The sequence below is a fragment of the Pleurodeles waltl genome, chromosome 7, assembly GCF_031143425.1.
Source record: "Pleurodeles waltl isolate 20211129_DDA chromosome 7, aPleWal1.hap1.20221129, whole genome shotgun sequence".
Lineage (NCBI taxonomy): Eukaryota > Metazoa > Chordata > Amphibia > Caudata > Salamandridae > Pleurodeles > Pleurodeles waltl.
Genome location: NC_090446.1, coordinates 614154191 through 614298369, shown reverse-complemented (window position 1 = coordinate 614298369; position 144179 = coordinate 614154191). Strand labels below are relative to the sequence as shown.

General features: G+C 44.9%; 1 protein-coding gene across 2 annotated transcripts; it reads right to left on the bottom strand.

Annotated features, from left to right (window-relative positions):
* Window positions 1–49910: 49910 nt before the first annotated feature.
* Window positions 49911–104106, bottom strand: CLTB (clathrin light chain B). 2 transcript variants are annotated; one of them, XM_069244574.1, is made up of 6 exons: window positions 103608–104106; window positions 78703–78755; window positions 70486–70603; window positions 69473–69584; window positions 59666–59719; window positions 49911–54438 (listed from the first exon to the last, which is right to left on the bottom strand). In XM_069244574.1, exons 1-6 carry the CDS (start codon window positions 103795–103797, stop codon window positions 54267–54269), a joined length of 699 nt encoding a protein of 232 aa, XP_069100675.1. In that variant the 5' UTR covers window positions 103798–104106; the 3' UTR covers window positions 49911–54266. The 2 variants fall into 2 exon arrangements, with proteins under 2 accessions (XP_069100675.1, XP_069100676.1); XM_069244575.1 differs by lacking the exon at window positions 59666–59719.
* Window positions 104107–144179: the final 40073 nt, after the last annotated feature.

Here is a 144179-nt window from a genome sequence, read left to right as displayed (position 1 = left end):
ATGTTTGGGACCCAGTTATAGGTAGCATTCTTGGGTGCAGACCAAACAAACAGTAAAATGGGGATACTCCTGTAGCCATGTGGACACTGTTGTTATATACAAATTCATCAAGAGGTAAAGCCTTATCCCACTCAGTAGACCATGTGTCAATGTAACATCTCAGGATTTGATCCAGCGATTGGTTGGCACGTTCCGTCTGCCCATCTGTTTGTGGATGATATGCAGAGGACAAGCGGACGTCCATACCGACAGAGGAACAGAAGCTACGCCAAAACCGTGATATAAATTGGGGGTCACGATCGGAAACAATTGTGGTGGGCAACCCATGAAGCCGTACAATGTGTTGGACAAACAAATCAGAGAGCTTGGCAGCTGTAGGGAGGCATTTTAATGGAACAAAATGAGCCATTTTAGTTAGGTAATCTACAGCCACCCGTATGACAGTGTGTCCATTGGAAGCTGGGAGATTAGAAATAAAATTCATACTTATGGTATGCCATGGGGCCACCGGAATTGGCATGGGAAGTAACAATCCTGTGGCTGGAGTATGTGGGGTTTTAGCCTGAACACAGGTGGAACAACTCTGGGCGTAGCTTCTGACATCCTGCACAAGTGTGGGCCACCAAAACCATCTTTGACAGAGATCTAACATCTTTTTCTCACCCGGGTGACCTGCGAGGACAGAATCATGTGCCCAATGTAACACTGTATCCCGTAATTCTTTGGTAGGGACGTACAACTGATCAGCATGGTATAGTAAACCCTCTTTTTCATACACATCAGTTGAACAGGGAACCTTGTGTTGGGCTACCCATATTTTCTCAAGGAACTCTTAGGAAGTGCACACAGCCACAATTGTTTTCTGGGGCTATAATGGTTCTGACATGTTCTAGCGCAACATCAGTGGAGAAACCCATCCTAGACAACCTGTCTGCCTTTTGTTGTGTAGTACCGGGCCTATAGGTAATTACGAAGTCAAACTCGTTAAAGAATAGAGCCAGCGCAATTGACGAGGTGTAAGGGCCTTGGTCGCTTGAAAAAACTGTAAATTACGGTGATCTGTGTAAATAGTTACGGTGTGTCTAGCTCCTAGTAGGTGGTGACGCCATTCCTGGAAAGCAAGCTTGATGGCCAGAAGTTCCCGCTCCGCCACCATGTAATTTTGCACTGCGGGTAACAATTTCTTTGAGAAGTAAGCTACTGGATAGAAATGCCCAGACTCAGGATCTCATTGGGACAAGACACCACCCACTGCCATTTGGGAAGCGTCTGCTTCCACGAAAAATGGCTGAGCTGGGTCGGCATTATGGAGAATGGGTGCTTCTGTGAATGTGTTTTTAAGATGTTGGAAGGCTTTCTCAGCTTCTGCATCCCAGAGGAACATACTCCCCTTTCGTAGGAGATGAGTTATGGGAGATACCACGGTAGAAAAGTGGGGTATAAATCTCCGATAAAAATTTGCGAAGCCCAAAATCTGTTGCACTTCCTTGATGGATCTTTGGGCTACCCAATCCAGGATTGTAGGAGGCTGGCCTGGCTTGTAGTGGGTACCAGAGGTACTTACACCTTGTGCCAGGTCCAGTTATCCCTTATTAGTGTAGAAGAGGTGTTTCTAGCAGCTTAGGCTGATAGAAGGTAGCTATGGCAAAGCAGCTTAGGCTGAACTAGGAGACATGTAAAACTCCTACTATACCACTGGTGTCATATGCACAATATCATAAGAAAACACAATTCACAGAAGTACTAAAAATAAAGGTACTTTATTTTTATGACAATATGCAAAAAATCTCAGTGAGTACCCTCAGTATGAGGATAAGTTATATACACAAGATATATTTACACAAACCAAACTTAGGTAAGTAATAGCAAGAAAAGTAATGCAAACAGTGTAGAATTACAATAGATTGCAATAATAGCACATAGGTATAGGGGCAACACAAACATATACTCCAAAAGTGGAATGCGAACCACGAATGGACCCCAAACCTATGTGAGCTTGTAGAGGGTCGCTGGGACTGTAAGAAAACAGTGAGGGTTAGAAAAATAGCCCACCCCAAGACCCTGAAAGGTAGGTGTAAAGTGCACCCACTACCCCCAGAGAGCACAGAAGTCGTGATAGGGGGATTCTGCAGGAAGAACAAACACCAGCAATGCAACAACAGTGGATTTCCGGACCTGAGTACCTGTAAGACAAGGGGACCAAGTCCAATAGTCGCGGCAGTGTCGAGAGTGGGCCGGAGTCCAGGAAATACCAGCTGAGGGTGCAAGGAAGCTGCCACCTGTTGGAAGAAGCTTGGAGTTCTGCAAGAAAGAAGAGAGCTAGGGACTTCTCCTTTGGAAGACAGATGTCCCACATCGCGATGAAGCTTGCAGAGGTATTCCCACACAGAAAGACCACAAACAAGCCTTGCTAGCTGCAAGGGTCGCGGTAGAGGTTTTTGGGTGCTGCTGTGGCCCAGGAGGGACCAGGATGTCGCCACTTGGAGGAGGAGACAGAGGGGGCGCCCAGCAAGTCAGGGAGCCCTCACAGAAGCAGGCAGCACCCGCAGAAGTACCTGAACAGGCACTTGGAAGAAGAGTGAACCAGAGTCCACGCGAAGTCAAAAGAGGGAGTCGCACGATGCCGAAGGACAACGCAGAAGGTTGTGCACTGCAGGTTAGAGTGTCGGGGACCCAGGCTTGGCTGTGCACAAAGGAAATCCTGGAAGAGTGCACAGGAGCCGGAGCAGCTGCAAATCACGCGGTACCCAGCAATGCAGTCTTGCGTGGGGAGGCAAGGACTCACCTCCACCAAATTGGACTGAAGAGTCACTGGACTGTGGGAGTCACTTGGACAGAGTTGCTGAGTTCCAGGGGCCACGCTCATCGTGCTGATAGGGGACCCAGAGGACCAGTGATGCAGTCTTTTGGTGCCTGCGGTTGCAGGGGGAAGATTCCGTCAACCCACTGGAGATTTCTTCAGAGCTCCTGGTGCAGGGAGGAGTCAGGCTACCCCCAGAGCATGCACCACCTGGAAACAGTCGAGAAAGCCGTCAGGATGAGGCAATACAAGGTTGCTAGTAGTCGTCTTGCTACTTTGTTGCGGTTTTGCAGGCGTCCTGAGCAGTCAGCGGTCGATCTTTTGGTAGAAGGTGAAGAGGGAGATGCAGAGGAACTCTGATGAGCTCTTGCATCCGTTATCTGAAGAATTCCCCAAAGCAGAGACCCTGAATAGCCAGAAAAGCAGGTTTGGCTACCAACAAAGGAGGATTGGCTACCAAGACAGGTAAGAGCCTATCAGAAGGAGTCTCTTACGTCACCTGCTGGCACTGGCCACTCAGAGCAGTCCAGTGTGCCCCCGGCACCTCTAAATCCAAGATGGCAGAGGTCTGGGACACACTGGAGGAGCTCTGGGCACCTCCCCTGGGAGGTGCAGGTCAGGAGAGTGGTCACTCCCCTTTCCTTTGTCCAGTTTCACGCCAGAGCAGGGCTGGGGGATCCCTGAACCGGTGTGGACTGGCTTATGCAGAGATGGGCACCATCTGTGCCCATCAAAGCATTTCCAGAGGCCAGGGGAGGCTACTCCTCCCCTGCCTTCACACCATTTTCCAAAGGGAGAGGGTGTCACACCCTCTCTCAGAGGAAGTTCTTTGTTCTGCCATCCTGGGCCAGGCCTGGCTGGACCCCAGGAGGGCAGCTGCCTGTCTGAGGGGTTGGCAGCAGCTGCAGAGAAACCCCAGGAAGGGCAGTTTGGCAGTACCAGGGTCTGTGCTACAGACCACTGGGATCATGGAATTGTACCAACAATGCCAGGATGGCATAGAGGGGGCAATTCCATGATCATAGACATGTTACATGGCCATATTCGGAGTTACCATGGTGAAGCTACATATAGGTAGTGACCTATATGTAGTGCACGCGTGTAATGGTGTCCCCGCACTCACAAAGTTCAGGGAATTGGCTCTGAACAATGTGGGGGCACCTTGGCTAGTGCCAGGGTGCCCTCACACTAAGTAACTTTGCACCTAACCTTTACCAGGTAAAGGTTAGACATATAGGTGACTTATAAGTTACTTAAGTGCAGTGTAAAATGGCTGTGAAATAACGTGGACGTTATTTCACGCAGGCTGCAGTGGCAGGCCTGTGTAAGAATTGTCAGAGCTCCCTATGGGTGGCAAAAGAAATGCTGCAGCCCACAGGGATCTCCTGGAACCCCAATACCCTGGGTACCTCAGTACCATATACTAGGGAATTATAAGGGTGTTCCAGTAAGCCAATGTAAATTGGTAAAAATGGTCACTAGCCTGTCAGTGACAATTTGGAAGTAATGAGAGAGCATAACCACTGAGGTTCTGGTTAGCAGAGCCTCAGTGAGACAGTTAGGCACCACACAGGGAACATATACATGCACACCTATGAGCACTGGGGCCCTGTGTGACAGGGTCCCAGTGACACATACATATAGGCCACAAACTTATGAGCACTGTGGTCCTGACCAGCAGGATCCCAGTGACACATAACAAACATACTGAAAACATAGTGTTTTCACTATGAGCACTGAGGCCTGGCTATCAGGATCCCAGTGAGACAGTGAAAACAGTGACAAAACCCCGACATACACTCACAAACAGGCCAAAAGTGGGGGTAACAAGGCTAGAAAGAGGCTACCTTCTCACACAACCCCCCCCCAAACGAAGGACAATAAGGCTAACCTTGGCCAGTTGAGACTTTATTGTCTAAGAGGTGATAAGTAGAGAGTAGCTCTGCAATAGACTGGTTACTCCCTTTATCATCCACTATATGGTTACTTCCCTGTGGGGATGTAAACCACCCTGTTTGAAGTTTTTTAGCTAAGCAACAATGTGAAGATGTATTTTCAGAGATACCTTTTTTACCTGTTGATGGAGAGGGATCCTGAGTTTTCAGGCCTTCTCTCCTTTGCTTTTTCATTTCACTTGAAATGAGAGGGAACAATTCCTCAGGGATGCCCAGCATGGCTGCATGGGCATAAAACTCTACATCAGCCCAACCTGAGGCCTCTAGGTCATTACCTAAGAGACAGTCTACAGGTAAGCTAGGTGATACCACCACCTGCTTAGGGCCAGTAACTCCACCCCAACTAAACTGAATTATAGCTAAGGGAAGAAACTTAGTCGAGTTATGGACATCAATAATCTTATACTGTTGTCCAATGATGTGTTGATCAGGGTGCACTAGGTTTTCAGTCACCAAAGTGAAACTGGCACCTGTGTCCCTGTAGGCCAAGGCCTCAACACCATTTATTGAAACTGTCTGCCTGTACTTATCCATTGTAAGGGGACAAGCAGCCAGTGTGGCAAGGCCAATGCCACTAGGTGTGACAGAAACTGTCTTGGGACTGATTACATCAGTTTCCACTATGGACCCATAAGTGAACCCAACTACACCCTTTGCTTGACTGTTGCCAGCAGTCCCACCACTAGTACCACTACTGCTAGGGGCACTAGAGCTTGATGTATTAGTGGTGGTAGGCTCAGGGGGTTTACCTGGACAGGACTTATCCCCTGGCCTATGGCCTCTATTTTTACACACAAAGCACCAAGGCTTTTTAATGTGTGCAGGTTGGGAAGAAGAGGAAGAATTTGTTTTATCCCCACCCTCTGAAGAGTGTTTAAGATTTGAAGTGGGATCTTTGGTTTTACCCTTATCCCCATGCTTATCTTGAGATTTTTCACCATCTTTCTTCTTATTGCCATCTTTGTCACCCCCTGTATGAACTTTTCTGTTCACTCTTGTTCTGACCCATTTGTCTGCCTTCTTTCCCAATTCTTGGGGAGAGGTCAGATCAGAGTCCACCAAGTACTGGTGCAACAAATCAGACACACAATTATTAAGAATATGCTCTCTCAGGATCAAGTTATACAGGCTGTCATAATCAGTAACTTTACTGCCATGTAACCACCCCTCCAAGGCCTTCACTGCCTGGTCAATGAAATCAACCCAGTCTTGTGAAGACTCCTTTTTGGTATCTCTGAACTTTATCCTGTACTGTTCAGTGGTTAAGCCATAACCATCCAGGAGTGCATTCTTAAGAACTTGGAAATTGTTAGCATCATTTTCTTTTACAGTAAGGAGCCTATCCCTACCTTTTCCAGTAAATGATAGCCATAGGATAGCAGCCCACTGCTTTTGAGGGACATCCTGTACAGCACAGGCCCTCTCAAGTGCAGCAAACCACTTGTTAATGTCATCCCCCTCCTTGTAAGGGGGAACTATCTTATGCAGATTCCTGGAATCATGCTCTTTTGCAGGATGACTATGGGGAATACTGCTGCTGCCACCATGGGTATCTAAACCCATCTTCTGTCTTTCCCTCTCTATTTCTAAAGACTGTCTATCCAAATCCAGCTGTTGCTTCTTGAGCTTCAGTCTGGTTTGCTCCACTCTCAATCTATTGAGCTCCCTTTCTAACAATCTGTCATCAGGGTGGGTGGGAGGGACATTTCTAGATACAGAGGTATGATGGGAATGAACAGAAGGAGACCTGTCCCTTACAAGGGGCACCCTAACAGCTTGGCTACCAGTATAATGTGAGAGCACATCATCAGTATGATGTGATTCTACCTCTGTACCAACTATGCTAGACTGTCTAGTAATGGGCAGGCTGAGAAGTTTCTTTCCTGAACCTTTTCCTGGGGGAGTCCCTGGATCAGATTGAGAACCATTAGCTACTTTTTCTACAGATTGGGCACTTATGGCCTTATCCTGTACTCTAAGCATATTAATTAACAGTTCTAAGGAAGGATTCTTCCCTACACTCAAACCTCTCTCTATGCAGAGACTCCTTGCTCCTTTCCAGCTAAGGTGATCATATGCAAGTTTGGACAGTTCAACTTTTTGGCCTGTGCCAGACATTTTTAGAGAGAGTTAAAGTGATAGACAAAGAGAAAAAAGTTTTCAGAACTTTTTGGAAAGACAGAAAAAACTTTTTAAACTTTTAAGAACTTTTTGAAAGTTTAGAAGTACTTTTCAGCACTTAGAAAAGAGTGAAAAGAGGAAATGCAAAACTTTTTGGCTATGTGTATATACACTGACCTTGTTTTGTATATTTTTCTCTTATGAAAAGTACAATGACAAGAGTGGTAAGTAGTCTCAAAGCACTTATCCCACCGCTGCACAACCAATGTATGAGGCTGGACTGGCTTGTAGTGAGTACCAAGGGGTACTTGCACCTTGCACCAGGCCCAGTTATCCCTTATTAGTGTATAGGGTGTCTAGCAGCTTAGGCTGATAGATAATGGTAGCTTAGCAAAGCAGCTCAGGCTGAACTAGGAGACGTGTGAAGCTACTACAGTACCACTTAGTGTCATATGCACAATATCATAAGAAAACACAATACACAGTTATACTAAAAATAAAGGTACTTTATTTTTATGACAATATGCCAAAGTATCTTAGAGTGTACCCTCAGTGAGAGGATAGGAAATATACACAAGATATATATACACAATAGCAAAAATATGCAATATAGTCTTAGAAAACAGTGCAAACAATGTATAGTTACAATAGGATGCAATGGGGAAACATAGGGATAGGGGCAACACAAACCATATACTCCAGAAGTGGAATGCGAACCACGAATGGACCCCAAACCTATGTGACCTTGTAGAGGGTCGCTGGGACTATTAGAAAATAGTGAGAGTTAGCAAAATAACCCTCCCCAAGACCCTGAAAAGTGAGTGCAAAGTGCACCAAAGTTCCCCTAAGGACAAAATAGTCGTGTTAGAGGGAAAATGCAAGGAAAACACAAATCAGCAATGCAACAACGATGGATTCCTGACTGAGGGTACCTGTGGAACAAGGGGACCAAGTCCAAAAGTCACAAGCAGCTCGGAGATGGGCCGATGCCCAAGAAATGCCAGCGGTTGGTGCAAAGAAGCTCTTACTAGGCTGAAGAACTGTGAATACTGCAGGAACGACAAGGGCTAGAGACTTCCCCTTTGGAGGATGGATCCCCCACGCCTTGGAGAGTCGTGCAGAAGTGTTTTCCCGCCGGATGGACGCCAACAAGCCTTGCTACACGCAAATCGTGCGTTTGGCGTTTTTGGACGCTGCTGGGGCCCAGGAGGGACCAGAAGGTCGCAAATTGGACCTGCAGAGAGAGGGGACGTCGAGCAAGACAAAGAGCCCTCACTGAAGCAGGTAGCACCCGGAGAAGTGCCAGAAACAGGCACTACGAGGATGCGTGAAACGGTGCTCGCCGAAGTTGCACAAAGGAGTCCCACGTCGCCGGAGACCAACTTAGAAAGTCGTGCAATGCAGGTTAGAGTGCCGTGGACCCAGGCTTGGCTGTGCACGAAGGATTTCCGCCGGAAGTGCACAGGGGCCGGAGAAGCTTGCAAAGTCGCGGTTCCCAGCAATGCAGCCCAGCGAGGTGAGGCAAGGACTTACCTCCACCAAACTTGGGCTGAAGAGTCACTGGACTGTGGGGGTCACTTGGACGGTGTCGCTGGATTCGAGGGACCTCGCTCGTCGTGCTGAGAGGAGACCCAAGGGACCGGTAATGCAGCTTTTTGGTGCCTGCGGTTGCAGGGGGAAGATTCCGTCGACCCACGGGAGATTTCTTTGGAGCTTCTGGTGCAGAGAGGAGGCAGACTACCCCCACAGCATGCACAAGCAGGAAAACAGTCGAGAAGGCGGCAGGATCAGCGTTACAGAGTTGCAGTAGTCGTCTTTGCTACTATGTTGCAGGTTTGCAGGCTTCCAGCGCGGTCAGCGGTCGATTCCTTATCAGAAGGTGAAGAGGGAGATGCAGAGGAACTCGGCTGAGCTCTTGCATTCGTTATCTGAAGTTTCCCCAGAGACAGAGACCCTAAATAGCCAGAAAAGAGGGTTTGGCTACCTAGGAGAGAGGAAAGGCTACTAACACCTGAAGGAGCCTATCACAAGGAGTCTCTGACGTCACCTGGTGGCACTGGCCACTCAGAGCAGTCCAGTGTGCCAGCAGCACCTCTGTTTCCAAGATGGCAGAGGTCTGGAGCACACTGGAGGAGCTCTGGACACCTCCCAGGGGAGGTGCAGGTCAGGGGAGTGGTCACTCCCCTTTCCTTTGTCCAGTTTCGCGCCAGAGCAGGGGCTAAGGGGTCCCTGAACCGGTGTAGACTGGCTTATGCAGAATTGGGCACATCTGTGCCCAACAAAGCATTTCCAGAGGCTGGGGGAGGCTACTCCTCCCCTGCCTTCACACCATTTTCCAAAGGGAGAGGGTGTCACACCCTCTCTCAGAGGAAGTTCTTTGTTCTGCCATCCTGGGCCAGGCCTGGCTGGACCCCAGGAGGGCAGCTGCCTGTCTGAGGGGTTGGCAGCAGCAGCAGCTGCAGAGAAACCCCAGGAAGGGCAGTTTGGCAGTACCAGGGTCTGTGCTACAGACCACTGGGATCATGGAATTGTACCAACAATGCCAGGATGGCATAGAGGGGGCAATTCCATGATCATAGACATGTTACCTGGCCATATTCGGAGTTACCATGGTGAAGCTACATATAGGTAGTGACCTATATGTAGTGCACGCGTGTAATGGTGTCCCCGCACTCACAAAGTTCAGGGAATTGGCTCTGAACAATGTGGGGGCACCTTGGCTAGTGCCAGGGTGCCCTCACACTAAGTAACTTTGCACCTAACCTTTACCAGGTAAAGGTTAGACATATAGGTGACTTATAAGTTACTTAAGTGCAGTGTAAAATGGCTGTGAAATAACGTGGACGTTATTTCACGCAGGCTGCAGTGGCAGGCCTGTGTAAGAATTGTCAGAGCTCCCTATGGGTGGCAAAAGAAATGCTGCAGCCCACAGGGATCTCCTGGAACCCCAATACCCTGGGTACCTCAGTACCATATACTAGGGAATTATAAGGGTGTTCCAGTAAGCCAATGTAAATTGGTAAAAATGGTCACTAGCCTGTCAGTGACAATTTGGAAGTAATGAGAGAGCATAACCACTGAGGTTCTGGTTAGCAGAGCCTCAGTGAGACAGTTAGGCACCACACAGGGAACATATACATGCACACCTATGAGCACTGGGGCCCTGTGTGACAGGGTCCCAGTGACACATACATATAGGCCACAAACTTATGAGCACTGGGGTCCTGACCAGCAGGATCCCAGTGACACATAACAAACATACTGAAAACATAGTGTTTTCACTATGAGCACTGAGGCCTGGCTATCAGGATCCCAGTGAGACAGTGAAAACAGTGACAAAACCCCGACATACACTCACAAACAGGCCAAAAGTGGGGGTAACAAGGCTAGAAAGAGGCTACCTTCTCACAATGAGTGCCTTTGCTTCTGAACTTATTCATACCTGATACATCCAGAGTTTTTGTGTGTTGCCTTGTCTTTTTTGGAACAGTGTACCTTATTGATTGATTGTGAAGAATCTTTGTCAGTAGGTCTGGGTGCATTTTGAACAGTCAAAACGAAATCACCTCTAAGTGCAGTCTCTTTACTCGTGATCCTGTGACCCAAATAATCTACCTTGCAAATCACTAATTTACATTTATTCCTGCGTACAGTCCTGTCTTCCTCTATTAAAATTGTCATCACTCTACCCAAAATCTGATTGTGTTCCTTAGGAGGTTTTGCGTTTATATCAGAATATCATCTTGAAATAATTGACACATGATCCAAAAGCTTTTGGGAGAAGCTTGCAGCTGATACAAGTCCTAAAGGTTACCTCAACACTTGAAATCCACAAAATGGGTAACAAATGTTGTTAAAAGTTTTAAGTCTTCTGTGAGAGGCAGTTGGTGATAACCAGCTGTGAGGTCAATTGTGCTAAAGAATCAAGCATTGCCCATCTGTGCCAACATATCCTGGAACCCCCGTAAAATATGACAATCATCAACTATGTTCTTGTTAAGGGACCTCAATCAACACAGCCTTAAGTCACCAGATTTCTTACACACAATTATAATACTAGAAATGGATTGTGTTGCAATAATAGAAGTGATGATAACGTTCATACTCATTTCATCAAGCAGACTCTTAACGTCTTCATGCACGTTTAAAGGGACATTCCTCACTCTTTGAGATACAGGATTTGCATGTGGTAACACACTTTTATGTGCAAAACCTTTTACTCAGCCCATTTTTTTGTGGAAAACCTTAGAGAATGTGTTAGTATTCTTCTGAAAATTATACTCCACAGATATGCTACTACTATCCACAACTAATACAGAACCGCTCTATTCTCGATCAAGATTAACTGATTCAACTGAGCCGACCCTATGTGTATATATATATATATATATATATATATATATATATATATATATATTCTTTAGAGCAAGTTACTTGAATCTGGGTAACCAGCTTTGTCTAACTGTGATCAAACTGGATTCTTAAATAAAATTGAAGACGCCTACCCACAATTCCCCATACCAGAAAAATAATTGTCCAAGCAGGTTAGAGAAAGGAGCTTTGCACAGAATGTTCATGAAACAAAACAAGGAGACATATTCACACTCTGAAATAAAATGATTGCCTGCATAACATGTCACTGGAGAGATAACAACTTATGTACTGTTGCTCGTAGTAACTATTACGAGGTATCTATGCGTAGATTTGCTATCAGTGCTATGTGCTTTTTGTAGCAAGCAAACAACACCCACCTGAAAATTGATGTAATTATGTAGTTATGTACCACATTAGCTTACAAACTACACTTGCCTGAAGACTAATGCTTTGATATGGATGTGCCTAGCCAAATGGTTCCATGTCTTCAATGGTTCCGCAGAACTCCACTGCGAATACCTACCACCTCTCTGCATATTCCGCAGGATGCCCATGGGTGGAATCTTCATGCCAGACCTCATTGGGTCCTCAGCAGGCACATTTTCTGGGTCATCCTCCAGCATGATCCACAGAAACCATGCACAAAATTCCAAGCAATACCACAAAATGCCAGCATCCCCCAGTCATGGTGAGAAATGCAGGATGCTGATAAGTGCATGAGTTGGGTTCTTGTGTAAAACAGTTCAAAAGGCTGATATATTCCATGCAACCTTCTACTTTGATTTTATACTTGCATCACTCAAAGTGTAAGGCGGATCTCCCTGTACTTTATTTAATGCTTTGGTGTGAGGAGGGGAGTAGGGTTTGGGGTGGTGGGTATTGGGGAATATGAAATCCCATAAACCATTAAGAGAGTAGCAGCCCGCTTGCCTAGCCTATCCCTATCATAAGTGTTGGAACTGGGGGTGTAGTGGCTGCTACAGCACCCCCAAAATAACCTTGCTGGAGTTCAGAAGGAGAATGAGCAATAAAGAGGTCTTTACATTTTGTTTTTATCTTGTCACATTTTTTGTGTGTTCAAAGACAAATGTCAAATGCCAGCGTATGTCTTCTGATAAATTGCTGCTCATTCTTTTTCCAGGGAGAATGGTGGTTTCTTTGACTTCAAGGTTAAAGGATTTTATAAGGTGTATTATGTGACAGTCTTACTGGGGTACAGGAAGTTTGAAAGGAAATGCAGTAGGATGCCAATTTTATTGTAACACTCAACGACATTTAAATACCTGTAACTTAATTGTACAAATATTTCAAAATATATCACCCATTAGGAAAGCACACCTGAGGCACATTTTTTGTAATTCTTATCTGTGATGGAAACAAAGGACATATGAAACATATAGTCAAAACCATTTGAGATACCTTTCTTGGTGTTGCACAAAAGATACATATTTGTGAAAACAGATTTCTTTACATTATTGTATGTCCACTCAGTAATTATATGCATAAAACTGCATGTCCATGCAATTTAATGCCAATTCAATAGAGAATGTACTGTCTGTAATGACACCATTCTTTAGTACTATATTTGTGACAGTGTATTTCACAATTTACTATGAGCTAAATACACTCTTGCCACTCTCTTGCTTTATTTTTTCTTTGATACTTTGATTTTTTTTTTAAATCTTGATGACCTCGGTGATGTACCATTAATGGCAGAACGCCTACTCTGAAAATAGTTTCAGCACCACTGATCCATATTAACTTATTTTCAAGCATGTTCAAATAATAAACACAGGATTCAACTTTAAAAGCACTGTCCTTTCAGATACTTAAAACTTGGAGCATGCAACAACATTCTGAAAGAATAAAAAGCTTGAAAAACAGGATTACTATTGTGTCACAATATTTACCATGAATGAGCACAGACCATTTTATCATAATTGGTTCGGTTTCAAGATTAGGGTCCTGTGCTGCAAAATTGTCCCTTGTAGCTGCGTTTTAAAAACATAAAAACCTCAAATGGCATTGTTCATTTATGCATTCATAACAAATTACAGTCAAGTGTTTTGCATTTGCAGTAGTGTAGGAAGTTACCCGGGCGTGAGAATGTGTTGCTGGTACTTGCTTGTAGCACGTCAGGGGCGGAAGCTCTGACAGCCACTGGATAAGCAAGCTGAGTAGTGGCAATGCATTAACTGCATGGCTTTCAAGCGCTGTGCTAGTAAACGTATTAATGAGTGTGAGGACACCAGCAGCGGCTCCTCCGTTATGGCGGAGGAGCTTTGCCCCCCGCCAACAGAGGCAAACACAATATAAAATGAGAATAACAGGTTTAATATTTTTTTTTTCATTGGGAGGAGAGACTTGAGGTAAGCCATAGGAGGAATGGTGGAGGCTAGATGAGCACTTCTGGCAGTGCATATGTCAATTTGGCCGGCCATCTTAGGATGGCCAAACCGGCATGCACATTGACATCTCTCCAACCCAACTGCATTGCTTGGTGGAGAACAATAGCAGGCGCAGGTGCATCCTCCCACTCCTCGATGGGGTGCAAAACCAGCCCACTCCGCCGAATTCCAACGCTGCTTTCATAGGTATTACCTCCATGAGGGCAGCTTCTGGATTGGCCATAGGGGAGCTGGGGAGCCTCAGCCTGTGCACACACAGCAGAAAAGCGGCAAACGGCAAGTAGAAGGTAATTCCTTTTTCTTTTGTGTTATTATTGACCTTATCCCCCACCTGGTGCTGCCCCACTACTTTTCCCTGACACCAGCTGCTACTGGAAGACAGTGGTAAAACAGGCTCTTGAGCTACGTATGGATGCCTGGATATGTAGACTGTGCTCCCTCAGTAAGGTTACCTCTGAACTGCATAATTTGTCAGCACACCAGAAAGCTGTAGTTACTTCAAAATGTACTTAACTCACATTTATCATAGTAAAATATTCTTACATTTTTGTTCATTCGTAAATTTGAATCTAAACATTAGAAATTTGCAAACACATCGTTTCCAGAGTGTAAAGTGATACAGTGTGAGTTACCAAAACAGCTGTGCAGGCTGAGCATACATCATAGCTCACAAGTTTGTCAGAAATGCTAGCTATGAAAGAGAAAAGGAAAGGCTTGGAAACTAGCAATGGCAAGCAAACCCTGACAGAGTTTTTTTACTGCAACACTTTGAGTATTATTTGGGGTGTCAACACAAATAGCAATTAAAGTTTACATGGAGAGCAGAGTTTACATGGAGTGCAGTGGTGGTGGGGTAGTGGTTCGCAGAATCATAGAAAACGGCTGTGGAAGAAAGAGCAAGAGGGAACAACACAAAGGACGGTGTGAAAGCATGGAGCGCGGGTGGGGAGAAGCAAACTAACGTGGAGAGGGAGGAAGGTGGGAAGTGGGAGAAAAAGTAAACGGGTAGCTGGTGGGGAGAACACACAGGTAACAGAGAGAGCTCTATATGGACCGTGAGGGAGAGGGAAACACACTAGGGAAAAAGCTTAAATAAAAAAGCTGAGCCTGAAAAATGATCAGTGAAGGGACACATTAAATGCTTCTATGCTCCTGGGGTGAAACAAACAAAAGAAGAGGAGGGAAAGCTTGCACAAGCTGATGAGAGTGACAATGAAGTCAACCAATGGTAAGCAATCAGTGGGATCTAAGCCCACTGTAAGCTATCTATCTTGCAACAGATGATGCATGGTCTGTCTTGTAGGTGACACCTAAAAAGCAGCACTACAGAGGATTTGAAGACATTTCATCACAAGGAAAACACCAGCACACGCTTGACGCCAGAGTCCTGCGGTTAATGCTGTTTTTTTTTTGTTTTGTTTTGTTTTTTTATGCGGGTACTCCTCTAACCCACACTGCCTTTCTAACCCTGTCCACTGACCTTTCACCATCTCCAACTGCAGCACTCTTTAATTAGGCTCTATAGTACAGGTAGCAAAATGTCCATTGGCAAAATAAATGTGGCACAATGACTGCATACCAATACCACTGTAGAGAGAGTGAAGAGCTTGGTTTGGGTTGCTAGGACTACAACTAGCCCAGTCAACAGTGACACCCTTGCTTCTCACCTGCGAGTGAATGAGTACTGTAGAGATGTCTTAGGTGGGGGCAAGAGCAGGTGCAACAGAACCAGTCAGAGAACTGCAAGAGGCCTACTTCTTACCAATTAGTGGGTGTTATTGTACTACCTAACCAAGGTACAGGCAGTGGTGCTGGAACGATTTTTAGAGGGGGATGCTCTTCAAAAATGTCACCCCACTGAAAGCACAGGGGATATTTTAAAGTAATCAGAGCTGCCTCATAGACTACATGTTCATACAGACGTGGTATTTTGAGGCATGCAAAAAGTTGAATGTGATAAAAATCATGGACAGTGACCACTGGGGCCTACAAATGTCTTTTGATTCAGCTTCCGGCCCAAGGGAAACTGTGATCCCTATTGAAGTGTCCTTCCCAAAACGCTTGATAACTAGAATTGATGACAGATACATCATACAGTTAGCACAATATCAAGTAGCTAAAGGCTCTGGGTTGGGAAAGTGCAGAATGTTAATGTGTTAAATTGTTTTTTGGAGACCACTGCAGAGGTGGGTAATTGCTTGACTCCCCCACTCAAAAAGTGTAAACTGTTTGCTAAAAAAGACAAATCCTGCTGTTACTCAATCAGCCCTGGCCTATAAGCAATGTTTGGGTTTGAAAAAGAGATTGATGAGAGTTAGATCCAAAAAGCAATTCCCTGTGGGTTCATGAGAAAGATAAATATGTAGTACCCTCCTTGACAAAGATATGAAATCATTTTGTTGTTAGTTCAGGAAGGGTCCTATAAGTGTGAGATTCTGGAAGATGTGATGGTCGAATATTTAAGTAACATCTATGTAGCCCAAGAGGTAACGGAGAGTGGATGTGGAAATCACCGGGGAGGAGTTATTGGAATTATTCTCTGAACAGTCTTTATGTAAATTAATACCCTCCCTCAAGCTAAAAAAAATGCGAACTTTGCCAGGCAGGTAGCTGGAGAGGCACAATATTTAAGCTCATACACAGAAAAAAGAGGCAGACGATCCCATCAACTATCACCTGATAAATTCGATGTTGGAGCGAAATTATACTCCAAAGTAATTTTACTGTCCATGAAGGAATGGATTGAGGCCAACAATCTTGTGCCCATGGAACAAGGAGGCTTCAAGTAGGGTCATTCTACAATCGGCCATTACTTTAGCCTGTCGGCCATCGGTCAGAAGGCAATAGAAACCTCAGGAAATCTTTTCTGTTGTTTTGTAGGCTTAAGTTCTGCCTTCAACCTTGTGAATCGCAGTATCTTGTGGGCTAAGCTGTGAAATATGGGTATTCCCAGTAACCTCCTTGCTATCCTACAAGAAATACACAGAAATAATTGGGCTCTAATGAAGTTAGATTTAAGCAGGTCTTATCTAGAAGAATCCTGCTCGAAAATGGCCTGAGACAGGGTTAAGATCTGGCTCCCACTTTGTTTCCTCTATTTCTTGTAGACCTAACACAGGTTCTTTCTGATCCTAAATTATTTTCTCAGAAAACGGAGGGGAGACATATTCCATGCATTTGTTTTTTATACGGATGGCCTAGCAATTTTTGATTTGACCCTGGTGAGCCTCCAAAGGGAATTGGACATTTTCAGTAAGTACTGTGTGGCAATGAGCTTAGCATCACTTTGGATAAGACAAAAATACATAATACATTTTGGGAAGAAATTTAAACCTTATAAGCGGTTATTGGGGGACAAAGTTGTAGCGGTTGTAACCTTTTACGAGTATTTGAGGATGACATTTAATAACAAATTGAAGTGGGCCCTTCAGTGAGAAATTGTGGATGCTCGGGGAGTGACACAATCAGAGGGCTGGTAAAATTTTAATAAGCATTTGAAGAGCTGTCCATGACCCCGGTATTTACCACTTACAAAGCTATGGTGCCTGCACAATGTTTCTATGGGGCTCAATAACTGTGCCTTAGCTCTGATTTAAAGTGGGATTAGTGTGAAAATAAATGTTTGAATAAATTGTTGGAGTTACCTAAATGTGCATGTGTCCGACGATAAGACGTGAAGGGGACCTACAGGCGTGTACTTTTCTTGCTTGAACATTTACTATGTGCTTCTGGGATAAACTTTGGTTTTGGGAGGAACACAAATACTCAGTCCTCTGTCCCAAAGGGTTGTATGATGGAACCACGCATGCCTGAACAACTCGGTTGGAACAACAACCGTGTTGTTTCCACGCATGCCTTTACCATGCATGCCTTTACCATGCATGCCTTTACAATGATTTTTCATTTTAAAGACGTGCCTAATAAAGGCATGTGTTTTATAAACGGCATGCGTAGTTGTCGCATGCCACACCCCCACTCTAAAAACAGAAGTACCCCAACCACCTGACCCTTAAAAACTACCCTGATACCCCGCACCCACCCTGGGCCCTAAAACCGACCCCCACCCCCAAAAATAAAACAACCCAACCCCTAAAAACAAAATTACCCTGACCGCCCCACCCCGCCTCTAAAAACAGAAGTACCTTAACCCCCCACCTTTACAAACTACCCCAATACCCCCACTCACCCTAAGCCCTAAAACTGACCCCCACCCCCCAAAAATAAAACCACCCAACCCCTAAAAACAAAATTACCTCGACCCCCCCCACCCTGCCCCTAAAAATCCGACACCTGCCTGCCCTGAATACAAAATCACCCCAACCCCTAAAAATCCAACCCCTCCACCTGCCCTAAATACAAAATTACCCCAACCCCCACCCCTAATAACCCGCCCAGCCACCCTAAATACAAAATTACCCCAACCACGCACCTCACCCCTAAAAACCTGACCTCCCCGCCTGCCCTGAAAACAAAATTACCCCAACTGCCGCACCTAAAAACCCGACCGCCACATGCCCTGAATACAAAATTACCCGGCCCCCACCCCTAATTACCCTTCCCCACCCACCCTAAATACAAGATTACCCCAACCCTCCAACCCGCCCCTAGAAACCCAAACCCCCCACCCGCCCTAAATCCAAAATTACCCTGACCCCCCCACCCCTAAAAACAAAATAACCCGACCACCCAGCCCCACCCTAAAAACCATAGTACCGACCCCCCCGCCCCTTAAGAAAATAAATAACCTAACCCTGCCCCGGCCCCACTTACCTGACCGCGTCCTCTCCTGATGGATCTTCCTTTTTCTCTGCATGTGTGTTGTTCAGTACATGCGTGGTTAAGGCAGAGAGAAAGGCCTGCCCTAAATACAAAATTACCCCAACCCCCACCCCTAAAAACCCGCCCACACCCTAAATACAAAATTACATTGACCCCCACCCCTAATAACCCGCCCACCCACCCTAAATACAAAATTACCCCAACCCTGCACCTCACCCCTAAAAACCCGACCTCCCCACCTGCCCTGAAAACCAAATTACCCCAACTGCCGCACCTAAAAACCCAACCCGCCACATGCCCTGAATACAAAACTACCCCAATTCCCCACCCGCCCTAAATACAAAATTACCCGGCTCCCACCCCTAATTACCCTTCCCCACCCACCCTAATTACAAGATTACCCCAACCCTCCACCCCGCCCCTAGAAACCCAAACCCCCCCACCCGCACTAAATACAAAATTACTCTGACCCCCCACCCTTAAAAACAAAATAACCCGACCACCCAGCCCCACCCTAAAAACCATAGTACCGACCCCCCGCCCCTTAAGAAAAAAAATAACCTAACCCTGCCCCGGCCCCACTTACCTGACCGCGTCCTCTCCTGATGGATCTTCCTTTTTCTCTGCCTTAACCCATGCATGTGCGTTGTTCAGTACATGAATGGTTAAGGCAGAGAGAAAGGCCTGCGTTGTTCAGGCAAGCGTTGTTTCGTTTGCGTGGACAAAACAGGCGTGGTTCCGGGCACGTTGTTCCGGATCTTTCCCATTCCAAAGAAGTAGTAACCAGTGAGTTAAAGTGAACAGCAAGGGTTAGGACAGATTCGGAACTATAGCTGTTAAACTGAAAATTGGGAAATTTAATATCATGGAGAGACCTCATCTTTCGAAGGGGGAATCTGAAATAAGCTTGTAAGAGGGAATCAGGGTTTGCTGACTTGTGGTACTTGTCGCTCTCCCTATGTTTGAACATGCAGTTCTTGGACATGACGTGCTTTGGCAACATTTTGGAAACCAATCTTGGGTTTGGAAGGTTCACCATATTTGTACCTATGTTTAAGTCTATTAATCTCTATGTTAGTAGTATGCTTGCTCTTGTGCAGTGTTAAAAGTGGTTTTAAAATTTTGAGCTTAAGTAGGAAGACAATTGTAATGAGGGTTTCCTCATTTTTTTCAGGGTGTTACTGAATCGATCTGTGTAAAGGGTTTAGTTTTTAAAGTATGTGTTGTACAGGTTGTAGAAGGTTGGGGCCACTGGATTTTTTACGGTTTGTATTTAATGTTTTATAGAAAATTGTCTAAATAATAAACATTTTCTGAACTTCTGGAGCTTCTTCTTCTGATAGAGTTTTTAAAACAGAAACATGTTGCCAAAAGAAAAGCCTTCGAAGGCCCCCTTTATTGCTCATTCTCCATCTAACTTCTTTTAAGTTTTATGGGGGCGCAGTAGCACCTCCCACACCCCTAGCTCCAGCACCACTCCTTGAGAAGCCTAGTTTATGTGCTTTTTATACCACTAGTCTAAGGCCATATGAGTGTGACCTTAATTCTGTGTACCTTGGTGCCAGTGGGAGAGGTGAGACATTGCTAAATGTCGGCCCCAGCTGCTGCGCTACATAAACTTGTCTGTGAAGTTTTGACAGCGTGCACAAGGCCTAAACCTGCGGGCTGTGCACAGGCAAATATTGGCATCACTGCTGCGAACTACATCAACGCAGACATCGTCTTCATTTCGGAGTATGGATTTAGAATACATTTACAATTAATGTGTATACACTGTATTTTGTCGAAAAAACAAATTTTATGATAAACTTAAAATTGATGAGGGGAACTTGTACAGGTTACAGACTGTTATAGCTCTAGCTACCTAAAACAACTTAGATTTTTGTGTACCATTATTTTTAATGGACACCGAGTACTTGCTGTGGTATAAGTAGGATTGGGGAATTAGGGGTACTTCGACTTTCATGACTGGGGTTACTTTGAGTGTGGTAAGCATACCTCCTAAGAAGGGCTCCGGTGAACCCAATTCCCAAATAATTGTCACTTAAAATGTGAGCCAATCATGCCTTTTAAAAGCAAACTTTTAACTTGAAAGTAATAAGCAAATTGTGATGAGATTGAAAACTTCAGGGCGTTATCATACTCCCAGCACATGTATATAAAATGTGTTGCTATTGACCTCAAGTTAAGTGACAGATACTTACAGCAAATGTTGGTGGGCTACAAAATGACAACCAAAATTAATGATGGATTTCCACTTATGGTGGAACTCAGGAAAATATGAAAACGTAGAAAAAATGAATATACTGAGGTGTCTCATTTGCGACATACATTCCTCACTTTCGCATATCTCTTTAAATTGTATATTAACATTCCTATGTCTCGCACATTCTCCAAATGTTTCTTGTTTTCCATAACTGTTCTATTATGTTCCTCAATGTGTATTTGTCAGTGGTCAAAGTGGGCAGGATCTGAGGGGCACAACGTGCCCATACTTTTTAAATTTAAGATAAATAGTTCCCCTACTATTTGTGAAAAGACAACCAACCCCGGACGGTTAATTCTAACAGTTGAATGGGATTTTGAGGATAATAGGCAAAGCCTACACTGTCATATGGATTCTCGTATAACAACGAGACTGCTGGATTTGAAGCAACAGCACCTCTGCTTGAAGGCAACTGTGCCACTCCTACACCAGTTGGCAGCTGTCGGTCCAACCGTCCCGGCTCTCTAGCAGCACCTCACCCAAACCTGAACAGTAAAGGAGATTTGTGGCAGCCTTGCACATGGAACTCTGAAAACCCCTCAGAGAAATCATGGTAAACAAGCCTTATCCTTTTCTCTCCACATACAAGTCTCTTACACACACCTAGGTAAGAAAAGAGATGGATGATAGTTTTCAGTACATTTATTGAAAAGACCACAATCTACAATAAAATGCATGAGCTGCAATGATTAGCATAATGAGGAATCACAAAATCAGGATTGTGAAAATTAGAGATGTAAATACGAACAACCCCAACATATTGCAATGACATGAATATACAATTCCTACCTAAAAGCCTAACCTCTAGCCCCTAAGCGAGAGCTGGATGATGTAAGCCAAATTTGTCCATGCAGTGTCCATGAAAAGCACACCCACCCGTTACCTTGGTACAAGGACAGGCCTTCAGTCTCCAGATCAGGCTCCACAGCGACACAAAGGCTGAGGTCGGCCACAAATCGGAATGAAGTATGGATAGAAAATCCTGGTTGTAACCCACTCCAATGCCCTTTGTCCTACAAGATGTTTTTATAGAAGACAAGTTTTTGCTCTGGCACTGAAGCCTGATGCGGGTATGTGCCTAAGCGCTGGACTATTTACGCAGTCTTGTGGTGGCAATCCAAAATATTATCCTGTGTGCCTCGTATTCTGTTCTTGTATAACTCTGATAGTGACGCTGTAGCAGAGTAGTAACTCATTAGTAAAATAAAATCATTGCCACTAAAAAAATAACTGAACTAAAATGAATAAAGATAAATGAATGCAGAGCATGTTATCTGGGTAAAAGGGCACAGGCCACAAGCCTAAGCTAAGCCATCACTGTGCCCAGGCAGGAAACTACAAATGGACCCACAACAAAGCCCCTGGGATTTTCGATCGTGTGGTGCTGCCCAGGAAAGTTAGAGGCAGGACTGGGTAGAATAGCGAGGGGGGTAGGGTCAAGTTATAGATGAGGGCGAATTACTGTGCAGGGCGTATTACTGTGTAGGGCGTGGTGGCAGCCTTGTTGACACCTGAGCCGGAGGGCTGGGCAGATTTGTTGCTGCCTGGAGTTATTGATGAGGCCTGGATGCCGAAGCGCTTGTGACCTCAGTGAAGGTCATTGAAAGGTGTGGTGGCAACCGTGATGGCTTGCTCACCACTGAATGGGAAAGTACAGCACACAGACAATCAGGTGAGGGGGGCCCAACAAACTCTGCTGCCCCTCCTTGCGGGCCGGCCTTCCTGGACTGAGAGGCCTAGCAGGGTGGCGACTGTGGCAACTAAACCAAAACGTGGGAAAGCAGCCAGGGGCGGCTCTGAGGCTCAGGTTGAGCTGCCAGGTACGTATGCTGGTGAAGGGCAAGAATTACCCAGGTCCATGCAGGGGCTCTATACAGAGGTCCAGGGGAGCAGTATTAGAGGGGGTCAACAAGCCGGGTGCAAGCAGGGATGGTGCTCCAAGGTGAGCCATCTACTGCTGGGACAGAGCGCCAGGATGAGGCATCCATTGCCTCTTTTGCAGTTTCTGGTCCTGCATGGGTTCCCGAACAGGAGTACGTGCAGGCAGGAGGCAGGGCTTATATAAGGTGGGCCTGCCGTTGGATTTGTTGGCTGGTAGGCAGGCCCATTGTGTGGAGATGAATGGCAATGATGGCATGGCTGTGGGGCCAATTCTGTAGACCTCAGCATTAAGTTTGGCAATCCATGCTGGTGAGGGCTTACCTGGTTTTAGGGGGGAATCCAGCACGTGGCGAAGGGCCCTTGGGCAGTTGGGCTCGGGGCACAGGGACACTCCCATGGGTGCCTAAATGTAATCAGGGATCAGCCATTCAAAGGAGGGACCATGTGCCATTACCATTAGAAAACAGCACTAACAGAAAAAATGCCTACAGGGAAAGGCCAGCAGGGCTGGGGACCAGAGAGTTGCAAGAACTGCTGGGGTGCCCTGGGAAGGCATCAAGGGACATTTGGCTGGGCAGTCCAGTTAGGGCACAGAGGGTAGGGCTTTTAGTGAAGGTGTCCCGGCACCACACTGGCAGCAGGATTCGGCCAGTGTTGGCAGGTCAAGTAGGGGCAGGAGGCAGTGGATTCTGGAAGGGGTGCCAGAGGCAAGGGACCAGGCAGTGAGAATTGTAGCAGCTCCTGATCGGTTGGGACAGGCAGGAGACATTGATGGCTTGCTATCGTCTGTTCGCGTGCAGCAGGGAGAGTGAGTGTGGCTCAACGACCCTGCAAGGAAGGCAGAGCACATGCCTATGAGGTCAGCTCTGGGACATGGAATGACTGTAATGTTGGTGTTGGCTTACAGCGATCTCCCCATCACAGGAGGATCCGCACTTTGAATCAAATAAGAGATACATTGATGATGGCGATACTGGTAATGGAGAATGCAGGTGCGGATGGTGCTGGTGATGTGTAATTGGAAGCGAATGAGATGCTAGACTATGTTGATGAGGATTTGGAGGATGGAGAGCTGCGGGAGACTGCTGAGGATGAGGCAGCTTTGTGGTTAATGCCCAATGATTTGCGTAATAGGCGCCAAGAGGTGGTTGATGATGCCTCTGCTAGTGTTTTTCAGGCTATGTGAAAAACTTCAAGGATGAAAGAGTATGACGTACAAACCAAGAAAGACATGACAATAGGCCAGCGGACCATGAGTTGGGTGCCAACATTGAAACCAGTAAGATCAGCAGTGGGAGTATTGAGGCAGGATGCCAGTCAGTGGGTGTGGGTACAGCGGAGGTTGGGGAGATCAGGTTGATGAAAGGGAAGTATATTAAAGATGCAGGGGCCAGGAGATGAAGGTAAGATCACAGTAGGTGAGGTAGAAGGAAGAAGGGTAGGGTTCAAAACAGTGGAGGCAGAGAAGAGCAAGGATGACAAGGACAAAAAAGAAAGTAAAGAGGTTCTGCATAAAAAAGTTCCCATATATGGGCATCACTAAGCCGATGAGGGTCCATCTTTCAATAGCCACGAAGCAGAGAATTTGGAAAGGTGAGGATATAGAAATGTTCAAATTGTTACATAGGCAGGTGAGGATGAAGGAAGGGTCCAAGGAGGAAGAATAAGGCCCTCATTCTGACCTTGGCGGGCGGCGGAGGCCGCCCGCCAAAGTCCCGCCGTCAGGTTACCGTTCCGCGGTCGAAAGACCGCGGCGGTAATTCTGACATTCCCGCTGGGCTGGCGGGCGGCCGCCTTCAGGCCGCCCGCCAGCCCAGCGGGAAAGAGGTTTCCACGATGAAGCCGGCTCGGAATCGAGCCGGCGGAGTGAAAGCTGTGCGACGGGTGCAGTAGCAGCAGACAGTGAAATACTTGTAGGGGCCCTCTTACGGGGGCCCCTGCAGTGCCCATGCCAGTGGCATGGGCACTGCAGGGGCCCCCAGGGGCCCCGCGACCCCCCCCCTACCGCCATCCGGTTCCTGGCGGTAGGGGGGGGTCGGAATCCCCTCGGCGGCGCAGCAAGCTGCGCCGCCTTGGAGGATTCAATGGGGCGGCGGGACACTGGCGGGAGACCGCCAGTGTTGCCGGTCCGACCGCGGCTTTACCGCCGCGGTCGGAATCCCCATTGGAGCACCGCCGGCCTGTCGGCGGTGCTCCCGCGGTCCTCCGCCCTGGCGGTCTTTGACCGCCAGGGTCAGAATGACCGCCTAAGTGTTGTCTAAGCGCCCAAAGGGGCCAGTGAATATTGAAAACTGGAGAGTGGCATTTTTAATATGTGCAAACATATATTATGAGAAGTTTCCAGAATGGTGTGTGGCCTTAGTCAAGAATTTAGATGTTGTATGCAAGGCAGGATTACATTCTGAATATGGGTGTGGGTTAGGTATGATGAGGAATTTAGAGCAAGAGTAGCTGATGATGCTTATGGCATGTGGGGACAGCTTGAGAATGAGCTCTTTTTGCAAACAATGATGCCATTGAGGCCGGCTCCGATGACTTACACAGCTAGCAGGTGGCCTATCATTTATATGCCCTTTTAAGACCGTCCCACCACAGGGGCGTTAGAGTCGAATGGTAGAGGACAGGCAAATTCAGCAGGCACGTCCTGGGCACTTAACAAAGGAAAGTGCAACAGTGAGTATTGCTGTTTTCGACGTGAATGTTCCCAATGTGGAGCAAGACATCCTGTTATGCAATTTGGCCGTCAAAAATGGCAATCACAATGACCAGCACAAGGGTGGCAGTGGCAGACCAACAGTGGGAGTCAGTGGCAGAACAGTGGGAATAGGGGGAAAGGGAGAGGCGGTCCAAACAACATGGGAAAAGGCTTGTAGTCCAGTTTTAAAAATGATCACTTAGGATTTTGGATGCATTACTGTGCAGGAGCAGATGAAGGGGAACAATTGTAACATGGATTTAAATTGGGATATGACGGTCCCAGGAAGCAACACCTGGTTGAGAATTTGCATCCCATCCGAGGACAGGAAAAGCTATTGTGGCTTAAATTATTGAAGGAGGTTGATGAGGAACAAATGGCTGTCCCTTTTTCAGAGTGGCCGTTGCCAAATTTGATTATTTCCCCCATAGGTGTAATCCCTAAGAAGGAACCAAGTGAGTTCAGAATGATTCGGCATTTGTCATGGACAGAAGAGCTGTCTGCTAATGACTTTATCCCAGAAGAAAAGAGCAGGATGCATTACCCAACTGTAGATGCAGCAATTGTGTTCATGAAGAATGCAGGAAAGGGTGGGCTAATAGCAAAATGTGATATAAAATCTGCCTTTCAGTTGCTGCCAGTTCACCCGGATGATTTTGAGCTTTTAGGAATTGAGTTTGCAGGCTGCATATTTGTACAGTAAGCGTTGCCTATGGGCTGTTCTGTTTCTTGCTCATTGTTTGAAGCGTTCAGCATGATCTCACAGAGATTGTTTCAAACATTACCGGCTCAGCAGCCATGACACATTACTTGGAGGATTTTTTCATGGTGGGAGCACAAAGGTCCTTGGAGTGTAAAGAATTGTTAGCCAAGTTTCAGTAGTTTTTAAAGGACATAGGAGTTCCTATAACTCCAGAAAAAACTTGTGGACCAACAGAGGTTTTGAACTTCCTCGGGGTGGAGTTGGATGCGGTGAGGGCAGAAGTCAGGCTGCCGAAGAACAAGAAAACGTTATTGTTGACAATGATGAATTAGATGCTTGCGACCGATAAGGCTAAAGTGAAGGACATTCAGATGCTGCTGGGGCATTTACATTTTGCTTGTAAAGCAGTCAAGGCAGGCTGAACCTTTTGTTGCAGACTAGGCTTGGCATTGTCTGGGGCTTCGCTTCCATACCACAAGATCAGGTTGAAAGTAGGAGTGAAAGAAGACTTGAGGGTGTGGCGGCCATTTTTGGAGGAGTTTAATGGGATTTCCTTGGATGGGATAATGAGGAGGTTGAGTGGCCATTGGAATTGTTTTTGATGCTGCTGGAGGTGCAAGTTGTGGACGATTTTGGCAAAGACATTGGTTTGCAGAGGAGTGGCCGGACCAGTAGAAGAATGGTGGACGTAGTATTACATTCATGGAATTTTTTTCATTAGTAGTGGCAGTTTGTGTTTGGGGGCATGAGTTTTTCAACAAAAAATTGCTCTTTCATGTGGACAATTTGTTGGTAGTGCATGTGAGAAGGTAGCCTCTTTCTAGCCTTGTTACCCCCACTTTTGGCCTGTTTGTGAGTGTATGTCAGGGTGTTTGTCACTGTTTTCACTGTCTCACTGGGATCCTGATAGCCAGGCCTCAGTGCTCATAGTGAAAACACTATGTTTTCAGTATGTTTGTTATGTGTCACTGGGATCCTGCTGGTCAGGACCCCAGTGCTCATAGGTTTGTGGCCTATATGTATGTGTCACTGGGACCCTGTCACACAGGGCCCCAGTGCTCATAGGTGTGCATGTATATGTTCCCTGTGTGGTGCCTAACTGTCTCACTGAGGCTCTGCTAACCAGAACCTCAGTGGTTATGCTCTCTCATTACTTTCAAATTGTCACTGACAGGCTAGTGACCATTTTTACCAATTTACATTGGCTTACTGGAACACCCTTATAATTCCCTAGTATATGGTACTGAGGTACCCAGGGTATTGGGGTTCCAGGAGATCCCTATGGGCTGCAGCATTTCTTTTGCCACCCTTAGGGAGCTCTGACAATTCTTACACAGGCCTGCCACTGCAGCCTGAGTGAAATAACGTCCACGTTATTTCACAGCCATTTTACACTGCACTTAAGTAACTTATAAGTCACCTATATGTCTAACCTTTACCTGGTAAAGGTTAGGTGCAAAGTTACTTAGTGTGAGGGCACCCTGGCACTAGCCAAGGTGCCCCCACATTGTTCAGAGCCAATTCCCTGAACTTTGTGAGTGCGGGGACACCATTACACGCGTGCACTACATATAGGTCACTACCTATATGTAGCTTCACCATGGTAACTCCGAATATGGCCATGTAACATGTCTATGATCATGGAATTGCCCCCTCTATGCCATCCTGGCATTGTTGGTACAATTCCATGATCCCAGTGGTCTGTAGCACAGACCCTGGTACTGCCAGACTGCCCTTCCTGGGGTTTCTCTGCAGCTGCTGCTGCTGCCAACCCCTCAGACAGGCATCTGCCCTCCTGGGGTCCAGCCAGGCCTGGCCCAGGATGGCAGAACAAAGAACTTCCTCTGAGAGAGGGTGTGACACCCTCTCCCTTTGGAAAATGGTGTGAAGGCAGGGGAGGAGTAGCCTCCCCCAGCCTCTGGAAATGCTTTGTTGGGCACAGATGTGCCCAATTCTGCATAAGCCAGTCTACACCGGTTCAGGGACCCCTTAGCCCCTGCTCTGGCGCGAAACTGGACAAAGGAAAGGGGAGTGACCACTCCCCTGACCTGCACCTCCCCTGGGAGGTGTCCAGAGCTCCTCCAGTGTGCTCCAGACCTCTGCCATCTTGGAAACAGAGGTGCTGCTGGCACACTGGACTGCTCTGAGTGGCCAGTGCCACCAGGTGACGTCAGAGACTCCTTGTGATAGGCTCCTTCAGGTGTTAGTAGCCTTTCCTCTCTCCTAGGTAGCCAAACCCTCTTTTCTGGCTATTTAGGGTCTCTGTCTCTGGGGAAACTTTAGATAACGAATGCATGAGCTCAGCCGAGTTCCTCTGCATCTCCCTCTTCACCTTCTGATAAGGAATCGACCGCTGACCGCGCTGGAAGCCTGCAAACCTGCAACATAGTAGCAAAGACGACTACTGCAACTCTGTAACGCTGATCCTGCCGCCTTCTCGACTGTTTTCCTGCTTGTGCATGCTGTGGGGGTAGCCTGCCTCCTCTCTGCACCAGAAGCTCCGAAGAAATCTCCCGTGGGTCGACGGAATCGTCCCCCTGCAACCGCAGGCACCAAAAAGCTGCATCTCTGGTCCCTTGGGTCTCCTCTCAGCACGACGAGCGAGGTCCCTCGAATCCAGCGACACCGTCCAAGTGACCCCCACAGTCCAGTGACTCTTCAGCCCAAGTTTGGTGGAGGTAAGTCCTTGCCTCACCTCGCTGGGCTGCATTGCTGGGAACCGCGACTTTGCAAGCTTCTCCGGCCCCTGTGCACTTCCGGCGGAAATCCTGTGTGCACAGCCAAGCCTGGGTCCACGGCACTCTAACCTGCATTGCACAACTTTCTAAGTTGGTCTCCGGCGACGTGGGACTCCTTTGTGCAACTTCGGCGAGCACCGTTTCACGCATCCTCGTAGTGCCTGTTTCTGGCACTTCTCCGGGTGCTACCTGCTTCAGTGAGGGCTCCTTGTCTTGCTCGACGTCCCCTCTCTCTGCAGGTCCAATTTGCGACCTTCTGGTCCCTCCTGGGCCCCAGCAGCGTCCAAAAACGCCAAACGCACGATTTGCGTGTAGCAAGGCTTGTTGGCGTCCATTCGGCGGGAAAACACTTCTGCACGACTCTCCAAGGCGTGGGGGATCCATCCTCCAAAGGGGAAGTCTCTAGCCCTTGTCGTTCCTGCAGTATTCACAGTTCTTCAGCCTAGTAAGAGCTTCTTTGCACCAACCGCTGGCATTTCTTGGGCATCTGCCCATCTCCGAGCTGCTTGTGACTTTTGGACTTGGTCCCCTTGTTCCACAGGTACCCTCAGACAGGAATCCATCGTTGTTGCATTGCTGATTTGTGTTTTCCTTGCATTCTCCCTCTAACACGACTATTTTGTCCTTAGGGGAACTTTGGTGCACTTTGCACTCACTTTTCAGGGTCTTGGGGAGGGTTATTTTGCTAACTCTCACTATTTTCTAATAGTCCCAGCGACCCTCTACAAGGTCACATAGGTTTGGGGTCCATTCGTGGTTCGCATTCCACTTCTGGAGTATATGGTTTGTGTTGCCCCTATCCCTATGTTTCCCCATTGCATCCTATTGTAACTATACATTGTTTGCACTGTTTTCTAAGACTATACTGCATATTTTTGCTATTGTGTATATATATCTTGTGTATATTTCCTATCCTCTCACTGAGGGTACACTCTAAGATACTTTGGCATATTGTCATAAAAATAAAGTACCTTTATTTTTAGTATAACTGTGTATTGTGTTTTCTTATGATATTGTGCATATGACACTAAGTGGTACTGTAGTAGCTTCACACGTCTCCTAGTTCAGCCTGAGCTGCTTTGCTAAGCTACCATTATCTATCAGCCTAAGCTGCTAGACACCCTATACACTAATAAGGGATAACTGGGCCTGGTGCAAGGTGCAAGTACCCCTTGGTACTCACTACAAGCCAGTCCAGCCTCCTACATTGGTTGTGCAGTGGTGGGATAAGTGCTTTGAGACTACTTACCACTCTTGTCATTGTACTTTTCATAAGAGAAAAATATACAAAACAAGGTCAGTGTATATACACATAGCCAAAAAGTTTTGCATTTCCTCTTTTCACTCTTTTCTAAGTGCTGAAAAGTACTTCTAAACTTTCAAAAAGTTCTTAAAAGTTTAAAAAGTTTTTTCTGTCTTTCCAAAAAGTTCTGAAAACTTTTTTTTTCTTTGTCTATCACTTTAACTCTCTCTAAAAATGTCTGGCACAGGCCAAAAAGTTGAACTGTCCAAACTTGCATATGATCACCTTAGCTGGAAAGGAGCAAGGAGTCTCTGCATAGAGAGAGGTTTGAGTGTAGGGAAGAATCCTTCTTTAGAACTGTTAATTAATATGCTTAGAGTACAGGATAAGGCCATAAGTGCCCAATCTGTTGAAAAAGTAGCTAATGGTTCTCAATCTGATCCAGGGACTCCCCCAGGAAAAGGTTCAGGAAAGAAACTTCTCAGCCTGCCCATTACTAGACAGTCTAGCATAGTTGGTACAGAGGTTGAATCACATCATACTGATGATGTGCTCTCACATTATACTGGTAGCCAAGCTGTTAGGGTGCCCTCTGTAAGGGACAGGTCTCCTTCTGTTCATTCCCATCATACCTCTGTATCTAGAAATGTCCCTCCCACCCACCCTGATGACAGATTGTTGGAAAGGGAGCTCAATAGATTGAGAGTGGAGCAAACCAGACTGAAGCTCAAGAAGCAACAGCTGGATTTGGATAGACAGTCTTTAGAAATAGAGAGGGAAAGACAGAAAATGGGTTTAGATACCCATGGTGGCAGCAGCAGTATTCCCCATAGTCATCCTGCAAAAGAGCATGATTCCAGGAATCTGCATAAGATAGTTCCCCCTTACAAGGAGGGGGATGACATTAACAAGTGGTTTGCTGCACTTGAGAGGGCCTGTGCTGTACAGGATGTCCCTCAAAAGCAGTGGGCTGCTATCCTATGGCTATCATTTACTGGAAAAGGTAGGGATAGGCTCCTTACTGTAAAAGAAAATGATGCTAACAATTTCCAAGTTCTTAAGAATGCACTCCTGGATGGTTATGGCTTAACCACTGAACAGTACAGGATAAAGTTCAGAGATACCAAAAAGGAGTCTTCACAAGACTGGGTTGATTTCATTGACCAGGCAGTGAAGGCCTTGGAGGGGTGGTTACATGGCAGTAAAGTTACTGATTATGACAGCCTGTATAACTTGATCCTGAGAGAGCATATTCTTAATAATTGTGTGTCTGATTTGTTGCACCAGTACCTGGTAGACTCTGATCTGACCTCTCCCCAAGAATTGGGAAAGAAGGCAGACAAATGGGTCAGAACAAGGGTGAACAGAAAAGTTCACACAGGGGGTGACAAAGATGGCAATAAGAAGAAAGATGGTGAAAAATCTCAAGATAAGCATGGGGATAAGGGTAAAACCAAAGATCCCACTTCAAATCTTAAACACTCTTCAGAGGGTGGGGATAAAACAAATTCTTCCTCTTCTTCCCAACCTGCACACATTAAAAAGCCTTGGTGCTTTGTGTGTAAAAATAGAGGCCATAGGCCAGGGGATAAGTCCTGTCCAGGTAAACCCCCTGAGCCTACCACCACTAATACATCAAGCTCTAGTGCCCCTAGCAGCAGTGGTACTAGTGGTGGGACTGCTGGCAACAGTCAAGCAAAGGGTGTAGTTGGGTTCACTTATGGGTCCATAGTGGAAACTGATGTAATCAGTCCCAAGACAGTTTCTGTCACACCTAGTGGCATTGGCCTTGCCACACTGGCTGCTTGTCCCCTTACAATGGATAAGTACAGGCAGACAGTTTCAATAAATGGTGTTGAGGCCTTGGCCTACAGGGACACAGGTGCCAGTTTCACTTTGGTGACTGAAAACCTAGTGCCTCCTGAACAACACATCATTGGACAACAGTATAAGATTATTGATGTCCATAACTCCACTAAGTTTCTTCCCTTAGCTATAATTCAGTTTAGTTGGGGTGGAGTTACTGGCCCTAAGCAGGTGGTGGTATCACCTAGCTTACCTGTAGACTGTCTCTTAGGTAATGACCTAGAGGCCTCAGGTTGGGCTGATGTAGAGTTTTATGCCCATGCAGCCATGCTGGGCATCCCTGAGGAATTGTTCCCTCTCATTTCAAGTGAAATGAAAAAGCAAAGGAGAGAAGGCCTGAAAACTCAGGATCCCTCTCCATCAACAGGTAAAAAGGGTATCACAGTATCCCCTAACCACCCTACCATTCAGGATACCATTCCTGTGGTGGGAGAAACCTCTCCTGGGGTGGCACCTGTTCCAAGGGAATCATCAGCTGGCAAAGCTGGACTCCCTGAGGTGGAAGTACCTCTCTGTGGGATAACTAACATTGGTGAGAAAAACAGCACCATTTTAGTTAACATGGAGCATCCCTCCAACCCTCCCAGAGAAACTTTAGTGCAGAAACCCTGCACTACCTCACAACACTTAGGACAGCATCCCTGCCCTAGTGTGGAGCTCATAGGACAGCATCCCTGCCCTGCTCCAACTCAAGAGAAACAGCATCCCTGTTCTCTCTTCCAGCCAAATGGACAAAGTTTTTGCCCAGCTATGGCTTTACTGAGACAGCATCCCTGTCTGGCATTTCCATCATTACAAATAGGTTCAGTGGATAATTCCCACTGCTCTAAACTAAAACTTACTGATAGAAACTCTGAAAATACATCTTCACATTGTTGGTTAGCTAAAAAACTTCAAACAGGGTGGTTTACATCCCCACAGGGAAGTAACCATATAGTGGATGATAAAGGGAGTAACCAGTCTATTGCAGAGCTACTCTCTACTTATCACCACTTAGACAATAAAGTCTCAACTGGCCAAGGTTAGCCTTATTGTCCTTCGTTTGGGGGGGGGTTGTGTGAGAAGGTAGCCTCTTTCTAGCCTTGTTACCCCCACTTTTGGCCTGTTTGTGAGTGTATGTCAGGGTGTTTGTCACTGTTTTCACTGTCTCACTGGGATCCTGATAGCCAGGCCTCAGTGCTCATAGTGAAAACACTATGTTTTCAGTATGTTTGTTATGTGTCACTGGGATCCTGCTGGTCAGGACCCCAGTGCTCATAGGTTTGTGGCCTATATGTATGTGTCACTGGGACCCTGTCACACAGGGCCCCAGTGCTCATAGGTGTGCATGTATATGTTCCCTGTGTGGTGCCTAACTGTCTCACTGAGGCTCTGCTAACCAGAACCTCAGTGGTTATGCTCTCTCATTACTTTCAAATTGTCACTGACAGGCTAGTGACCATTTTTACCAATTTACATTGGCTTACTGGAACACCCTTATAATTCCCTAGTATATGGTACTGAGGTACCCAGGGTATTGGGGTTCCAGGAGATCCCTATGGGCTGCAGCATTTCTTTTGCCACCCATAGGGAGCTCTGACAATTCTTACACAGGCCTGCCACTGCAGCCTGAGTGAAATAACGTCCACGTTATTTCACAGCCATTTTACACTGCACTTAAGTAACTTATAAGTCACCTATATGTCTAACCTTTACCTGGTAAAGGTTAGGTGCAAAGTTACTTAGTGTGAGGGCACCCTGGCACTAGCCAAGGTGCCCCCACATTGTTCAGAGCCAATTCCCTGAACTTTGTGAGTGCGGGGACACCATTACACGCGTGCACTACATATAGGTCACTACCTATATGTAGCTTCACCATGGTAACTCCGAATATGGCCATGTAACATGTCTATGATCATGGAATTGCCCCCTCTATGCCATCCTGGCATTGTTGGTACAATTCCATGATCCCAGTGGTCTGTAGCACAGACCCTGGTACTGCCAGACTGCCCTTCCTGGGGTTTCTCTGCAGCTGCTGCTGCTGCCAACCCCTCAGACAGGCATCTGCCCTCCTGGGGTCCAGCCAGGCCTGGCCCAGGATGGCAGAACAAAGAACTTCCTCTGAGAGAGGGTGTGACACCCTCTCCCTTTGGAAAATGGTGTGAAGGCAGGGGAGGAGTAGCCTCCCCCAGCCTCTGGAAATGCTTTGTTGGGCACAGATGTGCCCAATTCTGCATAAGCCAGTCTACACCGGTTCAGGGACCCCTTAGCCCCTGCTCTGGCGTGAAACTGGACAAAGGAAAGGGGAGTGACCACTCCCCTGACCTGCACCTCCCCTGGGAGGTGTCCAGAGCTCCTCCAGTGTGCTCCAGACCTCTGCCATCTTGGAAACAGAGGTGCTGCTGGCACACTGGACTGCTCTGAGTGGCCAGTGCCACCAGGTGACGTCAGAGACTCCTTGTGATAGGCTCCTTCAGGTGTTAGTAGCCTTTCCTCTCTCCTAGGTAGCCAAACCCTCTTTTCTGGCTATTTAGGGTCTCTGTCTCTGGGGAAACTTTAGATAACGAATGCATGAGCTCAGCCGAGTTCCTCTGCATCTCCCTCTTCACCTTCTGATAAGGAATCGACCGCTGACCGCGCTGGAAGCCTGCAAACCTGCAACATAGTAGCAAAGACGACTACTGCAACTCTGTAACGCTGATCCTGCCGCCTTCTCGACTGTTTTCCTGCTTGTGCATGCTGTGGGGGTAGCCTGCCTCCTCTCTGCACCAGAAGCTCCGAAGAAATCTCCCGTGGGTCGACGGAATCGTCCCCCTGCAACCGCAGGCACCAAAAAGCTGCATCTCCGGTCCCTTGGGTCTCCTCTCAGCACGACGAGCGAGGTCCCTCGAATCCAGCGACACCGTCCAAGTGACCCCCACAGTCCAGTGACTCTTCAGCCCAAGTTTGGTGGAGGTAAGTCCTTGCCTCACCTCGCTGGGCTGCATTGCTGGGAACCGCGACTTTGCAAGCTTCTCCGGCCCCTGTGCACTTCCGGCGGAAATCCTGTGTGCACAGCCAAGCCTGGGTCCACGGCACTCTAACCTGCATTGCACAACTTTCTAAGTTGGTCTCCGGCGACGTGGGACTCCTTTGTGCAACTTCGGCGAGCACCGTTTCACGCATCCTCGTAGTGCCTGTTTCTGGCACTTCTCCGGGTGCTACCTGCTTCAGTGAGGGCTCCTTGTCTTGCTCGACGTCCCCTCTCTCTGCAGGTCCAATTTGCGACCTTCTGGTCCCTCCTGGGCCCCAGCAGCGTCCAAAAACGCCAAACGCACGATTTGCGTGTAGCAAGGCTTGTTGGCGTCCATTCGGCGGGAAAACACTTCTGCACGACTCTCCAAGGCGTGGGGGATCCATCCTCCAAAGGGGAAGTCTCTAGCCCTTGTCGTTCCTGCAGTATTCACAGTTCTTCAGCCTAGTAAGAGCTTCTTTGCACCAACCGCTGGCATTTCTTGGGCATCTGCCCATCTCCGAGCTGCTTGTGACTTTTGGACTTGGTCCCCTTGTTCCACAGGTACCCTCAGACAGGAATCCATCGTTGTTGCATTGCTGATTTGTGTTTTCCTTGCATTCTCCCTCTAACACGACTATTTTGTCCTTAGGGGAACTTTGGTGCACTTTGCACTCACTTTTCAGGGTCTTGGGGAGGGTTATTTTGCTAACTCTCACTATTTTCTAATAGTCCCAGCGACCCTCTACAAGGTCACATAGGTTTGGGGTCCATTCGTGGTTCGCATTCCACTTCTGGAGTATATGGTTTGTGTTGCCCCTATCCCTATGTTTCCCCATTGCATCCTATTGTAACTATACATTGTTTGCACTGTTTTCTAAGACTATACTGCATATTTTTGCTATTGTGTATATATATCTTGTGTATATTTCCTATCCTCTCACTGAGGGTACACTCTAAGATACTTTGGCATATTGTCATAAAAATAAAGTACCTTTATTTTTAGTATAACTGTGTATTGTGTTTTCTTATGATATTGTGCATATGACACTAAGTGGTACTGTAGTAGCTTCACACGTCTCCTAGTTCAGCCTGAGCTGCTTTGCTAAGCTACCATTATCTATCAGCCTAAGCTGCTAGACACCCTATACACTAATAAGGGATAACTGGGCCTGGTGCAAGGTGCAAGTACCCCTTGGTACTCACTACAAGCCAGTCCAGCCTCCTACAGTGCACATCGCCAACAGGCAGTCGGCAAGGGATCTACAGGTTCTTAAGCTGTTAAGAGTTTTTGTTCTGGAATGTTTGCGATTGAATGTCATGTGCAAAGTCTTCCACTCTTTTTTCTCACCCTGTCCCTGTTCTCTGTTTTACAACTAGTTACCAGCGCACCTGATGTAATGCTATATTGTGCAGCAATTATTATCCATTCTTCTAAGAGATTGCTAAATGATCCAGTAAATTTGTCATGAGACCAGCTAACAAACAACTTTCTTTCCAGCTTGTAGTCCACCTTGTGAGTCAGCCTGGCCTAGCATCATAGTTGTCTGTAAGACCTGTTGTTACCAAAAATTAAACATATACATTGAGTGGAATTTGGATCCTCCAAGAGGAGTATTTAAAGTTATTGACTGTTTGGTGTATAATTATCGCTAAGAACATGCTTTCAGTTAAAAACATGTGTTGTTTTCAGCATGTGGTAGGGGACTGTTCATGAATGGAGTAGCCATATTTAAAATCAATGCATTGTGAATGTTAACCAAATATGAATTTGAATTATATTATAGAAAAGTATGTTGATGCAGTAAAGTACTTGTCATGTCTTATTTGTGTGTGCACAAAATCACTACATGAAAATAAGACTTGATAAGTATGATTTCTTCTTATTCCAAAAAAACTTTTGTTTTCAGGTCTGGCTTGACCATGAGACTGTCTCCTGACCTTATGAGATCAACAGAAAAAGAGGTTTGAGTAGCACTACTGAAAGAGGGGCTATGGCTGTGCCCATATGTTGGTTATCTTGAGTAAGAATTTGATTGGACCAAAGTTGTGTGCTGCAGTCAAAAAAAGAGTGTTGCACTCAGAGATCGAAGTGGGTGGGACTGGAGGAGCACGATGTGCCCATCCTTTCTTAATTTATGAAAAAAACGTTTTCCTGCTTTTTGTGAAATGAGATTCGACCTGGGACAGTTAATTCCAATAGTTTAAATGCTTCAGCTGAAGTGTCATTCAAACAATCATCAAGCCTTCCTGCCAGAGTGTCTGCTTTCCTGAAACAAATGTAAGTGTGCACAACTGGTTGATCTGCAAATTTAAAGGGTGCTTGGGAGCTGGTAGTGGCTTTAATTGATTGAATTACTTAAAGCTTTGTGATGACAAAGATTTTGTCCCATATTTATACTTTTTGACGTAAAACTGCGTTTGCACAGTTTTGTGTCAAGAAGTATAGCGCCAGCTTGCCACATTCCAGGATGCCAGCCAGCGCCATAAAATGGAATGGTGCAATCCGGCGCAAAGGGTGGGCTAGCCTAAAATAAAATTATGTTAGCCGGGTGGAGATGGCAGTATGGGAGAAGGGGGTTTTGCACAAAAAATGATGTTAGACTGGTTAGAGACGCAAAACTATCCATACCACGAGACTCCTGTCTTAGAAAAGACAGGAGTCATGCCCACCATCCCCAGTGGCCAGCACAGGAGACCAGTTTCCCCTGGGCATGGCCATTGCATCCTGTGCCATGCAGGGGGTCCCAAGTTGGGCCCCCGATGTCACTTCAATTTAAAAAATAAAATAATTACCTATACTTACCCTACTTACCTGGGATGGGGTCCCCCATCCTCCGGTGTCCCTCTGGTGTGGTTGGGGGTGTTCCTGGGGCTTGAGGAGGGCACCAGTGGACCCATTCCATGGCGTTCAACCATAGAAATGAGTCCACATGTCCCCTAACTCCTTGTCTGACCCAGGTCTTAAATAATGGTGTAAAGCAGGCTTTGCACCATTACTTAGACTCTCCTCACACCCATGCACCACTTTAGCACAGGAGGATAAATATGGGGCTATGGGGTCAGCACCATTTTTTTAGATGGGAACACCTACCGTGCATCTCATTGTCGCAAGGTAGGTTCATGCAAACTCCAATATTTAGACGTTAGACATGTCTAGCGTCGAAAATAAATATGGAGTTAGTTTTGCGCTGAATTTGCATCAAAACAATTATACAAATTTAGCGCAAATGGATTATAAATATGCCCCTTATTCTTTTTGACTGGTAGGGCAAGGGAGTCACCAGCTGAGCTGTGAAGTGTGTGCTTTTAGTGGAGAGTTATATACCAAAAATGCATTACATACAGTTGAAGCATTACTAAAATCCATATTTTGGAACACCATTGTATCCACAACCTTTTTGCACATTACCTTATACTGTGAGTAATGCAAATTTAAAATAACAACTTGCATATTCACAGATCTTTCTGTCAGAGACTGGGATCTCGTAGCACTAAAAATACATGTCACTATACTCTACTGCATCAACCAAGATGTAATTCGATGGCTCTCTGGTTACACACCTTTGTAGTGCATTAACTAATAGAGGTTTCCTAATGTATTACCACTGACTAGCAACTTTGTTTTATTTTTTATTTAAGCTGCATGTTGTTTTATATGTAGGCACCTGAAGGTGAAAGGCCAAAAACACTTACAGAACTTTTAGGCCCATATTTATACTTTTTTAGCACCGCATTTGCGTCATTTTTTTCTGCAAAAGCGGCGCAAACTTACAAAATATAACTTATATTTTGTAAATTTGCACCACTTTTGTGTCAAAAAATGACACAAATGCGGCGCTAAAAAAGTATGCCTCAGTCCTCATGCTCACTGACCCTGCCCCCATTGCATGCAGCATCACAGTTCCCATGCGTTTTTTAACGCACTTCGACAGCTGGCTGCACTCACATTGGCTTTTGAATGATTTCTCTTCATCTAGGGATGGCCATAGAAGAGCTTTATGTCTGTGCCACACCTCCTCTTTTTTGTTTTTTCATTTAAATGTTTATATCGTGAACTATGGGGTGGTCGAATGTTTTTTTTTTTCAGGTAGCTGAAGACTGTGAGGCATGCAGCCTACTCCTTCCCAAGACGGTGCCAAGACGTTAATCAAAAATCCAGTGTGACAGCTGAAAGAGAGTAACCACTCAGCCTCTTGTGGCTCAATGTAAGAGGACCTCTGCAGTGTGTCTGTCTTTGGTCATTGTGAAAGCATGTGTATCCTCTTTCAATTTCTATGATTTTGGAGGGCTCTCCATCATGCTGCTACTCCACCTCTGGATACCCATCAGACTGGACGTAATTCACACTGTCCCTGTTGTTCTCTATTATATCCCGCACCTCTATGTGCCTGGAAAACCCGTGTCATGCAGACTCCTTTGTTACTGTCCTCTGCTGCTATCCCTTGGTCCCCCACACGGTTGCCTTTTTCTGTCTCTGGGTGCCTTGTGGACTCCCATCATACATCCCACATGTTCTTGTCTTCTTCCTCTGGCCTCGACAGTCAACAGCCCTGCCAGTTGTCACTCATCGGGGATTAGCCTAACGCATTCTGGGAATTTACTTACCACAGCCCTGCCAAGTTTCCCAAGTCCATGTGTGACATTCTGCTTAGTTCAGTTTTTTTTTTCCTTGAATTATGGCACTTGTAGTCTTGTGTATTCCATTATAAACAGAACTACAAATCCCAGAATTCAAAGGGGAAAAAAACTGGACAGGAGCAGCACATTACGTATGGACCTCGGAAACTCAGCAGCTCAGCAAGGTCTGCACACACATATCAGCTGTTGAGCTGACAGTATGTCCTGAATTCCGATCACAACCGCTCACACCTAATTCTTGTTCTGCCCCTTGCTGCCTCGTGCAGCCATTGGACAGGATGTTCACGGGATTCTGTGCTGATGGCCCTGCTCCCGAGTAGGCTTGAATTTACTGACTACCTCAGCTAGCTGCACTATCTGTGAATAGTCGCATGCAGCAGTTTCCTTGTTACTGCTGGTGCTGCTTCTAGTTGTCCATGCTTGCGCTGTAGTTCAAGCGCATACGCCCCCTGTTCTTCAGCTCCCAAGAATGTTCACCCTTCTCACAGAAGGAGCCAGAGGTTTCCTACTCGCTGTGGTCCTGCTTCGTCCCAGCCGCGGCCCGTCCTTTAAGGCGGAAGGCCCACGGCCCCTGCCTTTTGCCCCTCATGAAGAGTGCCTGTCAGGCTGAGCAGGGATCAGCCTGACAGACACTCATGTTCAGCTCAGGCAGCCAGGAGTGAGATATGTGAGATTTGCGCAGAGTCCTCGCTTCCTGAGCTGAACTTTGCTGGGCTGAAGAGGTCACAGCTTCTCTAGGAGTGACCTCCTCAGCTCAGCAAAGGTTCCCCGAGGCCCTTCCCCTCTGTGACAAGGGGAAGCATCACCCATTGACTTTGGTTTAAGCCCTGAAGCACCCAGGGCGAGTGTCAATCAGTGACACCTCGTCACAAAGTGGGGTGGGGTCAGAAGTCTCACTGACCCCATCCCATTCTGCGACGAAGTTGGGACTGCTGCCTTCCCTCTCTGACTGACTTAAGGTCAGCCAGTGAGGGAAGGCAACAGACCCAATCCTCCTGGGACCTCTGAGATGAAGGTTAGTGTGTGTGTGTGTTTTAAATGAATGTTTGGTGAGTGCGTGTATGTTTGAATGTTGATGAGTGTTGTGCATGTGTGAATGAATGAATGAATGTGAGTATGCTTCCAGCCCGCACCCCTCCCTCCTAAAATTCCCAGCCGTCACTGGTCCCTTTTTCCCCACATCTAACAACAGACCGCTGGAGACGGAAGCTCGGGTCACACTTTGCAAGTAGTGATATCACTCAGTAATTATGAGTGACATTCAGCTGCTAGGAGTGACATTTTCTTGCGGACAAAATCAAGCAATGAAGACGAGGGAAATAATATCAGAAATTACACCCATCTGAGCAACGAGAAACTCTAAGAAGATCTTAAAACTGCTGTGAAGCACTCGAAATGGAAGGCCACTACTCTAGCAAAAATCAGTGAACCACAGCTAATTCTCATAAAATACAGTTTTGTATGGTTCATCTTCTTTTGTGAAAACTTCCACCAGACAAAATTCTGATCTTGCTCCAAACACTCCATTATTCACCAGTTATTTCGACATTTTTATTGTTGCATGAAAACTCATGGACACAGAAAGAATTTAGCCTTACTGCCAGTTGGTTTTAAACCCATGTTAGTTAAACAAAGCACCCCCATCCACCCTTCAGATCAGTGCCAGGTGCAGTGTGCGAGCACCTGTTTATATAATTAATAACCTGTGGAATTTAAGTAACACTTAAAGCATGTATCAACGCAGTGACTCGCTTTAAAAAGGTTTAAAAAGATATAGTAGATTTCTGGAAAACTTACAATTTGAAATGAAGGATACCTAGGAGAACAATATACATTCAAAACTGAATTAACACACTGACTGCAACAAAGTGTTATATCGTGTGCACAAGTTAGAAGAGGACAAGTAGGCACTCGCTTCACCACTCTCACCTATGGACCTTGTGCCTCTCCAGCCCTGCCAGCACACAAAGTCCTTTACCAGAATAATAGCACTTTATTTTTTAGGAACTCTTACTTGTAGTCATTTGGTCATGCTGTACTTTCATTTTCTGGGGCTGTCGCCAAGCTTTGCAACTGGGTATTACTGCCCACTGCTGAGTGAGAGGCGTCACAGGGGTGAGCCATGGAGCTGCTAGGAAGTTCAGACTGGCAGGATACAGGGCAAGTAGTCCAGTGTAAGCGACTTCCTGAGGGAGAGTTTTGAAAACATCCTGCCAGGTCTCTGCAGTTTAAAAACATTTTATCAGTACCTGCAATCAGTGTGCTCACCCATCCCCAAGCACATGTAGCTACACAGCTGATGTTTTCAAACCAACAAGAGTAGAAATTGTCTGCCAGTGCTAGGGGCTGCTGTGAAGGCTGGGGCTGCAGATTTTGAAAATATTGTGCTTTGAAATAATTGTGCATGCAGAGTCTGTGGCACACTGTGAGCACGAGTACAGTCTGAGCCACTCAGCTGAGCCCAGCCCGCCTCTGCGAGCGCCACCAGCCTGAGGTGGGTAGCGCCGTACAGGCTCGGGCTGCAAATAACTATAATATACTCAACAATAGTCACTTCAAACAGACCTGAAGTGAGCTGACGGCAGTCTTGCAGCATGATGCTGTCTGCCACGCTGCGCATGGCACAGACCACCGCAGAGGCAGACAGAGATGATCCAGTGATAACGTTATGTGGATCCTGATCCTGTGCTGCAGCCTCTGTGTAGCGAGTGGATGACTGTGCGACCTCTGGTCACCTGAATGGTCACTGGTGAGGCTAGTACAGTCGTGGAACCAAATAAACTGGCGGGCAGCCCGCGGGCCGGGCACAGGCTGTGGTGCAGGCACGGTGGCAAACTAAAGAAACATAACTTCCACTGGCGATGTGGCCCACCTCACTCCTCCTGCTGACAGGCTGTTGGCAATTAGATACAAGAGTCTGTCATTACTGTTGCAGTCACATGATGTCAAGTAAATGCCACTGTTACAAGCAGCTGTGTAACTTGGGGAAGGATACCACCAAGGTACCTTATTGTGTGTAAAAGGCCGCTTTATTGGAAACAGGTGCACTTACAATCCAAAAGAACCCTTGGCCTATTGCCTCACAAAACTAAAACCTCACCATACATCAAAATTTACCTGCCAATCTCTTCTCCCCTCCCCCTCCCTTTTCCTTTAACCTTCCAGTCTCTTAATACACTCTTCCTTTGTAATGATTTATTTGCTGAATCCGTTTGTCACCTTAATAATCTCCTGCTGCTCCCTACCTCTTGAATCTGCAACTCGCAAACCCCTAATGCAAAACTATTTCTGTCTGAGTTGTCCTGCTGTCGTCCACTCCCTTTCCCACCTGAAGGTGTCTTGTCGGATCTGCCGTCCATCCCTGTTATCATTGTCATGTGAACTGTCTCAGTTTGCGCCTGCACCTGTTCCCATCAACAATATACAATGATAACTCCCCCCCAGCACCCATTACCAGAAAACGTCTCAATACTGGCCTGATCCCCACCAAAAGACTGAGCCCCTCTTCTATAATCTGAGTACTAGGGAGGGTGGGAAAAACCTATTCTGATCAGCCGGCCACCGTGTCGCTTTTCCAAAATGGTGGGGGCTCCCTAAAATGGCTTCTCTAAATACTTCCCTCCATAGCCCAAAAAGCACCCAAACGGCGCCCGTGGGCTGTACCACCTCCCCAAAGCTCCCTCGGGGGGGGAGACCTCGTTCCCAGCGGCAATCCCCCGCGGACAACCTTATGCACCGAGTACAGCTCAGCCAAGGCCGCCGAGACCCACTCTCCTGGCATGCAATTCTGCAGTGAACTACTGTCTTTTCAAAGTGTACAGGGCAGCACTGCACAGCCTTACTAGTGCAGTCACACACACTGCCATGAGAGCCTGCTTGCTCAATTAGTGCTTCTCGCTTGTTTCTGCTTCAGCGCCTGTAGGGTCAATGACGTGCTACAATGTGTGATTTCGCATTTTAGTGTGGTGATGCGTACCACCACATTAAAATGCATTGGTCTAACGCCAGGTGAGTGGTTCTTGGCAGGGCTGCTATTAGTAACAGTGCTCACATTGATTTGGCCCTAAAGACAGCTACAAAGGGCGGTGTAAGCTTAAAAATTTCTCTTTCAAGAAGTTTGTTTTGTATTTACACAGACAGATGAGAGAAAATGTTGAGGAAAGAAACAGGAAGAGAGGGACAGTGGAAAGATAAAAAGAGGATGAATCTTGAGAAAACAAATGAAGACGGTGGCAAAAGAATTGTAGAAAATCAATGAGGAAGGAAACAGGAGAAGAAATAGAAGCAAAAAGGAAAATGGAGGAAGTTAGATATACACAATTGAAAGTGGAGGAGTAATGACAGACAAAAGTGAATTTGAGCGAGTTAGCCAATTGCAATTTCATTTACAGAGTGCCCCAAACCCATTTCTAGGCACTTAAGTTCTGCAGTTGTCCATGATGCCTCTCACTTAAGTACAAACTATGGAACACAGCACAATTTCTGGTAGATAATGGTAAAATGTCCGTTAACACTTCAAAACAAGGGACATTAATGTGAGCAGACATTTTGTACCACCTTAAACTTATTTGCTAAAGAGAACTTTGCGTTTCCCAAATTAGCATTTTGCTTAGGTAGGTATGATACAGTACAAATGCTGGCCAAGTGCTATTCTGTAATTTATTGTGGTTCCAGTGAAAAAGTGCCAATCCAGATCTAAAAAAATATTCAAAATGATGTTTTGTTTAATAGTGCTTTTTTGTTCATTTAATTTCTGATAATTATGTGGCCCACTTTAATTGTCTTATTCAGAAAGATGTTAATTCTTGTTGTCCGGCTCGCTTTTATTTCTCGGGAGTGTAACAGTAGTGTTCATCGATCCTTTGTACTTCTGGACCACTGTTTGGAACCATGGATACATGTAGTATGAAAAGCCAGGGATGCATGTATAAAAAGACTGATGCATGTGCTGCAAGTGGCAAGTAATGATTGCCTGTACTGTGAGGCACCAATAATGCATCTACTGCTACTACTTATGCAGCGGGCCCAGAATTGGGACACTGTTGTAGCAGGTCCTGAGAGGATGCTCATAACTCCGTGGGGCCATGGATGCATGTAATGTGAGGAGCCACTGATGCCTGTGAGGCAAAGGGCCACTAATACTTGTAAAGCGTAGTAATACCACTTATGCATCTCCTGTAGTAGTCCTCTGTTGAGGTACTGTTTAGGCAGGTCCAGAAGGGTGCTACTGAAACAGCAGGCCCATGAAGAACACTGATATAGCAGGTCTTGATTGTATGGTTGTCATTCTTTAGGCCACTCACACATAGAGAACAAAGGAATAAAAGTTGAGACCCTAAACACAGTTCCAACGGCTAGCGGTACAGCATTTTAGTTTTGAAAAAACTGCCCTCATCCACTAGTAGTGGCATGCTTCATCATAGGGCAATGGTAACACATTCCCACAATAGCCAACATAAGGAATGGAGCAAAAGGGAGGGAAAACAAATGACGTAGACCAACAACGGGGATCAAACACACACAAAACACCTCATACACATAGTTAAAACTATCTCAGGTGATACCCTACTCAATCTCTTATTCCAAGGTTCACTGGATAGGATTAAAAGAAAGTCAACAATGGGTGGTGAAATCGGGGCATGATCACCCCTACACCCCTTATAGCAATTCCAAAGTCAACATGTTTCAGCCATCTCCATCGTCCCTAAGGGTTGCTTAGCCTTCATAAGGACCATCAATCCCCTTTCATTCAAATTTCATACCCTACCGGTAGTGCATTCAAAGTGTGACAAAATATGCCTTTGGATTCAATTGTACCCCTGTCTTCTAGTACACACACTCAGGATTGCCGAGTTATCATTGTCAATCTCTAAAACTGGAGTTCAGTGGGAGCAACTCCCTGTCACGGAGTTATGGTTGGTAGATTGGCGGCACCGGTCACTTGACCAGTGTGTGACTACAGGGAGGTGCTCCCACCGAACTCCAGTTTTAGAGATTGACAATGATAACTCAGCAATCTCTCTGCACTTATCTCCAGGCTGCTGAGCAGCAAAGAAAGAGGAATAAAGATCGCAACAGCAGTATAAGCAGCAAATGGACATGATTGGACAGAAAGTGTGATGTCATCCTCGAGTAATATGTAGTATGTTTTTCATTTCTATAAGGTTAGAACGTACTAGCGTACTGTCTTTCTTTGGCAGTAAAGATAAGAGAAGCATAGTCCAAAGCCTCCGGTCCTGACAGAGAATCTGTGTTAGTATTAAGTGAGTTGTGGCTATGTGAGGGCAGGGTGAGCAGTGTGCATCTATGAGTTTGGGCTTAGGCGAGTGTGAAGGCCGGCTGAGAGGTGTGATTGTGCAAGGAGAGAGGTGTTCCTATGTGTGTGCACGATGAAGCTCATTAAAGCCACACCTCTTAGCATTTTCAGTGCTTGTTAGGTCTCATCTAACAGACAGCTTTCAGCTGTCTGTGTGCAAAAGCCCATTGTGGACCACAGAAAAAACTTACAGTGGGGTTAGGGGCCTCACACTACTTAGCATTAGTTGACTTTATTGTCTTTCTCATTTGTTTACTTCTTAATCAGTGGCTTGCCTTCCTCTTTTTATGTGTGGTCTTCTCAAGCATGTCCTCTTTACCACCCTTTTGATTTTGACTTGTTTTGTTCCACTGCTTACATTCAGGGAGCTACTTTTTTCTTTTAGCACTCCATAAGTGCATTTTCTAGATCTCTCCCTTGTGTGCTGCGTCCCTCCAAACCCCCTTTCCCTATTCATTATGCTAATGCCCTCACCCCTCCCTGCCGTTTTCTTTTGGGCCTCTTACAGGCCTAGACACATGTGCCTCTGTTGCACTCTCACTCTGCCCACTCCCACTCTCCATTGCTTCCTCTTATCCGCTCCCATCAAAAGAGACGCTGAAGACAATTGTACCACCACATTAGACAAGGTTGATTCCTTGGAAGCTGCGCCAAGGCAGGAGTCTGTGGAGGCAGTCTGGTGGTGTCAAGGCCAGAGTTGGTAGAATCACCAAGGCCAAATGGACTGAAATACCTATGGGAGTTGAAAGGGGCCCAGAATGAGGAGGAGCCCTAAAGAAGTCCAAAATGGCATGCCAAAAGACCTGAACTTGCTCCATATTAGCATATAGAGTGAAAAACTCAAGTCTAAGGTTTTTAAAAAGCAAAATCAGCTCCAAGGAAGAGGAACAGAAGTGAATGGACGACGAATGGAACAACCGACTATCTGAATAGTACCAAGAGTGGGACCACTTCTTAAAAGATGACTTGTCTTTCCAATGGTGTTTCTTGCGTTTATGAGGGTCCCTGCAGGTTCAGTCCCTTTCAGGAGACCTACCTAATGTAGAGGAGAACCTTCCAGTTGGTACTCTACTTAAGAGCCCAAGACAAAAAATAACTTGGGTTCCACTCCTTGCTGGCCTTCATGTGCATAGGTACAAGAGTCGCAAGTTCAAGGATTCTTGGTTAGGCCCCAAGCACTACATGCATATGCCGTAGGGATCTGACAAAGGCATCATCTTGTGACAACATTGACCGGGTGTCAGCCTACAGACGTTAGGAATTAACATTAAAACATTTTCTAGCTATTGTGTCTAGAATTGTCCATCCTATTAAGGATTTGGAGACGAGGATTATGCTTCTTTCTCTTCGCTGTTTATCATTACATTTTTTTACAGCAGTCAATCAAAATTAAACTTTAACATAAACTATATCTCCCAACATTCCTTCATGACTTTGGCCAGATATAACATTGTTCCACCATTTTAAATCCTTTTTCTTTGCTGCTAACTCGACAAGATAAGTACCTTTCCATTCCTTTCTTTGTTATTGACACAAAATTCAGTGTTTCAATACACTATTGTTAAGCCTCCTAGGCTTGCTGCTGTAATTACAGCACCCGAGGTGGGTGTTCTGGAGACTGGGATAATTCGTGTCCTCTTTTTAGCTCGCAGCTCATGTACACCGTGTGCGCAGCGGTAAACCCGTTTTGTATCAGGTGAGCAGGATCACGTCAGCTCAGGAAGTCGTAGCTTCTCCTCATGTGCACGTGTGGTACGATGCCAGAGGAGTTTTTGTACACCATTTCCCCTGCGCCTTCACGGCGGCAAGAAAAGAAATAACACAGGTGCTGCCTGAGGGGCTATAGCGGGTTGTTGCTCTGGTGAGTTTGCCAGTCACTATTCATGAACTTGCTTCCCGATTGCTGCCTATTCCCCACTGCACCACAAACTCTGCAGTCTGGTGACTTGTTTCTATGGCATGCAAGATCATCACTGCCCCCCAGACGCACCATACAACCAAGTCATAGATGATGACTACCTCCTGGTAGATAGCCTAGTGGAGGTTCTAGACGCCTTTGTTACCCACTCATTAAACAGAGACCTGGCAGTCCTTCACCCAATTTTGTTTTTAAACCGTATTTTTATTGGTTTTAACATTTAAGATCCATATTACAACATTGAACATAGTCATGCAAAAGTATCACCTGTAACCACTGTCTGTTCCATTTGTGCCATAATGTAAACGTAAGTCATACGTGTGGAACTCTGGAATCACGTCCTAGAACCTACGTAGCATCATAAAAGATATTGTACATCTCATGTGCCTTCTGGTTTAACAATTCTCACAGATTAGGATTAACGGCTGCCAATACGGATCGAACTGTACTACAAACTAATAACATAACAAACCAAACTATGGCCCTTCCCATGGGCCATCCATTATCAAGTATTTTCTGTATAATCATTTTCGGAGGGTGTGATCGGGTTATCACCTGTCTGCACCAGTGCAGAAGAGCGCGGTGGGGGGTGGTGTCCTGTTTAAGGGGGAGGTTGTGCCCCATGCCTATTCTTAGCGCCTGCTTTATTTATGAATTCCCTTATAAAGTCAGAAACTCAAATATGGGTCTCAGGGCCTGTAGGTCACAATTGATAATATCAATTAAAAAGTCCCCTCAAGTTTTTGTGTGATAGTGGCTGCTGTACCCGTATCTATTCCAGTGTCTTCTCCCAGGTGCTCCCAGGCATCCAATAGGTCCAACCAAAGCCCCGCCAGCGGCCCCCTCCCTATCCCCCCCCATTGTCATCTCTAAGCAGTGCCCTTTCCTCAGCCGTAGCCTATACTGTCACTTCTTGATTCCAGCCTGGCATTTTCGGACCCAACCCTGATTTCCATAGTTTCGCTAAGCATCTTTTGGCCACTATCATGGGCAGGTCCACAAACCTATTGACTACCTTTTTAGGTCTAGGCCTAGGATATAATCCCATCAAGCAGGTCTCTGGTTAAGCATTGAAGGTTACAATTAATTACCTCATTCAATACAATAACAGTTTCCCAGTATCTATGAATTACAGGACAGCTCCATGTCATACGACCAAAATCTGCTTCCAGAGATGAACTTCTTGGGCATTGTTTAGGGTCCCCCCCACCTCCCCAACATATGGCCTGCAGTCTGTGTGGTGTTAAATATTTCATGTCCATATAATTGAATTGGGTATATTTCAGTCTTGTATTCCTAGAAACCCTACGGATGTATGCCAATGTTTTTTGCCATTCTGTGTCCAATATATCGCGCCCCAACAATGTCTCCTACCTCTGCTTGGTCTTTAATAGGGGCGTTTGGACTGTGTGCAATAGTGCCTAATACAACCACTTTACCAGATGTCTAGTCTTTCCTAGGGTCAATAAGCTTTGTAATACTAGGTTTATTTCCGGTTCTTGGTCAGTGCTCAGCCACAAATCTTTAGAGGCATGAAATAGAGCTTGATATGTTAGAAATTGGCCTGGGGGCAAATCACGCTGTTCTACTAGGTCTGCTAAAGGTGTAACAACCCCTGTTGAAAGAAAACTCTCACTGTTGTTAGTCCCACCTCTGTCCATGATGCAAGCTGCTTATGTGTGCAAATGCTTAACAGGTCACTGTGTGGGAGTCCTACCGGAGGCAGTGCCTGTGCAAAAATGGGAGTCTCCTTCGACCTACCAAGGCACCTCCTCCAGCTCCATAAGGCTGCCTCCAACAGTATCCGCGGTCAGGGGGTTTCTACCAGTTTAAGTAATTTTGCCAGGAGAGGCCACTGGTTTTTCAACCCCAATAGATGTCCCAGCTCATCTAGATTACCACCATCCAGCCACCCTGCTCAACCCTCCTTCTTCCAGGGGGTTGCAGAGAACCTCCAGAGACTCTATTCCAACTACCATCCCAGATTAGGCCAATGTGTCAATTGAGGTGACTTAAACGGCAGGATATGTACAGTAGATAAGCAAGTCCTACCTTTGTGTTTTGGTGATTTCTTACATAACAAGAGTAAGTTTGCTCTGGTGCATGCTATATTATCTCCAGGAGTGAAGTTTCTCGTACTCACTCGTGTCCCTACAACCCATGTTCTGATATTTTCTGTACATAAAACTTCCCATACACCAGTCGATACAATTAGAAAATGAACAGACTTAGGCATTATTTTCAGGAGAATTTATTTCAAATTATAAGGCAGTCTCGAAGCAGCAGTGGTCAAGTTGACAGCAAGCCAAAATGTTTCCTTGTCTGTCCTGTAATGAAAGGCATATACAGGTTCCCAAGGTCTTAGCCCATAAACAGCTCCTGTCATTGTTGTGACTGGGTGTCACAACAAAGGAACAATAATGCCCCAAACTACCAGAACAAAATATTTAAGGAATTGACAACCCCAACTCAAAAACATAATCAGTTGGCATAACTGCATCCACGCAAATGACAAAAGGAACAACAAAGACACATAATAAATAAATAACATTTCTGGGATACGTTTTAACATAACAATATGTTTTTCAGTTTTTGTTTCTTAGGCATGACGCAAAACAGTCCAACAACAACTAATGTGAGTAACCTCTAAAATAGAGGCAGACTGGACTACAACTGGCCGCAACTCTTTCAAAGGCCAGCTGGACTGGAGCACTGTCAGTCATATGTTGGATGTACGCTGTGACAAATACTGCAATCTTACCATAATAAGATTTCTTTAAGAACTTATCCTGCAATCCTTCCTAAGGACAGTTCAGATTTCTACATAAATCAGTACTTTGTCTTCTTTCCTTCAACTCCGTCCTCCCCTTTAAAACAGTCACTCCAGACACTGGTTATAAACGGAGAACTGTGATACTTTCTAGATGAAGTCAAAGAGTCAAAGGGACAAGTAAAATAAAGAAGGTATTTGTCAACTATGGGGGTGTTTGTACACGTGTGGTATTGTCAAAACAATCTGTAGCTAAAAAGCACTGAATTACAGCTTATTATCAGAACCCGAATAGACATTCCCGCGGACTTCCAGAGCTCATTCTGCTAGGAATAAGGCAGTCAATGCCCCTCCTAAGTTTAAACAGTAAAATCTGCGAGGGTAGAAAAACGTTAACTCTTTTGCCATCCATTAATATTTAGAGTCTGCCCTCTGGACTGACATCCTGGTAGGCCAGACATCTCGGTGCCCTCCGTTTGCTTAACTGATCACCCTTTTCCTTTATTCCTTGGTTTACTTTCCACCTGGCAGTGCTGAGACTGCTAGTCAATCAGAGGATCCTCCCGGAATTCATTACTGCCTGTCTTCCCACAAAAGCTGAAGCACTGGTGGAAAATAGTACTTTACATCCTTACTCTTTATTACTGTGGGCATAAATTGCCCTTGCAGACTCTTCTCTGCATTTCGCAGGCACTGAACTACTTAGAATTTGAAAGCCACACTGTCGAAATTCTCTTATGAGAATATGTGCATAATTTCTTACTTAGTTTTTTAAAAAAAATTCTATGAAAAACTAAATAATTTACCCTCATTTTAAGGGTTTATTCTGTTAAAATGTGATTCTTATTGAATTTGATTATAATTTGAAAAAAATAAATTCAGAACGTTCCCTTAGATATGCATTTGTTAACTGTACATTTACATTTAAAAATCTCCCAATTGAAATGTGTTCCATGATCCCGTACACAGGTGGGGATATTCTAATGTATATGAAAGAAAATATCACATGATGGTGACTGGGGAGAAACTATTTTAGAGCTGACTCAAATTTCTTTATGTTTTTTCAGCTCTTGGACACCACATGCTCTTACCCCAGGCATCCATGAAAACTCTCATAACCGTGAACAATTTGAACCAGGCCACAGTGACCTAAATGAGCAGAAATAAAGCCAAGGGCAGTTATTCTCCAAAAGATCTTCTGTGTTCTAGAGGAGCTATCGGACGTTTAAATACTAAGGTGCCTCACACGTAGATAGAAGGTTTAAAATTCAAATCTCCCCTGCTGGTGCAATGTGATTTTTTTCTCTATGAAATCAAATACAAAAAAAAATGCTCTCGGAGGGTGGAGGTTGTCCTTTTAAGTGTATGCATACTGACAGATTGCACTTTATAGGATACACACATTAAGGGAGGGGTCGATTTGTCAATCAAAAGATACACAGAAAATTAGGACTAAACAGAGTTGAGTACAAGTGGTATATGTTTATGCTTCTTGCTTGTACTGCAGCAGATTCAAAATGTATCAAGTTGCTGTTGTGCTTTCCAAACAACCTCCCGGATCTTCTCCACTTGAACCCTATGCTCCCTCTCCCTTGATGGAAGCGCCAGTGGGCTATGTACAAACATTTCTACTGGATACAGTAGCGACAAATGGATTTTTGCACACTGGACGACATGCGTCCCAATTACCAGTTCCAACATGCAACTACATTTTTCTCCATAACAGATGTTCACTAACCCATCTGACAGCAACTAGAACCAGATGAAATTATCTGTAAACGGTGGAGACTGTGTTTTGAAACTACATTGTGCTACAATATCTGGAGTGATTAAACCCGTCCAGTGTCCCACGAAATGCAACCTCACCTGAAAATCTTTGTGCAAGTGAAAAAAGGATTGTGATTGACCTGCAATCTTGCAAGGTCCTACCTTAAGACACTGATGAAGATTTATTTGTATTTCTGACATCTAAAATCAGGCCCCTGGAAGAAGTGAAGCATTAATGGTGCATCATATCCAAAAACTACCGGAAACTTGCAATGCTGTCTGTGAAATAATCAGAGATGATCAGCCAATCGAAAGGGATTCTCTGACAACTAATTAAGGCCATACCACAGGTAGATGATGCTATTCTCGAAGATATTGGGATCCTTGATTATTTTGTGTACGGCTAGGCTGGTACGGAATTAGTGTTTTGGTAGTGGAATGTTTTTGCAGAAGTAGGTTTTAGACACTAGTTCCATTTGGCATGCACCCAATAATATAACTACATTTGAATCTATTCCAATCATGCACGTGCTCAAATGCTAGATGTAATGAAGCCAAAAAAATATGTGTCACGATTATTAGGAACAGGAACCACCCAATCAGACCTAGCATATGAGAAGGGCCTTGAGTCTCTAGGTTGGGTTCTTGGGTGGGTCTTATCTAACTTGTTAAGAGTTGGATTTAGGATTCAGACCATACATGCAATGTATAGATTTTTTAGACTAATTAAGTTCCTTGTACGAGTTTGATAGTTCTCTTCATTTCCTGTAAAGAGGTACTGATTTCACCAGTATTCAGTACCCTTCCCAAACAAGCCATCAGTCTGTCCCAAGCAACACTAATCTCATGAGTGCTTCGTTCTGAAAATGTACCTTTCATTGTCCACCTCTTGGCTTTGCAGCTTTGCTATTATGTGGTTAGTTTCCTTGTTAGACTTTGATAAAAACCTGTGCAATTGTTTGTGCTCTTCTTTGGCTCAGGTAGCTCCAAAGGGTTGATCTCTGCTTCTCAGAATCAAGAAAAAAAAAGTCTGCTCCTCAGAGATGCAACCAATCTTTTTCCTTAGTTTGCATCTTCAGCAGGTTTCTCCCACAGTATATTCTCAATATCCCATACACCACCAGTCATTTTCTGTCTCTCTTCCTGCGTTTCCCAAACTTTCCTAGAGTTTCCCAAACTCTAGTCTAAGGCTTGCTTTTCTCGTATCTTAAATGCCCCTCGAGTAACCAGTTTCTGTTACCCATCCCAGGTACGTTTATTTGTTGTTGCAGTTCACTTTCAGCATTTCCTTTGTATTCTTCCACTTGCACGCCTATGAATCTACTGGACTCACCTCCATCTTATAGCACTTTTACTGGCTCTCTGAAAGTGTGCACTTTTACTTCCTATGTGATCTTCTATGTGTGGTAGGCATTTATGGGGGTGTTGTGGACTCTCATACCAGGAACCTGCAAAGGCAGTTTTGTACAGTTATCACCACGGAACTGGCCAAGCTTCCCTGCCCCTTTATGAAGCCAGTTTATTAAGACCGAACAAACCAAGTGCATCATGTTAAGTCGTGCCCGCTTTGTATTAAAGCAATTTAGAGTTGGCTAATGGATGTCATCTATGCATACTTTTTTGCATCAGGCCTCAGCACCACGGACTTCGAAAGCAGGTTGGTCACAGTACCAGAACTTGTTTTATATATTGAAAAAAAACATTCTCCAGACTCACTGGTAGACTAACTTCTTGGGCATTCTCCCACTTTCCTTGGTGCCTGCCTCAGAGTCGCAGCAGAATATGTAGTGTGGATTTGCAAATAAAAATAAAAGAAATTATAAATAACATAACACGAGCAGTGTTCTTTTAAGCCAGAAACGCACATACCCAAAAATATAAAGCTCCCCCAAAACTAGTGACTAAAATCAGGTGATGCTCCAAAGAACAGTGCAAAGTCCTGGGAGAAATCTGTGGGACACACCCCAGGGAGGGAACAAAACCTCTACCCTCCAATAATATAGATTATATAGACCACTCCTTCTCCAAGCCCCGTTCCCACCAGCTCCCCTATGTTAGCGGACCAGAGGCGCCTGCTTCAAGGAGATCAGCACGGATCGCAGGCGGGATACGTCCTTGGTCTGCTTGCTGCTTTTGGGATTGAAATCACAGAGTCGGGCCACCCGTTCCCACTCCGTGCCAGAGGAATCATCTGTCAGGTCCGCAGCCAGGGCTTCATCCGATGCTCTGTAGGTGAGAAGAAAAGATACAACATGAGGCTCTGCACTGGCTGCATCTAGGCACTATGTAAACAGATTGAAGATAGGTCTCTACTCCTCCCTAATCATAGGTACCATTATACCCTTCATAGAAACCTGTGTAGCCACTGCGTTGGGATATTATAGAATCTCTTTTGCTTTTCTTTGTTGGTCCAAAACTGGATATCAGATCTTGTAATACATATTCAAACATAAAAGAAGCAGGAATGGACACCGAGAATAGGAGCTTTAAAGTTATCATTGCAGCAGCCCCATTCTACCAGAGTGCTACAAAGTCCATCACAGGCACACCCCAGTCCATGTCACCATGCGGACACTTCAGATTTCTACTCATGTACAGTCCAAAGCTAGGAGTCACTAAAGGCCCTGCGGAACATAGACCTGGCAGCAACTACCCACTGCATACAAACAATTAAAATTCATAATAAGGGAAAATAAATGGCGTTAAGAAGGTTTTCTTTCTGGGTCACTAAACAGCAGCACTAACAAATACATGCATGCCTTAAATCCCCACTGTCCTCCACACAACGCAACCAAAAAACAAAGAATGACTCAAAACTAAAGAGTGATTGAATGTACATGTACCCTAAGACCAGAAACCAGAACAATGCACGTAGACCTTAGGGTAAATTAACTTTCAGTGTCTTTTGCAAGATTGCTCCACCACATTGGTGCTTTGTTTCTAAAAACTGTACTTCTGTCCAGGGACTAGATCTATTTCAAAGCCATGCAGTTTGGAAGCAAGTGTGAGATCAATGAGGGTGTGAAATTATAAAAACAAGTGTTTTACCAGGAACCGTGGCTGCTTCCAAGTTAAACAACTCAATGTCATGGCGTGGCATGAACTCCCAACCCAATGAGTAGGACTGATAAATTCTGAGTCTGACACTCACACCCAATGCTTGACCTTTGGTGCGAAGTAATTTGAGAAAAATCTGAAGCAGTAATATGTTTTTTCAAGGAGATTTAGTGTAATATATGCCCAATAAAACCAGATGCAGCAAAACTCTGAGCCATCAGTGACACAGCCCTAAGTTCAGAGAGAAAAAAGGTATGTATATAAAATATGCAACAATCAAAATAGAGAAACAGGAACCACATTTATCTGGAACGCACGCAAATTCTTTATGCACTATTGGTGTGCTTTCCCCATTCTTTTAGGAAACGTATCATGCAGCATTTGAGTTTTTGCATTTTTGTTTTTACATAAGAAACGAGCAAGTACTTTCATATATATATATATAGATCATTGACCCAAACTTAATATTAATTTAAACAGCCTCTGGCAGCGCTCGCCTACTCTTATCTAGGTACTAAATTGTGAAACTGCAGGAGGGAACACCACATCACAAATGCAGTTTTCATAAAATCCATACAGTGTATTTGACGGGAGAAACAAAAGATGCCCAGTGTAAATATCAACAGTGCATACTCTCTATACTATGAAGCAGGGGATCACGAGACACTGAATAAACTGAAAAATTGCACTAGTGAGATTAAAAGATGGGGGAAACCAATGGAGATGTTGGGGTATGGAGTATCGCAGCAGCAGGATCCACCCAGAGTATCGCTGAATTGTTTGCATTTGCAGAGTCTGAAAGAGCTTATTTTAAACCAGATGAAAAGAAAACCAACTTCACTGGAATCCTGGTGGCTTAATTGCCTTGTAGTCCAACTTTCATTAAATAATGCTGCTGCGAAGACTGTGAGAACAAATTTGCTGGGTTTTATCCTGTAGCGACATGAAGCAAATGTCATCATGCCTCCAGAGTACTCTAGAGAGACCTCAGCTACTGAAACAGACCCATCCCTCTTACATCATAGCACTTTTCTTTGTTAGGTCAGTTCGCGTCCACCTCGGGGCATAGGGACACTGCGTTTTATGGATGGCAGAAAAGGGCTCAGTACAGCTGGGCAATAGCATGTACTTTACACAACATCTGACATCTTCAAGGACCTCAGCTCATACTGGATCCAGACAGGGCCTTCTCACTGCACCCGACATAGTAAAGGTCATTGCCATACCTTGTGTGAACTCTGTAAACACCAGGACTAAGCAACACATAATGGGACCAGTCAGTGCCCTACAACTGACATATTTTACAACTACTGGCCTCAGTAGCCAAATAATTAGTCGATAGGCCCCTGCGAATGGCATACTTCAACTTGAATGTAGGGCACTAAGATTCACAGATAGCATGTGGGAATTACTCATTTTATTAATGACCTGAACAATGATGTGTGTTAGCCCATGTCTTGCTGAATTGCCAAGGGAAAGGAGTCTGGTATGCTGTGGTAGCTGGTGACCTTTAAAAGTGGTGGGGCATAATCCTTGGCTCAAATTCCAAATAGCTTTTTCTTGAAGGGTTCTCTCACACTTTCTTCTACTAAGTTTACTGTCTCACTTTGACCACTCAGTCTCACTCATTCTACTATGACCCACTCAGTCCCACTAATTCTCACTCATTCTAAATTACTCAGTCTTACTGTGACTCACACAGTAACACTCCGTTACCCTCACTGGCATTCTATCCCACTCGCTAACATATGTTCTCACACCTAGTGGTCCTTACTGTCACTCATTCTCACTCACTCTGACTCGATGCTTCAATGACTCTTTCACACACTGACACACACACACATAGTAACACAGACATGCTAACAGTGCTGGAATGGTGCAGGCACCTTTATGCACCTGTGTCAGCAATCAAACAATGTCACTAGCTCCCTCAGTTTGTTGATGGGCACAAAGCGGGTCTGCATTTTATTTTTATTATATCAAGAGTGAATAATTATTCACTTTTAAAACAATAAAAATGGACCACAAAACAAGAAGTGTGTAGTGTAGCTGTGGAACCCATTAAGGAAAGCCACCACTGGTCCAGGAACATCTATTCATCAAACCAATCCATCCACTGAGTCATCTATCCTTTCACTTATCCATACCCCTTTCCTCCATCCATCCTTTCATTCATCCATCCATCCACCCTTTCACTACATCTATCCATCCTTTCACTCCATCCATCCATCATTCTCCCTTTGGCTCATCCATTTTCCCACCCTTTCACTCGGCCATACATCTTTACACACATCTATCCCTCGCCCCATCCATCCATACATTCCTCCATTCACCCTTTCACTCTGCCATTCATCCTTTCACTCACTCGTCCATCTATTCATCCCTCCATCAATTCACCCTGGCACTCATCCAGACATCCATCTACCCTGCCTTTCAGTCATCCATCCATTGTTTTATTCATCCATCTTTACATAAATCCTTTCACTCATCCATCCACTCATCCATCCATCCTTTCACTCATTCTACCATCCATCCATCCATTCTCTGATCATCCATCAGCCAATCCATCCATCCACTCATACACCCTCCCCACCTTTCACTCTTCCATTGCTACATCCACCCTTTCACTCATTCATCAATGCATCTATCTATCCACCCTTTCATCCCTCCAACTCAACTTTCCTTTCACTCACCCTCCCACATTAATTATGAGCTTTTGTCTGCCGAGCTGCAGACAGAAGAGGCCCATCAAGAACCTGACCCCACTGTAGCTGCTTGGATGGGCTGCAAAGGGTACACGATGCCCCTGATGCAGGTAAAAACTTAACTGCACACTTATCTCTTAATCCACTAGTGCAAATGTTGCCCACAGCTGGTTACTTCCCTCTCTTGGGCCTCTATGTTTGAGATATGGAGCACTCTGTCAGGCTCAGCTCCATAACCTTTTCTACAAAGTGAAACCAAATAGAGGACTAAACATGTGTTACTGCCAGGAGAGAAGCCCCCTGCACTCCTCCTACAGCCTGCCCCTCTGTGGTGACCAACAAATTGTTGCCATCCACTTCCTCCTTGTCTCATCTGCCTGCCCCACCACCAGTCATTGAAGTGGATGGAATTTTGTAACTCCACCCAGGACCACTATTTATGTACTCCAAAAGCAACCAAATCCATGGCTTTCTAATTCAGCACTCCCTCTGCTGTGATGTCAGGTCAAAGAAAACCTCGCCCGACTGGTGCTTGGCAGTAGGAGATCTGCAAAGCTCACTAGAGTTCACCCAGGAGATTAAGCACACTGTCTCCAAGCAGTGATTTATTTTTAGCTGCTCTGCGTTTATTTCCCGGTTCTGGCCCGCCCCCGGAGGGTGGGAGGGCAATGCCACTTTTGCTCATTAACACCAGTCGCACCTGCTGGTATGTTCAGGTGTGGCTGAGCAAGCGTTTCAAAGGAAAGTTGACCAGAGTTAGCAGTTAACTGATGTGGAAGCAAAATAGTGGTGCGACAGAGTTAATGAGGGAATCTACACCTTCTGGACCTGTACTTTCTTGGAATAGGCCTTTTATTTAGAGCAGCAGTCCAAGAGTGCCAGCTGTATTCTAAAAGTGAAACCCCCTCTAACCATTGTAACTAGAGTGGGTTGTGCTGACCCATACAATCAGAACGTAGGTGCTCTGCACTGGGATGGCCAGGGTGCACGTCTGCATCTTGTTGAGCATCGAGAAGACCTAGATAGAAGAGATTGGTTGGATTCTGCATTCTCTTTACCTGTATGGTACAAAGCCTCAGAGGAACAAGATAGTTAGGACCACATTCTCTACACCAGTATGGTGGCATACCAGGGAAGCGGGCAAAGGCTAACTGGGCCTATAGCTTTAGGCAGAAACCCTCTGATGGACAGACTAATATGGACTGAAATACTATGTACCTCTAAGAGCATGGCTGGGGGAGAACACTGGTTGATGCCCGGATGCTCAGAGTCTCAACTGTTTATGCCTGGGTTGACAAGCTGCCAGCAATACAGGGTTTCCTTAGATGCAAGGTTACATTCCTAAGAGGGATAGACTTATAGGATCATATATTCCATTTATCTGTGTAGTTGCATTCCCTCTGCGTCATGGGATGGACGGGTCCAGGGTTCCACGTATTTGAATTTTTTTGTCCGGGATGGGGAGGATTATTTAACCATTACAGTCAGTGAAATGCTCAACATGTAGAAAAACTGCTAATGTCACATGTCATTACCAACAGCTTGTTGGAATGTCTCCCAGGAAAAATGTGCAAGAGGACAGCCATCGCAGTAAATAGGTCTCTTCTGTTATCTTAAAGTTACCATTGATTATTTAAGTAGGAGGAGATACATGTTAGAGAAGCAAAGACAGAGGAGAAAAATGAACATACACATAGCCGATCACATCAGCGTTAGGCTGCTGGTAGAATGCTTTATCAGCAATCCTGGAGCAGCAAGCGAGAAGCAGGCATAGAAGTGGAGAGAATGAGAGAAAGAGAAAGCATTAGTCCTTCTTAAATACATAAACAGACATTTAACAGAGGGAGGGAACACATTAAAGATTAACAGACAAACAGGAAAACGTTAATCATTTGTCTTGTTTCTTTAGGTCATACTGAGAAGTCTTCTAGTGCCATAAACTAGCATCTCTTTGAAGGCTACAAGGTTCTGTTCACGGAGTTCTCTGATGGTATAAGCAATTTATTTCAGGTTCTATTATTTCAGAGTTAGAACAGAAACATTAAATTAAACACAACGAACACACACATACGTTTCCAATGTCACCTTTTGGGAATACGGGAAACTTCTAAGAATGCTGCAAAAATAGTAAACCTCAATGGATTTAGCACCCGCCCAGCGTTAAATATGCGGCTCCTACAAACACAGGCTTTATTATTTTACTTCTACATACCTATGGTAGATAAGCTGAGAGTGCAAGTGGGCCTCGTGCTTCCAATCCTTCAGTCACATGTTAATCAAAGAGTAACCTCATTAGTCCATCTCCATGATTTATCAACTAAATTAAGCATATTTGTACATCTCAAGTTGGGAATTTCATGTACCAACAACATGATTCTTTTAAATTTGCACCATTTTTTAACATCTGCAGTAAGCTTTTGCTGTAAGCCTCTGTCCAATTCTCAACTAATTTCATTTTCTGCTCGAGTTTCGCCTTAAAAGGGGCAAATAAAAATTTCTGTTTAAATTAGCTCACTTAAAACCTGCATACAGATTCCCAGAACAGAAGGAGAGCGCATGAATATTTGTTTGGATCTTCCCCCCTGTTTTTTTTCAGTATATTATCTAGATGATATTTTGAGGTTATAGCAAGGGTTTGCTTAAAGTGGGACAAACTGAGCCCAGTTTTTACAGCAAAGTCTCTAGCCTCCAAGAACATATAGTGGTAGTTTTGTAGACTCTTAACGCAGTCCGAAGTTACTTATTTTGAACAAAAGTATATTTTCTTTCAAATAATGTACTTCCATAATTCAGACTCATACATTAGACAAGAGGACATCTTGGCCAAGTATACCTTAAAGCAGAGGTCATCAAACTTTGTTTGTCTGTGTGCCCCCCCCCCCCCCCCCAAAAAAAAATCGAGATGATTTGTCGCCTCTCCTCCCCTCACCCCTTCCAAAAACTAAATGGCTAGGGGGTGCAGGAGTGGCAAAAAACACTACCCCACATAACTGGGGTGTTATGAAACCCTCACATTCCAGAACCCCAATGCAACTACACATGCGTCACTAATGATAGCTGCTGCCCTGAGAAGCAGGCTGTCTTCTCTGCCTCTTTCGTTCCTTTCTCACCATGCCTGGCCATCACTCCAATCCTGACACAGACTTTCTTTCCCTCTTAGACAAAAAAATAAGCTTTCATGGGTTACCCGCACTTTGCGGCTCTAATGCTAGCAAGGCCTCATGTCTCTTTTGTAAAGGAAGACAGTCATAATTGTGATGTAGTGGGCCCCTACCACCTAGGCCACACCACCTGCACCTTAGGCACTAACGATACCTACAGCTATGTAAAGAGGGCTTCCTTCTCTACCCATTTCACGGTGCCAACGCTATTAAGCGTGAGGCCCAAAGTAGGCAGATTTCCCCTTTCTTTAATAGAAAAGGGAAAAACCCAAATCTCAGCTGCCTTTGGGTGAAAGTGAAAAGGGTGGGTGGGTGGCGGGCTTATGTGCTGTGAAGCCAAGGGAGAGACAGAGAGCTAAAGTATTAAGCCTCCTCACTAAGGTGCCTGCTGTGTGAAAGAAATGTACATGTGTGCAAATGGTTAATTACCAAATGCAAAGGCTGCTTTGAAACCGGTATAGGCTTTAATTGATGGAGTCACTTGATGTTTCATGATGACAAATATGTATTCTTTTTGAAAGGTGACATATGGGTCTGAGTTCTGAAAAGTGTCCTTTTAATGGACGCTTTTAAATGCTTGACCTATGTGCTGTGTGATTAACTATTATTAAAATCTAAACTTTGAAAGCATTGTTTTATTTTAAACATTTCATCATTTAGTGGTTGCCTATCTTATATTGTGTATAAACAGTTTACAAATAATGGCTTACCTATTCACAGCGCTTTCTGTTACAAGCTGGGACCTCGTAGTAGTATAAATACACAAACCCCTGTTCCCCAATGTGCCAACCAGGATTAATTTCTGTAACTCCCTGGCCTCACACACAGACACCTTCAGTGACTGCGTTAACCAATCGAGGTTTCAAAATGTAAAAGTGTGCATTTTCCACTTATTAATGTATTTTGCATTTATATTTAATTTAAGGTGAGTATGTTGTTTTGCGGTTACAAAGTTAACAAAGTTCTGCTTTCAGGCAATCTTTATTTTGTGCCATCTGCGCCCCCCTGGAAGTACTGCCATGAAACCGCAGGAGACTGGCCCCACAGTTTGAAGACCTCTGCTTTAATGCATTTTCCAACACTTTGGCTAAATGCCTACAGAACAATCTATTTATCCCTCCCTTTTCAAAATGAGCAGTCTTTTACCCTTCGTTAATTTTCCAATACCAACCAATGGAATGCCAAGATAAGCATAAGGATCACGGTATCGAACTCCACCTCATCCAGTGTTCAAAGGCTAGTGCAAAGATTTAACTGCTATTCAAATTGTTTACAATACTGGATTTCATGGATAAAGCTTTTTTGTAAACCCTTCAGAGTGAGGTTTAAGAGAGAAGGGTCGTGCGCATACCTTATTGACCAATAAGTAGGGTGCAGGATTGATTATTAAACACAATGAGGTCTAAAGAAGGGGCTCTAGGAGGTGCTGTCCCAACTGTATCTAACCACTGCCTTTAATGGGAATAGGTACATTTTTCAATATAGGATAGTGTTTTATTCTAAGTTTTCATATTGCCAAGTTCTGTCTAGAGACCCAGATAGGAATGTGACTATGAAGCTTCTGTGAATATTTCTGCTCAACCCCCTAATTTGTTCTCTCTTAGCAGTAAAAGCCTATTTGAGTACCACGCCTACATTGGTGAGATGCGTGAGGGACTTTCAGGATACAGTTTGAGATCTCGAAATGGTCACCTCATCAATGAAATAAAAGCCAAGCAGCAAAGTAAAATATGTAGGGTAATAAGGAATATGTACAAAAATATTCAGCAAACACAACAAAAAATAACAATTGTCAATGAAAACACACCATAAAGAGCAATTGTTTATTATTATTAACAAAATAATCATTCTCACTACCATGAAGGTGTAAGGTTTTTCTTGCTTATATTGTTTTCACTAGATTCAAAGTATATAAAAGTAACCCTTAACACAGAAGAAACAGTCTATGCTCGTTGAAGCACAAGAAGAGTGAAGCAAGAGCAAATGATATGCAGTTCTCACCACAGAAACATAAAAGCATTGAAGGTGTCCCCATCCCAGACCCTTCTAAAAGAAGACCTGGATGAGGCAGACAGGAAGCTAAAGCACCTTGTGAGTTTGAAATCACATGCGGTACCCACTGCATCAATGATAAGTTGACAAGGCCACTAAACTTACAATAAAGATTATGTTGCTCTCCTCCTCCTACCTTGGGCAAAGAGCTGGATTTCAGGAACAGTAACAGCCTCCCGTCCACTTGTGTTAACCTACCACGTGGGCCCCACTAAGGGTATTAGTTAGCAGTGTTCCTCTGACTGGAAGCATGCATGTAGGTTTCTTAAAGTTTTCTGAGCTACAGTGTGAGAAATGGATAATACAAGGGGTTCATGAAGTGACTGCGACTCGATGAACGCACTGGAACAGGTAGGTAAGTTAACCTCTTCTTTATTTAAGATCTGTTGTACAAGGAAACAGGTCAGTCTAGGAACAAACCGAGGCTCAAATGACACGGAAAGACTCCACACGTCAAAGATGCACTAGAATCTCCTCGTGTCACCAGCCTCAACATTCTACCCCAAGCATAAGCACACACAACACCCCCCCTTTTTTTTTCTAAATTAAAAAACAAAACAAATAATATTGATGGAAAACCACACACACAACCATGTGCGATAATATTAATGGAAAACACACACACAACCCATGTGCGACCAACCAGCCACTGGGTATCCTGAATATCTGATATATATCCCAACACCAAATCTTTCAACCAACAAGGAGGTATCACCTTCCTCTTTCCTTCACGCAACACACCCTCTGAAGGCCCCATCTCAGGATCTGATACTTGCCTCTCATCTCCTTCACACTCATTAACACCAACCTCACGATCATCGACAACACTACCCCGATCAAGATTAGGAAAACAATCCTCCCCTGACACCCGATGTCCATCCACCTCATCCTCTAACCAATCAGCAGTTCCTCTCCCATCCACCGTTCCATCCATATCCTCATCACTACACATAAGATTTTGCCCATTGTTAAGCAAAGCAACACGTTTAAGATTACAAACTCTACCATCACTCAATCTGACGGCATTATGTAACACTTCCATCACCTGCTCTGGCCCAAAATACTGACTCTCATGCTTCCTAACCTTATAAGGCTTCTTAACACGGACCCAATTACCCACATTAATCTTGACCGGCTTCACATTATGAAGTTTATCATAATAGAATTTAGTTTTTGCTTGTGACTTGTCTAAACAATCATTCAGCAACTCCATGGACCAGTGTCTAATTCCAGTATCCACTAACCAAGCAGGGTTATGTTTACTCCTAGGATTTCTTCCTCTCATAACAACAAAAGGACTTAATCCTGTTGCACCGTTCTCAGTGATTCCATATGCCCACATCGCCTTGAAAACAGCAGTATGCCAATCCAGACACTTTTCCATAGCTCCCTGAATAACAACCTTGATGACTCTATTGAATCTTTCTACAGTGCCATTACCAGTGGGATTATACAGAAATGTTGTTTTATGCTTGATCCCCACTCTCTCAAAATACTTCCTTGCAGCATCAGAAACAAATTGCACACCATTGTCACTCAACAATTTTGCTGGGATACCTTCGGACAAAAACGTTCTGTCCAGGAATTCAAAACTGTAGTAGTGTCAGCCCTTTCTACTATTCCAATTTCTGGCCAGTTAGAATACAAGTCAATTAGTACAATCACATACTCCTGTGCATCGCCAACCGGTCCAAACAAATCCACAGCAACACACTTCCCATGGTTGATTAAGTAAAAACATTTGCTCCATAGATGGTCTTAGTGTACACAAACTCTTATCAGCTGAGGAACACACTCTACAAGATCTAACAAATCTTTCCACTGCCTTGTCCACACCAGGCCACCAAAATAAATCTTTAACTATAGATTTGGTCCGGACAATGCCAAAATGGCCTTCGTGACTCAATTCCAAAATCGCTTCCCTCACACCACACGGAGGAACGATTTTATCTCCCCTCAAAATAACATCCTTAACTACAGAAAGCTCAGATCTAACTTCCCAAAAGTACTTACAAGACTCTGTCAGCTGGTCCTTCCTAGGCCACCCTTCTAAAACATACGTCAACACAGATTGCAATACAGCATCCCCATCCATTTCTTTTCCCCAAAAATCTTTATTCAGAGCAGGTTTACCAGAATCATGTACAAGAGCAATACTGAATTCACTCCACGGATCATCCACACACCTTTCTAACGGACTTGGCAATCTAGACAAACAATCAGCCATTAGATTGTTTTTACCAGGTACATACACCATGCGCTATGTAAAATCCTTCTTGCACATGGACAACCTTATTATTCTCGCTGACGCCAACACGCTACCTTCACAAGTGAGTAACTTGATCAAAGGTTTATGATCACATTGAATCTTTATATTCTTACCCCACACAAACGCACGGAAATGTTCCAATGCCCAAGACCAGGCTAAGGCCTCTTTTTTAATGACAGAATACCTCTCCTCAGATGGTGACAAAGATCTGGAAGCAAACAAAATGATCCTATCCCTTCCATTCCTGTCTCTCTGAGATAAAACTGCAACAAGTCCTTTGTTAATAGCATCTGTAGGTTCAAAAGTGTCTAATTCCGGGTCAAAGCTCTCTAAATTAGCTACTTTGCTTAAATCCTTTTTCATTTTTACAAACTCTCGTTCACATACATCATTCCACACAAACCGTGTATTTCTCTTAAGTAGAAGCCTTAAGTTAGAAACCTTTTCTGCGAAATTCGAGATACATTTCGTGCAAAATTCCGCCATTCCCAAGAATGACCTTACATCATCCTTGATTGTAGGAGTTGGTGCGTTAAAAATAGCATCAACCAATGACGCCTTAGGTTTTACCCCCTCTCCACTGATCTCATGTCCCAAATACTCCACACTTTTCTCAGCAAATTTGCACTTGCTTAATTCTACAGTTAAGCCTTTGCTTTCCAACACATGTCGCAACCTTCAACCATGTACATTCCTATCTTCCCCAAACACCAAAATGTCATCCTGAAAACACATCACCCCCTTGGACTTTCCAAACAACTTATACATTAAACGTTGAAAAACAGCAGCAGCTGACGCTAGTCCAAACAGCATCCTCTTATACTGGAAACACCCAAAAGGTGTAATGAAGGCCGTAAGCTTCTTTGATTCTGCAGACAGTGGAATCTGATGATAGGCTGCAGATAAGTCAATCGTGGAAAACCAACAGACACCTTTAAGACTGGAAACCATTTCAGTGATCTTCGGTAATGGAAAGCGATCAATAACAATGTTGTCGTTCAAATATGGTAAGTCAACGCACAAGCGAATCTTCCCGTTGCTGCGCTGTGCTACTACCACAGGTAAAATCCATTCAGAACCTTATATTGGTTCAATGACATCCATCATCAATTTCTCCAACTCTTTTGAAACCTCATCTCTTATCATTAAAGGCACAGGTCTCACTTTGTGGACTTTTGGTACAGCACTTTTTTTTAGTACGATCTCATGTTCAAAACCTATTAGTTTTCCCAGTTGTTATTAAAAACGTTAGGAAATTTTCTTTCCATTTCCATGGCCAAGGAGTCAATTTTTTCCCCACTATAACTTTCAGGTTGAATATCTGGTTGCAATAAATGTGTGCCGATTTTATCCACAAATGTTTTGTTCCACACCTCCTCATTGATTATGGTGAATGGTGAGCCAGAGTCTGCATACATTGTAATAGGAATACCACCAATTTCCATTTCACACATTGGTTTCCCTTTGGTATTCTCTTCAGTTATATTCAAAACAAAATTTCCATCCTCCACAATTCCTCTGGACTTGACATTTTTCTCTTCGATATCACTTCCTGTCTGGTCATCGCCTTCGTATATGCATTTAGCTATCTTCTTTTTATTCCTGCACACCCTTGCAAAGTGGCCCACTATACCACATTTGCTACACTTAAGTTTTAAAGCTAGGTATGTTTTAGCGTACGCCAGATATTCCTTGCTATCACATCTGTAACACCTTCGCTCACCATCGCCACTTTGCGGAGTTTTCTGCTCCTTCACAATTTTTCAATTCACCACTTTATAAACACTATCAGCACTTTTCTCTGTTGACTTCAACTCAGAAGCACACCTTTCAGAAATTTCTGCCTTTCGTACTATAGCTAAGATATCCTCAAGTGGGGAATCACCATTTATCCATAATCTTTCTTGAATGGATTGATTGTTACAATGCATAACTAACTGATCCCTTATTAGGTCATCATGGATTGCGCCGAACTTACAGTCAAGAGCTAATTTCTTTAAGTCTGCAACATAGTCATCCACGGACTACCCTTTCTCTTGTTTCCTTTGAAAAAACTTATATCTAACAATTCCAATGCAAACTTTAGGTGCAAAGTATTTATCAAGATCTTGCGTCACTGCACTAAAAACCCATATGTCCCCACTCACAGGACATTTTGGCATTTTATTGTATGTCTTCAATCCAATAGGTCCCAACGAATGTAACAAAATTATTTTCTTCTGTTCTGCAGCCATTTTATTCTCTTCGTCAATAGCACCAAGATAATTTAGAAAATAGTCGGAAGGACTCCCACTGGACAGGTGGCGCACTTCCAGCAGACCAAAATGCTTGCAGGGGAATAATTGTAAAATTTGGTTGTGCCATACTGCACCACGCCCCAGTGCACAGTTCCAGTGAAAATATACAACTCCTGTGTAGCTTACCAGTACTATCCCAGTGATTGCCTTAATGTTCAATTAAATCCGGACCTGTTTCCACCTGATAATAATTGCCAGATAATAGACGTTGGCAAATACAGACAAATGCGTCCCTGTTGTCAAGGTGTTGCGACGCTCATCACGGCAAACTGAAGAGAAAAAAAAAACAGAATAAAGCGTCCCCGTTGTTAAGGTGACGCATGCGCATCAATGAATGCTGGAAGCTCTGTCCGTAATTCAGTGTCCCCATTGTCAAGGTGACATGTGTGCGTCTGTGAGTGCAGGGAGCTCAACGGTTTCCGCTCGCGTGTTTCCGCCTGAACAGCATGTACACGGATAACCAGTCCACAAGAAACAAAGATCAAGATCTCTCATAGACGCCAGGACTCCACTGTTATATATATATATATAAAGTGGCAATCACCTCGGTAGCAGGATAGCGCTGGCAACGTAGATTGTCTCCGCTGATGTGCGCTGGCCGCAGTCCACGAAATACCGCTAACACCGTAGACCGCCACACCATTAAGCTCCTCATCGCCAAATTGAAGTGACTGAGACTCGATGAATGCACTGGAACAGGTAGGTAAGTTAACATCTTCTTTATTTAAGATCTGTTGTGCAAGGAAACAGGTCTGTCTAGGAACACACCGAGGCTCAACTGACACAGAAAGAGTCCACACGTCATAGACGCACTAGAATCTCCTCGTGTCACCAGCCTCAACATTCGACCCAAAGCATAAGCAAATACAACAGTTCAGGAATTAAACAGCACCTCTTTCAAGCCTGTACCTGAACACAGTGCTTGAAGCATCAATTCCAAACTTCCAAGTTACGCTGTGACTTCCAGGTGGACTGGGATTGTGTGCTCATTGTGGTCTTTTTTGCAACATGAGGAAGACACTAATGTTATAAAAGTAGGTAGGGAAACAGAAGTCTACTCACAGGCCAATGCACCAGAAGGTGACAGAAAGGCAATTTAGGATTTTGCACGAGACTGTCCTAATCCAAAACCCTATTCCTTTTATCACAGTGGTTGAGGAGTTTAATTTTTGCATTATCGTGGTTTCTCATTTACGGATTAGGTGTTTGATTCATTTGCGCATCATTAATCATGCTTTTTGTTCCAAAACTTCTGATCCCTGGACTCTCTTCCTCATTCTGTTCCCAGCATGACTTTGTTCTGTTGCATGTTAGACTACATTACTGGACTATAGATTCCAAGTTACCAAATATTTCTCAAGCTGACCTGTGGCAGAAAACATCTTTCTTTCAAAGTTTAGGGGAACAGACAGACTTGTAAGTCAAAGCCCCGTTAGCCTATTCGGCAGCTTGAACCGTCCATAAGGCAGTCTGCATGTATCATTCAGATCACATAATAAAATTCTGCCGGGCAGTGCTCCAAGTTGTCAACCTTCAATAAATCAATAAAATGAGCAACCCAGAGGTGGGTGATACCATAACCTAATGTTTAATACATGTCCCTTCTACAAGGGAGAGATACTTTAGTGCCTTTGGGTATAACTGCCCTGTTAATCATTATGGGCTAATTTCCCCCAACTTTACTTCAAAGCCTGTCATGTCCCTTGCTTGCCTCCTTACCTGTTGTTGACCTTTGTTTTTTCCATCTGCTCATTCTGGCGCACATACCACTCGTCCAAATCCTTTTTGGCCTTCTCCCGCCATTCTTGCTCAGCTAACTTCGATGAAGCATCTAAAATAAAAGACAAGTTGAAACAAAAGTAAAACAAAAATTTGGCACTATCACCAAAGAGATTTGGCTGCAACCGTGAAGCAGTCCAACAGCAAGCAAGTAAAACAGAAACACAGGAACATTTCTGGATTCCCAAATAAATGATCAACTCAAGGAAAATCTACTTACAGGCTGAAAACAATATCTGGAATAAGAGCTAGAGACCAATCCTGACGTGGGCCCTCCCTGTGATTCATGGAAATCATGCAGACTGCCCACTACTGACCCCTTGCTTCCTACAACTCTCACTGGTCAGGTAAAATCATTTTTTGCGTCTAATGAACTCTGTCCTGACCAAGTGATTAACTTCCCAAGTACAGTAACCTCCTTCTGGACAAGTGTCGCTCTCCAACAATTACGAATGGAGAGCATTGTTGGCTAAATCTTTCTTCAGACATCTTGTTGATGCTCACTGGCTACTACCATGAGATTCCAGGTGACCTCTGCTACTTTTTCTTTAAATTCTCTGAGACCCTTGTTGGTCAGAAGATCCCCATTGCTGATCCTTGGAGACCCCCTGCTGATTTAATGCTATCATTCCTCTGCTCTCATTGACCCCTGCTACAAAGGTGCTGTCCTCCTAAAGTCCACAAAACCTGCTGATTTGGTTTCACCATTTTGAGTATTGAAAGACCTTCTGTGGGCAATATAAACTCTTTCACTTCTCCCTCAACAGTCTTCGAAACGGTTTGATGGTCCGTAATGACAGCACACCATACCCACAATCTGTGCACCTTCAAGTTCCAATGCTGCAGTTTGGACACAGTACTTGATAGGTGCAGTCCTTGTCCAGCTTAGTCTCCCTGTCAACCACTAAACATATCTATCTATTCCAAGTTGCCTTCTGTTTGTTGCTCCTCACCAAGTTCTTCCAGACGTTTTTTCTGCTCTTCTCTCCACACACGGATACTTTCTGGCTCCTGGGTCAACCGGTCAGCCCGAGCTATAGCTGAATATCCATCGCTATGTCCGTTGGAGTCCTGCAGAGTACAAGGCAGGCATATGAATCTCCTTGTGTACTACCCACATTCCACTCCATCTTAACACCCTTCAACTTTTTAAAATTTGTTTGCTTTAATTTTTTTGCATCTCAGGTGCCTCTTTATACATATCGAACTGCAACAATGTTCTGTCATTGGGCACTGAGCATCATGTTTTCATGTTACAAGAATGCTAACACCAAGATAAGAGGTGTAACCACCAAACATAGTCAAAAGGTAACTGAGATTCCGGAGGATACCAGCATCTATCGAAGTGCAATCATATGAGACAAATAAAATCAGGTGATAAACATGTACCAAGGATATGAGCAACAGAGAAGACAGATCGGAGAGCAAAAGCCAGATAAGAATAACCAATGTTTGTGATATATAAAAAAAAAATCATTGTTCTCGGGTCAATTACTAAAAGGACATCCCAGTCCGGTTTCACCACAAGTCTCCAAAGTCAGACACCTTATTAGTCTATTCCAGATGGCCTTGGTCTGGGCCCATTTAGGAAGCTTAGATCACTATTTATTTAATCTAGGAGCTCAAGGTGATTTCTACTGCATTGCAGCTTCCCTTTTGACTACAGCAATAGTTAATTCAGTGAACCAAGATGAAGTCTTATCTGCTTTTGTTGTTAGCATCAATCCCATCAAGCAGGTTTTTGATTAAAGTGTATGTTGCTTGCTGGCACAGTTCCCCAGCAATTTTACCACCTCAGCTGAGAACTCATCAATCACCAGGCATGACCATGTCATTTTAAAGTTTAGCCTTCTGCCGCCTACATCTGGTGCAGTCACTAGCAACTATCAGGAACATTTTATGTACTTTGGCACAGAGTGAGGCACGTGTGGTGCAAAATGATTAAATTGCATGAATTTCAGTTAAGTGTTTCTGGAGACTTTATGGACATGTTTGACGTACATCCTACAACTTAACCTCTACTCTCTCCCATCAACACTTAAGCCAGCAACAAAATGCCTTCTACAAGCAATTAAATTGAGTCTTCCACAAACCCATACGGCTTCTATGACACATGCTCCTGGCTTCCAGGTTTGTCAGATACGCCTCTGCTCACCTTCTTCGTGACCGGAAGCTGAGTGTTCAGCACCCAGACATCTCCCTTCCTCATAACGTCTGCTTGAGCCCTTGACTCTGTCAGCCTAAATTAGCTCTCCTGGCTTTGTTACAGATCAGTGTCTTGACACCTTTAAAGGTATGACATCAGATCCTTACTGAACAAGTCACAGGATCTTCACTGTGACATAACAAAGACAATGTCATTCTGCCCTGAAGTACTCTGGCAAAGTTATTTGCACTGTAATCTCATCATTGCCTTTAAACCTGACCATTAATGCAAAAAGGAGAGCTGGCCAGACACGGCCTTACCTATATCAGAAGGTCACAGAGGAACATGTTGTGTTTATTATTGCTTGAAATTTAGGCAGCTTCTTCAAATTACAGAATGTTGGTACTGGAAATCGAGCAGTTGCCACAGGAAATTGAAGGTGAAGGTACGCTCTTGCCCTGTGGTGATGTGACACAGAATAAATCTTAATTTAAAAGACAACTCTGTGGCTTTACACCTTTCAAATTATTGTCTTGGTGACTGAAGTACTGGGGTGTAATAGGAAAGATTTCTGATCTCTCAAAATCAGCACTCTAAACTTGGCCAGTAGGCAGTGCCACTCACTGTACTAGTCATATATTACGGTAGTTTAATTACAACCCCACCCAGCCCTCTTCTCCAAAGTAAATTATATAGCTTATCTTTTATTTGCCAATTATGATAACACCAGCAAACATTTTCCCTTTAATGCATCTCAGCATGCACATCTAGTAAAATCTTTGTTTGGGTCTCACCTACGGACCACTTTTAACTGCTTTCAAAGACGTACTATGGACAATATCAATACTTACAGCGGGCTTCAGGTCAGGCCACTCCTTACCACTGATTGACTTTCTTGCAAAATTCATTGGCTTGCTTCTTATTTGGTAGCATGTCTTCCTCTTCCTTGGAGAATAGCGTTGTTTTGATTGGATTCTTTCACTGCTTATAGGGAACTACTGCTTTCTTTTTTGTTCGGATGTCATGAATAGCATGTGTTTTCTTGCTGTCTCCCTTGTGGGCTGCTTCCCCACTAAAATCCCCAGCTTTGCGTTCTCCTTGTTGCTCCCTCCAACTCATCCATTGTTTCTCCACCCTGCACCTTAATCTGTCTTTTTATTTTTGCACTGCCCAAGCTCCTAAATTTACTCTCTTTCTTCCTTAACTGCCCCTGCCGCATACTGTTGCATCGAAAATATAGTCTGTTCCACTGAAGTACAATAAATAGTTTTTTTACTTCAAAATACAACCCTACACATTTTTACAAAAAAACAAGGATAAAATAAAATTTGTATATCATCACAACCAAAAACTAAACACGTATGTGAGATTTAAAATTAATTTCTCCTAAATATCAATAAAAGATACATGTGTTACTATCCTGCACAGGTCATGATCAACATAACACCGAGTGACATTTCACAATGATTTAAAATAAACAATGAGTCCATATAATAACTCAAAAGACACAAATAGATGTATACCAGATAAATAATTTCAGTTTTCACACATAAAAAACAAACTAAATAGTTTCTTTCACTGAGAAAGGAACACAAAGATGTTAATCTTCCAAATTAAGAGAGACGTTTAAAAATGAACCGAAGAAAACATCTTCCAAATTAAGAATGCAGCTGTAAACGTCACTACGAGTGAAACACATAGTCTAAATGCATACACTATTTTTCAAAAGAATATCCAGAACATAGTACACTTTTTAGGTAAAAACAGAAGGCTTCTTTGAAAGCGTATTATCTTTAGTTGTCTCACTTTAAACTGTATTATAAGTACAATTTGAGGAGTATTTAATTTTCTAAATGGTTGCATTTTTAAGTATTACTGTAGAAGTGTTATTTTTTAGATGCATTAAGTCTGTACTATTGAGGTAATGCCTTCTGCCTTCTCTCCTTTCTTGTGATATCATGAGTTACACTCATAAGCTCACAAGGGTTTGATTCTTTTATTACACACGTTAGTTGTATACGTTTGGTTGTGCTTATGGTTCTGGAATGGAGCAACTGTGGAAGACGGATACAGCTGGTCAGTAGTAGTCTGTCCTCCCCGTGAGTGGTCCGTCTCAGGTTGTGGGCGGGATTATCAAGATAATAAACCTCAAACTGTAGGCACCTTTCTGTGTGAGCGCTCGCTACATATTGGCGACGAGAGGAAGTCTACGCTCTGCTTCCGCTGCTCACTGACCAAGCCGAGGATCATTTTGGCTGCTGCAGTCAGACGTGAAGCAGATCGCGGACTAGTTACACTCTTCTGCCTTTCCAGGACTCTTTTTGCTCAGCTAAGTGATTCTATTGTGGGTGAATGCCATCCTCAAATGTGCGTTTGCAGTACTGCATCTCCCTTAAATTCACAGTGCAAGAGATAGTGTTACAGTGTGAAAATTACTAATAAAATTGTGTGCTTACCTGAAAGAAAAACCCCAGTTTAAAAGTGCAAGGCTGAAATGAAAATGAGGCCTACACTGATAATTGACACAGATATTTTCGAAAATGAAAATAAAATCACTGTCTAATTAAATGTATTTTATGTTTTACTAACTGAGTAATGAAAATATAATAATTACATGTTCAGAAAATAAATAGTTTGAGTTTTATGAAATCTGGTGATGTAAGCTCAGACTTTGAGGAGATTTTGCTTTGCTCTTTGCTGTGATCAGTCGTATGCAGAATTCTTCCCTGCTGTTTAGAGTGCAGTTCTTCCCTGTACCTGGTTGTGTTCAGATGTGCTTTTATTTTTGCTACTGAAATAACGTGGTATGTGCCACTGACAGTTCAGATGCATTAAGGCCAAATATTACTGAACTGTTCCTATATATGTCACTGTCCACTGAAGTTGACAAGAAGATGCTCCACTGAAGAAGACTTTGCTGCCTGCTGAACCCATTAAGGAGAGGTATAACACAAAGTGCATATTTCTTGCAGGTTTTCTTGTTTTTCTGTTCTAGAAACCCAACAGCTATTTTTAATAGCGCAATAGATGTTTTCCAAATTAGTTTTTGTCTTTTTTTCCTTCTTGCATTAAGTCCAACATGCTTAATCTAATTAGGGTAAAAGTTAGAATGTTAAAATAACTGATTGTGAATAATACATTTGTGTTAATATATTCAATCTCAACTGTGCATCTTATATTGCTATTATTCTGTATGGTGATTCTTGAGAGCCGAATAATTCATATTCTCTCAAAGCTGAGATTCTTAAGAAGGTTTGGTCAACCTGTGGTATTCACGTATCTTTATAATTTGGGTTTGCGCTTGGCTTACTTGATCTTAGCATTGTTAATCTAAAGGGGAATAAATGTTTGAACATTACTAAACTGGTGTGGTGATTCATGGCCAAATAGGTCATGGTGCGTTTAAATTACAGACTCTAATGTTGATTAATGATGGTATTGTATCGTTTTGTTTATTGTTGGCTTTGTTTTGTTCACAGCCAAACACCCTACCTATCTGAGTACTAAAGGTTCATTCGGCCTCGATAGGGTAGATGGTTGGTTACCCCTACGTGTCCCCTTCTAAAATAAATTATCAAAACAAATATAAGGAAGGACGCACCCACAACAGTAGTATGCCAGTAGCGATACCATAAACAGTGTGATGGCTTTGCCTATAATCATGAACCTGCATGTACATGGCAAGACTTTGAACCTCGCATTTCAAAAGATGTGCCAGCATTGTCTACAATTGTGTGCCTGCATGTACACGGTGTTGCCTTGAACTGGGCACATGCCTAAGACATTTTAAAAGCGGCGCACGCTCTGCACTTACTTGTTGAATGAAATTGTGCGTCGCTTAAAATAGAAGGGTATTGATTTGCAGTGAGTGGATGGTATGCCTGATTCAGAGTTCATATGGTGTAATGGGTATGAATGTGAGTTGAGTTTGATTATGGTTGTGAGGTGTGATAGTTTGATGTAGGGGGGTGCATACATTTCTTTTATTTTTTATCAGGTTATACTTTTTGTAATATGTATATACAATTGTAATTTTGTTTAAGGAATATTTATGTACTATGAGTATTTTGATGTGAATCCACATACAATAATAAAAAGAAACAAATAGTTTATGTATGGTCTCTACGCATATTATAAATGGTGTATAAATACTGCATGGTCACATATACTATAACAGAGTGGCCTCATGTTTTATTAATGTTGATATTTCCCCTGGTACGGTTGCCCTATATGCTTATCAGGGGCCCTCTTTTCGTATTTCCATATTCTGGTTGAAAAAATCTTCAGGGCTGACGGCCTATCTAGGATGGCACTGAATGGTACTGATGAAAGTGATCTGGATACTGACACTGAGTGTGGGGCTGCTATAGAGTGTACCACAGTCTCAGGTTTGTAGCCATTTACAGAAAAATAATTGAACGAGGCAAACACTAGTGATGAGAATCTGACTCAAGTAAGAAAATGTATTGTAGAAGGATAGCCAGAAACTAGGAATCGGACAAGGGATCCTTGGTGGGTGAAATTATTATTATGCAACCTGATTTATTTGTTCCACCAGAAAGATTACATTGCACTCTTTAACGCCAAAGAATTCAGAATCCAGCTGCTAGATCAGTACTAAATTTAAACAGATGGAACAACATTACGCCATCTCTCAATGCTCTTCAACGGTACCAGCTATATAAAGAATAACCTTCAAACACTTTACATTACACATAGGGCAATCCATGGGAAAGGATTAACATTCTGACAAAATAAACCTGGGCCATACAATGAAAAGTGAAACCTTAGGTCAAATATGACCCCGTGACTATTAATCCCTCATTATCAAAAAAGACTTAGAGGTGATTCTCAGTACAGCCACAGAAGCTCCGTAATACATTGCCAAAGAGGACAGGGACCATCAGTAACCATTGAGAATTCAAAAGAGAAATAAAGACCTAACTTATTCCCAAATACTGAAACCAAAGAAACTCATATCATAACCGTGGACTGGTTTGTGTATGTTGGTTGGAAATCCGATCCTTACTCATAACTTTGAACGTAAGCCATATGTATGTGCACTGGCAGCAAGTCCGGAGTACACTCTGGGGGTCCCACGCACAACATCAAAACTCAACACTAATAGAGCTGACTACTACCAACGCCCTTCTCTCATCCATATGCTTCAAATGTAGAAATGAGTCACCCATCTTTTTGGAAAGTGCTCTGGAAACTCGACAAGAGGTAGAAAAGCGCTGTATTATGTCACTATAATACAAGATACTGCCTTCATGAATGTAGTGATTGTTTATATCTTGTCTTGATTCTCTCTTCAGGTTCACTGGATCCTCACTCACTGAATATTGGTTGAAGTCGACTGACTTAAAGAGTGTGGAAATTACATAGAAGGTGAACATTGTTTGGAGCATGCCTTATTCTGTTGCAAATTATATTATTAAATGAAACTGTACAGCAAACAAGTTGTTTAGGCTTGGCGAAAATTAAGGACTTGGATGCACCCAGTATTCCGTCACCAGCTGAAGAAAAGCTCAACTGGTGGGTCCAAAATGAAACATTTAATTCAAAACTTTCAGGTCCCAACAGGTGGTTATTATGGCCAGTGGAAAAAAATAGTTGTTTTGGATGCTCCACAGAACGTTTTAGACTGAGCCGACCTGATCCTCGTAACATATCATTGTAACACTCTGGTGTCATCACCACATAAAGCGTGGGAAAAATATGACAGCAATAGATGAAATCTTCCACATTAACCGCTGTTAAAGAACACCTTAGTCTCCTGTCAGAAAAAACAGACTTTCAAGACTTCCTGTTGGGCCCCAGAAAAAAATCCACAAAGTGCTTCTTATATGCAAGATATAATAAAATTTGGAAACTATCACAAAAAGAAGCTGCCGCCTGTTTGAGGCAGATAGATCAGGAAAACTTGCAGAAAGCTTTAGCAGTTGTAGACAATGGAATGGTCACTTTGTTCAACCGCATATACACACTTAACAACACTGTCTCATCTGCAAATGACATCATACAACATGATATGCCATTTGTGCAACATGGACAGAGTCAACTTAGGTTCACTATGCAGTTAGGTTGGATGCTACAAGTTCTGAAAAGTGGCTGTGTGCCCTGGCATTATGTCAGCTCCAGGGACCTATTTGACACTTTAAACTAGATGCAAAAGCAACAAATAAAGGCTAATGAAGAAGAGACTTATATTATGCTCAACACTGAAAAGTTAGAAAAGTTGCCTTTTACTGTGGCAGAAATTCTATCTGCAGTTTGGTTAATACACCGGGTAATTAATCTGCCCATTTCAATACTTCAATTCACCTTGTGTTTGAAGAACATTCCTGTAGGCAGATTTCAGAAGCTAGGAGATAGTTACACTGATGAGGTGTGGGAGCTACACTTTACGCACAATTGTTTCAATGTCATGAAAGAGGTCTTTCTTAGCGGAAGCGAAGGCGAGACTTCTGTGAGCCATTCAATGATTTGCAAACGTCTGTCCTTGCATGGAGCATATAATGCTTCAGCTGTGAATTTAGCTTGTTGTCTAAAGGGTGTTCCTGTCCCTTTGATTCGTCCGGCGTTCTAGGAGCTCTTGAATGGGAGTTATGTGACGCTGAACGAAGAAAGCTGTTGTGGGATGCGAGCTGGAATTGCCTATGTAGTTTAGGTCTCTGAAATTGTGACTTGTTGCGAGAAAGTGCACCCCCCCGAGACATAATAAGTAGCAGAAATATGGCCTCAGCTCAGCTTTCAAAATTTACATTCAGACTGAAAGCTCTTTTGTTTAAAAAACAAGTGGCGCTTACATCTTCCTGCAAGATCCTCACTTGCTGCTCTCTTGTTTGCACTCTCTCTATGTCACCTTCATCCCACTTTCTTTCCATCTCTTGTTTTTTATTACTCAGTCACTCCTTTCTCACCCAGTTGCTATAAGTCCCACTACCACTTCCCCCCTCCACTTCTTATCCTCCCAAGTACCCCAATCTGAACGTATCACAGATAAAGATCAGAAACTCACCGGGAACAGGTCTCCTCCATTCACAGGTGTGGTGACAAGGTCTCCAAAGCCCACTGAAATAAAGAGAGAAGCACAGGTGGTCAGTGATGATGAGAGAACAGTAACACAGACTGATGAGGGCTCTATATATCTCACTCAAAGAAGAGAAAGGGACAGTTTGAATAAACTGGTAGACCCATTTCCCTCCAGGGTGCAGCCCTCTTTAATCACTAAACTTTCTTGGTATCAATCTAAAACAGTGGTTCCCAACCTTTCCACTTCTGTGGACCCCTACTTTATCATTACTGGAACCCGGGGTCTCCCACTGAATCATTATAGAAATTTGGTTAACCACCACTGAGTCATTACTGAAAGCTGGGAAGCTCTTCTGTTAATATTATTTAAATTTTAGAGCAGTCGCTGACTCCCTGAGGAGGCTTCGCGGACCCCCAGGTGTCCCCGGACCACAGGTTAGGAACCACTGGTCTAAAACACATCTTTACAAAGTAGTCAACGCCCTGAGCATGAAGGATTCTGCTCATGAAGACAAGGAAAGGAGATAGTTGGATCCACAAACAAAGAAAAGATTTTGCAGTCAGATTTTATGTCATTCATTTAAAGGCGTTGTCGGTTTTTGACATGCGTACTCATACCTCCAATTCCACACAGCTAACCCTGAATTAAGAAAATGAAAGTTAAACTGGCTATATTGGTCTAGCTTTGTCCATTTTAGATCTGAAAGGATTGTGTCTTGTTTCTACATTACAATGTTATTGTTTTCTGTTAAATAAAGAGCTATAACCAAATTGGTGAACTGTGTGCTTATTCACGCAAGAATCTTGCTCAGAGAATATATATGCCCTCATTAAAAGTTTGGTGGGCAGCTGCCACTGCCTGCCAAACTTGTCCCGCCACCTGCCCGCAAGTGCTGGCAGAACACCGCTGGCCCTATTATATGTTCACCGCAGGGCCGGCCGGCAGAAACAGTGTTTCTGCCGGCCGGCCCTGCTGTGAACAGGGCCTTCACATTGCAGCCGGCTCGTAACTGAGCCGGTGGCAATGTGGCGGTGCGGCAGGTGCAACAGCACCCATTGCACATTCCACTGCCCGTAATTCAGGCAGAAGAATGCACAACGGGGCTGTGCATGGGGGCCCCTGCACTGCCCATGCCAAGTGCATGGGCGGTGCAGGGGGCCCCATGGGCTCCCCAACGCCCCCATTTCGCCAGCCTTTCCATGGTGGTGGAACCTCCATGGAAAGGCTGGCCGTATAGGGACTCATAACCACGCTGCCCTAGTGGATTACAACCGCCGGGACTGCCAGGCTGCCGGCTGGAAGCAGCCTGCTGGTGTCATCGGTCCAACCGTGGCGGCTCCGCCACGGTAGTAATATGGCGGTCCTCACCGACAGCCCGTTGGCGGTGGGACCGCTACCACAAGTAGACCGCCAGACTCGTAATGGGGCCCATAATGTCCTTGTTAGTTTGTTTACATAAATGGAAACAATAAAAGCAGGAGAGCTGTCCTCTATCTTCTTTCCCCAAGGACTGCTGCCCTGCATCTTCTTTCTGTGGGACAGCTGCCCTGCATCTTCGTTCCCCAGAACAGATACCCTGCATGTTCTTTTAACCAGGACAGCTGCCCTTCAAATTCTTTCCTCAGGGACAGCTGCCCTGCATCCTCTTTCCCCAGGGACAGCTGCCCTACATCTTCTTTCCCCAGGGACAGCTGCCCTACATCTTCTTTCCCCAGGGACAGCTGCCCTGCATATTATTTCCCCAGAGACAACAGCCTTGCATCTTCTTTCTCTTTCTAACACTGTAGGTTTAATGTCGACAGAATGGATGTTTGGGCTATGTAGATCATAACTTACTTTATAAGGTTATGTTAAATATTTTTATTTTGTGAGCAATAAAAAACATCTCAATGCCCCCTTATGAGATTAACAAGCAACAGAAAACAACAGTGTAGGGGCCTTTAAAACATAAACGAAAAAGTAAGTGTGGGATTTGAGTGAATGTGCGCGTGGAGAGTAGTGCGCGCGGCGGTGTGGTCACGGGGAAGATGGAACGTGGGTAGCGGTTGGGATTAACGGGAGGTTCGGGAGCGGTCGTGATCGCGGTTGCTGCCGCATATGCATTACCTTGTACCTGTTTGTTAAATTAAAGAATTTAACTCCGGAATCCATACTGTGTATCTTTTTCCACATTGGCGACGAGCGGGAAGAAGCTCCTGAAGTTCTTTAAGCGGCAGCAATCGTTTTTTATACAACTTTGGAGGGTTTGTAACGACGCTTCCTCTCTACCAGTGGATTGTCTTGCTGTGCAACGCATCTTCTCTACAAGTGAACTGTTCTACTGCGCAAGTGAATTTCAATCTTTATGTTATTTTTTTTTTTAGATTGTTTAACATCTAGTATGTAACTTTGATGACGCAGGAGTGTGGCATTTTCGGCGGCCATTTTGGAAGTATATAATTTTTTATTTTATTTTTCCTCCTTCAGTTAATTGTATTGTAATTGTATTGTAATCGTATTTATATAGCGCTTACTACCCCTGACGAGGCGTCAAAGCGCTTTTCGATGAGTAGCACGCTACTCTGGAACCCAACAAGAATTAGTGATGGATTAGTATTGTTAAATAATGAGTACAGTTTTAGTATTATTATGAGTTAATTTGAGCCACGGATATGGAAGTTTGTTAGTTAGATTGACTGGAGTAATGGAGGGGTGGAGGAGGAAAGAAATCCAGAAGTGTTAATTGGGAGTATATCCTTCATTTACTCAAGCCAAAGGCTTGGAGTGAGTAAAGGGGGGACGGATGGGGAAGAGTATGTGGAAGGGTTAGGGAGAGCATAGTAGCAGGGTGAGATAAATGCAGGAGAATTTAGTAGGATTGTGTGGGAGGTCACAGTAGTAGAGTGAGGTTTGGTGCGTTAGATGTGGCAGCCGAGGGAAGAGCTTAGGCATATGTTATGTTTCTGTGACAATGGCAGACCATTGATGTTTTAGGGGAAATTAAATGCAACACAAAACGTATAATTGACCTAGCAGTGGTGTTAGTACTTGGCAAGCAGCAACTACCTGATTGCAGTCATATTGGAAACTCGATGTACCCAGGAAGACAACCTTTTCAAAAAATGGTGAAATTTAGCAGCACCAAGTTAATGCTGGCAAAATTGGAAGTTATTTTTAAGGATACTTCATGAAATTATAGGAAGTGTACATTATTGACAGTAGTATTTTCTAGATGTTAATATAATGTCAAGCATCCAACCTCCACCATTTTTTCTTGCGGAGCCTGGCGAGCATCCTATTCAATGGGAGTTATGGATTGATTTATTTGAAGCTTATGTGGATGTTTTAGAAGATCAAGAATGCACGCCTGACAGACATTTGGCTTTGTTGAAACATAGATTAGGTGCAATTGGTTTAAGAGAATTTAAGAATTTACCTCCAATGGACAATGTGGGAAATGTGGATGTTTATCAACTTGCAAAGAAGAAACTTCATGAACGATATGGCAGGAAGATTAATGTAGTTCTGGAACGCTACAATTTTTACTCCAGAACGCAGCATGATGATGAGACTATAGATCAATTTGTTGCTGCTCTCAGAGGTTTAGCTATTACTTGCAATTTTTAACAAATTTCTTATGACCAGGTTTTGCGAGATCAAATCCTAATGAAAACAAAATCTCGGAAAATTCAGGAGAAATTATGGTCATGTGGCAGTGAATTGACGTTAAAAGGAGCCATTGATGTAGCACGTACGATGGAAGTGTCTGAAAAATGCATCCGAACTGTGAGGAAAAATACTTCGGACTTGGACTCTGAGACTATTACTGTCAGTGCTGTGACAAAAGAATCCAAAGTGATGGAAAAAAAAAGTGAATGGAAAAAGAACAACACAAAAAACTGTTACAGATGTGGAGCTGGAGATCATCTTGCTAATTCTAAAAAATGTCCTGCACTTAATAAGATTTGTAATTTGTGCAAAAAAATTGGCCATTTTGGCAAAGTGTGTAAGAGTGGTATGAATGTGAAGAGTGTGAGTTGTGTTACAGCTCAAGAGAGTGTTGATACCACTAATTTTCAGAATTTAGTTTTAAGTGTGTCATCTGAAGATGATAATATTTTACCACTGAAATCCTCTGGGATACCGACTTGCAAATTGAGCATTGATGGTATTGAAGTTACCGCAATGGTGGACTCGTGTGCATGGTTCACCATTATGTGTGTGAGTATGTTTGAGGAGTTGTGGCCGGACAGAAACCTATTACCCACAGATGTTAACCCTGGAAGTTATACTGGTCATAGAATTTCTATGGTTGGATATACAAATGTATGCATCAAATTTGGAGGTAAGCAGTGTAAGGGAAGGTTGTACGTTGCTGAAAAGGGTCAGACGATTTTAGGATGGCCACATATTAAGGAGCTGGGTATCAAAATTGATTCAACGAAAATGTCTCCTGTGTATGGTGTAATGGATTATGATTTCCAAGGTGCTCTGCAATATGATGAGCTGGACGAGTGCTTCCCGACAGTTTTTTCAAAGTCTTTGGGTAAACTGAAGAATTTCAAACACAGGATCATTTTAAGAGAAAATGCTAGTCCTGTGAGGCACAAATTACGGAATGGTCCGGTGCATTATAGGTCTAAACTTAAAGATTTGCTGAAGGATTTGTGCCAAAAGAATATCATTGAACCAATTGAAAGCTCGGACTGGATTTCTCTGGTGGTTTTGTCCCTTAAGAGCACTGGGGAGTTAAGATTGTGTGTTGATTTGAGATCTCTGAATGATGCTATTTGGGTGGATACTTTTCCCTTACCAAACTTGCAGGAATTAGTGTCATCAGTGTGTCAGGCTACTGTTTTTTCTACCATTGATTTATCTAGTGCTTACCATCAAATTGAATTAGATGAGCGTTCAAAACATTTTACAGCATTTATAACGTCAGAAGGTGCTTTCCAATACAAAAGGATGCCTTTCGGTCTGGCGAGTTCATCTGCTGTTTTCCAAAGAGAAATGAACAACATTTTTAGCAAGGTACAAAATGCTAAGGTTTTTCAGGACGAAATTTTGATATATGGGCGTGACAGATCGGAACATGATAGTGTGTTGATGGAAGTTTTGAAGTTACTAAATGAAAATGGATTGACTGTTCGGAAAGATAAATGCAAATTTGGTCAAATGCAAGTGGAGTATTTAGGCCACATTATTTCCCGTGATGGTATCCGCCCCAAAGTAAGGCATGTGAAGGCTATTGTGGATGCACCTGAGCCGAAATGCAAAGAACAACTAATGTCATTTTTGGGACTTACTGAATTTTATTCGAGACTTATAGAAAACTACGCGACTAAAGTTGAGATCTTAAGAAGATTATTGAAGAAGAATGTTCTGTTTATTTGGGGGCGGGAACAAGCGAAATGTTTTGATTCTATCAAGTGCGAAATTGTTCAAGCTCCATGCCTTAAATCTTTTGAAACCAATACAGATTGCGTGATTGCAGTAGATGCTAGTAATTACGAGATTGGTGCAGTGTTATCACAAAGTAACAGACACGAGAAATGGATTGTAGCTTATGCTTCACGTACACTAACGCAATCTGAGAGAAATTACTCTGTAATTGGAAAAGAATTGTTAGCAGCTTCATGGGCTGTTGAAAGGTTTCGAATGTATGTATGGGGGAAGACATTCAAACTATGTACAGATCATAAACCCTTGGTCAATAGTTTACAACCGGGGGGGTGGGAAGAATTTATCACCAAGATTAGCTAGGCTAGCTTCTAAGTTGCAAATGTATTTTTTTTAAATAATGTATGTTCCGGGTAGAAACAACAATATTGCTGATGGTTTATCCCGTTTGCCTACTGATCACGAATGTGTTGATATTGAGTGTGATGTTGCATACACATATGAGGATGTTTTGTCAGGTTTGGAATCGTATAATGCATCTGATCAATTTGTGTTATCTGAATGTAAATGGGAAGAGGAAAGGATGAAGGATAAAGATTTGCAAATGGTAAGAAAATATATTATCGATGGTTGGCCTTGTGAGCGATTTTTGCGTGGTGAGAATGCATCTTTATGGAAACTAAAAGATGAATTGAGTTTAGAAGGGAATGTGGTTTTAAGGGGGGACAGAATAATTCCTCCGAAGGGTGTGCGTGAGATTATTGTATGTAGGAGTCATGTTGGTCATGGTGGAATGTCAAGGAACAAAAGGCAGGTGAAGGAATTTTTTTGGTGGCCGGGTGTGGATGCTATGGTTGACAGGTATGTGAGAAATTGTTCTATTTGTGCTCGAAGTGACAAGAATGCGAAGCCGTGTTCAGCTCCCTTGTTACCAGTTGAATTACCTGATAGACCTTGGCGGAAACTGGGTATTGACTTTATGGGGCCGTTTTCTACATTACCTATGGAAAAAGCATATGCTATTGTTTTGGTCGACTATTTTTCGAAATCGCCGGAGGTCGAATTTGTGAGCAAGATTACTACTGAAAGTGTAATTGAATTTTTAGAAAATATATTTATTAGGGAAGGTGTTCCTGAAGCACTTGTGTCGGATAATGGTGTACAGTTTACATCTAAGAGAATGACTGCATTTCTCGAAAGGAGAGGTATTAAACACATCAGAGTAGCTCTATATAATCCTTCTTCTAACGGCCAAGCTGAAAGGTTTAATAGAGTGGTTAAGGAGACTATACAATTGGCTTGTAAATCAGGCATTCCTTGGAAACTGGCTATAAGGGAGATGCTCACGTCTTATAGGACATCGCCACATTCTGTGACTGGAAAGATACCTTTTGAGTTATTGAGAGGAAGTAAGCCGTCCACCGGGTTGGTTCCTTGGTGGTTAATGGAAAGGAATAGAGCGAAATTTGTGTGTAGTTTGCGATAATGGAATGAGGGACATGGTATTAGAGTATCAATTGCGTACCAAATTGGCCCATGATACCAGATCTAGTTCGAATGAATTGATTGTGGGGCAAAGTGTCCGTGTTAAAACACCGAGAATTGTTGAGAAAGATAAATCCCAGTGGTCCGAGCCTAGGAAAATTGTCAAGATTTTGAGAAATGCAGTGAAGTTGGACGATGGGAAAGTGGGGAATGTAAGACGCATATCGATTTGTAGAGAGGGAGATACTGATGTCAAACGTGGGAATGAAAGTTTAGATGAGTGTAGTGGGTATCTGTTTGGGGATGAATGTGCTCCTGTTAAGAGTTCTCGTGAGACGGATGTAAATGTGAAGGAAGTTGTACATCGTGGTGCGAGAGATAGAAGGGCTCCAATTTATCTGAATGACTATGTAACGAATTGAGATAGGTCTATATGTATATTTCTTTTAATTGTTGTGAGTTATTATTGTTAACATCAAGTTATATGTTCTTGTTTTGCCATATTGTATATTGTTACTGTTTTTTTATTGGGGGGGAAGGTGTGTGGGATTTGAGAGATTGTGCGCATGGAGAGTAGTGCGCGCGGCGGTGTGGTGACGGGGAAGATGGAACGTGGGTGGTGGTTGGGATTAACGGGAGGTTCGGGAGCTGTCGTGATTGCAGTTGCTGCCGCATATGCATTACCTTGTACCTGTTTGTTAAATTAAAGAATTCAACCATACCGTGTATCTTTTTCCACAGTAAGTTACTCGCAGCCCAATAAGTGTAGCAAATTAAAACAGGACAAGTCCACACACTGATATATGGGGGTGTAACCAAACAAGTGCAACCAACTATTAATAGGTACAAATTATACAGTTTGAGGCCTCTGCTAAAAGACAGTAAGCAGAACAATCAGAATGTTTGCCCAAATGTGTAGTTACTGATGTCATGAATTTAAAAATATGGCGTAAGATTGAATGTTCTCTTCAATAAAACAATAAGTGACAGTTCTTGAGTGTTCTCACCCATATAGGGACAACAGGATGCATTCTGCCCTGGTTTAGATCCCTACTTGAACACAATTAGGTCTAGCTTCAGTTTTAAACCTGAATAGCTTATATCAGTAACATGTGTATTTTGATTTCATACAGAACAGCCTTAATATTGTTTGGGGGGAAATAGACAAATTTAAATTTCATTACTTCAAATCTCGTTTTTAACTTTTGATTAAAAAAATAGAATCAATGTAATCAACTCAGATAAAAAAAAAATACTCCAAAAAAGGCAAGCAATATTAACAAATATTCCTACCAAGCAAAGAAATGAACAGCTCATTTATTACGTTGAGCATAGCAGCACGCAAGCGCTGCTTTTCCGACCTGTTGTAAAGTATTTGTGGGGTTAAATCCTTGCTAAAATCCCTTGATGTCATTCGTATATGCTTTATTTTTATTCCGCTTTGAGGCTGTTTTGTTACACCTTGCAGACTGACCCTGTCACATGGATAATTGTACCATTGCCGATATACTTTAGTGTGGGCGGACTAATTTTTTCTTTTGTCTCTCCCCTTTTCGCTTCTTTAAAGTTTGATATAGCACGATTTCAATTGGGAGTATTGGAGCGTTTTGCATGAGGATCAGTTATGCCACATTGTTTTCTTTGTCTTTCCTTTGTGAGCCATGAGAGGAACAAACACGCCAATATTATTTTTGTTTGTTTTAGCGTTTGCTTTCGAGCTACGAACAACCACAATATTTTATTTACGCTTGTCTTTTTGCTGCTTGTTTATTTGTTTAATTTTATTAGTGACATTGTGTGATGCTGCGCTTTATCTTCAAGAATGGCGGCAGCGCCTTTTTTTTGTTTTGCACCGTGTGGCTCGTCCACCTTCTCCAGTTGCTAGACAGGAGCAGCAGCAGTAGTAATCTCAGCCGGAGGCCTGTTTGGTGACGTTGTCCACTGCTGCCTTCATAATGGAAGGGAGTGTTAAGTGTTACCGGGGCGCGTCAGACCACTGCACGTTTTGTTTATTGCATTTTGACCCAGGAGATGTGAGCTATTGCACTGTGCGTGTAACAAATCCACAGTCTCCTTCCAGGTCCTAAATCTTCCTACAATTGTCTAATTGTTTGAAGCAAAACCAACAAAAATTAATCTAATAGGATTTAGAGAGAGAAGCATAGTTTCCTTGTCCGTGCTTTTGGAATGTGTTTGATACGTGCAGCAGGCGTGCTCCCAGGGGCCGAGTTTTTAAATGGAACCACCTTTTCTGCGAGAACAAATTTTTTATCACTTCCGCTCATAGGATTGAGGTGTTCGCCCTGGAGTGTGTCCATGGGCCCAACGAATTCTGTGATGGGTGTCCAGCGGAAGTCGAGGCGCCGATAAACCTGTCAGACCACCCAGGGCTTGACACTAGAGAGATCCTTAGATGTAAGGTCTGTGGGTATGCCTTGGAGTGCACTGAGCTTTGGTGCCCGGCAGCAGGTGGTGGGAGGGAAGCCTTCTCTCGGACTCAGCCCCACACAGCTGCCATCTACAACAGCAGTGTCCATGCTCGGCTGCAGCCCAGGAGGCTCTTGCTGACCAACTCCCCCACACAAGAGTGCTGCTTCTGGACTATCGATTGCTGTTACCAACCTGACGTACGGAGAGGTAACGTCCTGTGTTTCATAACCATCTGGAACTGCATTTTGAAACTAGGTGGGTTGCTATTGTCCCTACCTCACCTTGGCCGGCAGGCTGTATGTATTATGGAATTTATTTCTCTGTGCTAGCGCTCTCAGGTTTATTAGATTCCTGCTTGCGACACTCATCCCGAGCAAGATTTAGGCTGGTCTAGTCGACTTAATTTTCTTTGCACCCGTGGATTTGCAGTCTGTCTGATCCATTGTACAGTAAGGACTGCAAGTCCTAGTATGCAAGAAGAATTCTGGTCAGGGCGAACAACTTCACACATGGACATGTTCTGTTTGAGAGCACTTTTACATGTAATTGCATCACGTTATCAGAATCTTGCTGCTCAAGTACATGATGAATATTTTTGGGTCTTTGTGGCTAATAGCTACAGGTTTCAATCCAAGTCGAATTTTAGAGAATAGCCCATCTCTTGCACATTTGCTCACATTGTTTGATACAGCGTGAACTCGATTGGACGTAATGGAGCGCTTTGTATGGGCATCAGTTATGTCATGTTGTTTCCTTCGCGAGCCACGAGAAGAACAAACTAACGTGACCATAATGTTTTGGTTTGGGTTTTTTTAGCGTTTGTATTTGAGCTACCATACGAACGCATTGAAACAACCACAATATTTAATTTTTTTATCCTTTTTGTCTTTTTGCTCCTCGTTTATTTGTTTAATTTGATTAGTGACTTTGTGCACTGCTGCGCTTTATCATTAAGTATGGCGGTCGCGCCTTTCTTTTGTTTTGTACAGCGCAGCTCGCCCACCTTCATTTAACTCAATGCTACGCCAGTTTCAGGAGCGCTAAGCTTTATATACTTGTTTGTGGTTTTATTGCAGCTGGTTTTCCTGCAAAATGGTGGCCGCTACCTCCAAGGCTCTTGGGGTGCCCGCTTCATGCCTTTCATGCTTGTTGCTAGTAAGAGTTACCAGTTGTTTGTTACTCTGTAACTTGTTCCATACACTTCACATCTTTTTGGGTTAATTACAGGTGGTTTTCTGGCAAAATGACAGCCACTACCTCCGAGGATCTTGTGGCACCTGCTTCAAAGTTAAATGGAAGTGCTTTAGTTATATGCAGGGCCACTGGAATTATATGGCAGGACAATACCACATTATGAGGCAGGGATGACCAATTTATGTGCAAAAAAAGGCCAGTTATCAATTTACAATGCCAATAGCTCTAACTCAAGTAAATGCGAGACCTCTGCATTGCAAATGATTGTTATATATGCAATGTCACAGAAAGCCTTTAACTACTACCAGGAGTAGCTCCTAATCGGTATATGAATTTACAATAAATCACTTTTAATGAATCAGCCATTGACACCAAGCCCCGCTCTACCTGGGTGAAGGTACGGGGAACATCACTAGCCAACTGTAAGCACCAAGAAAACAGAGTAACTTTGTATCAGGGCTGGTTGCCAAACTTATAGATGCCATAAATTAGCATTTACAACAATAGATACCATAAATTAGCATTTACAACAATTTTGTATATCTTCCTTTCAGTAAATGCCAATTCTTGGGTTACCCAAAACATCCAGAGACGCACTAGTGCACATGTAAGATGAATCTATAATTATAGATCTACCTTAAATGATGGTATCATCAGCACATAGCATTACTTGAATTGGGTTTGACGCTAATTTAGGGCGAAAAGACCTAATGTTAGTCAGTGCCCGGTCCTCCTCACACGCCTACAGGAAAACAAAATGGCCAGAACACAGCTTATTTCAACCCCAAATCTGTAATAATTCTTTTTGAGACCTGCAACTCTTTGTTCACGGTTACCCAGACCCAAAGGTCGCTGTATTATAGATCAATAATAGCCCTTAAAGGAAAGGGAGATGTTCCCAAAAAGGAGAGTTTCAACCACCACTGGGCATGTTTACACTGCTGAAGGCGGACCACAAAATATAAGCCTAGTGTACAGTGGTGTGCAGAGCTCACAGACTGCCCTTCTTGCCTGCAAAACCAGAACAATAGTATTATCCATAATATCCATGTTTGATAAGATGGAACAATGTCCTTGTCCATGTGCCTGCTGTCTCTAACACCCACCTCCCCCATCCCCAAGCCGCCCAATATCATTTTAGAGCACATTTTAGCTTTGGCATCCCAGTGTGAGGTCATAAATTCGTTTTTAGGGCAACCCAAACTTTTTGTCTTGACCAATGGTGCCTCAACTGAGCCATACCAAGTATTGATGACATGGCCCAACCTAATGTCCCCAGAGGAGACAGTAAAGCACCTCAGTTTCACAAAGTGCATTTGAAAACAGAAACCAGCACCCAAATGGAGACTAGAGCAGTAAATGGCCGGGTAGCTTTCGAGAAGCCAATAAATTTGAACTCTTTTAATATCTTTTAAATATTTGGTACCAAGTAGCTGACCTGAACCACATTTGATCCTGCTGCAAACAGTGGTCTATCATGATCATCGATAAGCTTGCAGAACTTTATGGAACTTTGTAATTTAAACAGCTCAACCCATTTTCTTTCTTAACACGTTTATTTGCTTCACATATCAGATTTGTACATTCTTTTTTAGGGTCGAGCCTGCGTTGCATGCGCTCGCGCATGTGTATCGCAGCGAGACGCTTTAGTGTTTAGAAAAGGGCTCGGAGCCCTGTTGACGTCACGTCCGTGTTTTTCATTGGTTCGTGGGCTTGCCTATTAAAATCTGCTTGCTTTCGTTAGTCTAAGGCATGCATACGTCAAGCCTTTTCCGGTGGCTAGCCCTCCTCGAGCACATCGACCAAGTACAGAAAAAATGCGAGGCTCGCTGTTTTCTGTGGCTCGTGGGCTACTTTTTTCTAATTTACTAGCGCGATTTCGCTTGGCAGAAGTCGAGCGCTTTACATAGTTCATTGCACTTTTCGGGTTACGTGCATAAATGCACTTTTGCCGAGAGGTGAAAAGTCGGGTTATGAGTTTACAACACTATCAGCTCTAGCATGAGCAAACGCGGGACCCGTTGCATTGCAAATGCTTGTTAAACTAGCCACCCAGACCATTAAGGTGTCCACACTGCAAGATTTAGACAAACTCCACAGACATTGGTCGAGTTCCTTTTTTATCTTAAGGACTGGCATGAAAATTTAATGAGGCTCCTTAGACCACTGCTGACTACCCCAGCTCATATTTCAGGGCTATGTACCCCAATATGCCCCCAATTATAAATTGAGTGGAATTTCCATATGGAATCTGCTGAATTGGGAGTGGGCTGTTGTTCCTGCACCTGGGCATATCGAATGATGGAACATTGGACCCAATTTTAGAGGCAGAAAAATCTGGATGGTAAAATAGTATTAGAAATGAAATGTACTGACTCCTGGACCAGCTCCTTGGCCCCAACCCAACTTTCCAATAAGGCATGGTGGGAGCAGGTAGTACCACACCTGACAACCATGCTTCTCCCCTCCCCTACCCTCACGATCCCCAACCCAATGCCTAAAGGCAGTCCCTATGCACACACTAATCACCCCACCCCGCTCATCTGCATGCTAAAATCCACAGAAAAGGGAATTTAGTGTGAAAACCCAACCAGTAAATCAAGGTCTGAACAGTTATTCCCCATCCGATGGGGTTTAATTCATAACAGGGGTAAATATGTGCAGGCATACCAGTGATGAACGGCAATTCCGGACATTCAGAATTTCCTGAAATATTTACTGCTAATTCGTGGCTTTGCAGGTAACAAATAGTTCCAATGCCATTCTTATCATAACAGGAATTTGTTCACCATTTTAATTAAAATTAAAGTCTCCAGTGAGAATAAAATAGGCTTTTGTGTACTTAATACATTGTCTCCCGCACAGAAAGATTCAGAGATATAATGCAGAACACTCCAGCACATAAGAGCATCCGACTTGATCCTGTGTTATCCTTATACTACACTGTTTATTTAATAAGTGCTGTGCAGCCAAACCTGCTTTTTAACACAAAACCCCCACATGCACGCAGGAAACAGGCATGACAAAAAAAGCAACAGAAATGAAAAACAAGCACAGTAACCTTCTCCCTCATCGCATACACACTAACGTGACTTCTCTCACTCAAAGCAGACCAAATTCACCAACAGCCCTTTCACAAACATACAAGACGAAGTCACACACAACTCCCCTTTGTTTCCACATCTCATCTTTGCTTCTCAGATACAAACACTGAACACCGTCTTTACTCTAAAGAATACACCTGGGCTATGTCAGAAGTAACAGACTGAAGTCACTTTATGAAAGAAACATTCACATTATCTACACTCAACTTTCCCCATGACCTTCACTCTGCTCACATCAGTCACCTCAAGCTCAAAAACGGACAGGGATTCCCGCTTACACACAAATCCAAGGTCAAGCTCACAAACGCACGTCGTGGCAAAAAAAATAAATACTGCATGGTTGTGTAGCAGGTCTGTGCTGTCAGCTGAGGAGAAGCTGTCAGTAAAATAGTAGGTGCCAGAAACAGCCTGTAAGGAGTGCTGCTGCTGGCAGACAACGCCGGCAACAGACATTAACACAGACCTACTAAAGGCACAAACGGACTAAAGGCAGCACCATTGAAGAAAGTAAGCAAACAAACTCGCATTTGCAAGAGTTAGAGCTATTGGTGTTGTGAATGCCTAATTGGACTTTTCTTGCCACATAAATTGGCCAAACCTGCCTTATCATTTGATCCTTTCCTGACACATAATTCCTGTGGCTCTGCATATGACTGAAACACTTCAAGTTACCTTCACCCACTATCTGCAGCAAAAACAAGTATTTGCAATGCAATAGGTCTTGCATATTTCAAACAAGTTAACTGTCATCTTTTGACATCAGCGACAATGGAACAAAAACAAAAAAAAACATGAGTGGAATCTGAGAAAAGATAACTTAACAAAATAAAAATAAAGTAAGTTTAAAAAAATAAAAATTTGCAATATTTTATGTGTTGCAGGGCTCTTTTTTGCCAGTCACAAGCCTTCTGTTTGCGGGGCACTGGAAGTTAAAACAAAATAGTACCTCGATCACGTCGGAAGCAGCGGACGGGCACTAATTAAGTTAAAATGAATTGGTGCTTGATCCCTGCTCTACATCGAGGAACGGAAATGATGCCAGACATGCCTTGACGAATTACTAGGCTGTAAAGAAGAGTGCCACGCAAACCAACAAATGGTGAGCGACAGGCAGGCTTCAAGCTCTTTACTGAACATAACAGTGTCTCACATGTGAGACGCATGTGCAAGCACATGCACTTGCAGGCTCAACCCTAAAAATGACATTCAAGTACCACTTTCACCACCCGAGTTGCTGGTTTGCTAACACAATTTCCACACAAAAAAAAGATACACAAGACAGCCACAGAGGAGTAACAAGAGAAATTAGCTACAAGGGTCCTCCAAACATATCATGAGTGTTCAAACAGTGGCCTGAATCATGGTCATAATTGAAAAAAGGAGAGATTAATAAAACATATACAATCATCATGTAAGCCCAATAAAAACTTTTATTAGAACAACACGTTGAAAAGCAGCGCTTGTGCGCTGCTATGCTCAACCTGAAAAAGCAGCGCTTGTGCACTGCTTTGCCCAACTTAAAAAGGAAAAAGCTTTCATTGGTAGGTTGGAGAAACAAGGAGGAAAACTCCATCCGGTGACAAATATATGTGACCTGCGCAAAACTATTTTATTACAAGACCAGAGGCTCATATTATGCTTTCTTTTCTTGCTTTAATTAAATAGAAGCCAAAAAACCACAATACCCAGTAAACCTTGGGGAAAAGAAAACTACAGTATTAAATCATAATAGGAACAGAAATCACACATCAATAATTAATATATCTATCTTGACTGGAAGCAACAAGCCCTCTATTCTTGCTGCTCGCAGTCAAGATAAGTATACTTGTAGGAGGCTGGACTGGCTTGTAGTGAGTACCAAGGGGTACTTACACCTTGCACCAGGCCCAGCTATCCCTTATTAGTGTATAGGGTGTCTAGCAGCATAGGCTGATAGATAATGGTAGCTTAGCAGAGCAGCTTAGGCTGAACTAGGAGACGAGTGAAGCTCCTACAGTACCACTAATGTCATATGCACAATATCATAAGAAAACACAATACACAGATATACTAAAAATAAAGGTACTTTATTTTTATGACAATATGCCAAAAGTATCTCAGTGAGTACCACTCAGTCTGAGGATAGCAAATATACACAAGATATATGTACACAATACCAAAATATGCAGTAATAGTATTAGAAAACAGTGCAAACAATGTATAGTTACAATAGGATGCAATGGAGACACATAGGGATAGGGGCAACACAAACCATATACTCCAAAAGTGGAATGCGAACCACGAATGGACCCCAAACCTATGTGACCTTGTAGAGGGTCGCTGGGACTATTAGAAAATAGTAAGGGTTAGAAAAATAGCCCACCCCAAGACCCTGAAAAGTGAGTGCAAAGTGCACTTAAGTTCCCCAAAGGACATAGAAGTCGTGATAGGGGAATTCTGCAGGAAAGACACAAACCAGCAATGCAACGATGGATTTCCAGTCGAGGGTACCTGTGGAACAAGGGGACCAAGTCCAAAAGTCACAAGCAAGTCGGAGATGGGCAGATGCCTAGGAAATGCCAGCTGTGGGTGCAAAGAAGCTGCTACTGGACAGTAGAAGCTTAGGTTTCTGCAGGAACGACAAGGGCTAGAGACTTCCCCTTTGGAGGACGGATCCCTCTCGCCGTGGAGAGTCGTGCAGAAGTGTTTTCCCGCCGAAAGACCGCCAACAAGCCTTGCTAGCTGCAAATCGTGCGGTTAGTGTTTTTGGATGCTGCTGTGGCCCAGGAGGGACCAGGATGTCGCCAATTGCGTCAGGGGACAGAGGGGGCGTCGAGCAAGACAAGGAGCCCTCTCAGCAGCAGGCAGCACCCGCAGAAGTGCCAGAAACAGGCACTACGAGGATGCGTGAAACGGTGCTCACCCGAAGTCGCACAAAGGAGTCCCACGTCGCCGGAGAACAACTTAGGAGGTCGTGCAATGCAGGTTAGAGTGCCGTGGACCCAGGCTGGACTGTGCACAAAGGATTTCCGCCGGAAGTGCACGGAGGCCGGAGTAGCTGCAAAAGTCGCGGTTCCCAGCAATGCAGTCTGGCGTGGGGAGGCAAGGACTTACCTCCACCAAACTTGGACTGAAGAGTCACTGGACTGTGGGAGTCACTTGGACAGAGTTGCTGGATTCAAGGGGTCTCGCTCGTCGTGCTGAGAGGAGACCCAAGGTACCGGTGATGCAGTTCTTTGGTGCCTGCGGTTGCAGGGGGACGATTCCGTCGACCCACAGGAGATTTCTTTGGAGCTTCTAGTGCAGAGAGGAGGCAGACTACCCCCACAGCATGCACCACCAGGAAAACAGTCGAGAAGGCGGCAGGATCAGCGTTACAGAGTTGCAGTAGTCGTCTTCGCTACTATGTTGCAGTTTTGCAGGCTTCCAGCGCGGTCAGCAGTCGATTCCTTGGCAGAAGGTGAAGAGAGAGATGCAGAGGAACTCGGATGAGCTCTTGCATTCGTTATCTAAGGAATCCCAAGAGACAGAGACCCTAAATAGCCAGAAAAGAGGGTTTGGCTACCTAGGAGAGAGGATAGGCTAGCAACACCTGAAGGAGCCTATCAGAAGGAGTCTCTGACGTCACCTGGTGGCACTGGCCACTCAGAGCAGTCCAGTGTGCCAGCAGCACCTCTGTTTCCAAGATGGCAGAGGTCTGGAGCACACTGGAGGAGCTCTGGACACCTCCCAGGGGAGGTGCAGGTCAGGGGAGTGGTCACTCCCCTTTCCTTTGTCCAGTTTCGCGCCAGAGCAGGGCTAAGGGGTCCCTTAACCGGTGTAGACTGGCTTATGCAGAAATGGGCACCAAATGTGCCCATGAAAGCATTTCCAGAGGCTGGGGGAGGCTACTCCTCCCCTGCCTTCACACCATTTTCCAAAGGGAGAGGGTGTAACACCCTCTCTCAGAGGAAGTCCTTTGTTCTGCCATCCTGGGCCAGGCCTGGCTGGACCCCAGGAGGGCAGAAGCCTGTCTGAGGGGTTGGCAGCAGCAGCAGCTGCAGTGAAACCCGGGGAAAGGCAGTTTGGCAGTACCAGGGTCTGTGCTACAGACCACTGGGATCATGGGATTGTGCCAACTATGCCAGGATGGTATAGAGGGGGCAATTCAATGATCATAGACATGTTACATGGCCATATTCTGAGTTACCATTGTGAAGCTACATATAGGTAGTGACCTATATGTAGTGCACGCGTGTAATGGTGTCCCCGCACTCACAAAGTCCGGGGAATTGACCCTGAACAATGTGGGGGCACCTTGGCTAGTGCCAGGGTACCCACACACTAAGTAACTTAGCACTTTGATTTGGTCGACCACACTGGAGTCCCAATGTTTGACTCTACTTCCATTCATCACCCTAATTCATCTGAATGGTTCCCTTCTGACCACATATCGGATTATATTTCCTTTCATTTAAGTCACTCCCTAGATAAGTCTATTAGAAACAAGTTAAAATCTGAATGTCCTCACCCCTTCCTTTCCCTCCAAGGTGGCTGACACCCCCGTAGTTGACCCTAATATGCTTTTATTCTTTACTAAATTTGGGAAAGATCCCAAAAAGGGGGTTGACAGAGCCTGGTCTAACTGCCAGGACAGACTGTTAGATCTTATTGGTCCTCTAACCAGGATTTTAGATTTGGCCAAAGAAGCCAAAATGGAAGAAGAATACGTGGACCCTGACATTCATTCCGCCTTGGCACAACGTGCAATCTGTATGTTGGGTAATGCCAATTCCTACATATCACAAGAACAATGTAAGAGCCCTCTGCTCAAGATAGACCCAAAATTCAGCACTCTGGCGACCAAAGAGATCGGTCCTGAAGCTCAAGGTCTACTTTTCGGGGACTCTTTCATAAAAGAAATGGGGAAGTATGTGTCTATTTTCACTGCGATAAATAAGGCGCAAACTTCCATAAAGAAAATGTTGTCCATTTGGGTTTTTGGCAGGGCCAGCAAAGGAAGCAGCCGTTTTGCGGCTGTTATGTTTCAAGAGGTCAATACCTCAACATCGTCTCCTACAACCAAGGCTATCAACATGATTCCTACCAGGGATATAAACCCCAGTTCTACCCCCGTCACTCACGTGGTTTCCGCAACAGGGGCTTCAGAGCCAGAGATGAACAACTCTCAGGTAAGACTTTCCAGTTCTGGCCTTCCTCCCATTGGGGGCAGGTTGGGAAATGTTCTAGACACTTGGTTATCTCTGACTTCAGATCCTTGGGCCAGTCAAACCGTGTGAGTTATTGCATAGATCTCCACCAGACCGCTTTCCAAGATCAATTTCCCCAACCGCTAATATTTTCCAAAGAACAACATCTTATAGTTCAAGAACAAATTCAATCTCCACTCACAAAACAAGCTATAGAACCAATCCCCTTCAATCCCTCAGGTTTCCTCAGTACCATATCCTTGGTTCTAAAAAAGAACAAGAAACAGCAACCTGTGATAAATCTCAAATCCTTAATAATGTTTTGTGGTTTATCGTCATTTCAAAATGGAGACCATTTTCCATCTCAGAGATAGCTTACTTCAGAACGACTGGTTAGTTCACCTGGATCTTCAGGATGCTTATATGACGATTCCCATTCATCAATCTTACAGGAAGTTCCTTCAATTGCAATGGAAAAATGCATTCCATCAAAACAAAACCCTTCCTTTCAGTTTTGTCCTCAGCCCCTTGGTTGTTTCACCAAAATTGTAAAACCAGTGGTTGCTCTCCTCAGCAGCCAAGGGGTGAGACTCATCGTCTATCTGGACAACTTTCTGATTATGACCCAAGACAAGAAGCGTCTTTTGCTTCATCTCTCTCTTTGTCAAGACCTTTTAATAAGTCTAGGTTTTCTGATAAATCTAGAAACATCTTCCCTCATTCTTTTCCAGTGGTTCAAATTTTTGGGTTTCCTTATAGATAACAACAGAGCCATTCTTCAATTACCCCAATTGAAGGTAGACCTCATAAAAAAATGAATTTTTCCATGCTCTTATCTTTTCCTCTTTGTTCAGATCAATAGATCCTCTAGTAGGTCTCCTTTCTGCCTCGATTCAAGCAATTTTCCAGGTCCTCTTCACTACAGAGAACTTCAGAGGTTGAAAGAATTGCCATCTACTCAGAGGTCTAGCTTATTCAGACTCTGTGCCTCTAGACTCGGACTCCAAAGAAGAACTCACCTGGTGTCGGACTCATTTAGATGCTTGGAACGGGAGAACAATTTTCTCTGTCACCCCAGATCTTGTCTTAGAATAAGATGCAAGTCAGACAGGATGGGGTGCAAGGTGTGGTCATCTCTCGACTGTAGGTACATGGTCCGCACAGGAGTCATTATTGCACATCAGTTGTTTAGAGATGCTTGCAGGTTCCTTTGCCATCCAATCCTTTATCAAAGACAGAGTACAATGTGCAGTTCTTCTTCGCATGAACAACCTTTCAGCTGTAAGGTACATAAATCGTCTGGGAGGTACAAGATCCAATCCTCTGGCAACATTTGCCTAGAGTCTTTGGGAATTTTACCTTCCAAGAAACATTTCAGTCAGAGCAGAATATTTCCCTGGCGATTAGAACATGGTAGCGGACTGGTTTTCCAGACACCTATACAACACAAGCGATTGGAAGTTTCATCCTTCAATCTTCTTTCTTCAATCTTTGGCATCATGTCAATGGACCTGTTCGCTTCACATACCAATACTCAACTTCCCTCCATTTTCAGTTGGAGACCAGATCCTTTGGCTGTTGCCACGGATGCTTTTCTCCAAACATGGCCTCGGACCCTTTTGTATGCTTACTCTCCCTTCCTCTTCATTGCCCGCGTTCCAGCTCAAGTCTGAACACAACAATCATCCCTAGTACTCGTTACTCCTTTCTGGCAATCTCAGCCTTGGCTCCCGACTCTACTGGAGCTAACCTCAGACTTTCTGATACTTATCTTTCCTTTTCCCGACCTACTCCTCGATCCGCAGGGACTCAGGCACAACCTTATTCTGGACGTCTCTCTATATCTAGTAGCTTGGAGGATATCTGGGCTTCCTCGAGAACCCCAGGAACTTCGGAAGATGCTATCTAGTTCATTTAGCAATCCTGAGCTCCCGGAACAGCAAAAGTTTACAAATCAGCCTGGTTGGCATGTTGTAGCTGGTGTTTGGAATGGGATTCTGATTCCTTTTCGGCAAATGAAACACTGGTGGTAAACTTTCTAGGCTTCCCTTGCTGCCCAAGGCAAAGCTTACAGAACGGTCAATACTTATAGAGCCGCAATTTCATCAGAACACGTCAGAGTGGATGGAAGACCCATCGTAGAACATCCTTTGATATGTCGTCTGTTTAAGGGAGTATGTTTTGCCGAAACTCCTAGTCTGAAATACAATATTATATGGGATGTTAATCTTGTTTTACGCTTTTTTTTTTCCTCATGGCCAGATAATAATGAAGTATCTCTTAAACACTTGTCTTCAAAACTAACCATGTTGTTATGTTCGGTTTCTATAAAACCTGTATCCAATGTAAAAGCTCTTGACATTTCTTCTTTCCACTACTCCTCTTTCGTTTTCTATTTCTAAGTTCACAGACATACTAAAACTAACATGTCAACTGTACACTATCCTTTTTCCTTTCTTAACCAAAGTTATGCACTGGTAATTGCTTAAAGTGTCACGTTTCACAAACTGCAGATCTTAGAAGTCAATCCTCTTCCCAACTCCTCATATCCTTTCAGAAACCACACAAACCAGTTTCTACTCCTACTTTTGCTAGATTGGTTAAATGGGTTATATCTCTAGTGGTGATTTCCAATCCTTCCTTTGGGCCCATTCTGTTTGGGGAGCCATGGCTTCCAGAGCTTTTTGGGCTGGTGCCAATTTACAAGATAGTTTAGGATCTGGAGATTGGTCAAATGAAAATATTTTTAGAACCTTTATTGCAAACCAGTATATCATCCATCACAAAACAGCTTTAAACAACCATAATATGAGCCTCTAGTCTTGTAATAAAATTGAGATTTTCCTCACCTTGGCATCTAAAAGGCTAGATTTTATTAAAGACATGGAGGCAAGTATTTTCATACCACAGTACTTCAATCCGCCTTATTTTCTTATCACTGCAGTTCTGATGCCTTTAACCAGCTCAACTGTTTCCATCTAACGCAAGAGGCTCATCTCACCCACTGGATTTTTCTAGTTGGATGTCCTCTCTAGAGCTCCAGGACTGGCCTCCCCTTCTGTCCTTTTTATGGACACCGTCAAAGACTTCTTGTATGCCTTACTGACATGTTTTTTTCTTCATCTTATTTCCTTTTTCTCATATTAACTGACTCTCGCAAGAAAAGAGGGCTTTTGCTTCCAGTCAAAAGAGATATATTCATATTCGACGTGTGATTGGTGTTCCTATTATGTTGTAATACTGTAGTTTTCTTTTGCCCAGGGTTTTCTGGGTATTGTTGTTTCTTGGCTGCTATTCAATTAAAACAAGAAAAGACAGCATAATACTCGCACCCGTGTCTTTAATAAAATCTAGCCTGTCAGACACAAAGGCTAGGAAAATCTCAATTATTTCCTAAAATGCCATGCGAAGAGCTATTCATTTTTTTAAAGTCTTGTCCTGCAAAGTTGTTTTTCTGTTTTCATAACTTTGTCCTACATGTACAATATGTCTGGGCAAGTCAACAGTTTTCTTATAATTCTGAAGATCGCACAAAATGAAGCCCAACATTAGTCAACGTGTGCTGAATTATTGTAAAGAAAAGGGAAGCAATTGCAAAATGGCTTTAGAATAAGTCACTGACTGAGCATGTTTTAAATAAAATCTACTTCTATATGTGTTGTCTTTCTCACATGGGTTGATTTAATCTGCTAACATTTTTCTTTCCACTAGTGTAAACATGCTAAATGTTTGCGGGGTCTACAGTCTGTAGCCAGATTTGCTTATACAGTGACATACAGATACCGTTCATCACGCATACTTTTTCCAAACGAGAAAACTGGAGAATATATTACAACATTTTTTGCACACAAGTCAATTCATGCACTGCCCACAAGCTCAAAATGCCACCAACAACAGGATTTTCAATGGTTCAATAAGTATAAAACAGACAATGTGGCACTAGTATAAAACCTTCAGCCAAATCAACATTAATTTAAAACGCACACATAATCGGTTGGCACTCGCAGCAGTATAAGAAAAAATCAACCTAGAAAAATATATAATATTGCAATATCAGCATTGAGAAGGGACACTCCCATATAAAGGAAACACTGTGAACGTTGCTAGGGAGATGTATGCGACTGCTCACTACACAGTAGTCCCTTGGCTCTGTTTTTGTTTAGTAATATTATAATCAAGAGCTGAAGTAAGCATTCAGTACATCCATAAACATGCTCTCATTAACAAAGCATTTCCTCTTCAGAAAATATAAGCAAATCTGAATGGGGACCTTACCAGGCTCATATCACAAGTTTCCATTATCTTCAGTTGACTATGACAGCCAAAACGACTGTCCTTAGAGCTTGCCAAACAACTCAAGAGTGACAAAAATAATCTGGAAAAAAACACTCCATCACATGAAGACAAGGCTCTATTCAGTAACCAGCCAATTTGAAGAAACACATACATTTATTTGTTGCTTCGGGGTGGGGCACTCTATTTCTTTGGCCTGTCTCCTTCCAGTCCCTCCCCCCTCGCTGAACGCTGCAGAAGATCACTTACATGCAGTCTGGTCCACATGTGTTGACTGGGGTCCTGGAGAAGTTGCCCTGCCTGCAGAAGCAGGATGTCAGGCCAACGGCTATTCAAACCCTTTTAAAATGCCCCGTTTCCCACTATCTGCAACTCACAGACCTCGACTGCTACTGTGAAATTACATTTGAGCTAAGACACCACTGCTTTGTGCCGCTGAGTGCCCTGGAGTTAAATGGGTAGCATATAGCCACGAGAACCACAAATCAAAGTGATTTGAGATGAGCAGCTAAAACCTGGCGATCAAACACCTCAAACCCGGGGTTGTCTGTTTTCCGGAACTCTACGGATTCTTCCCGTTGGAAATGGGAAACACACTTTTGGAGTCCTCAGGTGTGGAGAGCAGGTGCGTGCCTTCAGCAACATAATATATTCTGGGAAATATAATTGTAGCTGGTAATTATGCAAAGTGCTCCAATACCTCAGATTGAGTTTGCACTGTATAAAATTCAAAGAGCCATGGCACGCGGAGGGAAGAGACAAAAGAAAAAAAGTATTTCAACCACACTAAAGTATATGTGCGATCGTGCAATAACAATGTAATTGACAGGGTCAGTCTACAAGGCGTTTAACAAAACGGCCTCAAGATGGGACAAACGTAAGGCATTTACAAACGAAATGAAGGGATTTTTGAATGGCAGGCCCAAGAACGAATGAAAGCGATGGGCGTGGTGAAAGTCCACAGAATAAATTACAACACGTCGAAAAGCAGCGCAGCTATATATATAGTCGATCTAAAAAAAAAAAAAAAAAACACGCACACTAAAAGTGTAATCTGTAGAGTATAGCAGGTAGTGTGTTTACTTTGGCACTACATTGCTGCATTTTCATGCCAACAAAGCGCTCTGCATTGTGCTCGACTGTACACCCTCTTGTTCAATACACAGAGATGCCAAGGTCAGGTCAGCCCTCGCTGTCAGCATTCAGGCCTATGGCCACCACACACTGGCCCAATCTACCGCACAGTGTCAATGCCACTTTCCTTCTAAATGTACACATACTAAGACCAGCTCCTCCCCTGCAATCCCCACTCCTTCGTACACACATCATCCACCACTGAGTCAATCGTCGTCCGCCACCCCTTCATGCACAACACGATTAACCCCTCCCCCACCACTCTCCGTCACCCTGCACTGGAGCCGACCTTGTACACTCCCTTCCGCTCACGACGAAAAACAAACAACTCGGGCCTCACTCCGTGTGTGATGACACCAGAGGAACCGTGCCCCAGTGACTGCCTTTAATTTTAGCAACACAACGCATTCGAGGAGCTGCAATCTTGCCGCACATTAAATGAACATGTTTTTTAAAAGTCTAGCACCGGAAGCCAACCGTTCCCAGCAGCATGCAGTCATCTGGTAATCATACGTGTCTCTAGACACCCAATACCCTACAACTGGCTCCCTGCTGTCCGGCCCGCTGCCTCTCTACCCTGGGGTGATTGCTTCCTCTTCGCATTCCATGCCCTATTTCCAATCGGCCCTGACGCCCGGGGGTCCTTGCTTCCCGCTGCGATGAGCCCCTTCTGTGCCCGCTGCAACACGCCCCTTCTACTCACCCAGCTCGGGCGGCTCCTCGGTGGGCAAGGCGCCCCCGTCGATCACCCCGAATCCCTCGTCGTTCTCGATTCCCGCGATCTCGCTCTCCTGCTGGGCCAGGAAGGCGGCCGCGGGGTCCTCCTCGGGCTCTGCTGGCTCTCCGGGCACCCCGTTCTCCGAAGAGGAGAAAAAGCCAAAGTCATCGGCCATGTTTCCGTCCGCTACTGCCCCGTTCCTGCGTGCCTACTCCGCTGCTTAAGGTGGGTGTGGATCGGTGACTCCAGGACGGGACACAGGCTCCGAGGGCACAGAAGGGTAGGAACAGCACTTCCTCCTTCTCCGGGTGGCAGGTGGAGCTTTAGCAGAGGGATGCGTCACCCACAACGCCGCAGAGCCCTCCGACCACCGTGTGGCAGCAGAGTGCAGCATCACAGGTCCTGGACGCTCCAGTAAACACCGCAAGGCAGCACACGGCTCCCTCGCTGGCACTGTGCACTCCAGAAAATACAATGGTGCAGCAAAGGGCACTGGCACTGCCACCATGGGGCAGCAGAGGACACTGTTACTGACACTGCACGCCATCAAACACTGTGCACTCCAACAAAAATCACGTGCAGCAAAGAGCCCTGGCTTTGTGCACTGCAGCATACACCATAGAGCAGAAGCGGGCACAGTCACTGGTACTGTGCGCTCAAGCATTCACCGTGGACAAAGTGCAGTCCAACAAACACCAAGGCACCACAGAGAACACAGTGCACTTTAGCAAACACACAGGGCAACACAGAGCACCGCTACTGACCCTGTACGCTTCAGCAAACACCTAACTCAGTGTGATGTTGTGGGACCACCCCACTGACGGAGGGGTAACATCCCACTGGGAATGTGCAAAACTCCTGTGGGGAGAAAGCTATTTTGGTATGCCCCTGAGGTAAGGGGCCAAGATAATAAAGACGACCTGCGGCTTGGCGCCAAAGGTCGGTTTGCACTACATTGTCCTGTATAGGCGTGGTCTTTATAAACGGTGTTGTGTGGGTTTGGAGCTGCCCGCTCCTTAATCCCTTCGCTGCCAGGCCTTTCCCCCCTTAGGTGCCAAGCCTTTTTTTGGCTATTTGGGGTAGTTCGCGCTTAGCCCTCATAACTTTTTGTCCACATAAACTACCCACACTAAATTTGCGTCCTTTTTTTCCAACATCCTAGAGGTACCCAGACTTTGTGCGTTCCCCTGAAGGAGTCCAAGAAATTAGCCGAAATACAGCGAAAATATCATTTAAAAAAAAATGGGAAAAAAGGGCTGCAGGAGAAGGCTCGTGTTTTTTTCCCTGAAAATGGCATCAACAAAGGGGTTGTGGTGCCAAAATCACCATCTTCCCAGCTTTCAGGACGGGCAGACTTGAATCAGAAAACCCAATTTTTCAACACAATTGTGGCATTTCACTTGGACATACCCCATTTTTACTATTTTTTGTGCTTTCAGCCTCCTTTCACTTAGTGACAGAAATAGATGTGAAACCAATGCTGTATCCCAGAAAGCTAAACATTTCTGAAAAGTAGACAAAAGTCTGAATTCAGCAAGGGGTCATTTGTGTAGATCCTATAAGGGTTTCCTACAGAAAATAACAGCTGAAATAAAAAATATTGAAATTGAGGTAAAAAACAATTTTTCTCAATGTTTTAGTCTGTAACTTTTTCCTGTGAGGTCAGATTTTTTAAAGCAATATACCGTTACGTCTGCTGGACTCTTCTGATTGTGGGGATATATAGGGCTTGTAGGTTCATCAAGAACCCTAGGTACCCAGAGCCAATAAATGAGCTGCACCTTGCAATGGGTTTTCATTCTTTACCGGGTATACAGCAATTCATTTGCTGAAATATAAAGAGTGAAAAATAGGTATCCAGAAAACTTTTGTATTTCCAAAATGGGCACAAGATAAGGTGTTGACAAGCAGTGGTTATTTGCACATCTCTGAATTCCGGGGTGCCCATACTAGCATGTGAATTCCAGGGCATTTCTCAATTACACATCTTTTTTACACACTGTCTTACATTTGGAAGGAAAAAATGAACAGAAAGACAAGGGGCAATTACACTTGTTTTGCTATTCTGTTTCCCCCCAGATCTCCCGATAAAAATGGTACCTCACTTGCATGAGTAGTCCTGATGCTCGCGACAGGAAACGCAACATGGACACATCACATTTTTACATTGAAATCGGATGTGTTTTTTGCAAAGTGTCTAGCTGTAGATTTTGGCCTGTAGCTCAGCCGGCACCTAGGGAAACCTAGCAAACCTGCACATTTTTAAAAACTAGACACCTAGGGGAATCCAAGATGGGGTGACTTATGGGGCTCTGACCAGGTTCTGTTACCCAGAATCCTTTGCAAACCTCAAAATTAGGCCAAAAAAATACTTTTTCCTCTCATTTCGGTGACAGAAAGTTCTGGAATCTGAGAGGAGCCACAAATTTCCTTCCACCCAGCGTTCCCCCAAGTCTCCTGATAAAAATGGTACTTCACTTGTGTGGGTAGGCCTAGCGCCCATGACAGGAAATGCCCCAAAACACAACGTGGACACATCACATTTTCCCAAAGAAAACAGAGCTGTTTTTTGCAAAGTGCCTAGCTGTGGATTTTGGCCTCTAGCTCAGCCGGCACCTAGGGAAACCTAGCAAACCTGTGCATTTTTGAAAACTAGACACCTAGGGGAATCCAAGATGGGGTGACTTGTGGGCTCTCACCAGGTTCTGTTACCCAGAATCCTTTGCAAGCCTCAAAATTTGGCTAAAAAACACTTTCTCCTCACATTTCGGTGATAGAAAGTTCTGGAATCTGAGAGGAGCCACACATTTCCTTCCATCCAGCGTTCCCCCAAGTCTCCCGATAACAATTATACCTCATTTGTGTGGGTAGGCCTAGTGCCCACGACAGGAAATGCCCCAAAACACAACATGGACACATCACATTCTCCCAAAGAAAACAGAGCTGTTTTTTGCAAAGTGCCTACCTGTGGATTTTGGCCTCTAGCTCAGCCGGCACCTAGGGAAACCTAGCAAACCTGTGCATTTTTGAAAACTAGACACCTAGGGGAATCCACTATGGGGTGACTTGTGGGGCTCTGACCAGGTTCTGTTACCCAGAATCCTATGCAAATCTCAATATGTGGCTAAAAAAACACTTTCTCCTCACATTTCGGTGACAGAAAGTTCTGGAATCTGAGAGGAGCCACAAATGTCCTTCCACCCAGCGTTCCCCCAAGTCTCCTGATAAAAATGGTACCTCACTTGTGTGGGTAGGCCTAGCGCCCGTGACAGGAAATGCCCCAAAACACAACGTGGACACATCACATTTTCCCAAAGAAAATATAGCAGTTTTTTGCAAAGTGCCTAGCTGTGGAGTTTGGCCTCTAGCTCAGCCAGCACCTAGGGAAACCTAGCAAACCTGTGCATTTTTTAAAACTAGACACCTAGGGGAATCCAAGATGGGATGACTTGTGGGCTCTCACCAGGTTCTGTTACCCAGAATCCTTTGCAAACCTCAAAATTTGGCTTAAAACACTTTCTCCTCACATTTCGGTGACAGAAAGTTCTGGAATCTGAGAGGAGCCACACATTTCCTTCCACCCAGTGTTCCCCGAGTTTCCCGTTAAAAATGATACCTCACTTGTGTGGGTAGGCCTAGTGCCCGTGACAGGAAATGCCCCAAAACACAACATGGACACATCACATTTTCCCAAAGAAAACAAAGGTGTTTTTTGAAAAGTCCCTATCTGTGGATTTTGGCCTCTAACTCAGCAGGCACCTAGGGAAACCTACCAAATCTGTGTATTTTTTAAAACTAGACACCTAGGAGAATCCAAGATGGGGTGACTTGTGGGCTCTCACCAGGTTCTGTTACCCAGAATCCTTTGCAAACCTCAAAATTTGGCTAAAAAACACTTTCTCCTCACATTTCGGTGACAGAAAGTTAGTGAATCTGAGAGGAGCCACAAATTTCCTTCCACTCAGCGTTCCCTTAAGTATCCTAATAAAAATGATACCTCACTTGTGTAGGTAGGCCTAGTGCACCAACAGGAAATGCCTCAAAGCACTACCTGGACACATCAAAATTATCAAATACAAAACAACCTGTTTTATTTTTGGGGGCGGGGGGTCACCTGCATTTTTGGTCCTGGGGTCAGCAGCCATCTAGGGAAACCTACCAAACCCAGATATTTCTGAAAACTAGACACCCTAGGGAGTCCAGGGAGGTATGACTTGCATGGATCCCCCAATGATTTCTTACCCAGAATCCTCAGCAAATCCTAAAATTTAGCTAAACAATCACTTTTTCCCCACATTTCTGTGTGGGATCACCGCACCGGGACAAATTTCCTACCACCCAACGTTCCCCTCAGTCTTCCAGTAAAAATGATACCTCACTTGTGAAGGGGGGCCAAGTGCCTGTGACAGGGAGGAGCCAAAAACATGTCGAAATTGTGTGCAAACCAAAGCGGGTCCAAAAGGGCAGTATTAAAAAAAAACATTTTTAGGCTGACAAGTGCAGCAGAATTTTTATCGTTATAGATGGGACAATGTTGAGTGGTAGGAATTTTGTGGATTCCTGCAGATTCCAGAAGGTTCCATAACAAAAATGTGGGAAAAATGTGTGATTTCTAGCAAAGTTGGACGTTTGCAGGGCATTGTGGGTAAGAAAATGGTGCGGGTGCATGTGAAGCACACCACCCTGGAATCAACCAGATGTTTAGTTTTCAAGTGTGTCCGGGTCTTGTGGATTTTTCTACATGTCAGCGTCCCAAAGTCAAAAAAGTGCAGCCCTCACCATTCCAAGTGGGACAATTTTGAGAGTTACCAAGCTCTCATGGTCCAAATGTAAAACCAAAACTCAAAATAATGAAATGTCTTCTTGCTTGCCGGGTGATAAGATGTTTTAGTGTGTGGGGGGAGAGCTGAAAGACTGTTACCCCCTTCAGTTGGGGTGGGGGCATAACCAAGCCCATACTGGTTGGTAGCCACCACCCCACTATTTTTTTTTATTCTATGCCATCCAGTAGACTTTCTGCCCCCCTGGGGTGTGGATCAGGGGTAATTGCCCTATCTGCCCACTGGTGGGCAGAACAACTTTGGCCCCATTTATTTGGGATGGGGGTATGGCCATACCCCCACCCTCTTATTTTGAAAAAAAAAATAGTCTCTGGTGGGCTTTCTGCCCCCCTTGGGGGCAGATGGGCCTTTTCAAAAATAGGCCGTTCTGCCCCCAAGGGGGGGAGATATGGCCAACAGTAATGTGCCCCCATGGGGAGCGACCCTTGCCCAGGGGCCAGCCCCCCCAAACAAAACACACACATACACACACACCAATCCCTGGTGTCTAGTGATTTCTGCACCCCTTGGAGGCAGATTGGCCTAACACAAATAGGCTGATCTGCTCCCAAGTGGGGCAGAAATGGCCTAAATACATTTGCCCCCCAGGGGAGCGACCCTTGCCTAGGGGTTCGCTCCCCATACATAAAAACATAAAGTAAATACAAATATATATCCCTGTTGTCTAGAGGTTTCTGTCCCTGTCCCCCCCCCCGGAGGCAGATCAGCCTAATTATATTAGGCCAATCTGCCTCCAAGGGGGGGTCAGAAAAGGCCCAAAAATATTTTTCCTACCCGGGGAGCGGCCCTAGCCCAAGGGGCCGCTCCCCTTATGCGTAAAGATAATAAAAAAAAACCTCCCTGGTGTCTAGTGGTTTCTGCCCCCCTGGGAGCAGATCGGCCTAATTATATAAGGCCGATCTGCCCCTTGGAGGGCAGAAATGGCCTAAACACAATTTGCCCCCCCAGGGAGCGACCCTTGCTGAAGGGGTCGCTCCCTACACATAAAATAAAAAAATGATCCCTGGTGTCTAGGGGTTTTCTGCCCCTCCCCGGGGGCCGAAATGCTCTAAACATTATTTCCCCCCCTGGGGAGTGGCCCTTACCCAAGGGGCCGCGCCCCTTAAACGTAAGTATGAGATAAAAAAAATTCCTGCTGTCTATTTGGACCCCCAGGGAGCAACCCTTGCTGAAGGGGTTGCTCCCTAAACATAAAAGAAAAAAAAAATCCCTGTTGTTTAGCGGTTTTCTGCCCCCCCCCCAGGGGCAGATCAGCCTAATTATATTAGGCCCATCTGCCCCCAGGGGGGGGGCAGAAATGGCCTAAAAAATATTTGGTCCCCCAGGGAGTGACCCTTGCTGAAGGGGTCACTCCCTACACATTAAAGATAAAAAAAAAAAATCGCTGGTGTCTAGGGTTTAAATGGCCTAAAAATTATTTGCCCCCTGGGGAGCGGCCCTTGCCCAAGGGGCCACTCCCCTTATGTTCATTAAAAAAAAAAAATCCCTGGTTCAATCAGCAGCAGAAATGCTCCAGAGCGGAAGAGAAATGCTGAGCATTTCTCTTCTGCAATAGCGCTGGAAGCATGCGAGGTGTCCTCTTATGAGGTCAGCACGCTTTTGCATGCTGACGTCATCAGACGTCACTGGGGGGGGGTGGAAGTGGAAGCAATTCCCCTTCCAGCCCTGGCCCGGGAGGATCGGCCCTCAAGGGGGAGTGCTAGCGCTTCCGCCGAGGGCCGGTAAATGGACGTAATGGTTACGTCCATGGCGCCTCACAGGCGCAGCCATGGATGGAACCATTATGTCCATGGCATGCAAGGGGATAACAAACTGGTGACGAGGCAAGAACGACGGCCCTCGCATACCTGCCTGACCGTTGTGGCTCCCGTGTTGCCCCGCTCTGACGGCACAACTCCGGCTGCCCCCTCCTGCATCTGAGGAACGGGAGTGTAGCTTCGCGCTGGTGTGGAGGCCCGTCCGGCGCTCTGTCTTCAGTGGAAGCCTGCGGCCTGTCTGCCTGCCTGCCCATGGCCCGACTTGCCTGCCGTGAGAGGGGTTAGAGCACTGATCATAAAATGGGCCACCAGCCCCTTTGCACGTGGCCTGCTGTGTCTGCCTCGCCCGAGGCTGTAGCCCCCAGCTACTACAATCGGTGCGGACGAGCGGCTGGCTCCAGAGACATCATCACCCACTACGCCCGGGCTTCCCTGCCCGGGTGCAACAGTGAGGCTCACGGAGAGGAGAGCTCTGCCCAGTGCACACATAAAAAAAAAAAAAAAGAAAAACAGATAAAAGAAAATGAAAAGAGAAAAGGTCTAAACATTCAACAGACAACAGAGTGCACCAGCATCATCCAGCCAGTCCACAGCTCCCTGCCTGACAAGTGTTATGGTGCACCCCAGCCCCCTGTTACAGCTACACCGGGGGAGGTTCATCCCCACTACAGTGATAGGAGGAAGCCAGCAGATACACAGACTGACTCCAATTGGCGCAGGTGAAAAGCCCACCACCTGCCACCCACCCTAATCCACCACCATCTGACACTGGCCTCTGCCACGCCATGGCATCCATACCTGCACTGGAGGCATTTGTGGCGGATGGAGCCCCATCAGCCCAAGCAGCAAGGTGGAAACTGTGAGTCGCGAGATTGGAAACTTACTTTGCTGCAGTGACGCTAAATAATGATCGACTCCAGCCATGCTCCTACATTTGGGGGCGTCATGATCCACAAGATCAGCAAGTCAGTGGCGGAGGAAGTCCCTGAAATGGGCCCTCATTGCCTACTTCGAACCCCTCGCAAACCCAGACGATGAGAGGTTTCTTCTTCGTCAAGCCTGTCAACTCCCGGAGGAGTCACTGGACACCTTCTATGCAAGGCTCAAAGACTTAGCCAGTACCTGCACATTGACAGATGCAGATGATGAGGTGCAAGCCCAGTTTATTGAAGGGTGCCACTCATCGAAGCTAAGGGAACACATCCTGCAGGTTCTGGGCATGTCCATGGCATACATGCTCATCATGGGTCGATCGAAGGAGCAGTCCCAGGTGCGCTCTGCACACATAGAAGCGGCACTGCAGAAACACGTGAAAACAGAACCAGTGCATGCAGTCGCCACAGGGCCCTCAGCAAAAAAGAAGGATTGACCCAAATTTTCTAACAACTCTCAGACTTGTTACACATGTGGAGAATCCTACCCGCACCAGGACAAGTGCCTGGCCCGTGGAAAACAATGCACACATTGCAATAAACGTAATCACTTTGCCAAAGTGTGTTGCTCCATGTCTGTGCAGATATCCACCAACACCAAGCCAGTCGATACTGCACAAGCCTCCATCCACCTGGAGGATGAAAGGGACATGGTCGACGATGATGAAGACATGGATGGGGCTGTCATCCATGCAATGCAACTTGGGGGACACCCCTGAAAGAGGATTCCGAGGTGCAGCGTCCTAGTTGCGAGTCAGCAGGTGTCGGCCCTCATTGACACTGGGGCATTCATCAACATCCTAGCACAGTCTGTTCTCAAAACACTGCCCATCTTACCAATGCTCCACCCTACCACAGTTCAAGTATATAGCTTTGGGTCCTCTATGCCGCTTCCTTTGGCTGGAGTCTTCACAACAGATATCACGCATGAGACCAAGACAGCCCGTACCAAAGTCTGTGTCACTAAGACTGGGTTAGGGATTCTGCTGAGCTGTCACACTGCAGAGAAACTCAACCTCGTGTCGTTTGCCTTCAGTGTACACCTAGAGGGCACTGATGAAATAGTAAAGGAATACTCACCGCTGTTTGAGGCCATTGGGTGTCTTAAAGGAATGCTCATCAACCTGCACATTGATGCTTCTATCCAACCTGTTGCCTTAAAACATAAGCACATTGCATTTCATTTACGCCGCAATGTTGAAGAAGAACTATGGAAGCTGGAAGAGGCTGACATAATTGAGCGAGTGGACGGACCGACATCTTGGGTCTCGCCCATCGTCGTCACTCGCAGACCGAAACAGCCCAGTGAGTGTGGACATGTGCCTAACAAATCTGGTCATTCGTTTGGAACGCCATCTAACTCCAACTGTAGATGACATTGTGGCAGAGGTCAGCGGGTCATGCTGGTTCTCCAAGATTAACCCCTGGGCAGAGTATCATCAGCTGCTGCTAGAGCCAGAATCAAGAGCAATAACGACATTCTCAACACACGTCGGACTGCTGAGGTACAAGCACCTCAGCTTTGGGGTGTCGAGCACTGAGAAGTATTCCAAGACACCATAAGGGGAATGCTGGCTGGATTAAAAGGGGTCATCAACGTGAGTGATGACATTTTGGTGCATGCCTCTACCATCGAAGAGCACCTTGAAAGACTATGTGCCACTTTCCAGTGTTTGCACAAAAATGGGTTGACCTTACATCGGGAAAAGTGTGCATTTCTGAAGCGAGACATTGCATTTTTCAGATACCATTTCTCAGAAATGGGTGTCATGCCCAACCCCGACAAGGTCTGAGACATACAATCTGCCCAGCTTCCACTTCTACTATGGGCGTCTCCAGTTTTCTAGGGATGGTCAAGTACTGCGGGAGATTCATTCAGAACCTGACCACCCTCACAGCTCCCCTGACAGAACTGACCAAGGCAACTGCAACCTGGGAATAAGGGCCCACTCAAGATGCAGCTTTTCAAGCAACCAATAAAGCCCTATCTGCACGAACCATTCTAATGTACTTCGATCCCTCCAAGGAAACGGAGCTGTCAGTAGATGTAAGCCCTGTAGGACATGGGGCTGTCCTGTCACAGTGAGGGCCTGAGGGAGAGTGGGCTCCTGTGGCCTATGCCAGTTGAGCACTAACAGACACTGAGCAACGGTATTCACACATTGAAAAAGAGGCAATAGCGGTGCACTGGGGTTGTCGTAATTTCCACTGCTACCTGTATGGCCAGCCTTTTACCATGCACACTTATTCCTCTGTTCTATGGGTTGTCCTCCAAATCACCCCAAAGGATTGAAAAATGGATCCTCCAGTTGCAGGAGTATCAGTTTTTGGTGGTATATTGACCAAAAGCTCGGAATCCGGAGGACTATCTTTCCCGGCATGCCCGGCCTGCCACTGCCAGAGAAGAAGCTGACGCAGTGTATGGTGAAGAATACGTGCGAATGGTGGTAGAACGGTATTGACCCCTGCCCATCGCGTTGGAGGAGATCAAAACAGCCATGCAAATTGACAAATGCTTACAGTTGGCTTTATCCAGTGTCCTCACTGGGAAATGGCAAACGATGATGCACAACGTATCACGAAGAACCGCAGAGGCTCGTACAATGCTGTTTCTCCTACATCATGTCCGACAGGAGCTGGCAGTGTCCCCGGTTGGGGGCCTGTTGCGAGGCTCGAGAGTGGTCATTCTGGTCCTCTACAGCAACAAGTTGTTGACCTTGCATATGCTGAGCAACAAGGAATAGTGAAAACCAAAAGTCAGACTATGATGCAAAGTATGGTTCCCTGAACTGGATCAACAGGTGGAACAGACTGTGCAGCACTGTCATATCTGCAAAACTGTTGATCCCCCAGCGCCCATCATCACCAAGCCTATTCCCCCGGCTTCTTAGCCAGCGCAGACCTAGGAAGCTTGCCAGATGGGCGCCACATGCTAGTTGGCATTGATGACTTCTCAAAGTATCCGGAGGTAGAGGTTCTGGAATCTACCACAACTGACAAAATTATTTCCTGTATAGAAAAGTTGTTAGCTACTCACAAACTCATCCAGGAACTTCAAACAGATAATGGCCCACCTTTCTCAAGCCAGGAATTCACTGCTTATCTGGCCTTCCACGGAATTCGTCATTGCAAGATCAGGCTTAGATGGCCTCAGGCAAATGGAGAGGCAGAGCGGTTTATGTGGACCCTCAACAAAGTCCTGAAAATTGCTGTGGCCCAGGAAGGAATTTAGGGCCAGATGTAGCAAAATTTTGCGAGTCGCAAATGGGCCGAATCGCTATTTGCGACCCCGCAAAATCGGAAATGGGATGCAAAAACCCCATTTCCAAATCGCAAATAGCGACGCGAGCCATTACCGACTCGCAAAATTTGTGACCCCATTGTGCGACCCGCAAATAGGAAGTCGCAATTTGCGAGTCGCAAACCATATGAAAAAGCCACTCGCAAATTGCGACTAGTCGCAAAAAGCCCATTTTGCACACCCAATTTACCACTAACTCAGAGCAGGTGGTAACCAGAACCAAAGTATAAAAGGAGACCCAGAAGGCACCTGGGTTACTCAAGATGGCGGAGATGTATGTGATAGCAAGGAGGAGGAAAGTCCACGCCGCACAGCAGAGGAGGAGGAGGAGCCAGAGACAGGAGAGGATATACAGAACCAGGCAGACACTATTCCAACAGAGGAGGAGATATATGATAAATACAGACTCAGCAGTGCAGCAATATTAGAATTAATAGATCTACTCAATCCGCAGCTGCAACGCCAGACTGTGCGCGGCAGCGCCATCCCCACACATGTGCAAGTGCTATGCTCACTGCAACTCTTGGCCTTGGGTAGCTATCAGGGGGTCATTGCTGTGGCAGGTGGGGTATCCCAAAGTGCACTCTCCCGGTTTTTCAGATGTTTCTTGGATGCCATACTCACACACATGTCCAGATACATATACCTACCCAGGAATGAGGCAGAAATCAACAGCACCAAGTTGGAATTCTACAGGATTGCCAACTTCCCCCATGTAATAGGGTGTGTAGACGGGACACATATACAAATATGCCCTCCTGCAAATCTGGAATATCTGTTCCGCAACCGGAAGTGTACCCGCTCACTGAACATCCAGGTGGTATGTGACGCCCATTATGTTATCACTGACATGGTAGCTAAATTTCCAGGGAGTACATATGACTCTTACATATTCAGGCATAGTGGGATACACCAACGCCTAGAACGTGGGGAGTTTGGAGACGGATATCTCCTAGGTATTGCTGAATACACCCTGAAGACATTCACACAGGTCAATGTGGAAACCATCCATGCCCTGCTAACATTGTTCATTTTTGCCAAACAGGTGACAGTGCATATGCGCTACGACCATGGATACTTACCCCGTACTTAACACCCAGCAATGAGACTGAGAGGCGATACAACAGTGCACATAGGAGGACCCGAAATGTTATAGAGAGGACCTTTGGACTGTTGAAGGCAAGATTCCGATGCCTCCACAGAAGTGGAGGTGCCCTCCAGTATGCCCCAATAACAGCATTCAAGATCGTTGGCGCATGCGCTATACTGCACAACATTGCCAACAGACGTGGGCTACATCTCACCCCAGAAGACCCAGATTCGGAGGATGACGAGCAATAGCTACCACATCGCCATCATGGGGATAGAAGCATTGCATATCAAGGTAGACAGAGACGGGACCACATTGCAAACCAATACTTTGTAAGGTATGTGCTGCCTGTCACCACACACATGAATGTCACACACAAAGAGCCCAGGTGTGAAGTGGAACAATCAAGAACGTTTATTAACTGAACCAAATAACTAAAGAACTGAACTGTTGGTCAGGGGCTGTAAATGTCCACCTGCAATGAGGACACATTCACCTCATGTGCCTCAATTGTCCGTAAGTGCGTAGCTCAACTCCTACGCCTGGGACGCCCAGCATGGCTAGTGCCAGGAGTGTCAGCAGATCCCTGACGTGCACTGCCACTCCTCAATACCCTTGTGTCCGTGGCAGATGCACCACTGACAGTGGAGCCCTCCTCACTATCTTGAGGAGTGTCTGCTGTGCCCCTAACCACCTGTCTTGCCTCCATCATGTCTACAGCGTGGCTAATCCGTCCCAGTCCACGAGCCACATCCCCTGCAAAGTGGCCCAAGTCTCCTTGCAAACTGACTGTCCGGCGTGACAGCCCTGTTGTATTGACTGCCAGGCGGACGATTGAGGCAGCCATGCGGTCCAAACGGTGGATGAGTTGGCGTTCACGGCGCCTTGCACTCTCTCTCTCTGAAACAAATTCAGTCACTAGTTGCCTGATGGAGAGTGCAAGGTCACCGACATGACTGTTCAGTCTTTGTAAGTCTGTGTGCACCTGTGCCAGCCCTGTTGTGATATTTCTCTCCATGCACTGCATGGCCCCTGAAATGACTCTCATCTGCCTTGTTTGCAGGCGCTGACCTCTGATGAGAGCTGCCTCGGCAGCGGACATGGAGGAGTCCCCTACATCTCCCTGGGACACTGCAGGGACATGGACACATCGTCTGCGACGCGGTGGAGCATCAGGGTCCTGTTGGCTGGCACTGTGGCTGGGACCGGGTGCTGGGTCAATCTCCACAGTATTCAATGGTGCATCTGGAGGGGACTGTGGTTGGGTGGTGCTGGGCCCTGTAGTGGCTGCTCCTGAGTCTTGTGCTGCCTGTTGGCTGACCTCTGCACCCTGGATGGACTGGCTGGTGGGGATGTCTTGTGGGAGACCTGTGGGACATAGGGAACACACTGTCAGTATCTAACATCTGTTGTATGCTTCCTAATAAACTGTTGCCTATCAGCTGCCTACTGGACTACATTGCCCATAATGCACCATTGTGGTGGTTGCTACTCTGAAATGGGACTCATTTGGTTGTGCATGCTGCTGTGTACTGGGTGGGTGGGGGTATGGCAGATATGGGTGTACATGCATGTTTCATGGTACTGAGGAAATTCGATTTTTAATACGATCGTATCGACCCGCCATTTTGTGGCCCGCCGCCATTTTATGTTGCCTTCACTCAGGCAGCACAGCGAACGAAGTCCATTCTGCCTTTTCTGCTTATTCTGCAACATGGTGTTCAAAACAGCCTTCTGCCTCTATCTTTACAAGGCTGGTATTAAGGTCTGACCGAGTACACTAATCCCTGTCTGGTTTTCTAATCCTTGTTTCAACTATCTGTAGGCTCACACTATTCTCCGCCGATCTTATCTTATCGTCTGGCCTTCGCTGTCCTTTGCTAGTATTCTCTCATTTCACAACTGTCCTCCAAACGCACACAAACTTATCGCACCACATGCAACTTCGTTGTGGATCGGTTAATGAATTAGTTCAAGGGAGGGGTGACAAACACAGCTGGAGGGGAGGCAACCTTAAGTCACTTGATACTTTGTTTTCCAATTCCTTCTATTGGTGCTGTCTTGTTTTCCGACATTTCTATTGGCTCTGTTCTATCTTTACATTATTCTTACTGGCTCCTTTCTATGTGTTCTGGGAGTGTATGTAGTTAATAAATGGTTTTTATACGGTATATAAGATTGTGCGCCACAAAGTAAAGGGGCAGTCTCCTGAGAACATACCTTGTGTACTTCTTGGACAACTGTACTAGCTGCAGCTAATAAAATCTGATCTTTTACGCCTGACAGAGTGTCCCGTGTCTCTGTTAGTTGAGGCAGGTGAATCCAAGGAGATTTCAGGCGTACCCTGCGCCGCCAGGCCCATAAGGTTCTGGTTCTTCAACTGGCGCCCAACGTGGTGCGGCTTCAGCGGTACCGGTTCTGCCTGAAGGTCGTGAGGAACCCCGCAAGAAAATTCTGGAGGAATCGCGAGCCACGTCAAGCGACCCCTGTATGTCGAAGTGGTCCGAAGGTCTTTTTCAGCGCGGTTACTCCTTCCTGACGGCTACTGACGACTGCTGCCCTGACTGCCGCCCTGCCTTGGCCCTTTCTTTGATGATGTATGGTAAAGCGAGACGATAGACGGGCCTCTGTTGGTGTAAGAAGACATCCTTAGTTAAGTATTTGGTGGGTCGCGCCCACAAATTTTGGTCTTTGTTTTGTCCTTAGGTCCTTAGATTTGGCCATTGCAGTGGCCAAAGCCGAGGGGTAAGTGCATTTGTGCTGTGTAAACTGAAAGTTTTACCCCCTTGATGTTTGTGAACAGCCAGTAAAAATCGTGAGATGTCTGGTCTGACTAAGTTTGGAAAACTTTGTTGCTTTGGTTGTAATAGGGACTCCCAGCTTGAGGACTCCTGTCCGATTCCTTCGGTTGGAACTCCCACATATGAGCTCTATTCTAAACATGGTGTTGGTCCTATTGCCTTTAATAAGACATGGACCCGATATACAAAGAAAGATGGTGTTTTAAAATGGCCAGAAAATGGTAGTTTCGAAACTGATGTGCTAGATAATTTAGAAGCAACGTTATTTAAAAGAAAAGCCCGGCCGGCAATGTTTGACTCTTTTCGCCTTTGGCGTAAGGAAGCCAAACAGAGAGAAATTAAACAAGCGAAACGAGATAGGAAAACACAGGGAATGACGATTATACAGGCTGCTCAGCAATTCAAAGATGATGAAATAGATAATGCAATGGAAATTTCAGACAGACAGCATCGAATGGCAATAGATAAATGCTATCCGACGTTGCCTATCTCTTCCCTTGATAAGAGAAAAGATTTTGAGGAAGATTCCTTAATGTCCCACTTATTGAAATTGCCTCCGCCCTATGTACAAGGTGCTAATGCACCCCCGATGTTACAGCCTGTTCAGCCGCCAGTTGTGCTTCCGCCTGCTCCAGCTTTTCCACAATTGCCTCCTCAAGTATTGCCTATGCCAGCTTTGCCTTTAACTCCTTTGCCTTCTGCTCCTTTGGCAATTCCTAATGCTCTTTTAGTTAATTCACCTAATACCTTGTCCCCTATCCTTATGTCAAATTCTCCATCTATGCGTAAGCGATTTGCAGATACTGTCTCTGGTCTCTTATCACCTTTCTTTGAAGCTTTAAATGTGTCTCCAGCTTTTTCTCGAAGACAGTCTCGTAGTCAATTCCCAGACTCCGAAGAGCGAGAAAAATTGGACTCACTTGCTTGTAGATGGATCAAGAAGGGTCCCCAATATAGTACGTCTGATATTATGTCCACCTTTTTGCAATGGAATGCACCTACGCAGAGATATGTTTTTAAAGTTATGTGCGATACTCTCGCTAAAGAATGGGAGGATATGAATTTGGGTTCGGTCCCACAGGATCTGTTAGATGTTCAGGCTGACTTTGACAAAGGACTTATTGTGGGTCCTAAGGTTGAAAACGCTGTCAGAACACTTATTTCTTTCAGATCCCTATTGTTCTCACAGACTTTTCCTGATTCTGATCCTTCAGTTAGGACAGCACTGAAAAACTATCCCATGAGAGAGGTTTCTCCAATATGGAAGGAAGAAGTTGCAGCAGCAGGTGCTAATCCAGCTATTCCTGCGCATTTTCAGCGCATATGGATACATGTCCCCTGGAAAAGGTCTGAAGTTTTAGCACTTAAACAGTCACTACCAGATTCACGTAAAAATCCTGCTGGTTACTATAAAGAGTTGTCGCAAACAGTTGATGCATGTACTATGAATCTAGCAGATATTGACATGTTGATGGGAAATGTAGTTCCACAGACAATATGGGCTAAAATTCGTAGAGAGGATCACGCTCAAGAATTAGGCGGCGATTGGAACGCTATTATTGCCGCAGATAGAGGTCAAGTAGGTGGTGCAAAGCCCGACGCTTTGATCTCAGAACTCCCTGGTAGGATTATTACATTAATGAAAACAATGATGCCTGCTTTGAGAGTTAATTGGGATAAGCTAGCAGCATGTAAACAAAAGAAAGATGAAAGTGTTTCCGATTTCTTTACCCGATTCGAGGAGACATTCATTGATCACAGTGGTCAAGATATGGCTACAGAAGGGGGACAGCGATTATTTGTGGATAAGTTCGTATATAACTTGCTTCCTGAACTATCACACAAGCTAAAAGACTCCGAGAGTTCATGGGCAGTTTCTTCTTCCGCCCAGATATTGGCTACTGCACAATATTATGAAAATAGAGACAAAGAAGAAAGGGAAAAACAAGAGAAAAAGACGAAAGAATTAAAAACTAAAGTTCTCTTGCAACAGGCTTATCCTCCTCGTTATGTTCAGCCTCAGTTTCAACAGCCTCTGCAGTTTCAGAGGTTGTATCAAAAGCCTGAACCATTCATTCCAAGACCTTTGCTAGGTCCCAATCAATGTGCTTATTGTAGGGAGGAAGGTCATTTTAAGAACAGTTGTCCGGCATTGTTGCAGCGTAATGGAGCAACATCTGCTTCACGAGGTCGTGGTGGTCCTCAGTCAGCAAATAGAGGTAGAGATCGAGGTGTGTTAACCCAAGAGCAGCGTTCTTTTGTTCCTCCAAATTCCAGAAATTACTTTGACCAGCAAAATGTTAGGTCTACACAGTATTACAGTGAGGATCAGTATATTGAAGGAGGGAATGAAAGTCTTCATTTTGAATAGGACAGCCATGGACAAAGTAAGGGGGTTACGTCAATTCCAGTGGATCAGAATGGACCTTATGTTAATGTCACTACAATGGGTGTTTCAGAGCCATTTCTTTTAGATACTGGTGCCATGAGAAGCTCTATCATTCATTCTAAACTCCCTGGCGCACCTTTGTCTGGCTTAACGAATGTATCTGTAGGATTTTCTGGCGCCCCTGTTCGCAATCCAGTTTCTTGCCCTTTGCCTGTTTCAATAGGCCCTTATGATTTAGAAGCTCCGCTTCTTCTGACGAATGGTTGTGGTGAAAATCTGTTGGGTTTAGATCTATTAAAAAGAATGCATGCTACGATATATTGTTCACCTTCTGGCGTATACCTCACTCTAGGACAGAAAATGACTAGTCCAATGTACTTATCAAAAGATCAATTCCCACCTGAATTGCTTTCTCTTCCCGAAACGCTTTGGGCTACGGGTCCGAATGACGTTGGTTGTCTTGAGATCCCACCTTATGTTGTTACTCTTAAGCCCAATGCTGAAATGCCACGTATTCCGCAATACAGAATCTCTCCTGAAGGTGAGAAAGCACTTCTGGAAATTGTCCATGATTTGATTCAGAAGGGTGTGGTTGAGGAAACGAGAGGAAATACATGTAACAGTCCTGTTCTTCCGGTTCTTAAACGCACTGATCCTTCTCAGCCTTCTGTTTATCGTTTTGTAATTGATCTTCGGGAGGTAAACAAGATTGTCGTACCGCAGTTTCCTGTAGTCCCAGATATCACTGCTCTGTTGACGATGATACCTTCTACAGCGACTTGGTTTTCAGTTATTGATCTAAAGAATGCTTTCTTTAGTATTCCCATCGCCGAAGAGAGTAGAGATATTTTTGGTTTTTCCCTCGGAGGCCGAAGCTTCCGGTTTAAACGCGCACCTCAAGGTTATTGTGAAAGTCCCTCTATTTACAGTCAAGCTCTAAAATGTCATCTTGATGCCTTTTCCTTACCGTCCGGTGCCGCTCTCATTCAGTACATGGATGACTTATTAGTTGCAGCTGATTCAGAGGAGATTTGCAAAAACGTGACCGTTGCACTGTTGCGTCATTTGTTTGATCTGAATCACAAGGTTTCTCCTTCTAAATTACAATATGTCTGTCGCGAGGTGACTTATTTGGGTCATCTCTTGTCAAAGGAGGGACGACGATTGACCCCCGAACGAATTCAGGCAATTGCACAAATGTCAGTGCCATCCACACAAAGAGAGGTACGTGCCTTTTTGGGCATTACTTCTTATTGTAGACAGTGGATTCCGAGTTTCTCTTTATTGGCTAAACCGCTGTTGGCGCTAACTTTAAAAGATACGCCTCAGCCTCTTCCGTGGACTGACGAGTGTCAGAAGAGTTTTACTGATTTGCGTATTGCTTTGTGTTCTGCTCCTGTATTGGGTACTCCTGATTACAGTAAGCCCTTTACGCTCTATGTCCACGAAAGAGAGGGTTGTGCATTGTCAGTCTTAACGCAGCGTTTTGGAGATCAACAGCGACCATGCGCATATTTCTCAGCTACGTTAGATCCAGTAGCTAAAGCATTGCCTAGTTGTCTTAAGGCAACAGCGGCAGCAGCAATTTCTATTCGACAGTCTGCTGGAGTAGTGCTAGATAATACTCTCATTGTTATGGTGCCACATGCAGTGGATACTTTACTAAATAGGACAAAAACGCAGCATCTTACGAGTGCTCGGTTGTCCGGATATGAGCTGACGCTTTTGGCTAGTCACATACACATCAAACGATGTAATACCCTGAATCCAGCTACTTTGTTGCCTCTTCCAGAAGAGAGAGATGTCTCTGAACAGCATGATTGTTTTCTCCGTACTGAAGAAGAGACTAAGGGTAGAATTGACCTAAAAGACACGCCATTAGTGAATCCAGATGGAACACTATGGGTAGATGGTTCTTGTTTCAAGCTCCCGAATGGAGATACAGTTTCAGCCTACGCTATTACTACTTTGCATACGATTGTGGAGACAGCACGCATTAGACATAATTCAGCTCAGGCAGCTGAATTGATAGCCTTAACTAGAGCGTGTGTGTTATCCAAAGAAAAAAGAGTAAACGTGTACACTGATAGCCAATACGCTTTTGGTGTAGCGTTTAACTTTGGGCGCTTATGGAAGGAAAGAGGATTCTTTACTTCCCATGGTACTAAGATACAACATGGTCAATTAGTGACTGAACTTCTTGAGTCACTTACAATGCCTACTCAGATAGCGATCGTGAAGTGTAGTGCACACAAAAAGATTGTGGACGATGTTGGTCGAGGAAATGCATTTGCAGATGAGGTAGCGAAAAAGACAGCCAGAGACAACACAAGTCGAATGTATGTTGCAGGTCCCGCAAACTGCGTAAGAGAAAAGGGAATGTGTGAAGATACAGTAGAGAGTGTTAAAACAATTCAAGGAGAGGCTACAGAGAATGAGTTGAGAAAGTGGAAGGAAAGTACAGGAATGTTAGATGAGATGGGATGTTGGGTTGAATTATCAGAACATCAACGTTGGCTGTTACCAGATGCTTATGTACTACCTGTAGTTACTATGGCACATGGTCCAGCTCACCTAAGTGCAAAAGGAATATGTAAACTTCTGGCTCCAGTGTGGCAAAATGAGGGGATCCCAAAGTGTGCAAATAATGTAGTAAAACATTGTATTGTTTGCTTGATGTACAATCCGGGAAAGGGAACCCCAACTCCAGCAGGTCATTTTGCTCCTCCAACATATCCATTTGAGGTGTTGCAGATCGATTATATTCACATGGAACGATGCAACAACCTCAAATATGTTCTGGTGGTAGTATGTGCTTTTTCTAGATGGGTAGAAGCCTACCCTCTGAAGGACAATACTGCTTTATCAACTGCCAAAATACTTTTGAAAGAATTCTTCCCTAGGTTTGGTTTGCCGCGCATTGTCTGGAGTGACAATGGGAGCGAATTTGTGGGTCAAGTCATGCAAAAAGTTTGTGCAGGTCTTGGCATAAAACAGAAGTTCCACGCGGCGAATCACCCACAGTCGGCTGGTTTAGTAGAATGCTACAATGGAACCTTGAAGCTTAAAATTGCTAAGGTGCAAGCTAGCACAGGACTTAATTGGCCTGATGCTTTACCATTGGCTCTTCTGTCCACCAGAACAGCAGTACACTCTCGTTTGGGGCTTAGCCCTTACGAAGTGATATTTGGTCGCCCAGCTAATGTATGGGGAGTTCCTCGCCCTAAGAAATACTCAGACTTGCCATACCCGATGTTGATTGACTACTTGCATGACCTTACAACTAAATTGCGTGTTCTACATCAACAGGTTCAGAGTGCTCTACCAGAGGCTTCCACAGACCCAGGTCATTCCATCCGACCAGGTGACTGGGTCTGCACGAAAAATTTCCAACGACAGAGAAATTTGGAGCCCAGATGGAGAGAGCCACGCCTGGTTCTTTTGACCACAAGAACAGCAGTTAAAGTCGAAGGAAAGAAAAACTGGGTGCATGCCGTGCACTGCAAGAAAGTGCCTTTGCCCTTGCCTTTCGATCAGTGGGTCCGTAGAGGCATCAGTGACTCTGAAAGTGAGAAAGTTCCGCAATTTGTACCATTCAGTGATGCGCGTCTAATTGGAACACTTTCTGAGAAAGAGGACGACGACATCCTTCAAGAAGCAATACCATCGCATCGTCGCTTGAACACGACAAATCCAGGAACATTGTTTCAAAACCAGACTGCCTCTGGACAGGAACGCTATAATTTGAGACCAAGACCAAAGAACTTGTAAATTTCTCTCCTATGTAGTACTCTATCGCAGTTGCAGGGTCACGGTAGGAGTCTTAGTTACGACCTGAGTAAGTGGCAATAGGCCTGCAGGACCTCACAGTGTCATAGGACGGTAGATAATCGTGACTACAGTGATTGAGGAAGATTGCCGTGAGCATCCACTTAGAAAGATGGAGGCTACATTAGATAAAAGAGAAAGTAAAAATGTAAAGAATAATTGTAAAGAAATATGTAGTCGTTGTAGTATTGCTCTATGCGTCATTATATTGTCGTGTATTCTTTTGGCATCTGTAAACTGGATCATTATTACTCTGCAGCAAAAAGTTGTCTCTTCTCCTACCTCTACATCTTCTTCTACTATCTCTCCGCACCTATTTCACACTCTTCCCCAGCATGAACTCATCAGAAGAACTGAATACTTTAACAATTCCTTCGTCCAGTTGTTACATCAACATCAGTTAGTGATCAATACAACTGACTGTTGGGTGTGTGGACTCATACCACATACGGTAGAAAAAGGAATGCCATATTTAGTTCTTCCATTCTCCTATGAAGGTTCCGCTTGGGCTTATTTTGTCATTTTCAATAATGCATATCAAAGTAAAATTAAACAACCTGTCAGTTCACATAGTGTTGGTTCAAATTTCAGTCATAGTATATTGATAAAGGGAATGGTAGCTATGGCTAAAATCATGGAAAAAAGTGAAGCTTCCATAGATGAAAGAAAAGCATATACCAATTGGAACATAACTAATTACATTTCCAGCCTCAATGATAAGGTTAAGCAAGGAAAATCTCCTCCGATACGGGTCATACCCCAACAAGGAAATTTCTGTCTGCAAATAAATGGTAGAACTCCAAACACCGGACAAAGAGAAAGTTTATGTTCCCATACATATGTTTATTCAGCCCTGAATTCACTGCCGTTAGTACCATCTCAAGGTACATACTTCGTTTGCCACGATAGGGCTTATACATGGTTGCCAGCTGATTTCTCTGGTACTTGTTATATAGCCTTTCTTCTTCCCCCTACATACACCGCTCCTGCGAACCATCATAAAAATAGATATGGCAGAGGGATTGTGGATTCGAAAGACACAGCAGGACAAGAGGGAGGAGATTTCCTCAAAGGATTTCTTCCCTTCTGGGGTCCAATGGCCAACAGCAGAAATATAAGGCAATTGGTTCGTGTCGTAGAAACCACCATAGACATCACTGTAGGAGCTTTAAGTAACATTACAGCTGAACTACAGGCTGATCGTCTTATGACCTTGCAGAACCGTGTTGCCTTAGACTTTGTTCTTGCGGACCGTGGTGGAGTATGCAAATTGATCGGATCAAGTTGCTGTATTTTCATACCTAATGACGCTCCGACAGTATACCAAGCTATCTCTAAGTTACACATAATCTCCGAGTCGATTCATCAGGACGAAGGAGATTGGTCCTTTTCAGAGTGGTTTTGGGGATTACTGTCCAAATGGGGTTGGAAGGTATTGACATTCTTTGGAGTAATTTTAGCTTTTATATTCTCTTGTTGTCTTTGTATGCACTGCGGTCCTGCCATCTGCAACCTATGTGCTACTGCATGTATTCCCAAACCCAAGTCACAAAGAGCAGAGAATATCAAAATGATGGTACAGCAACAGCTTGATGACCTCATGGCCATAGACATCGACTCAGATTAACATGAGTTTGTGTATCTTGCCTGAGTTCTGGCAAAAGGAGGGTCTGAGGAAATTCGATTTTTAATACGATCGTATCGACCCGCCATTTTGTGGCCCGCCGCCATTTTATGTTGCCTTCACTCAGGCAGCACAGCGAACGAAGTCCATTCTGCCTTTTCTGCTTATTCTGCAACATGGTGTTCAAAACAGCCTTCTGCCTCTATCTTTACAAGGCTGGTATTAAGGTCTGACCGAGTACACTAATCCCTGTCTGGTTTTCTAATCCTTGTTTCAACTATCTGTAGGCTCACACTATTCTCCGCCGATCTTATCTTATCGTCTGGCCTTCGCTGTCCTTTGCTAGTATTCTCTCATTTCACAACTGTCCTCCAAACGCACACAAACTTATCGCACCACATGCAACTTCGTTGTGGATCGGTTAATGAATTAGTTCAAGGGAGGGGTGACAAACACAGCTGGAGGGGTGGCAACCTTAAGTCACTTGATACTTTGTTTTCCAATTCCTTCTATTGGTGCTGTCTTGTTTTCCGACATTTCTATTGGCTCTGTTCTATCTTTACATTATTCTTACTGGCTCCTTTCTATGTGTTCTGGGAGTGTATGTAGTTAATAAATGGTTTTTATACGGTATATAAGATTGTGCGCCACAAAGTAAAGGGGCAGTCTCCTGAGAACATACCTTGTGTACTTCTTGGACAACTGTACTAGCTGCAGCTAATAAAATCTGATCTTTTACGCCTGACAGAGTGTCCCGTGTCTCTGTTAGTTGAGGCAGGTGAATCCAAGGAGATTTCAGGCGTACCCTGCGCCGCCAGGCCCATAAGGTTCTGGTTCTTCAGTACTCACTTGTTGATGTTCCTGGCACTGACGTGTCCGGCTCTCCTATTCCAGCCACTGCCTCTGGCTCCAGGGTCTGTTGCACACGTTCTTCCATGGGTGTGGGTGGTGGGACAGTAGATGGGCCTCCTCCTGTGCCCCTCATCTACCGGAGGCGCTCTGCCACCCTCTCCTTGGTCCTGGAGCACAGGTCGTACCATCTCTTTTTCAGCTCTTCAATGCTCCTGTGGCTCACCCCGATTGCATTTACCTTCTCCTGGATGTCAGTCCAAATCCTCCTTTTGTCAGTCTCTGGCACACTGAGGGCAGCCCTTCCAAATAGCTGGTCATGGTGCTGGCAGCATTCATCTGTCAGCACCTCCAGTTCCTTCTCAGAAAATGTAAGTTTCCTCTTCCTGCCAGAGTCCTCCATTCTTGCTGCTGTTCCTCCTGGTGGTTGTTCAGCAGTTGGAAATGGGTGTGGCCCTCCCTCCTCCCAGGTGTATTTGTAAACTTCCTGGCTGTGATGTCATCAGCAAGAGCCAGGAAGTGTTTTCCAGACTGTTCTGCTGCACCTGCATGCAATTTGCGGCACAGTCGCAATTTGCGACACCCACTCGCAAATTGCATGTTCGTTTTTAGAGAGGTCGCAAACAGCGACCTCGCAAACAGCGGACTCGCAATCTGCGGTGCGACCTCATTTGCGAGTCACAAAATGAAGTTGCTTTTTCTTGTTGGATACCTGTTTGCGAGTCGGAAATTGCGAGTTGCAACGACTCGCAATTTCCGACTCGCAAATTTTTAGCTATCTACATCTGGCCCTTAAAGTGTGCTCTTTTTGCATTCTTGAGGGAATATAGACTCACTCCTCATGCTATGACCAAAGTTACGGTGTGCATGCTGCGTATGGTGGGAGACACAATCCCACACTTTGAGCATCCCACTATGCTGCAGAATCAAGTAGCAAAGGAGTTGAGTCAACGTTACATTAACAATGACCGAATGTCTAGGAAGAGACATGCCCGCACCCAAAGTCTACAGGTGGGTGATCTGGTGCTGGTGAGAAATCGAAATTGGAAACCTCCTTTTGAGCAAAAGCCGGGTACAGTCACAAAGGTGAAAGGGACTTTGGTGACTGCATGAAGTGGCCGTGATTTAATAACGAAAAACACGTCATTCTTCAAACAAAACTGCCTTCCAGCTCTGGAGTCAGAGTTTCTTGAGGATACTGTGTCAGGCTTGATGCTGCGGACTGACGATTTGGCAACCTTGTGTTCTTCCCCTGCATGTACTGGTGAATCCTAGGGGGATGCCCTGCTGAGAACTGAGACAGGCCTAAAATCTGGTGTGCCACCGGCACTCAGGGTTGGAGAGGGGGAAGGCCCTCCGAGGAATGGCTCTGGAAAGTACAATCTGGGTCTTCTCCCTAAGTCTTCCACGAGACTGAGAGATTTTGTATTAACCCGAGGCATCAATTTGGGCATCATTTAATGCCAGTGGGGATTTAGCTGTGACATGTTCAACACTGTGGTATTTTTTTTATTTTTTTCTTCATTGTACGGGTTTGTGGACGTTTCCACATGTTTTTTGTTTACTGTACTGAGGAATGTTATGTTGTGGGACTACCCCACTGACGGAGGGGTGGAATCTCACTGGGAATGTGTAAAAGCCATGGTGTGGAAAGGTATTTGGTATGCCCCTGACGTAAGGGGCCAAGGTAATAGAGATGACCGGCAGCTTGGCGCCAAAGGTCAGTTTGCACTACATCATCCTGTGTACGCCTGGCCTTTATAACCAGTGTTGTGGGGGTTTGGAGCTGCTGGCTCCTTAAGAGACAGCAGAGGGCACTGTGGGCTCCATTCACACACCATGGGGCATGCATCAGAGGGCACCTCACTGTACAGTCCTGTGAACACAGTGCTTTGTTGTGGGCCTTAGGTTCACAGGCTAAATAAATGAAGACTTTGATAGTAACAGGCCATAGTGGCCCTGTAGGAGGAGCTGACTCTGACGTGTCTATTAGGACACTACATACACAGTGGCAGCAAAGGGCACACCACTGGTACTGTACACTCCAGCAAACACTGAGCATAAGAAGTGGTCACCAACACTGGTACTGTTCACGCAATCAAGCACCAATGGGAAGCAGAGGGCACTGTCACTGTGCACTTCAGCAAAGAAAACGGTATAGCAGAGGCCATTGTCAATTTAGGGGCAGTAGAGAGCACCATAAGTGGCACTCTGCTCTGCAGCAAACACCTTGGGGCAGCACAGGGAACTGTACCTGACTCTGTGCATGCTACCAAACACCATGGAAGCAGATAGCCCAGTCACTGGGACTGCGCACTTCAAACATCATTGGTTCTAAGCACTGCAGCCAAACACCAATGGTGCTGCAGAGGGCACCATTCCTGGGGATGGGCACTCAGGAGGCACATTGGGGCATCAGCAAGCAGCAGGGAGGATGATTAACATGAATGGGTTCTACCAGCTTCATCACTTCATATTTGGTGCTCCTAGGCAAATTATCTTTAAATATATATATATATATATATATATATATATATATATATATATAAAGTTTAACATAAGATAAACAAAATAAAGAGGTAAGTCAAAAGTGCATCATATGATTTTCGATAGCTTACATCAGCATTACAAACATCAATATAGTATTATATTCCATGCATCCTAAGTGTATACTGTCTCATCACAACAGCATTGGCAGTCATTGTGGCAATGGAATATATGGAGTAACAGTGGGCTGTGGACTAGTAGGAGTATATCAGATAAGAAGTAAGCATATCATAACATGACCTGTGGAAATATAATGTGTGGGCCATATGTGGCATGTCCGTTTGCATTTATGTGATTAATGAAGTGTCATCCTAGGATCTTGAATGGTTTACACGTTAGCCAGTTCTAGTATCAATCGAGTTCTACGGCTACCTTGTTTGAACAAGTAATAACGCAATGGGATCCAAATATCTCTAGGTCTGGATTGTAATGGTAGAGTCTCAGCATACAGATATAACTGATCGTTATAATAAACTAAATCGGTAAGCCAATCCTTGAACTTAGGATCTCTCTCTCTGCCCCACCGGCAAGCGATAAGTCTCTTAGCAAGTAATAATGGTAATGCTACAAATATTCTATAAGAGGGGTTATCCTGGTCCGAGTATCCTAAAAGAGCGAGGAGAGGGGTAGGTGTGAGTTTGGTATTGGTCATTTCACTCAGGGAATTTTACGCAGTTGGCTAATACCGACGGATAGACTCACATGCCCAAGCTAAGTGTAGAAAGTCTGCCCCTTCCATATTACATCTCTGACATCTATCAGAGAAGGTACATCCTCTTATGGGTGTAATATAGTCTGTTGAGGAATATATAATGTATTATCCGCAGCCACTAGGCAAATTATCTTAATCAATTGATAATTGGTTCCTTTGTGTGTCAACATTAAAGCACTTGAAACGAGCTAACAAAAACATGATGTGCTCTGTAAATGTACATTTACGTTATTAAATTAATTTGAATGGTGTTCGCAACAGTTATGAAGCACACTATTGTTAAGTTTGTGACTTTGGCATGCATACAACAACAAAACTATAGTTTGTTAGCCACCCCAAAAGCACAGTACAAACACGTTCTTTTTCCCATTCCTAACCCGCTTGTGCACAACTCGATAATAAAGCTATAAAGTTTGCAAAGGAAGCCATTCTAACAGCGGATACTTTTGTAACAAAAATGCTCTTGTTGCAGGAATCTGAAAGTTGTATGAGGGAATAGCAGATAAATGATGGGGGTAGTAAACCTACTTCTGAGGTGGCAGAGGTTGCAGATGAGCCTGTCTCAGTCAATGCAGTAAAGAAGAAATTGCACCAATCTGAATAGCAGCAAAACTAGTGGTGTGAAAAAGGCAGACACGATGACCTATCCTGTAAAGGGCTTGCCTTGTATGTGCTACAGATGCGGAAGCACATATCATATGGAGTGTGAAAAGAAAGGACACTTTGTACACATGTCAAGCATAAATCAAGAAGGTTGCTTTGGTGGAAGATGACTCAGAACACAGGATTCTGGTCATAGATAATGAACCCGAGGAAGGCAGCACAGATTGGAAGCATAAAACATGCCCCAAAGCTGATTTTAAAATCAACAGTGAAGTGATGTCCTTGATGGTGAATTCTGGGTCATTATACACCATAATACCCAAACAACTGTATGAAATAGTATAGCCGAATGGGTTGTTGTAAAACACTAGTGTATTTTTAAAAAGTTATCAAGGAGCAACATTAGTGTAGTAGGACACATGACAGCGGTCATCATGTTTGGGGAGGAGATCCTTCTCCTACCTGGCAGTCCGGATATGGAACACGCTACCTCTCAAGCTCAGGCAGACCGCATCACTGAAGCAGTTCAGGAAGGACCTCAAGACTTGGCTCTTCGACTGAGCAGCATGCCCATAAACAGCACCTTGAGACCCTATGGGTGATTAGCTGCGCTCTACAAATCTATGATTGATTGATTGATTGATGACGAAAGGGAAGGTGCATGTGGCAGGTCGCCCATCCTTGGGTGAGTCCACCAATATGACTTGTATATTGTGATCAACCCGAGAGCTGAAAACCAAGTGATGGTGGGGGAAGATGAAGACTTGGACAACATTTTGAAACAGCAAGATGCAGTATTTGAGAACAGGTTGGGGGTCGCTAAGTAGTACATGCATGAACTCAAGATCAAGGCAAAACACAGTGCCAATGAAACAGGTGGCATGGAAGGTGCCTCTTGCAGTAAGGCATAAAGTGAAGGAAATGCAGAAGCAAACGATTAAGGAGGATCTGATAGAGACTGTGGAAGCCACCAAATGGCTTTCACCAGTTGGGCAGATGATTCTGAGATTCTGTGTGGACGTACGTAGGCTTAACGAGAATGTGGTGATGGACTGGTTTCCACTTCCAAACATCAATAATCTAATTTTGACATTGTCAGGGTGGGAAACACTTTTCAAATTAGACCTTAGAATTGTGTATCACCGGGTGCAGCTTCGCCCTGATTCCAGACAGCATTTACAATGTCGGAAGGCACTCTTCAATTTAAGAGACTGCCTTTTGGCTTATGTTCTGCGGTAAGTGTTTTCCAACGACTGATCTCTAACTTGTTGTCTGGAGACTCTACAATTGTGTTTTTTCAAGACAACATTTTGGTGATTGGGAAAGTATTGATTTACATAATGGTGTTGGATGAAGCGTTGTCTAGGTTGGTAAGGAAGAGTTAACATTATGAAGGGAAAATTGTAAACGTTTGTTGCAGGAGGTGGGGTATGTAGGAAAGTACCATCTTGCCTGGCATGTTACCCCCATATTTCTCTGTATATATGTTGTTTTAGTGTATGTGTCACTGGGACAAACAGTTAGGAGCGCACATGCCTGACATCCCAGCAATTAATCTGCCCCATTGCATCATGGTAGATGTAGTATCTTCAAAAAACGAACTCCATTAATTTTTAAATATTTCACCTTTAAGTAGGTACAGCCTTTACTGTGCATCTCTGGACACATGTGTTTCTGGGTTAGTCCCTTCTTCAGCAGAGAACATATTTGCGGGGTGCTGGGAATGCTGCCATAAATCACCCGGTTTCAGTACCTCTTCCCTGGCCTGCTGGTGCCTGCTCCAGAGCTCGTCAGCCCAATGGCTCAAGGGAGCCTTTAAAGTCACAAACAGTTAGGAGCGCACCTGCCTGACATCCCAGCAATTAATCTGCCCCATTGCATCATGGTAGATGTAGTATCTTCAAAAAACGAACTCCATTAATTTTTAAATATTTCACCTTTAAGTAGGTACAGCCTTTACTGTGCATCTCTGGACACATGTGTTTCTGGGTTAGTCCCTTCTTCAGCAGAGAACATATTTGCGGGGTGCTGGGAATGCTGCCATAAATCACCCGGTTTCAGTACCTCTTCCCTGGCCTGCTGGTGCCTGCTCCAGAGCTCGTCAGCCCAATGGCTCAAGGGAGCCTTTAAAGTCACAAACAGTTAGGAGCGCACCTGCCTGACATCCCAGCAATTAATCTGCCCCATTGCATCATGGTAGATGTAGTATCTTCAAAAAACGAACTCCATTAATTTTTAAATATTTCACCTTTAAGTAGGTACAGCCTTTACTGTGCATCTCTGGACACATGTGTTTCTGGGTTAGTCCCTTCTTCAGCAGAGAACATATTTGCGGGGTGCTGGGAATGCTGCCATAAATCACCTGGTTTCAGTACCTCTTCCCTGGCCTGCTGGTGCCTGCTCCAGAGCTCGTCAGCCCAATGGCTCAAGGGAGCCTTTAAAGTCACAAACAGTTAGGAGCGCACCTGCCTGACATCCCAGCAATTAATCTGCCCCATTGCATCATGGTAGATGTAGTATCTTCAAAAAACGAACTCCATTAATTTTTAAATATTTCACCTTTAAGTAGGTACAGCCTTTACTGTGCATCTCTGGACACATGTGTTTCTGGGTTAGTCCCTTCTTCAGCAGAGAACATATTTGCGGGGTGCTGGGAATGCTGCCATAAATCACCCGGTTTCAGTACCTCTTCCCTGGCCTGCTGGTGCCTGCTCCAGAGCTCGTCAGCCCAATGGCTCAAGGGAGCCTTTAAAGTCACAAACAGTTAGGAGCGCACCTGCCTGACATCCCAGCAATTAATCTGCCCCATTGCATCATGGTAGATGTAGTATCTTCAAAAAATGAACTCCATTAATTTTTAAATATTTCACCTTTAAGTAGGTACAGCCTTTACTGTGCATCTCTGGACACATGTGTTTCTGGGTTAGTCCCTTCTTCAGCAGAGAACATATTTGCGGGATGCTGGGAATGCTGCCATAAATCACCCGGTTTCAGTACCTCTTCCCTGGCCTGCTGGTGCCTGCTCCAGAGCTCGTCAGCCCAATGGCTCAAGGGAGCCTTTAAAGTCACAAACAGTTAGGAGCGCACCTGCCTGACATCCCAGCAATTAATCTGCCCCATTGCATCATGGTAGATGTAGTATCTTCAAAAAACGAACTCCATTAATTTTTAAATATTTCACCTTTAAGTAGGTACAGCCTTTACTGTGCATCTCTGGACACATGTGTTTCTGGGTTAGTCCCTTCTTCAGCAGAGAACATATTTGCGGGGTGCTGGGAATGCTGCCATAAATCACCCGGTTTCAGTACCTCTTCCCTGGCCTGCTGGTGCCTGCTCCAGAGCTCGTCAGCCCAATGGCTCAAGGGAGCCTTTAAAGTCACAAACAGTTAGGAGCGCACCTGCCTGACATCCCAGCAATTAATCTGCCCCATTGCATCATGGTAGATGTAGTATCTTCAAAAAACGAACTCCATTAATTTTTAAATATTTCACCTTTAAGTAGGTACAGCCTTTACTGTGCATCTCTGGACACATGTGTTTCTGGGTTAGTCCCTTCTTCAGCAGAGAACATATTTGCGGGGTGCTGGGAATGCTGCCATAAATCACCCGGTTTCAGTACCTCTTCCCTGGCCTGCTGGTGCCTGCTCCAGAGCTCGTCAGCCCAATGGCTCAAGGGAGCCTTTAAAGTCACAAACAGTTAGGAGCGCACCTGCCTGACATCCCAGCAATTAATCTGCCCCATTGCATCATGGTAGATGTAGTATCTTCAAAAGGCACCAGCATGCCAGGGAAGAGGTACTGAAACCGGGGGATTTATGGCAGCATTCCCAGCACCCCGCAAATATGTTCTCTGCTGAAGAAGGGACTAACCCAGAAACACATGTGTCCAGAGATGCACAGTAAAGGCTGTACCTACTTAAAGGTGAAATATTTAAAAATTAATGGAGTTCGTTTTTTGAAGATACTACATCTACCATGATGCAATGGGGCAGATTAATTGCTGGGATGTCAGGCAGGTGCGCTCCTAACTGTTTGTGACTTTAAAGGCTCCCTTGAGCTACTGGGCTGACGAGCTCTGGAGCAGGCACCAGCATGCCAGGGAAGAGGTACTGAAACCGGGGGATTTATGGCAGCATTCCCAGCACCCCGCAAATATGTTCTCTGCTGAAGAAGGGACTAACCCAGAAACACATGTGTCCAGAGATGCACAGTAAAGGCTGTACCTACTTAAAGGTGAAATATTTAAAAATTAATGGAGTTCGTTTTTTGAAGATACTACATCTACCATGATGCAATGGGGCAGATTAATTGCTGGGATGTCAGGCAGGTGCGCTCCTAACTGTTTGTGACTTTAAAGGCTCCCTTGAGCTACTGGGCTGACGAGCTCTGGAGCAGGCACCAGCATGCCAGGGAAGAGGTACTGAAACCGGGGGATTTATGGCAGCATTCCCAGCACCCTGCAAATATGTTCTCTGCTGAAGAAGGGACTAACCCAGAAACACATGTGTCCAGAGATGCACAGTAAAGGCTGTACCTACTTAAAGGTGAAATATTTAAAAATTAATGGAGTTCGTTTTTTGAAGATACTACATCTACCATGATGCAATGGGGCAGATTAATTGCTGGGATGTCAGGCAGGTGCGCTCCTAACTGTTTGTGACTTTAAAGGCTCCCTTGAGCTACTGGGCTGACGAGCTCTGGAGCAGGCACCAGCATGCCAGGGAAGAGGTACTGAAACCGGGGGATTTATGGCAGCATTCCCAGCACCCCGCAAATATGTTCTCTGCTGAAGAAGGGACTAACCCAGAAACACATGTGTCCAGAGATGCACAGTAAAGGCTGTACCTACTTAAAGGTGAAATATTTAAAAATTAATGGAGTTCGTTTTTTGAAGATACTACATCTACCATGATGCAATGGGGCAGATTAATTGCTGGGATGTCAGGCAGGTGCGCTCCTAACTGTTTGTGACTTTAAAGGCTCCCTAGAGCTACTGGGCTGACGAGCTCTGGAGCAGGCACCAGCATGCCAGGGAAGAGGTACTGAAACCGGGGGATTTATGGCAGCATTCCCAGCACCCTGCAAATATGTTCTCTGCTGAAGAAGGGACTAACCCAGAAACACATGTGTCCAGAGATGCACAGTAAAGGCTGTACCTACTTAAAGGTGAAATATTTAAAAATTAATGGAGTTCGTTTTTTGAAGATACTACATCTACCATGATGCAATGGGGCAGATTAATTGCTGGGATGTCAGGCAGGTGCGCTCCTAACTGTTTGTGACTTTAAAGGCTCCCTTGAGCTACTGGGCTGACGAGCTCTGGAGCAGGCACCAGCATGCCAGGGAAGAGGTACTGAAACCGGGGGATTTATGGCAGCATTCCCAGCACCCCGCAAATATGTTCTCTGCTGAAGAAGGGACTAACCCAGAAACACATGTGTCCAGAGATGCACAGTAAAGGCTGTACCTACTTAAAGGTGAAATATTTAAAAATTAATGGAGTTCGTTTTTTGAAGATACTACATCTACCATGATGCAATGGGGCAGATTAATTGCTGGGATGTCAGGCAGGTGCGCTCCTAACTGTTTGTGACTTTAAAGGCTCCCTTGAGCTACTGGGCTGGCGAGCTCTGGAGCAGGCACCAGCATGCCAGGGAAGAGGTACTGAAACCGGGGGATTTATGGCAGCATTCCCAGCACCCCGCAAATATGTTCTCTGCTGAAGAAGGGACTAACCCAGAAACACATGTGTCCAGAGATGCACAGTAAAGGCTGTACCTACTTAAAGGTGAAATATTTAAAAATTAATGGAGTTCGTTTTTTGAAGATACTACATCTACCATGATGCAATGGGGCAGATTAATTGCTGGGATGTCAGGCAGGTGCGCTCCTAACTGTTTGTGACTTTAAAGGCTCCCTTGAGCTACTGGGCTGACGAGCTCTGGAGCAGGCACCAGCATGCCAGGGAAGAGGTACTGAAACCGGGGGATTTATGGCAGCATTCCCAGCACCCCGCAAATATGTTCTCTGCTGAAGAAGGGACTAACCCAGAAACACATGTGTCCAGAGATGCACAGTAAAGGCTGTACCTACTTAAAGGTGAAATATTTAAAAATTAATGGAGTTCGTTTTTTGAAGATACTACATCTACCATGATGCAATGGGGCAGATTAATTGCTGGGATGTCAGGCAGGTGCGCTCCTAACTGTTTGTGACTTTAAAGGCTCCCTTGAGCTACTGGGCTGACGAGCTCTGGAGCAGGCACCAGCATGCCAGGGAAGAGGTACTGAAACCGGGGGATTTATGGCAGCATTCCCAGCACCCCGCAAATATGTTCTCTGCTGAAGAAGGGACTAACCCAGAAACACATGTGTAAAGAAATGGCTCCCTGTTGCAGTTACCCCCCTCTTTTTGCCTGATACTGATGCTGACTTGACTGAGAAGAGTGCTGGGACCCTGCTAACCAGGCCCCAGCACCAGTGTTCCTTCACCTAAAATGTACCATTGTATCCACAATTGGCACACCCTGGCATTCAGATAAGTCCCTTGTAACTGGTACTTCTAGTACCAAGGGCCCTGATGCCAAGGAAGGTCTCTAAGGGCTGCAGCATGTCTTATGCCACCCTAGAGACCCCTCACTCAGCACAGACACACTGCTTACAAGCCTGTGTGTACTGGTGAGAACAAAATGAGTAAGTCGACATGGCACTCCCCTCAGGGTGCCATGCCAGCCTCTCACTGCCTATGCAGTATAGGTAAGACACCCCTCTAGCAGGCCTTACAGCCCTAAGGCAGGGTGCACTATACCATAGGTGAGGGTACCAGTGCATGAGCATGGTACCCTTATAGTGTCTAAACAAAACCTTAGACATTGTAAGTGCAGGGTAGCCATAAGAGTATATGGTCTGGGAGTCTGTCAAACACGAACTCCACAGCACCATAATGGCTACACTGAAAACTGGGAAGTTTGGTATCAAACTTCTCAGCACAATAAATGCACACTGATGCCAGTGTACATTTTGTTGTAAAATACACCACAGAGGGCACCTTAGAGGTGCCCCCTGAAACTTAACCAACTATCTGTGTAGGCTGACTGGTTCCAGCAGCCTGCCACACTAGAGACATGTTGCTGGCCCCATGGGGAGAGTGCCTTTGTCACTCTGAGGCCAGTAACAAAGCCTGCACTGGGTGGAGATGCTAACACCTCCCCCAGGCAGGAGCTGTGACACCTGGCGGTGAGCCTCAAAGGCTCACCCCTTTGTCACAGCCCAGCAGGGCACTCCAGCTTAGTGGAGTTGCCCGCCCCCTCCGGCCACGGCCCCCTCTTTTGGCGGCAAGGCTGGAGGGAACAAAGAAAGCAACAAGGAGGAGTCACTGGCCAGTCAGGACAGCCCCTAAGGTGTCCTGAGCTGAGGTGACTCTGACTTTTAGAAATCCTCCATCTTGCAGATGGAGGATTCCCCCAATAGGGTTAGGATTGTGACCCCCTCCCCTTGGGAGGAGGCACAAAGAGGGTGTACCCACCCTCAGGGCTAGTAGCCATTGGCTACTAACCCCCCAGACCTAAACACGCCCTTAAATTTAGTATTTAAGGGCTACCCTGAACCCTAGAAAATTAGATTCCTGCAACTACAAGAAGAAGGACTGCCTAGCTGAAAACCCCTGCAGCGGAAGACCAGAAGACGACAACTGCCTTGGCTCCAGAAACTCACCGGCCTGTCTCCTGCCTTCCAAAGATCCTGCTCCAGCGACGCCTTCCAAAGGGACCAGCGACCTCGACCTCCTCTGAGGACTGCCCCTGCTTCGAAAAGACAAGAAACTCCCGAGGACAGCGGACCTGCTCCAAGAAAAGCTGCAACTTTGTTTCCAGCAGCTTTAAAGAACCCTGCAAGCTCCCCGCAAGAAGCGTGAGACTTGCAACACTGCACCCGGCGACCCCGACTCGGCTGGTGGCGATCCAACACCTCAGGAGGGACCCCAGGACTACTCTGATACTGTGAGTACCAAAACCTGTCCCCCCTGAGCCCCCACAGCGCCGCCTGCAGAGGGAATCCCGAGGCTTCCCCTGACCGCGACTCTTTGAACCTAAAGTCCCGACGCCTGGGAGAGACCCTGCACCCGCAGCCCCCAGGACCTGAAGGACCGGACTTTCACTGGAGAAGTGACCCCCAGGAGTCCCTCTCCCTTGCCCAAGTGGAGGTTTCCCCGAGGAATCCCCCCCTTGCCGGCCTGCAGCGCTGAAGAGATCCCGAGATCTCTCATAGACTAACATTGAAAACCCAACGCTTGTTTCTACACTGCACCCGGCCGCCCCCGCGCTGCTGAGGGTGAAATTTCTGTGTGGACTTGTGTCCCCCCCGGTGCCCTACAAAACCCCCCTGGTCTGCCCTCCGAAGACGCGGGTACTTACCTGCAAACAGACCGGAACCGGGGCACCCCCTTCTCTCCATTCTAGCCTATGTGTTTTGGGCACCACTTTGAACTCTGCACCTGACCGGCCCTGAGCTGCTGGTGTGGTGACTTTGGGGTTGCTCTGAACCCCCAACGGTGGGCTACCTTGGACCAAGAACTAAGCCCTGTAAGTGTCTTACTTACCTGGTTAACCTAACAAATACTTACCTCCCCTAGGAACTGTGAAAATTGCACTGTGTCCACTTTTAAAACAGCTATTTGTGAATAACTTGAAAAGTATACATGCAATTTTGATGATTTGAAGTTCCTAAAGTACTTACCTGCAATACCTTTCGAATGAGATATTACATGTAGAAATTGAACCTGTGGTTCTTAAAATAAACTAAGGAAAGATATTTTTCTATATAAAAACCTATTGGCTGGATTTGTCTCTGAGTGTGTGTACCTCATTTATTGTCTATGTGTATGTACAACAAATGCTTAACACTACTCCTTGGATAAGCCTACTGCTCGACCACACTACCACAAAATAGAGCATTAGTATTATCTCTTTTTGCCACTATCTTACCTCTAAGGGGAACCCTTGGACTCTGTGCATACTATTCCTTACTTTGAAATAGTGCATACAGAGCCAACTTCCTACATTGGTGGATCAGCGGTGGGGTACAAGACTTTGCATTTGCTGGACTACTCAGCCAATACCTGATCACACGACAAATTCCAAAATTGTCATTAGAAATTCATGTTTGCAATTTGAAATTTTTCTAAATTCTTAAAAGTCCTGCTAGGGCCTTGTGTGTTAAGTCCCTGTTTAGCATTGTCTTTTAGAGTTAAAAGTTTGTTAAAAGTTTGAAATTAGATTCTAGAAACAGTTTTAGATTCTTTAAAAAGTCTTCCAACTTTTAGCAAAATAATGTCTGATACAGAGATGAATGTGGTGGAACTCGACACCACACCTTACCTCCATCTTAAGATGAGGGAGCTAAGGTCTCTCTGTAATATAAAGAAAATAACCATTGGCTCCAGACCTACCAAAATTCAGCTCCAGGAGCTGTTGGCAGAGTTTGAAAAAGCCAACCCCTCTGAGGATGACTTCACAGAGGAAGAAATTAGTGACTTGGAGGGCAATTCCCCCCTTCCAGTCCTAAATAGGGAGACCAGGGCCTCTCAAGCCCTGTCTCCAAAAATGATAGTCAGAAATGTTGCTTCCCTCACAGGAGGGTCCAGCATTTCTGAAATCACTGAGGATGCTCTCAGTGAAGATGACCCCCTGTTAGCCAGGATGGTCAAAAGATTGGCTTTGGAAAAGCAGCTCCTAGCCATAGAAAGGGAAAGAAAAGAGATGGGCCTAGGTCCCATCAATGGTGGCAGCAACTTAAATAGGGTCAGAGATTCTCCTGACATCCTAAAAATCCCCAAAGGGATTGTAACAAAATATGAAGATGGTGATGACATCACCAAATGGTTCACAGCTTTTGAGAGGGCTTGTGTAACCAGAAAAGTGAACAGATCTCACTGGGGTGCCCTCCTTTGGGAAATGTTCACTGGAAAGTGTAGGGATAGACTCCTCACACTCTCTGGAAAAGATGCAGAATCTTATGACCTCATGAAGGGTACCCTGATTGAGGGCTTTGGATTCTCCACTGAGGAGTATAGAATTAGATTCAGGGGGGCTCAAAAATCCTCGAGCCAGACCTGGGTTGATTTTGTAGACTACTCAGTAAAAACACTGGATGGTTGGTTAACTGGAAATGAAGTGTGTGACTATGTTGGGCTTTATAATTTGTTTATGAAAGAACACATTTTAAGTAACTGCTTCAATGAAAAGTTGCATCAGTATCTGGTAGACCTAGGTCCAATTTCTCCCCAAGAATTGGGAAAGAAGGCAGACCACTGGGTCAAGACTAGGGTAACCAAAACTTCCACTGGGGGTGACCAAAAGAAAGGGGTTACAAAAACTCCCCAGGAGAAAGTGGGTGACACTAGAAACAAAGAAAAAGAGTCATCTGTAGGCCCCCAAAAACCAGAACAGGTGGGTGGGCCCCAAGACACAACCCAAAACAAAGGTGGGTACCAGGGTAAGAACTGGGATGCCACTAAGGCCTGGTGCCACAACTGTAAACAGTCTGGGCACCACACCAAGGACACTTCTTGTCCCAAAAACAAACCCCAGAACAAAATTCCTGGGGTAACCAGTGTAGCCATGGGAGATGACTCCTCAGATGAGGAGGTCTTCCTAGCCTTCAACTGGAAACAGGGCCCAACAGGTGAGTTGGAGATTCCAGAGGGAAGTAGACACTTCCACCACCTACTGGTGAATGGAATCCCAACCACTGCCCTGAGAGACACTTGTGCCAGTCACACTATTGTGCATGACAGGCTGGTGCTCTCAAACCAGTACATCCCAGGTGAGACTGCCAGGGTAAGAGTTAGCCTAGATAGGGTCACTAAGAGGCCTGTGGCTTTAGTGCCCATAGAAGTGGGTGGCACTCTTAGCTGGAGAAGGGTAGTAGTCAGTACAGACCTCCCCCTTGATTGTCTCCTTGGAAATGACTACCCAGAGGTTAGTCAGAGCCCAAGAGAGAAACTGGTACAGTGCCAGTCCTCTCCCAAGGATTCTGGAAGTCCTGCCTCTGCAGTAAATGCAAGCAGGCCCCAGAAGAAGAAGAAAAGAAAACAGAGTAGGAAGGGTGGACAACCTTTAGCCAAGGTTACAGCAAGCCAAGGAGATTCTGCTCCAGTAGGGGAGAACTCCAAAAATGGCCCTGATAAAGTCCAACCTGACCCACAAGAAGTCCTGGCTAGTCAGGCAACTGTTAAACCTGAGTGGGTGGCTCCTCAGCTAACAGAAGAAAGAGTGGAAGAAGGGTGTTTACTACAAGATGTGGTAACCCCCCACTCCAATACAGCAGACAGGCAACCTGAACCCAAAGAAGCCTGTAACTTAGCCCCTTCCCTTTTAGGTGAAGAGCTAAAGGTGTGGTTCTGGGCACTGACAGCTGTCAGTGGCCTCTGCTGGGTGTTAGCCTTTATGGCTGCACTATCCTTAGCATGGTGGTCTGACCCCATGCCAAATAGCAAGTTAGGCCCCCTGACCCTATTGGTCATGGTGGGGTTACTCCAGCTCTGGGTAACCTCTCTGGGTAAGCTAGGGGTAACCCTGGCCAAGATAAAGTTAGCAGAGGTGGATACCTCTAAGACCAAGATAGAAAGAATGGGTGGAGACATTGAAGAGGCAGACAAGAGGCAATTCAGACTAGGTCCTATCACTGTGGAAGTAGGTCAGTTCCCCAAAGGGAATGACCTGAACAGAAGGATGTAAGGCAGAGTAGGCCCTGCAACTAACCAGCCTATTTCTCCTACTCTTCCTCGCCTGACAGACTAGGAAGACTCTCCCAGCTTGGGCTGAGTCTCCTGGCCTGTGGGCTGGGGGGGGCTTGTGTAAAGAAATGGCTCCCTGTTGCAGTTACCCCCCACTTTTTGCCTGATACTGATGCTGACTTGACTGAGAAGAGTGCTGGGACCCTGCTAACCAGGCCCCAGCACCAGTGTTCCTTCACCTAAAATGTACCATTGTATCCACAATTGGCACACCCTGGCATTCAGATAAGTCCCTTGTAACTGGTACTTCTAGTACCAAGGGCCCTGATGCCAAGGAAGGTCTCTAAGGGCTGCAGCATGTCTTATGCCACCCTAGAGACCCCTCACTCAGCACAGACACACTTCTTACAAGCCTGTGTGTACTGGTGAGAACAAAATGAGTAAGTCGACATGGCACTCCCCTCAGGGTGCCATGCCAGCCTCTCACTGCCTATGCAGTATAGGTAAGACACCCCTCTAGCAGGCCTTACAGCCCTAAGGCAGGGTGCACTATACCATAGGTGAGGGTACCAGTGCATGAGCATGGTACCCCTACAGTGTCTAAACAAAACCTTAGACATTGTAAGTGCAGGGTAGCCATAAGAGTATATGGTCTGGGAGTCTGTCAAACACGAACTCCACAGCACCATAATGGCTACACTGAAAACTGGGAAGTTTGGTATCAAACTTCTCAGCACAATAAATGCACACTGATGCCAGTGTACATTTTGTTGTAAAATACACCACAGAGGGCACCTTAGAGGTGCCCCCTGAAACTTAACCAACTATCTGTGTAGGCTGACTGGTTCCAGCAGCCTGCCACACTAGAGACATGTTGCTGGCCCCATGGGGAGAGTGCCTTTGTCACTCTGAGGCCAGTAACAAAGCCTGCACTGGGTGGAGATGCTAACACCTCCCCCAGGCAGGAGCTGTGACACCTGGCGGTGAGCCTCAAAGGCTCACCCCTTTGTCACAGCCCAGCAGGGCACTCCAGCTTAGTGGAGTTGCCCGCCCCCTCCGGCCACGGCCCCCTCTTTTGGCGGCAAGGCTGGAGGGAACAAAGAAAGCAACAAGGAGGAGTCACTGGCCAGTCAGGACAGCCCCTAAGGTGTCCTGAGCTGAGGTGACTCTGACTTTTAGAAATCCTCCATCTTGCAGATGGAGGATTCCCCCAATAGGGTTAGGATTGTGACCCCCTCCCCTTGGGAGGAGGCACAAAGAGGGTGTACCCACCCTCAGGGCTAGTAGCCATTGGCTACTAACCCCCCAGACCTAAACACGCCCTTAAATTTAGTATTTAAGGGCTACCCTGAACCCTAGAAAATTAGATTCCTGCAACTACAAGAAGAAGGACTGCCTAGCTGAAAACCCCTGCAGCGGAAGACCAGAAGACGACAACTGCCTTGGCTCCAGAAACTCACCGGCCTGTCTCCTGCCTTCCAAAGATCCTGCTCCAGCGACGCCTTCCAAAGGGACCAGCGACCTCGACCTCCTCTGAGGACTGCCCCTGC

Bases quoted from the DNA above. Each gene is read 5' to 3' on its own strand.
- CLTB (XM_069244574.1), bottom strand. From the start codon at position 103,797: ATGGCCGATGACTTTGGCTTTTTCTCCTCTTCGGAGAACGGGGTGCCC. The intron at 59,720-69,472 runs GTAAGGAGGCAA...TTGCTGCTCCAG, and splicing joins AAAACAAAGGTCAACAACAG to GATTGCTGATAAAGCATTCT. The intron at 54,439-59,665 runs GTATGTTCATTT...TCTCACCTACAG, and splicing joins GCTGATGTGATCGGCTATGT to AGCATCGGATGAAGCCCTGG.